This window comes from Aplidium turbinatum, chromosome 5 (assembly GCF_918807975.1).
Source record: "Aplidium turbinatum chromosome 5, kaAplTurb1.1, whole genome shotgun sequence".
Lineage (NCBI taxonomy): Eukaryota > Metazoa > Chordata > Ascidiacea > Aplousobranchia > Polyclinidae > Aplidium > Aplidium turbinatum.
The window spans coordinates 33,934,396-34,078,574 of NC_137476.1; the positions used below are offsets into that span (position 1 = coordinate 33,934,396).

A 144,179-nucleotide genomic window follows, 5' to 3' on the forward strand; every position below is an offset into this window, starting at 1 on the left:
TCTTTAACCCATCAAGCTGCAAAAATGCAAACATTATCTTTTTGTTGTTGAAAACACAAATTTTCTTGTAGAAAAACTAAATTGTTGAAAGTGATAAGTGAATCTCATATAAGGTGTGTGATTCGTTGTTGTTTGAGGACCGACTAAACATCCATGGAATGACTTAACATCCATGGAAAGAACCTCTTCAACCCATCAAGCTGCAAGGAGGATGCCAATGCTTTCAGGATACCAAAAAAACTGGACTGTCATTTATTGTATTTGTCAGAAAGACTAGTTGTTTTGACCTAAAAAATCGAGATAAATCTTCTCGAGGCAAATAAAGATAACATTGATTGGTGTCAGGAACAATCTCCATATGATCTTAGTCAATGATTTCATTCGTGTAGATTCATATTCAAACGTGAAAGGAACTACAAACTTAACTTAATAATACTTATCTTGATTGAAGCAACTGAATTAAGTAATATTATACCGAACATCAAACGGAGCAAACATGCAAAATGTAAAGATAAACAGTTTAAATTACGAGTACGCAGAATCAACTTTGTAAAAAACATCCTATTCGTAAAAGTGTGTACTCAGGTAAGTAACCAAAGTCGATCATATGACAAACATGTAAAAACATAACATTCACAATTCATAACACACAAGAATATGAGGTTGTAAAAGTGTTACACCCCAAATATACACAGGCCTTGTCAACGTGCGAACTTATACTGTAGTGGAGACAGGAAACTAATGTAATTTAGATTTCAAAAGATAGGCTAAACGTAATCTTTTTCTCAATAAAAACTAAATTTTCTTGTTGAAAAACTAAATTGCTGAAATTAATAAATGAATCTCATATAAGGTGTGTGATTCGGTTGTGCCGATTTATACTATACAGGCGTGAAAATGATTTTTCACAAACATCACACTTATATGGTTTCTCACCAGAATGAGTGAGCTTGTGCCGATTCAAAGTACTAGATCGTGAAAATGACTTTTCACAAACATCACATTTATATGGTTTTCTACCAGAATGAATTAGCTTATGAAATTTCAAACTACTAGATCGTGCAAATGACTTTTCACAAACATCACATTTATATGGTTTTTCACCAGAATGAATTAGCTTATGATATTCCAAATGACCAAACTTCGAAAATGGCTTGTTACAAATGTCACAAATATATGGTTTTTCAGCAGGATGAGTGAGCTTGTGCCGATTCAAAGTACTAGATTGTGAAAATGACTTTTCACAAACATCACATTTATATGGTTTTTCACCAGAATGAATTAGCTTATGAGATTTCAAACCACCATATTGCGAAAATGACTTTTCACAAACATCACATTTATATGGTCTTTCACCAGAATGAATTAGCTTATGACATTTCAAATTACAAGATTGCGAAAATGACTTTTCACAAACATCACATTTATATGGTTTTTCACCAGAATGAATTAGCTTATGAGATTTCAAACCACCATATTGCGAAAATGACTTTTCACAAACATCACATTTATATGGTCTTTCACCAGAATGAATTAGCTTATGACATTTCAAATTACAAGATTGCGAAAATGACTTTTCACAAACATCACATTTATATGTTTTTTCACCAGAATGAATTATCTGATGAGATTTCAAACCACTAGATCGTGCAAATGACTTTTCACAAACATCACATTTATGTGGTTTTTCACCAGAATGAATTAGCTTATGATATTTCAAATGACAAAACTTCGAAAATGGCTTGTTACAAACGTCACAAAGATATGGTTTTTCACCAGAATGAATTAGCTTATGACATTTCAAATTACAAGATTGCGAAAATGACTTTTCACAAACATCACATTTATATGTTTTTTCACCAGAATGAATTATGTGATGAGATTTCAAACCACTAGATCGTGCAAATGACTTTTCACAAACATCACATTGATGTGGTTTTTCACCAGAATGAATAAGCATATGGTATTTCAAATGACCAAACTTCGAAAATGGTTTGTTACAAACATCACAAATATATGGTTTTCCACCAGAATGAGTTAGCTTATGAGTTTTCAAATGATCAGATCGGGCAAATGACGTTTCACAAACGTCACATTTATATGGTTTTTCACCAGAATGAATTAGCTTATGAGATTTCAAACCACCATATTGCGAAAATGACTTTTCACAAACATCACATTTATATGGTCTTTCACCAGAATGAATTAGCTTATGACATTTCAAATTACAAGATTGCGAAAATGACTTTTCACAAACATCACATTTATATGGTTTTTTACCAGAATGAATTAGCTTATGAGATTTCAAACCACTAGATCGGGCAAATGACTTTTCACAAACATCACATTTATGTGGTTTTTCACCAGAATGAGTGAGTTTATGACGTTTCAATCCATCCGATCGTGCAAATGACTTTTTACAAACATCACATCCATATGGTTTTTCACCAGTGTGAAATCGATGATGTCTTTCCACTTCAGATTTGCATTTAAAACTCTTGTCACAAAGTTTACAACAAAGTCGTTCCATCAAATGAATTTTTTTGTGACTGATCAATGCTGAGTTGCTTCGGAAATGTTCATAACATATATTGCACTTTAAAGTTTCTTTCTCAGTTGGTTGGATGAAAGATAACCCTTTTTGATACAAATATACAGGACATTCCTTGGTGGCTGAAGCAGGTTTCAAATCATCTTGGTTTATAATTTCACATGATTCAGGAACTTCAAACTTCACTGGAACCTTTTCATCTTGATTCATACTGAAAGGTAAAATGGTGATTAATTGAATCTTGCGAACTGATTCTGCAAATGGAAGGCAACAGAAATAACGTGCTGTGAAAAAGTATAACTAAAAGTAGTATAATATGAGTAGGCCTGTAAGAAATTTTGACAAAACCAAATTTTCCGTGAGATTATTGACCAAGGTTAAATTGGCGCAGCAACAACTCGACGTGGAAGATATTTTACTGCAAGACCATGTGCTGCAGACTACATACTCTATACTTGATCTTCGTCTCTTTCGCCAAAAAAAAGTGTGTTGAAAAGGATTATCTTTTCTTGATAAATTTTTGTTGTGAACTGCACTATTGATTCTTTTAGGACAGTTTTAAAGTAATCTACTACAGTCCTCGGTGACGTAAGTTATCCTAATGCACCAATTCAATACATTGTTGTCTAATTCTATTTTTGTCACATCAAGGCTTCATGCCCAGAAAGTTAAATACTTGGATTAAGTGAACAGGAATTCAAGGAGGCCAATCTTCACGTCCACTATGTAACACACGCACAAGTTGTCATGCAAGAAATTTAATCTCTTACAGAGTACAGCCCAAAAGAATAATAAAAATTGGCTGACAATTGCCAATGATGGAGACTTTTTATTGATACTACAGTATTTTGCACCCAACTGGTGTAACTAAAATAATTTTGACGGTTTTATATATTAGTTTTATATCAACAGTGTGAAGTTGTTTGTGACGTTGCAAACTACTAAAACGAAAAAAAACAAACAGTTGTAACAAAAAATGTTTTTACAGCCTACATTATGTTTTTTCACTCGTGAGTGTTCATCGAAGACTTTCTAGTTTGCAATTCAAAATTAAAGAATCACTGCAAAATGGTTCATCTGATGAACTATCTAATAATAATTGACCAACAATGATGAACGTTTAAAATGTTTGCAGCATACCGTATATTGCCACACAAAATTTCATTCTCAGTTAATTGGATGGAAGATAAATCTTCTTGATGCAAACATGGATGAGATTCCTTGGTGTCTACAATAATTTCCAAATGATGTCGACTAATGATTCCATAAGGTTCGCATTCTTCAGAAACTTCAAGCTTCACAGAAACATTTTCGTGTGGATTCATATTCAAAAGTGAAGGAACAACAAACTGATTTTATGAGGATTTATTTAAAACGAAGTAGTTGAATAAAGCAATTATTTTATGAAAATCATTAAAGACATGAAAAAGGTAAAGATAAACTTTCCAAATTAGGAATACATAGCATCAACTTTGTCAAAAACATAACATTTATATGGGTTTTTTATCAGAGTAAACACTTCTAAACCTGATATGAAAACGATTGGTCAAATAAATCACATTGGTCAAATAGCTTTGTCAAAAACATAATATTCATATGCTTCATTGCAACAAAGTGTAACCTTTTTAAGCTTTTCAAAGAAATTGAAAGAAGATATGCTGTTCCACTTACAACACATTGGTATGATAGAATGACTATTATATTAGGCACAGCATAGAATGATTGACTATTGTTAACTATTTGACAACGACGTTTATACAGTTTATAGTTTATAAACAAGTTATATACTATATACAGTTTATAAACAACGTTTATAGAATGATTGATTTTATGGGGTTATAACCCTATCTTAATACAACACGGGGTTTTATGAGGATGCCCCATTCTATTAGTGAAATATTTCACATAAGAAAATATGCTAGAAATGTGAAAGTTCTTGACGTTTAGTTTTTATTCTTTGAGAATTTTCTTAATCTTAACTAGTCATTTTCTTACCATGCTGCCCTTCACAATATGCAGTTCGTCTCAGGTGGCTAGACATTTTCGTGCAATGCTAGTTATATATAACTAAATGTTAGTGCAATATAATGCCCAAAAATGGCTTATATTCATGAGCAAAAATAAATTTTGTTTAGTTTAGCATTACTTTATGTCATAATTCAAAAATTTCAATTTTGAAGCTATTTTTGGGAAATTAGATAAAAACCGACTTTCTGACGTTTTTTCATCTCAAACAATTTATTTCAATAAATTTGTTGAATAAAAATTTAATTTCTATACGCACAATACACATGGCTATTATCTTGTAAAATATTTTGGCTCGGTGATTTTTATAGCTCGGACAGTTATTAGCGATTAATTAGCACAGGATTAAGATAGTGCGTGACGTACTTTCCGCGTGCGAAAACAGCTCGTATTAAGATAGGGTTAGGGATTGACCAACAATGAATACAATTAAAAACGTTTGTAACAACCGCATATTGTCATTCAGAGTTTCATTCTCAGTTATATTGATTGGATAGGAGATGAATCTTCTCGAGGCAAATACAGATTGGTGTCAGAAACAATCTCCAAATGATCTTGGTCAATGATTTCATTCGTGTGGATTCATATTCAAACCTGAAGGGAACTACAAAGTTATTTTAATAATACTTATCTTAATTAAAGCAACTGAATTAAGTAAAATTTTCCTGAAAATCAAACAGAACAAACATGTAAAAAGTAAAGATAAAAAGTCTAAATTACGATTACATAGAATCAACTTTGTCAACAACATCATATTCATTGTTAAAAAAAAAACTCGTGAAAAGAGTTTACTCAGGTAAATAACCAATGTCGATCATATGAAAAACATGTAAAAACAAAACATTCACAGGTCACCACACCCAAAAATATGAGGTTGTAAAAAATTTTATAACCCTAATATGCACAGGACTTGTCAACGTGCAAACTTATAGTGTAGTGGTGAGTGGTGACTGAAAACCGATGTAATTTAGATTTCAAAACATAGCTAAACGTAATCTTTTTCTAACTGAAAAACTAAACTTTCTTGCAGAAAAACTAAATTACCGAAATTGATAAGTGAATCTCATACAAGGTGTCTTCTCAAACAAGGTGTGCAATTCGTTTGTGCCGATTTAAATTATGCATGCGTGAAAATGATTTGTCACAAATATCGCATCCATGAAGTTTTTCATCACAATGAGTTATCATATGAGATTTCAAATTACTAGATTGCAAAAACGACTTTTCACAAACCTCATATTTATATAGCATTTAACCAGAATGAACCAGAATGAGCACAAACGAATCACACATTTGTATGGTTTTTCACCTGTGTGAAGACGTTTGTGCTGATTAAAGAACTCAAGCTACATATCACTAAAAACGACTTGTCACAAATATCACATTTATGTGGTTTTTCACTAGAATGAGTTAGCTATGATATTTCAAATGCCCAAATCGGGCAAATGATTTTTCACAAACGATACATTTAAATGGTTTTTCACCAGCGTGAAATCGATGATGTTGTTCCAATTAAAACTCTTGCCACAAAGTTTGCAACAAAGCCGTTCAATCAAATGAATTTTTTTGTGACTAATCAATGCTGACTTGCTTCGGAAAGACTTTTCACACACATCACATTTATATGGTTTTTCACCAGAGAGTGAAGTAGTTTGTGCCGATTTAAGTCACATATCACTACAAACGACTTGTCACAAACATCACATTTATATTAAGTCACATATCACTACAAACGACTTGTCACAAACATCGCATTTATGTGGTTTTTCACCAGAGTGACTTAGCTTATGACAGTTCAAATCACCAGATCGCCAAAATAACTTTTAACAAACATCAAATTTATATGGTGACTCGCAGATGGGAAGTCTTGTGTGTTTAATTAAATTATTCATGTGTGAAAATGATTTGTAACAAACATCACAACTATGTGATCTTTCACCAGAATGAAGTCGTTTGTGTCCATTGAAATTGTTTTTACATAAGAATAACAGCAACTGAATGAAGTAATATTTTCCTGAAAATCAACAGAACATGTAAAAGGTAAAGATAAACAGTCTAAATAACGAGTACATACAGTCGACCAGTCGTGTCCATATTAATTGGCTCAAGCAGGAAAAAGCATACAATTTCAGTTATTCAACGTTTTTATTATCTATTTTACACAATACATTTCAAAATCGGTGCTAACAACTTGTGTGACCACCTTGGTTCTTCAACACCTCTTTCACACGCTTTGGCATCGATTTAAGAATCTTTTTGCTACTTTTTTTTTGAATTTCTGGGTCTCTATACCATACTTGAATAATGGCTTCTATGAGTTAAGTTTTTGTATTGCAATCGAGTTTTTGCAAACAAGATTTCAAAATTGACCAAAGGTTGTCTATTGGGTTGAGGTCAGGAGAGTTTCCAGGCCAATCTAGAACGTTTATCTTAAGTTGATACAAAACTCTCTTCATTTGCTTGGATGTAGGTCATGATTATGCAATATTTTAATTTTAAATTTTTTTTTTAGTATTTTCACTTTCGGCACAAATGGGTTAAGGTACTTTTATCAAAATGTCTTGCGGAACTGCGTTTTAAAACATATTCGTTAATTCGACGTCAAACAATTTTTCAATTTTGTGAAAGGTTACTGTTAAATTACATATGTCAATTCAGCCAATAGTAGTGGCATCGTATGAAATATATCGGAGCCGGAGCTATTTTTCAAACAACTGGCTCTAGCTCCACCTGAATTTCACGTAGAGCTAAGGCTCCAGCTCCGTTAAAAATGCACGGCCCCGGTGCTCCGGCACTAAAGCTCTGGTTATAACCCTAATATACACAGGCCTTGTTAACATGCAAACTTATAGTGTAGTGGTGACTGGAAACCGATGTAATTTAAATTTCGAAAGATAGGCTAAACGTAATCTTTTTCTTCTTGAAAATCTAAACTGCTGAAAATGATAAGTGAATCTCATATAAGGTGTGTGATTCGTTTGTGCCGATTTTAATTACGCATGTGTGAAAATAATTTGTCACAAATATCGCATCTATGTAGTTTTTCACCATGAGATTTCAAATTACTAGATTGCAAAAAAAACTTTTCACAAACCGCATATTTATATAGCATTTAACCAGAATGAATTAACTTGTGCCGTTTTAAACTACCAGATTGTAAAAAAGACTTTTTACAAACATCACATTTATATGGTTTTTCACCTGTGTGAAGACGTTTGTGCATATTGAAATTACCTATCCCCAAAAACGACTTGTCACAAATATCACATTGATGTGGTCTTTCACCACAATGAGTTAGCATATGATATTTCAAACTTTGACTTTGCGAAAACAACTTTGCACAAATATCACATTTATATGGTTTTTCACCTGTGTGAAACCGTTTGTGCCGATTTAATTTACTTATCACTAAAAACGATTTGCCACAAATATCACATTTATGTAGTCTTTCACCAGAATGAGTTAGCATATGATATTTCAAACTTTGACTTTGCGAAAACAACTTTGCACAAATATCACATTTATACGGTTTTTCACCTGTGTGAAGACGTTTGTGCATATTTAATTTACCTATCACAAAAAACGATTTGCCACAAATATCACATTTATGTAGTCTTTCACCAGAATGAGTTAGCATATGATATTTCAAACTTTGACTTTGCGTAAACAACTTTGCACAAACATCACATTTAAATGGTTTTTCATCAGAATGAGTTAGCTTATGACATTTCAAACCACCAGATCGTAGGAATGACTTTTTACAAACATCGCATTTATGTGGTTTTTCACCAGAATGAGTTAGCTTATGAGAATTCAAAGTACCAGAGTGTGAAAATGACTTTTCACAAACATCACATTTATGTGGTTTTTCACCTGTGTGAAGACGTTTGTGCTTATTTAAATCACCTATCACTAAAAACGACTTGTCACAAGTATCACATTTATGTGGTCTTTCACCAGAATGAGTAAGCATATGATATTTCAAACTTTGACTTTTCGAAAACAACTTTGCACAAATATCACATTTAAATAGTTTTTCATCAGAATGAGTGAGCTTATGACATTTCAAACCACCAGATCGTAGGAATGACTTTTCACAGACATCACATTTATATGTTTTTTCACCAGAATGAGTTAGCTTATGAGATTTCAAATTACCAGACTGTGAAAAAAACTTTTCACAAACATCACATTTATATGGCTTTTCACCAGTGTGAATTCGCTGATGTATTTCCAATCCAGATTTCCCTTTAAAACTCTTACCACAAAAGTTGCAACAAGATCGTTCCCTGAAGTGAATTTTTTGATGAGTTTTCAATGCTGATTTGCATTGGAAATGTTCATAACATACATTACAATTCAGAGTTTCCATTTCAGTTGGTTGGATGGAAGATAACATTTTTTTATACAAATATGGAGGACATTCATTGATGACTGAAGCTCTTATTAAATCATTTTGGTTTATAATTTCACATAATTCAGGAACTTCAAGCTTCACTGGAACCTTTTCATGTTGACTCATACTGAAAGGTAAAAAGACAATTAATTGTTTTTAGCAAACTAATCATGCAAATTGAAGGTAACAGAATTGATCTGCTGTAAAAAAGTATAAATAAAAGTAGTATAATATGAGTAGACCTACAAAATATTTAGATAAAACCAAATTTCCGTGAGAGTATTGACCAAGGTTAATTTAGCGCAACAACAACTCGACAAGGAATACATTTTACCCCAAGACTACGTGCTGCAAACTACATACTCTCTATTTTATCTTTGTCCTCTCTTTGTACGAAAGAAAATCTGTTGAAACGTATTCTCTTTTCTTGATAAATTTTCGTTGTGAACTGCACTATTGATTCTTTTAGGATAGTATTAAAGTATCATAACAATATATTTTACATATTTACAAATAGTTTAACATTCAAACTTTTAAGTTTAACTTAAGCTCTCATCAGGAATCTGAAAATATTGATAAAAATGCAATAAATTTCAACTTCTTGAGGGTAACCAACTACCGGTAACTGACTATAAGCAACAAGAAACACGCAGCGATTGAAAGCAATAGTGTGGAAAATATACAGACAGATGGAAAACAAATTACATTAGGTAAAGGCAACTGCATAACGACAAAAGAATTTGCATCACGGAGTACGTAATACATTAGTAAATGTTGAGAATAGACGCGCGCCCGCAAATCATTGTTTGTTTAAATTTGGGTTGTAGCGTTTGATCAACAGCGCTTCCTGAATATTTGTGTCAAATTGAGATTTGCCTTTGCATAAAATTTTAAATGAGTCAGTAGAGAATTTTTGATCGGTGCAAAAAGAACACTCCATGATATGGTTTTTGATAGCACTTTTCTTTAAGTCTCCAAAGTTCAGATGCTCCCGTACTCTCGTGTTCAAATGTCTGGTGGACATATCGATGTACGTCAATGCCGAATCACACGGACATGTAAGACTGTATACGACATTTGAGCAGAGATGAAAGCATCTGGGAACACAAACGTTTTAGATTCTTTTCCCACAAACGGAATGGAATAAAATAATCTAAAACGCTTGCTAGTAAAATCAAGCAGTTAATGAAAAGTAAATTTGATGTGGAGGTTTTTCCCAATACAATTAGGTCCTAATTACGAGCACACGAGCAAAGTGTTTGTTTTAAAGCTTCAACTCCAAAGTTCCTGACAGTAACATAATATATTATTAATTTATAATATATATTACACAAGGTCTTAGAATGTACTGTTAGAATTTTGGATGCCAACCTCTGGATACATTACATTCAGTTGTTATTGTGTTTTTTTTTCATTGGACGGAGTTACCACATGAGATTTCAAATAACACGAATGAGAATAACTTGTCACAAATATCATATTCCTATGATTTTTCAACAGTGTAAAATAGTTTGAAAACGATTTGTCATAAGCATTGCATCTGTGGGGTCTTTCAATGACTTTTCACAGGCATCACGTTGATAGGGTTTTTCACCAGTGTGTAGTCGTTTCTACAGATTTAAAACATCTAAGCATGAAAACGATTTGTCACAAGCTAACCCATGCATTTATGTGGTCTTTCACCAGAATGAGTGAGCTTATTAGACTTCAAATGACCAGGTACCGAGAACGACGTTTGACAATCAACTTATGGCTTTTCACTAGTGTGTATTTGCTGATGACTTTCCAATTTCCAATCTAGATTTGCATTTAAAACTCGTATCACAAGCTTGGAACAACTTCGTTCCCTAAAATGAATGTTTTGATGACAAATCAACTAAATAACTTCACAGTGTAGATTCTAACGATCTGTTTAAGCCTGATGCTGCGAGTTAGTTGTGGCAATATCGAATTACACCAGCTTTCGAAACACAGTTCCCCAGCCATGCGCACGACGACGAATGGTGTTGCATTCAGCAAGTGTTTTTTTCATGTGGCTCTTTGGTTTAGCTTGAGGCTGCCGGCTGTTGAGCCCCTGCGCTGCCAGGCGCCATTGCAGTAAAATTTTGCCGAATCAGTTGTTAGTAGATTAGGTGACGCAGTTCTTCTCCCTCGGCATAGTTGTTGATTTTTGGATTTTGCCTGCTGATGAATATGGCCTCTTTGAAACGTAATTGTACCGCGTCATTTTCTCTAGCAATAATTTTACATTCAAAGTCGGCGTGGCACTGTGGTTGATGATCAAAGACCGAACTTTTATCTGAGCTAAGGTGTTCTTTGATGCGGGAGTGGAGTGGGCGGATCGTGCTGCCTATATAGCTTTCTCTGCATTTTTTGCATGTGATCTTGCAGACACAGTTCTTGGTGGTACACATGTCGTCATTCCGTAGTTGGTAGTTTAGCAGCCGGCAAGATTCGGATATTTGTGGTTTTTTAAGTGCGTTTTGGAGCGTTCGTGAGCGTCGAAAGAGGCGGACTAGATAGTGAAAATGAATTGTCACAAACATTACATTTATGCAGTTTTTCACAAGTGTGAAACCGTTTGTGCCGATTCAACACACACATGTGTGATACGATTTGTCACAAACATCACGTTTATATGATTTTTCACCAGAATGAATTAGCTTATGAGATTTCAGATGACCAGATTGCATAAACAACTTTAAACAAACATCATATTCATATGGCTTTTATCATGAGATTTCAAACAATCAGTTCGCGCAAATGACTTCTCAAAAACATTACATTTAGATCATTTTTCACCAGTGCGAACCCGTTTGTGCCGATTCAAACTAAACATGACTGAAAACGACTTTTCACAAATATCACATTGATGCGGTTTTTCACCACAGTGAGGTAGCTTATGAAATTTCAAACCACCAGATTGTGCAAACGACTTTTCACAGACATTACATTTGTATGGTTTTTCACCAGTGTGAAGTCGTTTGTGCCGATTTAAATCATGCATGTGCGAAAACGATTTATCACAAATATCACATTTATATGATTTTTCACCAGAATGAGTTAGCTTATGAGATTTCAAATAAGCAGATCGTGCAAACGACTTTTCACAAACATCACATTTATATGATTTTTCATCAGTGTGAATCCGTTTGTGCCGATTCAAACTAGACATGAGTGAAAACGACTTTTCACAAATATCACATTGATGTGGTTTTTCACCAGAGTGAGTTAGCTTATGAGATTTCAAACCACCAGATTGTGCAAATGACTTTTCACAGACATTACATTTATATGGTTTTTCACCAGTGTGAAGTCGTTTGTGCCGATTTAAATCATGCATTTGCGAAAACGATTTATCACAAACATCACATTTATACGGTTTTTCACCTGTGTGAAGACGTTTGTGCTGCTTTAAATTGGCTATATGAAAATATAACTTGTCGCAAATATCAGATTGATGCGGTCTTTCACCAGAATGGATTAGTTTATGAGATTTCAAATGACCAGATCGGGTAAATGATTTTTTACAAACATCACATCGATATGGTTTTCTACCAGTATGAAATCGCTGATGTCTTTCCAATTCAGGTTTGCATTTAAAACTCTTATCACAAAGTTTGCAACATAGTCGTTCGTTTAAATGAATTTTTTTGTGACTGATTAATGCTGACTTGCTTTGGAAATGTTTATTGCACTTTAAAGTTTCTTTCTCAGTTGGTTAATATTTGCAAAATACAAATTCACATAAAATGTACGTGCCCAAAGGAAAACAACATTCCAGGGAAAGAGCTTGCTTTTATCAACGGCCAGAGAAATAAGATCAGATCAATTGGGTCACATCAGATTGTCTTGCCAGATATTCCTGAGCACAACAGGCAGGTCGAAAGACAGAAACGACAAGAAGATGAGAGAAGACTGATTGTGGAGGATTTTGAAACAATTAGGGAAGATGGTTCAATATCATCTAACGAAACCATGTCCTCCGATGATGAAAATATTGATGATGTTCAATATGTGACATCAAGCACAGAAATGCCAAGCAAATCTTATAATAACTTACAATACAATACATTAGAAATACGTAATGTGGCTATGACGAGCATTAGATATGGTCTTGGCCTACATGCAGCGGCTGCTATGACCACTGCTGCCTTTATGGATGGTGGATTGATCACACAAGAAGACAAGAGACTTGTAGTTGATCATAGTAAAGTCAAAATAGCCCAATTAAAAGTCATGAACGCTTTGGATACACAGTTTGATGAGTTTTGCAAGGATGGTAACATTAAATGCGTCTTCTTTGATGCCGCCAAGACATGACAAAGGATCTAATAAAAGCAGACAATTCAGACAGACAATTCCCGAGCATCATCAAAGAAGAGCACTATTCAATATGCAGTGAACCAGGAGGAAGATATCTTTATCATTTCACTCCTGTGAAAGGATCTTCCAACAAAAAACCTGCTGAAGTGATTGCAGATAATCTCGTGGATTTTTTCGTTTATTGACAAAAGTCTGCAGGCAATTGGAACGATTCCACGAACGCTAATACTGGCTGGGCGGGTGGCGTTATCCATTGGGTAGAAGTGAAGCTCAGACGCAAGCTGATATGGTTGATTTGTGCCCTCCACACCAACGAGTAACCCTTAAGGCATTTAATGAAAGCAAACGATGGAAAGACCTTGTCTAACAACAAGTGGGCAGGTGACATTGGGAAGATGTTAGACATTGCCACAACACTTGAAGTGGTTACTTTATTTGGTAAACTTCCCATTGGAGAACCCCTTATTGCTTTATCTCAAAATAAAATTTTAAAATGCTTGCGGAAACTTCGATCAACCTTAAGTCCTAACCCTTTTAAAATGTTTGCGGAATCTGCGATCAGCCACTTCGTCAAACACTTTATTTCTCTTATTATTCCTGCTCTTATTATTCGTCAAACTCTTATTATTCCTGCTAGTAGGCTAATTTAGGTTAGCACTATTACTGGAAACTGTGTACGAAATTAAGAATAAAAAATACTGAGTTCATAGAATAAAAAATACTGAATAAAACTATTTTTGCCAGCTGCAAGCCAACGATGGCCGTTGCTATTTTCAGGTGTGTTCTGTGAATCAACTGCGCATGCCTTGGAGTTGTATACTGAACCTGAAAGCAATGCTGGGTTCCTGGAAACATCAAGATTTGTGAAATTCATATCTAACATTTGGAAGGTAGTGAAAATGATATAACCCTAATATACACAAGCGTTTTGGGCCTTTTAAAAGCAAGAAAACTTTTGATAATATCAAAGGATCATTAAAATACAAATAAAAAGACAACCAGAACTATGAACACAGTTTGTGTTTAGCATAAAGCTGAATTACGTCAGCCAACTGATCCGTTAGCCGGCTGATGCAGTACACTGCATTGCGTAAGCCTCATTGATTCACTTAGCATTCACCACACAGGTCTGTAAATGGACATGACTTCTAGAAAACATACGAAGATTTATACGCTATTCGAGCATACTGTAAAGTCACCGAGAGATCATTAAAATTTTTTGTGTCAGTCAGCGCTCAGCACACCAAATATCAAACAAGAAGTTGCAACTACAACGTATGGTTTTTCACCAGAATGAGTTAGCTTGTGAAATTTCAAATTACCAGATCGCGAAAAATACTTTTCACAAACATCACATTTATATGTCTTTTCACCAGCGTGGACTCGTTTGTGTTGATTTAGATTAGATAAGCGTGAAAATGACTTTTTACAAACATCACATTCGTATGGTTTTTCACCAGAATGAGTTATCTTGTGAATATTTAAAGCAGATATACGTGAAAACGACTTTTCACAAACATCACATTCGTATGGTTTTTCACCAGAATGAGTTATCTCGTGAGATTTCAAATTACCAAATTGCGAAAAAAACTTTTCACAAACATCACATTTATATGGTTTTTCACCAGTATGAAACCGTTGTGTTTTTTTAAAGCAGATATATGTGAAAACTACTTTTCACAAACATCACATTTATATGGTTTTTCACCAGTGTGAACCCGTTTGTGGTTTTTTAAAGCAGATATATGTGAAAACGACTTTTCACAAACATCACATTTATATGGTTTTTCACCAGTGTGAACCGGTTTGTGGTTTTTTAAAGCACATATACGTGAAAACGACTTTTCACAAACATCACATTTATATGGTTTTTCACCAGTGTGAACAAGTTTGTGCTTTTTTAAAGAAGTTATATGCGAAAAAGACTTTTCACAAACATCACATTTATGTGGTTTTTCACCAGCGTGGACTTGTTTGTGTTGATTTAAATTAGATAAGCGTGAAAATGACTTTTTACAAACATCACATTCGTATAGTTTTTCACCTGAATGAGTTATCACGTGAGATTTCAAATGACCAGATTGCGAAAAAAGCTTTTCACAAACATCACATTTATATGGTTTTTCACCAGTGTGAACAAGTTTGTGTTTTTTTAAAGCAGATATATGTGAAAACGACTTTTCACAAACATCACATTTATATGGTTTTTCACCAGTGTGAACAAATTTGTGTCTTTTTAAAGCAGAAATATGTGAAAACGACTTTTCACAAACATCACATTTATATGGTTTTTCACCAGTGTGAACCCGTTTGTGTCTATTTAAAGCAGATTTATGTGAAAACGACTTTTCACAAACATCACATTCGTATGGTTTTTCACCAGAATGACTAAGTTTGTGAGATTTCAAACTACCAAATTGCGAAAAAAACTTTTTACAAATATCACATTGATATGGTTTTTCACCGGTGTGAATTCGCTGATGAATTTCCAATTTAGATTTGTATTTAAAACTCTTATCACAAAAAGTGCAACAAATTCGTTACCTGAAGTTAATATTTTGATGAGTAATCAATACTGAATTGCGTTGGAAACGGTTACAGCATATATTGCCGCTTAAAGTTTCCTTCTCGGTTGATATAAATATGGATGACGTCCATTGGTGGATAAAACAGTTTCCGAATGATCTTGATCATTGACTTCACAAGTTGGCATACTTCAGGAATTTCAAGCTTCATTTGAACTTTTTCATGATGATTTATACTAAAAAATAAAATGATCATAAAACTGGCGTTCAGAAATAATGTGCTGTGAAAAAGCATAATTATTTGGAAATAAGTATAAAATGAGGACAAGATGTTGTGACGCAGCAAACTTGAGCAATACTATTGGCACAAAGTGTGAGAGCTAGTACAAAATATTTCAAGACTCGTGTTTCCGAAATGGCACATAGTTTTTAAATTAGTTTATTTAATGATTGGCTTAATTACATAAGTTGTAATTTCAATTTGTCAACTTGTCAAATCATAATTTTATGTTTACTTGCCATGTCAAGATAGCCTTAGAGGTTTGTGAAAATGTCTGGCTAAAGGTTTGTGAAGTTGCTTGTGACGTTTCAAATTACTACAAAGCAAAAATCACATGCTGCAAATAACACATTTATGTCTTTTCATTTGTGAGTTTTCATTGTTCTCTACATTGCATTTGCATTGTAAATCTTACTACAAAAATTCCGGTAAAACAGTTTTGTCTGACAAGCTTTGTGATGATTTAATAATTGATACCACCAAGTCCACCAAAAGACCACCATACCGTATATTGCCATTCAGAACTTCACTCTCAGTTGATTGGATGGAAGATAATCCTTCTCGATGCAAACATGGATTACATTCCTTGGTGTCTGGACCAGTTTCCAAATGATCTTGATAAATGATTCCATAAGGGTCGCATACTTCAGGATTCAGGAACTTCAAGCTTCACAACGACACTTTCAAGTGGATTCATATTCCAAGCTGTATGAAACTCCAAACTGACTAAATAACACTTATTTTATAATGAAGCAACTGAATGAAGTAAAATTTTCCTGAAAATCAAACAGAACAAACATACAAGATAAAAGATACAAGTTAAAAACATCACATTCGTAAGAAGGGTTTACTCAGATAAATAACCAAACTCGATCATATGACAAACATGTAAAAACAAAACATTCACAATTCATAACACCCAAGAATATGAGGTTGTAAAGATGTTATAATATTACTATATCTCATTGAAAAATTGAATTGCTGAAATTGATAAGTGAATTTCATATAAGGTGTGTGATTCGTTTGTGCCGATTTAGGTTACGCATGCGTGAAAATCATTTGTCACAAACATCGCATCTAAGTAGTTTTTCATCACAATGAGTTACGTATGAGATTTCAAATGCCTAGATTGTGCAAATGACTTTTCACGAACATCACGTTCATATGGTTTTTCAAGGTCTGCTACTATTCGGTGAGTCCGATTCGGTGAGAGCCTTTTTCGGTGAGAGCCCTATTCGGTGATTTTTTTTGAAATTTTTTTTGAAAATTATTGGGTATAGCCTAATTATCATTGCCGCTTTTACATCGTTTTAACGTCGCTAAACGTTGAAATAAGACCCTAACCCGTAACCCTTAACCCCAAACCCTTAACCCCCAACCCCCAAACCCTTAACCCCCAAACCCTTAACCCCCAAACCTTTAACCCCCAAACCCTTAACCCCCAAACCCTTAACCCCAAACCCTTAACCCCCAAACCCTTAACCCCCAAGCCCTTAACCCCCAAACCCTTAACCCCCAAAGCCTTAACCCCCAAACCCTTAACCCCAAACCCTTAACCCCCAAACCCTTAACCCCTATAACGGCAATGATAATTAGGCTAAGGTACCCAATAATTGAAAAAAAAATCACCGAATAGGGCTCTCACCGAAAAAGGCTCTCACCGAATAGGGCACTCACCGAATCGGACTCACCGAATCGGCCCATTCCGGGTTTTTCACTTTGAAATCCGGTTCAGATTTCAGATGACCAGATTGAGAGAACAACGTTTCTCAAACATCACATTGATATGGTTTTTCACCAGTGTGAAACCGTTTGTGTCGATTCAAAATATTCTCGTGTGAAAACGATTTGTCACAAATATCCCATTTATATGATATTTCAACAGAATGAGAAGGCAAACAGAAATGATGCTCTGTGTTAAAGCATATGTGTTAAATGTGTATTGATTAAACAGAAAGAAACATGAACCAAGTAAAGATCAACGTTCAAAATTGCTGATATGTAGATTGTAGAATAAACTTTGTCAAAAACATCGTGTTTGTTGTTCAAAAACATTTTATTTATATGGTTAACCACTAGACCAGAGTAAACACTTCTGAGCCGATCATATCACAATCCTTTAAAAACGTAACAATTATAACATTCAATGCATTCAAGTATATCACATTCATTTGATGACAGAGCAAAACATGGGGAGCATGTCGCATCTGTTGATATTTACCGTATTAGTGAGTCGTTTTGATTATACAAACATCAAGTGTACATCTACAAAAAAGATTTGTCGTAAACATCATCTGATGAGCTAACTCATTCTGGAAAGAAACCATACGAATGAGTTTGCTTATGAGATTTTAAAATACAAGATTGCAAAATAGTTTTTACAAACATCACAATTATATGGTTTGTCACCTTTTATATGGTATTGGTTTCAACACACAATAAACATGACAGTACATTAATTTAATTAGTTATTACATATGCGGTAAATGTTATGGTTGAGCTTGATTTTGCTCTGACAATGTCTTAATTGCTAGTTTGGTGGTGGAAAGAGCAAGCCGCATGTCATATTGAATATCCAAGACACTGCGCTGCTTTGTCTTCAGAAGTCACATTATTGAAAACCCACAGATTTGGGTAAAATATACTGTGTTGCATCAGTAAATGGTTTATCACCGGTGCTAAGTTGATAATATCACAAACATGTAAAAACGAAACATCCATGATTGACAACAGGCTACTGCTTCATGTCACCCATAATCCAACTCCTTGAGAAGTTTTTAATGAGGCTGGAGGATTTGAAAAGTATTTGGAAGAGATTATTCATCTGACATTTCAAATGATTAGATGGTGAAAATGAATTGTCACAAACATCACATTTATGGAGTTTTTCACAAGTGTGAAACCGTTTGTGCCGATTCAATATACACATGTGTGATACGATTTGTCACAAACATCACGTTTATATGATTTTTCACCAGAATGAATTAGCTTATGAGATTTCAGATGACCAGATTGCATAAACAACTTTAAACAAACATCATATTTATATGGCTTTTATCATGAGATTTCAAACAATCAGTTTGCGCAAATGACTTTTCACAAACATTACATTTATATTATTTTTCACCAGCGTGAACCCGTTTGTGCCGATTCAAACTAAACATGACTGAAAACGACTTTTCACAAATATCACATTGATGCGGTTTTTCACCACAATGAGTTAGCTTATGAGACTTCAAATGACCAGATTGTGCAAATGACTTTTCACAGACATTACACTTATATGGTTTTTCACCAGTGTGAAGTCGTTTGTGCCGATTTAAAGTATGCATGTGCGAAAACGATTTATCACAAATATCACATTGATGTGGTTTTTCACCAGAGTGAGTTAGCTTATGAGATTTCAAACCACCAGATTGTGCAAATGACTTTTCACAAACATCACATTTATATGGTTTTTCATCAGTGTGAATCCGTTTGTGCCCATTCAAACTAGACATGAGTGAAAACGACTTTTTACAAAGATCACATTGATGTGGTTTTTCACCAGAGTGAGTTAGCTTATGAGATTTCAAACCACTAGATTGTGCAAATGACTTTTCACAGACATTACATTTATATGGTTTTTCACCAGTGTGAAGTCGTTTGTGCCGATTTAAATCATGCATTCGCGAAAACGATTTATCACAAACATCGCACTTACACGGTTTTTCACCAGAATGAGTTGGCTTGTGACGTTTCAAATTTCTAGATTGCGAAAAAGACTTTTCACAAACATCACATTTATATGGTTTTTCACCAGAATGAATTACCTTGTGCCGTTTCAAATTACCAGATTGTGAAAATGACTTTTCACATACATCACATTTATATGGTTTTTCATCAGTGTGAAGACGTTTGTGCTGCTTTAAATTGGTTATATGAAAATATAACTTGTCACAAATATCACATTGATGTGGTCTATCACCAGAATGTATTAGCTTATCAGATTTCAAATGACCAGATCGGGCAAATGATTTTTCACAAACATTACATTGATATGGTTTTCTACCAGTATGAAATCGCTGATGTCTTTCTAATTCAGATTGGCATTTAAAACTCTTGTCACAAAGTTCGCAACATAGTTGTTCGTTCAAATGAATTTTTTTGTGACTGATCAATGCTGCCTTGCTTTGGAAATGTTTATTGCACTTTAAAGCTTCTTTCTCAGTTGGTTGGATGGAAGATAACCCTTCTTGATACAAATATGGAGGACTTTCCTTGGTGGCTGAAGCAGTTTTTAGATCATCTTCGTCAATAATTTCACATGATTCAGGAACTTCAAGCTTCACAGGAACCTTTTCATCTTGATTTATACTGAAAGGTAAACGACAATTGACAATGAAATGACGACGCCAAAATGTAAGTTACATATACCGCAGTTTATAGTCACCCACTCAGTTGATAGGAGGGGAGATGACTGTTCTTGAAAGTTACATAGATGACATTTCTCGAAGCCTGGGGCAGTTTTTAAATCATCTTGGTCAAAATTTCATTTGATTTGCATACTTTAGGAACTTCAAGCTTCATTTAAATCTTTACATGTTGATTCATACTAAAAGGCAGCTCTACTAATAACATGTTGTCTTTTTATAAGAAAGGGCCCACTGATGACTTTTCACATTCCAGTAAATATGCATTTGTAACTTTTAATGCGCAAAACTTACAATAGAATGGTTCCTCTGGTGAACAATCTAATGATTGACCAACGATGATTCCAAATTAAAATGCTTATAACATACGGTACATACCACACAACGTCATTCCGAACTTCATTCTCAGTTGATTGGATTGGAGGTGATGATTCTTCCTGATGCAAACATTGATAACACTTCTTGTTGTCTGGACCAATTTCAAAACAATCTTGGCCAATGATTCCATAAGTTTCGCATACTTCAAAAACTTCAAGCTTCACAGGGACACTTTCGTTTGAATTCATATTCAAAATTGGAGGAAACAGCAAACTGACTTAATAACACTTATTTTATAATGAAGCAACTGAATGAAGTGATATTTTCTACAAAATCAAACAGAAAAAAAAATGTAAAAAGTAAAGATAAACAGTCTACACGAGAACATAGAATTAACTTTGTCAAAAACATCAGCTAAACGAAATTGATCAGTTCAACAGTTGATCAATAATTTCATAAGGTTCGCATACTTCAGGAACTTCAAGCTTCACAGGAACACTTTCGTGTGGATTCATATTCAAAAGTAAAGGGAACTACAAACTAACTTAAAATAACTGTAAATTATATCAATAATTTTAATTATTTTAATAAACTGTAAATTGACTCAATAACACTTATTTTATAATGAAGCAATTAAATCAAGTAATATTTTCCTGAAGATCAAACAGAAATAACATGTAAAAGGTATAGAAAACTGTCAAAATTACGAGCATAGGAGAAAAGTGTTTGTTTTAAAGCTTCAACTCCAAAGTCCCTGACAGTTACATAATATATTAACATAATTTATAATATATACACTACAGATAAGTCACAAGGTCTTAGAACGTACTGTTAGAATTTTGGATGCCAACCTCTGGACACACTATAATCATTTGTTTTTTCACTGGACGGAGTTACCATATGAGATTTCAAATAACACGAATGAGAATCACTTGTCACAAATACCATGTTACTATGATTTTCAACAGTGCGAAATAGTTTGAAAACGATTTGTCATAAGCATTGCATCTGTGTGGTCTTTCACCAGATGCGACTTTGCTCGTTATTAAACCTAGTCGGGGTTTTGACGGAAAACTAAGTTACTCTTTACTCAAGCCTACCACCCGCTTGAATATTGGCTACGTATATTTTTTACTGATGTTTAGTGTAGTTATTGTTTGACTCACTAAAAGTGAACTCAATCATGATCGGAAACTTGAATAATTTATTGATAAAGCTTTCGCCGACGCAAACCTGGACTAACAACAAATAAATGCCGAACACGCGCATTCATCATCATCATATTCCATCGTCGGTTTGTTCCCCACTAGTGGGGGTGGCCGATTGTTTCCGCGCAGCAATTGTTTTAATCCCTTTTCTCCATTTCACCCTGTCCCTTGCATCTTCCTCCTTAAGTCCGACTTTTTTAAATTCATCCTTCACTTGTTGTTTCCACGTTCTTCTTAGACGACCGCGTTTCCTCTTCCCATCCACCTTTAGATCTAGTGCCTTTCTAAGAAAACTTTCTTCCTCCCTCCTTATCACATGTCCATACCATCTTACTCCATTTGCCTTTGCCAGTTGGTCTATGGCAGCGGTTCCCAACCTGTGGGTCGCGACCCCAACTGGGGTCGCCTGACAATTTGCCTGGGGTCACCTGAGGCCTTCTGAAAAGTTTAGAATTTCATTATTTTATAAATTTAGAAATTTAACTCTTAACAATGGGCAGCTCACCACAGAGTGCATCGCGATTTTACTAGAGTCTAGTAAAAATCGCGATTTTACCATGGTTTGACTAGACAAACCAGAATACCCTGGGCAAAAATAATGCATTTTTTAAGCAAAAGTTGGACTTGAGGTCGCGATTTTTGTTGATATTTGTGCAATCTTAAATGAGTTAAATTTGTCTCTCCAAGGACCAAATGCAACATGCCTAGATTTGTCAGAAAAGATCCGAGCAGTCCAGTTGAAACTTCAATTTTGGCAAAAAAATTGACGAAAATAGAATTTACATGTTGCCGAACTTATCTGCTTTCTTTGAGGAAAATGATATTGAATGGGAAACAATGGATGGAACAATACTTTCTGTCAAAGAACACTTCAAAATTCTTGAAGAAATTTCAAGGTATTTTCCTAATTTACCTGACACACCATTTTCTCTTGCTAGAAGCCCATTCACCATCAGAGTTGAAGATGTTCCTGAGAATGCACAAGAGGAGTTTATTGAACTTATTACCAGCGATGCAGGAAAAACTGATTATTCTTCAATGTCAGTTACCAAATTTTGGATCAAAAGTTTGCAGTCATATCCCGTTCTGTCTTAGAACGCATTGCGCCTTATTCTTCATTTTCCAACAACATACCTTTGTGAAACAGGCTTTTCAAGCTTGTTGGTTATCAAATCTAAATACTGGAGCAGACTTGATGCAGAAGATGATCTGCGTTGGACTCTTGCAAAGACTGCTCCAAGGATTTTCAGATCTGGCTTAAAAGAAGCAAGCACAGCCTTCTCACTAAACAAATTGTTGTGTTGATTTGTTGTGTTGTTTATTTATTTATTTAGAAGTCAAATTTAATATAGAGCCTAGTAGCCTACTAGTTAGCTCCAAAAGTGCAGTGAAGGAGGATCAACCCAACTAATTTTATCCTTGGGGTCACCGCAACTTGGCAAATGTTATAAAAGGGTCACTGCTCCAAAAAGGTTGGGAACCGCTGGTCTATGGTCTCTCTCATCTCTAGCATATCCAACAATTCTTCAGTCCTTTTTTCCCTTCTCGATTTCACCCCACACATTGCTCTCACCATTGACCTTTCCGTTCTTCTCAGGATTGCCAGTTCACTCTCTCTCAATACCCATGTCTCGCTACCATATAACATTGCAGGCCGCACATAGCTCCGATATACTTTTCTTTTCATCCTTAGTGAAAATTTTCTGCCATGCAACATTTCCCCACATTCCCTGAACTTTGCCCAGCCCAATCTTGCCCTTGTTGTCACCGCTGCTTCACATCCACCACTTCCATTTATCCGATCACCCAGATAACAGAAGTCTGTCACTGTTTCGATGCCATGACAGAACTCATCATCATGGCCTTCCACTTCATTCCTTCCTTCACTGCATTTCCCACAAACAAAACACTTCGCCAATCTTGTTGCGGCTCTATTGACATTAGCACATCTTGCATGTACCCACTTTCCACATTCCTTGCATTGCATTGAATTTCTCATCACTCTCTCACCACATATTCCACAGGGATCTACTTTGTTCTCAACAACTGTTCCTTCTTTAATACTTTAATACTGCATTAAAATACAATATATTTTTCTGTTCAATATAACATTTTGTGTGAAAAGCATTGCCCTACCTGCCAAGCTGATACAATCTGCAGACTTTACTAGAAATAGCGCCTAAATGAACGGGCGCCACAGTGCTCCACACCTAAATATCCAGACGCCACAGTGTGCGCACCTATTTGACCGGTGCCTAACTGTCTGCGCCTAACTGTCTGCGCCTAAAAGACTTGCTCCCACAATCAACGTATGGCTTTTCACTAGTGTGTATTTGCTGATGACTTTCCAAGTTCCAATCTAGATTTGCATTTAAAACTCGTATCACAAACTTGGAACCACTTCGTTCCCTAAATAACATACATTGCAGTTTAGGGTTTTTGAGCAGTTGGTTGGATGAAGGATAACCCTTCTTGATACAAATATGGATGACATGCCTTGGTGGCTGGAACAGCTTTTAAATGATTTTGGTCAATGATTTCATAAGGTTCGCATACTTCAGAAACTTCACAGGGACACTTTCGTGTGGATTCATATACAAAAGTGAAGGGAACTACAAACTTATTTTAATAATACTTATTTGAAATAAAGCAACTGGATTGACATGTTGAAGCATCCTTGTCAAATACATCATATTCATATGGTTATTCACCAGAGTAAACAATGCTAGCACTAGTTGCAACGTTCATCTGATGAATGTGAAAGTAAAGCAGAAACATACAAAACATTTTACTGTTTCTCTGACGTATTGCGCACTATGATAATGCGCATTCTCAGAGGGAGCAACATGCAAAATAAAATTTACGAAGTTATACACTGCAGTGCGGTTGAAACCAAGAGAGAAAAAATAAAACATACATTATTTTCAGATAGTACCTGCGAGATGTGCGAGCGTTACTTTCTACGTTTGATGTTTTGAAATCTTAATTTATTTTGGAATTCAATTTTGTCTCCAACTTTCTGTATATATCAGCTACTAAGACATTAGGTTTAAATCCATTTTTGAGACCACACTGCATACACTCGCAAAAGTGATCTGTCATAAACATTAAAATGTCATGATTTTTCATAAGCATAAAACAACAATAACATGTACAAGTAGCGGAAGCGCCAAATTATGGACAAAGGAGGAACAGTAGTGCTTTTCTTCTGATAGCAAAAAGAGGAAGCACCTACCGTACCTGTTTTATAAATGTTGAAGTGTTAGCAAAAGCGAGCTACTTTCAAAATCGCAAATGCAAACATTTGCATACATCAAGCTAATATAGTATTATGCAATCACAGCATTGAGTTAACAAACGACATTTCAAATGATATGATGAAACAAAGATCACATTTCTACGGCGTTTTACGAGTGTGAAGTAATTTGTGTTGATTTAAAGTACACATCTGTAAAAAATGACCACAATATGTGGGTATCACATAATTATGTGGTCACATACTTCGCATTTATGTAGATTGCAAAAATGGGTTTTCGCAAACCTCATATTTATATAGCATTTTACCAGAATGAACTAGCTTGTGCCGTTTCATATTACCAGATTGTGAAAATGACCTTTCACAAACATCACATTTATATGGTTTTTCACTAGAATGAGTTAGCTTATGAGATTTCAAATTACCAGATTGCGAAAAAGACTTTTCACAAACATCATATTTATATGGTTTTTCACCAGAATGATTTAGCTTATGATATTTCAAATGACCAAATTGCGAAAAAGACTTTTCAAAAACATCACATTTATATGATTTTTCACCAGAATGAGTTAGCATATGAGATTTCAAACCATCAGATCGCGCAAATGACTTTTTACAAACATTGCATTTATATGGTTTTTCACCAGACTGAAGTAGTTTATGCCGATTTAAGTGACATATACCTATAAACGACTTGTCACAAATATCACATTTATATGGTTTTTCACCAGAATGAGTTAGCTTATGAGATTTCAAATTAAAAGAATGCGAAAATGAATTTTCACAAACATCACATTTATATGATTTTTCACCAGAATGAATTAGCATATGAGATTTCAAACCATCAGATCGTAGAAATGCATTTTGACAAACATCACATTTATACAGTATCATACAGTTTTTCACCAGTGGGAAGTAGTTGGTGGCGATTCAAAATATACAATACATGTGTGAAAACGATCTGTCACAAACATCACATTTATACGGTTTTTCACCAGTGTGAAGACGTTTGTGCTGATTTAAATTGGATATACGGAAATATGAGTTGTCACAAACATCACATTTATATGGTCTTTCACCAGAATGAGTTCGCTTGTGAGATTTTAAATTGCTAAATTGCGAAAAAGAGTTTTCACAAACATCACATTTGTATGGTTTTTCACCAGCGTGAAATCGCTGATGTCTTTCCAATGCCGATTTGCATTTAAAACTCTTGTTACAAAGTTTGCAACAAAGTCGTTCTCTCAAATGAATTTTTTTGTGACTGATCAATTCCGACTTGCTTCGGAAATGATCATAACATGTATTGCACTTTAAAGTTTCTTTCTCAGTTGATTGGAGGAAAAATAACCTTTCTTGATACAAATACAGAGGACATTCCTTGGTGGCTGAAGCTGGTTTTAAATCATCTTGGTCAATAACTTCATATGATTCCGGAACCTCAAGCTTCACTGGAACATTTTCATCTTGATTCATACTAAAAGGTAAAGCGATAATTAATCGTTTCTAGAAAACTGATCATGCAACTCGATAGCAACAGTAAGGATGGGATGTGAAAAAGTATAATAAAAAGTAGTATAATATGAGTAGGCCTAAAATACATTTTGACAAAACCAAATTTCCGTGAGACTGTTGACCAAGGTTAATTTGGTGCAACAACTCGACGTGGAATACATTTTACCGCAAGACTGCGTGCTGCAAACTACATACTCTCTATTTTATCTTTGTCCTCTCTTGGTCCAAAAAAATGTGTTGAAACGTATTCTCTTTTCTTGATAAATTTTAGTTGCGAACTGCACGATTCCTTTAGGACAGTTATAATGCAATCTACTACAGTCCTCTGTGATGTAAGTCATCCTACTGCACCAACTCAATACATTGTTGAATAATTCTATTTTTGACACATCAAGGCTTCATGCAGAGCAAGTTAAATACTTGGATTAAGTGAAAAGGAAGTCAAGGAAGCCATTCTTCATGTTTACTATGGAAAACAAGCACAAACTGTCATGCAAAGAATTCAATCTCTTACAGAGTACAGCTCAGAAGAACAATAAAAATTGGCTGAAAATCGCTGTCACAATCAAGGTGCAATGACTCGCGATGGTTTGCTTTGTATCTTCAACGAGCGTGTTGTTTTGGTAGTAGAATTCTGGTGCGATGTGTTATTATCGGTTATGACCTGAAGTAACCTTTGATTGAGAAATTTGTATTATGTAACGTATTTCTAGAATCATCTGTAAGCATGCAAATCTAGAAGGTTCTGTTGTTTTTCATGATTTCTGAGCGTCGTTTGTCATGACGTCATAAGGTTGTTTATCAGTAAATGTCCGATTGCGAAATCGTTATTATGTAAGAATCTTCTTGCGAACGTGACCTTCTAGAGACTTCTGTTGTTTACTTTTTAAATGCTACGTGACCGAACGATGGTTCTTTATGATGTAACCTTCTCGAAGTTACTGGACTGAACAGCCAACTATAAATAGTGGTGTAGTTTGTGTGATGTTTATTCTGAGATTCTGATGATGATTATTATGGTGTTTATTATGAGTTGATTATGAGAGTTGTGCTATGAGTTGTGGATGGGTAGTTGATGCAGAAATTAGAGTTATTTGAGAAGCCGTTCGTTAAAGTTCTTCAAGAAGTCAGATTATCATTTCACTAGTAGAATTATTCGACATTTAATTGACTTCTTTTCGGTTGACCCATTAAACTACGTCATTGAATCTTTCCAAGTCTTTTTCCTGGAAAGAGATAGAAAGAAATCGTGACAATCGCCAATGATGGAAACTTTTTATTGATGCTACAGTATTTTGCACCCAACTAGTGTAACTAAAATCTTGCCGTTATTATTATTATCAACAGTGTGAAGTTGTTTGTGACGTTTCAAATTACTAAAACGAAAAAAGCTGTTATCATCTTCACCAGACAAAGTTGCCAACATGTATCCCACAACACGAAGTAGTTCAGGGATTATGGCTAACGCGCAGGCTAGTACAGAAAAATGGTTCCTCTGATGAACAATCTAATGATTGACCAACGATGATTTCAGTTTAAAATGCTTATAACATACGTTACATACCACACAAAACTTTTCATAATTTTTTCTATGATGTAACAAGCAACTCCTATGTCAGACCAATAAATTCCCGCCTCACAGTTCATCACGCAATATTACTGCATGAAGTAGATAACAAAGTAGAAATTAAAGCATGAAGTAGATGACAGTACACTGCAATTGAAATCGGAAAATAATTCAAAATGCAAAATCTTGAGCAATTGAAAAAGGTTGCTTTTATTATTGGGAATTGGCATGGCGTGTAGCTTTCCTCGAATAGAATCATGTAAACGTGTAAATTTGCAGAACGTTAAAACTTCTACTTTTCTAAGTGCACTTTTTAAATAAAACTCAAAAAGCTTCGAAAATTGCATTTTTTTAATAAAATTTGAAAATAGATATTCATTTAGGGGGTGGAGGGTGGAGCTATTAATCATCGAGATAATTTTATTTCCAAATATTTTATAGCTGGCATAATTTATAGCGATAAGCAGTTTAAAAAAAAAATGAAAATATTTTTGAGGGAGGCAATGGAAAGATCGTATTTTATTGATTAATAAATCCCATTGTAAACCTAACAAATGTAAAAATGACTTATGACAAGTAACAAATAAAACGATCGCAACAACAACAAGGAAAAAATCCGTAGCCACGTGTTGCGTAATCTTCACGTAGCTTGCTTGATGTTACGCGAGTATCATGCTTGTGACAAAAACAACCATTTTCTTCGCAATACTGTATTGGTTCATCTCTTGCTTTATGTTGACTTGAAGCGAAAACCAATCATCAAAACAAGATTTAAACGTCCATTCAAATTAGTTACATTTATTTGCAGTAAGTAATGTAATCTAAACGGGGTGGCTGCCACCCCGCCACAGAGGTTACGGGGTGGCGTGGCCACCCCGTAACCCCGTAAGTCGGCGCCAGTGCATAGAATCAACGTTGCCAAAAACATCATATTCATTGTTAAAAACATCATATTTGTAAGAAAAGTTTACTCAGGTAAAAAAACCAAAGTCGATCATATGACAACCATGCAAAAACAAAACATTAACAATTTTGTCTGAACGTAATCTTTTTCTCGTTGAAACACTAAATTTTCTAGTAGAAAAACTAATATGCTGAAAATGCTAAGTGAATCTCATAATAAAGTGTGTGATTCGTTTGCACCGATTTAATTTATACATGCGTGAAACTGATTTGTCACAAACATCGCACCTATGTAGTTTTCCATCACACCAAATGGCAAGGGCAAATGGAGTAAGATGGTATGGACATGTGATAAGGAAGGAGGAAGGAAGTTTTCTTAGAAAGGCACTAGATCTAAAGGTGGATGGGAAGAGGAAACGCGGTCGTCCAAGAAGAACGTGGAAACAACAAGTGAAGGATGAATATAAAGAAGTCGGACTGAAGGAGGAAGATGCAAGGGCCAGGGTGAAATGGAGAAGAGGGATAAAAACAATTGCTGCGCGGAAACAATCGGCCACCCCCACTAGTGGGGAACAAACCGACGATGGATTATGATGATGAGATTTCAAAGTACTAGATTGAGAAAACAACTTTTTACAAACATCACACTAATAATTATATGGCTTTTCACTAAAATGAGTTAGCATATGACATTTCAAACTATCACATCGTGAAAATGACTTGTCACAAACATCACATTCATGTGGTTTTTCACCAGAATGGGTTAGCTTGTGATATATCAAACTACGAGTTTGCAAAAAACAACTTTGTACAAACATCACATTTATACGTTTTTTTCTCCAGAATGAGTTAGCTTATGAGATTTTAAACGATCAGATCGCAGGCTTCGATAATCACGGCGGACATGTCCGCCGTCACAGCATGTGATGTCCGCGGGAAGTACCATCTAGATCAGTCATATTTGTCCGCCGAGAAATAACACAGGAACTAGCGATATAAATTGTCATTGCATGGCACGAACAATTATTGCGAGAATATAATTTCCCGTGCATCTAGAAAATGTGAATACTGTATCCCTTAGCTTCCATTCAAGCAGGAAAACTTTCGATTGTTACGTTGCTTCCACGATTGATGAGATCGAATCAGCGTGATAAAGGTAAATCTTCGCTAAGAATCGATGGGAGTACCGGTACTTCTACACTAATCACGCGCAACTTAGTTCAAGTCTTACGTCACAATGTCTGGCTTCGATCTCCGAGTAATATTGATAAGGCAAGGTTGGTTACAAAATTAGATTAAAATGCGAGTAGGCTATTACAGCAAAATGCAACAAAATTTGGTAAGTTTTGGTATTACAGTAAGAAAGACAAGGCCCAGGGAAAATTCACTTTCGCTCACATGACATGCAAAAACAACCTAAAGAAAAAAGCCTAGTGAAACTTTGCACAGTAGAAAAAAGCAGCGTTAGTGTAAAAGTTTTCTGACTCGTGATTGTGATGCATTGAAGCCACACCATCTCGTTCGGTAGAAGTTAATCAGTTATGCGGCGTACTAAGCAGTTACATGGTGCTTTGATTCTGTTGTCCAAAATGGATGGACAACAAATCTGTACACATGATGTCAAACTTTTTATCAGACTATCCACTGCAACAAATTCAAAGAAAAAAAAATTGTGGTGAGAAAGAAACAATCAACTGCTCCTATATGGTTAAACAATATAACCAACACATGGGGGGTGTTGACCTGATGGACCAAGAATGGTCGTATATCAATTTGACCACAAGTCAAAATTCAAATATTGCTTGCGAGCTGTATTTGACTTGTTGGACATTGCTGTGAATAATGCCCATAATGTGCACACAAAATTTGCACAGCACAGAGATGGTATTTCTGCCACAGATTTGAAGACGTTCAAACGAATTGCAGCACGAAGCTTGATCGGTAGCTACAGCGGTCGTAAAAAGTCAGTCCCGCAAGACCTATTGTCACTCCACAAAAATAAAGTCGAATTAAAAATTCAGGACAATTGCTTGGTCACAAAATGACAAAGGATACATCAGGTGCAAGAAAAAGGTGTAAATTATGCACAACCAAAAGTTAAAAAACAAGACAAACAATAAATGTGAAAAGTGCAATTTTTCTTTTGCTATGTGAATGACAGGAACTGTTTCCAATTGTACCCTCCAGCTCTAAGTTTTGCAGCCTACAAAGTAATATGATGTAGATATTGAATGACAGATATGTATTGATATGTATACTTGTATTGTATTGATATGTACAGATATGATTGCGTTACATTTAAGTAGCATAATTTTATTATAGTTTCACACCAAAATTATATAGTTTTGAACAGTTTTTGTTGTGTAAAATTGGAAAGAAAATTGTTTAATAAATCTGAGAGCACAGAAGCAAGGTGTTTGTTTGGTGACATTATATAGACATTATAGGGTGACATCACATTGATATGGTGACTCGCAGGTGTGAAGTCTTGTGTGTTTAATTAAATTATCCATGCGTGAAAATGATTTGTCACAAACATCACATTTATGTAATCTTTCATTAGAATGAAGTCGTTTGTGTCGATTGAAATTAGATTTACGTAAAAATAGCTTTTTACAAACAATACACTCGAATGTTTTTTTGCCAAAATGAATTTGATTATGAGATTTTAAATGACCAAACTGCGAAAATGACTTGCCACAAACGTCACAAATATATGGTTTTTCACCAGAATGAGTTAGCTTATGAGATTGCAAACCACCATATTGCAAAAATGACTTTTCACAAACATCACATTTATGAGGTTTTTCACCAGAATGAATTAGCTTATGAGATTTCATATCAGCAGATCGCGCAAACGATTTTTCACAAACATCACATTTATATGGTTTTTCACCAGAATGAATTAGCTTATGGGATTTCAAAGTACCAGATAGTGCAAATGACTTTTTACAAACATCACATTTATATGGTTTTTCACCAGAATGAGTTAGCTTATGAGATTTTAAAGTGGCAATTTGGGAAAATGACTTTTCACAAATATCACATTTATATGGTTTTTCACCAGAATGAGTTAACTTATGAGATTTTAAAATGCCAATTCGCGAAAATGACTTTTCACAAACATCACATTTATATGGTTTTTCACCAGAATGAATTAGCTTGTGCCGTTTCAAATTACAAGATTGTGAAAATGACTTTTCACAAACATCACATTTATATGGTTTTTCACCAGTGTGAAGTAGTTTGTGGCAATTCAAAATATACATGCGTGAAAACAATTTGTCACAAACATCACATTTATATGTTTTTTCACCTGAGTGAAGACGTTTGTGCTGATTTAAATTGGCTATATGTAAATATGATATGTCACAAATATCAGATTGATGCGATCTTTCACCAGAATGGATTAGCTTATGAGATTTTAGTCTGGGAGCCTACGACAGAAGATTTCACCCCATAATGTACAAAAGGTTTGATCCCTTGAAGTTACTGGGGTCAACCATGTCACTCACAAAAAGTATGGAAGATTGACCGCGCCGGGTGGATCTGGTCCCTAGAGCCCCCTAAAAAGCCCAAAAAGGGGGTTAATTTCACCCCATAAGGTACATGGACCAAACTTGGTGAATACGAAGTTCTATGTCAGGACATCACAAAAATATCAAATCTAACAATATTTTCGGGTGGAAAGGTGATGTAAGACCCCCCCGAAAGTGACCCCCCGGGGGTTGATTTCACCCCATAAGGTACATGGACCAAAGTTGGTCAAAACGAAGTCTTATGTCAGAACATCACAAAAATATCAAATCTAACAATATTTTCGGGTGGAAAGGTGATGTAAGATGCCTTCAAAGTGACTTCCCTTAATGTGACCCCCTCGGAAAGTTTATTTCACCCCATAAAGTACATGGACCAAACTTGGTCAAAATGAAGTCTTATGTCAGGACATCACAAAAATATCAAATCTAACAATATTTTCGGGTGGAAAGGTGATGTAAGATGACTTCAAAGTGACTTCCGTTAATGTGACCCCCTCGGAAGGTGTATTTCACCCCATAAAGTACATGGACCAAACTTGGTCAAAACGAAGTCTTATGTCAGGACATCACAAAAATATCAAATCTAACAATAGTTTTGGGAGGAAAGATGATGTAAGACCCCCCAAAGTGACCCCCCAGAGGATTAATTGCACCCCATAAGGTAGGCTACATGGACTAAAGTAGGTTAAATCGAAGTCTTATTTCACGGCATAACAAAAATATCAAATCTAACAATATTTTCGGGTGGAAAGGTGATGTAAGATGTCATCAAAGTAACCCTAAGAGGGTTTATTTCACCACAGAGTACATGGACCAAACGTGGTCAAAACGAAGTCTTATAGGACACCACAAAATATCAAATCTAACAATACCCTCAGTTGGGAAGATGATAAAAGACCTACCCAAAAGTGAATCTCCTCCTATAGTTTAATTTACTTTATCCCTTACTCGAACCAACCTTGGTGTAACGGAAGTGCTATGCCAGGACAGTACCAATGGATTAAATCTAAAAATATTTTTATATAGGTTTTGGTGAAATACATTCACAAGCTGTCCCATGATGCATGAAATGGAACTATAGCCTACTTTACAAAAAGTTTTTGTATAAATCATGTTCAGTCAATCGAAAAAAGGCAACAGGACATGACAATACATGGCTTTGTAACACCAAAAACAGAAAGTACATGAGAAGCATCTAGGCTACAGTAGCCAGAAAATTGATCGAAGATCTTGATACGACCACTAAATGTTGAATTAATCGAACAACTGACTATTCAAATCAAAACGTTTCGAAGTGAATCATTTGGAATGTTAATTCAGGCAGTAATGAACATTTTCCAGCTGCTACAATAAATAACCCAATAAACCCAATATAGTAAATTTTTGTTTAATGCCATTTGCTTCATGTCTCTAATCAGTTATTGTAACTGTTTATTCATAAACAGAGATTGTTTGTGTAAATGTAAACGGTCGTTTCTTTATTCTTCATTGTCACTGCTGTCGCTTTCACTTTCTTCGTCTTATTTGGATAGTCAGTTGTTCAATTAAGTCAACATTTAGTGGTCGTATCAAAATCTTGGATCAATTTTCTGGCTACTGTAGCCACGGGCGCCGATCCCTATAGGACAGTGGGGACATGTCTCCACCATCTTTTTACATGTCCCCACCATCTTTTTACATGTCCCCATCATCTTTTTACATTATTTTTGTAACGTAAAAGGGAAAATATTACCCGAATGTTACAATTTTACCAGTCAAACGTTTAAAATATATTGAAAGGAGGGGACAACATTTTTGTTTTATGCGAGGAAGCCCCAACCGTAGTAGAAATGTTTTATTAGGCAGAGAAACCCTGGTGTAACTCGAAAATTGTATTTAATTTGGTTACGCCAGGGCCACACAGTGCATAGTTTTAGAATTACTTTGAAAGAGTCGCACAAGCATGTAGTGCAGTAAGTGTAGCTTGTGTTACTTTTGTATAAGAAAAAAGCTATTTTTTCAGTTATTATTACATTGAGGTTAAGAGCTGCTGAAATGTCTTTACCGGTTTGGCAAAAAATTGTATATAAGAAAATCAGCAGTTGGAAGGCTGGCAGGCAGCTTTTTTTCAATTGAAAAAACTCTTACCCTACCCAATTTTTAAAAGACTTGTCACGTTCCAAATCGTCTTCAGTATGGACATGGCCATGGTCAACCTCCTAAACTTCAAGATCGATCGGTCAGAGTATTTTGCAATCATTGACAGCTCGCAGCAAAATTTTACTGACTATTTCAAGTCGACCGATCTTGAGCACTACAAAATTCTACAAGAATCACTCTTTAGTGGAAAGCTACAATCACATTTGGTAGACGATTATCTTCAGTTCTTTGACACAGAGTCCCTTGCACAAGATTTTCGAATGATATTCAAGAAGATACCATCCGCTGTTCGGCAAATGTTTCCGCAAGTGGAACTTTTGCTCATATCACCAGCCCGCTCGTGTTCAGCTGAACGCTCATTTTCAACTTTGCGACGTATCAAAACTTTGTTACGATCTACCATGACACAGAAACGGCCAAATCATGCAATGGTCTGCTATGTGCACATTAAATTTTTGAATTCGATCAACCTTCATTACAAGCCAAGGATCAACCAAGGACTTCGTTTTTAATTCGCCGGAGACTCGTTGCCGAGTTGCAGTGTTTGGACTTTTGCTGTCCAATGCTGACACTGACAATTAAAATACATCGCATTAGACTTGTAGCCTATCTACTGTAGGCCTATTTGTTTGTTTGTTGAACAGACTCGAATCTTTCAGCTCGCTTCGCTCGTCTGCCCTTTCTTTCCTAGTAAATGTCCCCACCAATCTTAGAGAGCGATCGGCGCCCATGACTGTAGCCTATATGCTTCTTATGTACTTTCTGTTTTTGGTGTTACAAAGCCATGTATTGTCGTGTCCTGTTGCCTTTTTTCGATTGACTGAATATGATTTATACAAAAACTTTTTGTAAAGTAGGCTATAGTTCCATTTCATGCATCATGGGACAGCTTGTGAATGTATTTCACCAAAACCTATGTAAAAATATTTTTAAATTTAATCCATTGGTACTGTCCTGGCATAGCACTTCCGTTACACCAAGGTTGGTTCGAGTAAGGAATGAAGTAAATTAAACTATAGGAGGAGATTCACTTTTGGGTAGGTCTTTTATCATCTTCCCAACTGAGAGTATTGTTAGATTTGATATTTTGTGGTGTCCTAAGACCTATAAGACTTCGTTTTGACCACGTTTGGTCCATGTACTCTATGATGAAATAAACCCTCTGGGGGTTACTTTGATGACATCTTACATCACCTTTCCACCCGAAAATATTGTTAGATTTGATATTTTTGTTGCCGTGAAATAAGACTTCGATTTAACCTACTTTAGTCCATGTAGCCTACTTTATGGGGTGCAATTAACCCCTGGGGGGTCACTTTGGGGAGTCTTACATCATCTTTCCTCCAAAAACTATTGTTAGATTTGATATTTTTGTGATGTCCTGACATAAGACTTCGTTTTGACCAAGTTTGGTCCATGTACTTTATGGGGTGAAATACACCTTCCGAGGGGGTCACATTATGGGAAGTCACTTTGAAGTCATCTTACATCACCTTTCCACCCGAAAATATTGTTAGATTTGATATTTTTGTGATGTCCAGACATAAGACTTCATTTTGACCAAGTTTGGTCCATGTACTTTATGGGGTGAAATAAACTTTCCGAGGGGGTCACATTAAGGGAAGTCACTTTGAAGGCATCTTACATCACCTTTCCACCCGAAAATATTGTTAGATTTGATATTTTTGTGATGTCCTGACATAAGACTTCGTTTTGACCAAGTTTGGTCCATATACCTTATGGGGTGAAATTAACCCCCGGGGGGTCACTTTCGGGGGGGTCTTACATCACCTTTCCACCCGAAAATATTGTTAGATTTGATATTTTTGTGATGTCCTGACATAAAACTTCGTATTCACCAAGTTTGGTCCATGTACCTTATGGGGTGAAATTAACCCCCTTTTTGGGCTTTTTAGGGGGCTCTAGCGTCTAGATCCACCCGGTGCGGTCAATCTTCCATACTTTTTGTGAGTGACATGGTTGACCCCAGTAACTTCAAGGAGTCAAACCTTTTGTACCTTATGGGGTGAAATCTTCTGTCGTAGGCTCTCGGTCTATTTCAATTGACCAGCTCGGGCAAACGATTTTTCACAAACATTACATCGATATGGTTTTCTACCAGTATGAAATCGCTGATGTCTTTCCAATTCAGATTTGCATTTAAAACTCTTGTGACAAAGTTTGCAACATAGTCGTTCACTCAAATGAATTTTTTTGTGATTGATCAATGCTGACTTGCTTTGGAAATGTTTATAACATTTATTGCACTTTAAAGTTTCTTTCTCAGTTGGTTGGATGAAAGATAACCCTTCTTGATACAAATATGGAAGACATTCCTTGGTGACTGAAGCAGTTTTTGAATCATCTTGGTTTATAATTTCACATGATTCAGGAACTTCAAGCTTCACTGGAACCTTTTCATCTTGATTTATACTGAAAGGTAAACAACAATTTATCGTTTCTAGCAAACTGATCATGCAAATGGAAGGCAACAGAAATGATGTGCTGTGGAAAATTATAACAAAAAGTAGTATAATATGGGTAAGCTTAAAACACATTTTTATAAAATCAAATTTCCGTGAGACTATTGACCACGGTTAATTTGGCACAAGAACAACTCGACGTGGAATACATTATACCGCAAGACTACGTGCTGCAAACTACACACTCTCTATTTTATCTTTGTCCGAAAAAAAAGTGTTTGAACGTATTCTCTTTTCTTGATAAAGTTTCGTTTTGATCTGCACTATTGATTCTTTTAAGACAGTTTTAAAGCAATCTACTACAGTCCTCTGTGATGTAAGTCATCCTACTGCACCAACTCAATACATTGTTACCTAATTAAATTTTTGTCACATCAAGGCTTCATGCATAGCAAGTTAAATACTTGGATTAGTGAAAAGGAAGTCAAGGAATCTTCACGTTCACTATGGAAAACCAACACAAACTTTCATGCAAAGAGTTCAATCTCGTACAGAGCACAGTCCAGAAGAATAAAAACTGGCTAAAAATTGCGAATGATGGAGACTTTTCATTGATGCTATAGTATTTTGCACTCAACTAGTGTAACTAAAATAACTTGCGGGTTTAATCATTATCAACATTGTGAAGTTGTTTGTGACGTTGCAAATTATTGAAACGAAAAAAAAACAACAGTTGTAACAAAATACATTTCTACATCCTACATATTATGTTCTTTCACTCGTGAATGTTCACAGATGACTTACTAGTTTGCAACTTTACAACCACCGGTACTAATTAAAAAATCACTGCAAAATGGTTCGTCTGATGAACTATCTAATAATAATTGACCAACAATGATGACCGTTTAAAATATTTGCAGCATACCGTATATTGCCATAAAGAGTTTCGTTCACAGTTGATTGGATGAAAGATAATTCTTCTTTATACAAAAATGGATGACATTCCTTGGTGTCTACAACAGTTTCCAAATGATCTTGATCAATAATTCCATAAGGTTCGCATATTTCAGAAACCTCAAGCTTCACAGGAACACTTTCGTGTGGATTCATATTCAAAAGTGAAGAGAACTACAAACTGACGTAATAATACGATACTTATTTAAAATGAAGCAACTGAATGAAGTAATATTTTCCTGAAAATCAAACAGAACTGTCACGATTTCTTTCTATCTCTTACCAGGAAAAAGACTTGGAAAGGTTCAATGACGTAGTTTAATGGGTCAAACCGAAAAGCAGTCAATTAAATTCACGGATAGTTCTACTGGTGAAATGATATATAAAAACGCTTGAAGGACTCCAACGAATGGTTCACCACTTCCAACAATTAATCAAAGTAATAGTAAACAGCAATAGATTCCAATGCTTGCGACTATTGATCGAGTTTAACGTGATCCACTCACAGCTTCTCATACGATTCTAATTTCAATCAGAAATTATATTAGCATCAACTTTGCTTTACAGTACTCGTATTCAATACTTCCACTCTCGATCAACAATAATCTTTGCGTCTATTAACAACTGCTACTACTACAATAATGAACTCTCATCACCAACTCATCATAATACAACTCCCATAATAATAATCTCAGAATCTCAGAATAAACATTACACAAACTACACCACTATTTATAGTTGGCTGTTCAGTCCAATAACTTCGAGAAGGTTACATCATAAAGAACCATCGTTCGGTCACGTAGCATTTAAAAGGTAAACAACAGAAGCTTATAGAAGGTCACGTTCGCAAGAAGATTCTTACATAATAACGATTTCGTAATCAGAGGTCCATTCGTAAACAACCTTGTGACATCATGACAAACGATATTGGCAATTGTGAAAACAACAGAACGTTCCAGATACAGAATAATCTAGAATTACGTTGCAGAACAACGACTTCACAATTGGAGGTTACTACTGGTCATTGACCGATAATAACATACCGCTCAAGAATTCCATAATGAAAACAACACGCTTATTGAAGTAACAAAGCAAGCCATCGCGAGGCATTTGCACCTTGATTGTGACATACGCCCCCCCTTAGAATATTGTTGCAAACAATATAACAACACAATCAATACAAAACACACCATAAAACAATTAATTACTCAATAAAACAGTTCTCATAAGTCTATCGTTGCATGATCTACCAACGATAGCTTTTCTCAAAACAATAGTCACGTTTTCTGCGAAAGTCTCCAACGTCCTCAACATCTTCAGTGCATCGGCGAGCGAGATGACCCATCTTCCTACATCGGAAACATCTCCTCTCCGGACAGTCCTTGGCGAGATGACCTTCTTTATGACAGTTGTAGCAAGCCTTTTCATCAAAAGAGCAGCTCCTGGCTATGTGTCCAATCTCCCCACATCGGTAGCAGTGGTTGTCACGGCAACGTCTATTTTCCGAATGTCCGCCGTCAGCAACGCACTCCCTGGCGAAGTGTCCGCGTCTACCGCATCTATAGCAAACTCCAAATGGTCGTTGCCTGCCTCTTCTCCTCGGTTCTTCGCGCTCGTAATATCCGTCATCGTGAGATCGTTGCTGATTATCTGCAGAACAATCTCGAGCAAAGTGACCATTCTTGCCACAAGAATAACAAGTAACTTCAGAATCTCTCTCAAAAACATTTCCGATTATCAGATCAACTAAAGAGTTTTGTAAACATAACGCTTTCACAGTCCCACTACAATACGGAGTTTCGATAGATATCATCGCTAACGGTCCTTGGATTGAAGTGGTATCTATTTTTGTCACATGGCCAGTTTTTCCCGTTAATTGACTGTCTTTAACCAAATCTCTCCTCACTATTATACCAGTAGAACCAGAATCACGTAAAACTTTTACCTTTTTGTCTCCAACTTTTCCATCCACTACTGGCAGGTGATCTTCAGGTATTATTTTTCCGCAAACATCTTCATCCGGATTCTCCTCGTCAAGCGTTGGTTTAGGAATCATTAACGCACAACCGCATCGATAAACGTCCGTGTCTTCATCTTTTCTAGACTGATTGGATCGGGACAACGACTTGTCCTTGCATTCCTTCGCTTCGTGTCCTTGCCTATTGCAACGATTGCACCACTTCCTCGATTCCTGATGATTTCTGTTAGTCTTCTTCCGGCAGTTAACAGACTTGTGACCTAAGCCATTACAATTAAAACAACGTACTTCTCTTGGAACAGCACCTCCTTTAGAATTATTTGTTTGCTCCTCGTCATTATCGCATGACAACGTTTCTTCAGTCGACAACTTCTCATCATGAGCAACTAAGTACTGTTCTGCCACACTGGCTATTTCTTCTAGATTCTTTGGACTTCTCTCCATTAGATAAACAGACAGATCTTTTGAACATGAATCTGTGAATTGTTCCTTAACTATAAGGTTTGCCAATCCGTCCAATGATTGTTCGGCCCCCGAAAGTTCAAACCATTTTAACAAAAGGTTTCTCAAACGTTCAATAAATTGACCTGGGCTTTCGTGTTTTTCAGGCTTTGCCTCACGGAATCTTTGACGGTATCCATGCTCGGTAAAATTGTATCGCTTTAACAGAGCTAACTTCAATCTGTCGTAGTTCATGGCTTCTTCTTGCGAAAGTCTTGAATATACATCAAGAGCTTGTCCCGATAATAACATGCTTAGCTGGGTAGCCCACGTCGACTTCTCCAATTTGGCTATTGTAGCATATCTTTCAAATCTTAACAGATAACTATCCAACTCATCTTTTTCTTCAACAAATGATGGCAAATCTGGACGTCTAACTTGCGCCACAATAACATCTCGAGCATTATCATTACTAGAATTAGATCGCTCACCAATGTCCAGCTTTTGTCTTTCTAATTCAAGTTTTAACTTTTCCAATTCATATTGCGCTCTTCTTTCTTCAGCTTCTGCTTCGCGCTGCGCTCTTCTTTCTTCAGCTTCGCGCTGCGCCCGCTTCTCCTCTGCTTCAGCTTCAAGTTGTGCTCGCTTTTCCTCAGCTTCAAGTTGTGCAGCTTCAGCTTCACGCTGTGCTCGTTTTTCTTCAGCTTCAAGTTCTGCTTTCCTTATTTCACGAGCAGCTCTTCTATCTTCTCTTTCGTCAGCTTCTCGCTGAGCTTTTTGGTCCATTATCTTGTGATACTCTTCCATCACAAACTGAGACTTCTCATTACCAGTCAGCCCCATTCGTTCAGCCATGCTCCCTAAGTCTTCAATCATCTCATGTTTGACAGTATCCGCCATCTTGACATTAATTTATTATTCTTTCAATAAATCTTTCGGTATTCTTCGGTTTTTCTTTTTCGGTTAATCCGGACGAGCCCCCAGAATGTCACGATTTCTTTCTATCTCTTACCAGGAAAAAGACTTGGAAAGGTTCAATGACGTAGTTTAATGGGTCAAACCGAAAAGCAGTCAATTAAATTCACGGATAGTTCTACTGGTGAAATGATATATAAAAACGCTTGAAGGACTCCAACGAATGGTTCACCACTTCCAACAATTAATCAAAGTAATAGTAAACAGCAATAGATTCCAATGCTTGCGACTATTGATCGAGTTTAACGTGATCCACTCACAGCTTCTCATACGATTCTAATTTCAATCAGAAATTATATTAGCATCAACTTTGCTTTACAGTACTCGTATTCAATACTTCCACTCTCGATCAACAATAATCTTTGCGTCTATTAACAACTGCTACTACTACAATAATGAACTCTCATCACCAACTCATCATAATACAACTCCCATAATAATAATCTCAGAATCTCAGAATAAACATTACACAAACTACACCACTATTTATAGTTGGCTGTTCAGTCCAATAACTTCGAGAAGGTTACATCATAAAGAACCATCGTTCGGTCACGTAGCATTTAAAAGGTAAACAACAGAAGCTTATAGAAGGTCACGTTCGCAAGAAGATTCTTACATAATAACGATTTCGTAATCAGAGGTCCATTCGTAAACAACCTTGTGACATCATGACAAACGATATTGGCAATTGTGAAAACAACAGAACGTTCCAGATACAGAATAATCTAGAATTACGTTGCAGAACAACGACTTCACAATTGGAGGTTACTACTGGTCATTGACCGATAATAACATACCGCTCAAGAATTCCATAATGAAAACAACACGCTTATTGAAGTAACAAAGCAAGCCATCGCGAGGCATTTGCACCTTGATTGTGACAAGAACAAACATGTAAAAGGTAAAGATAAACAGTCTAAATTACGAGTACGTAAAATCAACTTTGTCAAAAACATACCGTAACATTTATATGAGTTATTCACCAGAGTAAACACTTCTGAGCCGATGTAAAAACGATTGGTCAAACAAAACACATTGGTAAATTAACTTTGTCGAAAACATCATACTCATATGCTTCATTGTAGCAAAGTGTAACTTTTTATGATTTTCAAAGAAATTGAGAGAAAATATGTTGTTCCACACACAACACATTGGTATGATAAAATAACCTTATTATATTAGGCATAGAATGATTGACCTTAGGGGTTTCAAGTTATTAAAAGCATGAAAACACTTTATTTAGTATACATTAGATACATATGATTTTGCACCAGAATGAGTTACCTCATGTATTAACTATTCGATAATAACGTTTATACTGATACTTTACATTAAGCTAGAAATGAAAACTTTTATTAAAACTACTCCTCAAGCGACCAGGCCATGCAGCATCCCGACAATCTTCCGGGAGAAGACGTTCAGACTTTTATTAAAGACGTTTGTGTTGATTTCCATTCGAACATGAGACAAGAATCCATGCGACATTGATACGGTTCTTTACCAAAATGAGTTGATTGCATAAGGTTTAGTTACATTTACATGAGCATACATCTTACATATGCTTTTTCACCAGAATGAGTTACCTAGCAAGTTCAACTTCAACGTTTTCGACATCATTTAAACTAAACGTAGAGAAACACTGATAAACCGTCATTGAAACTTCAAAGGGTATGTCGCACTTTTCAACGTCTGATTTCAACGCCTGATCACCGAGAGATCATTGCGATTTTTCGTGTAAGTCAGCGCTCAGCACACGAAATATCAAACAAGGAGTTGCAACTACAACGTATGGTTTTTCACCAGAATGAGTTAGCTTGTGAGATTTCAAATTACCAGATCGCGAAAAATACTTTTCACAAACATCACATTTATATGGCTTTTCACCAGTGTGAACAAATTTGTGTCTTTTTAAAGCAGATATATGTGAAAACGACTTTTCACAAACATCACATTTGCATGGTTTTTCACAAGTGTGAACCCGTTTGTGTCTATTTAAAGCAGATATACATGAAAACGACTTTTCACAAACATCACATTCGTATGGTTTTCCACCAGAATGACTAAGTTTGTGAGATTTCAAACTACCGGATTGCGAAAATTTTTTTTTACAAACATCACATTTATATGGTTTTTCACCAGTGTGCATTCGTTGATGAATTTCCAATATAGATTTGTATTTAAAACTCTTATCATAAACATTGCAACAAGATCGTTCCTTGAAATTAATATTTTGATGAGTAATCAATGCTGACTTGCGTTGGAAATGGTTACAGCATAGATTGCCTCAGTTTACTTCTCAATTGGTAGGATGGAAGAATCCTTCTTGATATAAATATGGATGACGTTCATTGGTGGCTGGACCAGTTTCCGAATGATCTTGATCATTGATTTCACAAGGTTTGCATACTTCAGGAACTTCAAGCTTCATTTGAAAACTAGCATACAGAAATGATGACCTGTGAAAAAGCATAAATTGGAAATAAGTATAAAATAGGGACAAAAGGTCGTGAAGAAAATTAGTTGGTACTGCTATTTTGCATTTATCAAATACTGGCATTTGCACAACAATCTAAATTCTTAATGTAATTTGTAAAGAATCGATTTATATAGATTGTAGTTTTAATTTATCAAATCATAATTTCATGTTTACTTGCCATGTCAAGTTAGCCTTAAAGGTTTGTGAAAATACCTGACTACAGGCTTGTGAAGTTGTTTGTGACGTTTTAAATTACTAAAACGCAAAAACCACATGCTACAAATAACACATTTTATGTCTTTTCACTTGTGAGTGTTCATTGATTGCTTTCTACACTAGATTTGCATTGGAAATCTTGCTACAAATATTCCGGTAAAACAGGTTTGTCTGATACGCTTTCTGATGATTATAATTGATACCACCATACCGTATATTGCCATTTAGAGCTTTATTCTCAGTTGACTGGATGGGAGATAACTCTTCTCGATACAAAAATGGATGACATTCCTTGGTGTCTACAACAGTTTCCAAGTGATGTTGATAAATAATTTCATAAGGTTCGCAGACTTCAAGAACTTCAAGCTTCACAGGAACACTTTCGTGTGGAATCATATTCAAAACTGAAGGAAACTACAAATTCATATTACTGATACTTATTAAAAATAAAACGATTGAACAATATAAGTATTTCTGAAAATCAAATAGAAGAAACATGTAAAAAGTGAAAACAAATATTCCAAATTACGAGTACGTAAAATTATCTTTGCCAGAAACATCATATTCATTGTCAAAAACACAATACTCCTTTGGTTATTTACTAGAGAGAATAAACACTTCTGACTCGATCATATCAAACACACATGAGAACGAAATCATCGTGATAACATCTAGGAATACGATGTAGTCAAAATGATATAATCTTAATATACTGTACACAGGCGTTTTGGGCCTTTACAAAGCAAGAAACATTTTGCCTATCAAAGGATAATAAAAATACAAATAAAAAGACAACCAGAACAATGAATACAGATTGTGTTTAGCATGAAGCTGAATTGCGCCAGCCGACTGATCCGCAGGCCTGGAAAAAATGGGGAATCCGGGAATGACATTCCCGGGAAATTTGCCGGTTCGCGGGAAATTTTTACCGTAAAAATCACGTTACTAACGTCTTCATACGAGCGTCCCAAATGCGTATTTACAAGAAACGTTATTTACGAAATAAAGTTTGGTATTGTGATGTCATAATTGTAAATTCCAGTATACCAATGGTAGGCCTACTGCTATTTTGCATTCATCAAAATATGCTGGCGCTTGCACAACGGGAAAAAATTCAGCAGTCAATGGATGCTTTTAGCGGATTAGCCTTCGCAGTGAAAGTGTTAATTTAATTTCTCAGCGGAAAGTTTTTCCCTTCTATCCACTTAGGATCGGCGTTTTCGCTTACGTTATGGTGCCATGCCAACGGCGTTTTTTTTTTTTTGCAAAATTTTTTGTTGGCGTTTTGGCTGTAATATGAATTCAACGTGTCCAGGCCTTGAATCAACGTGAAAAGTCTCATTGAATAGCCAGTTTGAACTGAATTTCTCAAACCTGCTTGTAAACACACCAGCTTTTTCCTTAGGAAGCAAAACCATAACAATGATTTATTGAAGCCAAACTATTTCTGATAGATAACAAAAGCTTTAGGGAATTCACCGAAGCGATATATACAAGTTGTATACGACCATAAACGCTGTTCCAATGTTAAGCAACAAAAATTTGCGTGTATAGACGCTTGCCCAGTGAAGCAAGCAAAACGCGCCTGCGTCTATTAACGCTTGCCGATGCTAAGCAGCTATTCGACTGCCCGTGTTGGCGTTATCATTACTATTTGCATAACTCAAGTTAGCCTTATATTCACGTCAGTTCAGCGTGTATTTTCAGTAATTCTTGGTGATAAAATAATGGCAGCTACACCAACGTTTAAATCAAAGCTTCCGATTAGGTGTGGCTATTGCAGAATGCAGAGTGTCTATGCGAAGGGACAGGCTTAGCGAACATACCCGTCAGCAACATCGAGGTTTTCCTATTAAAGAATATGGTCAAATAAGTTTAACGGAAATGTTTTCCTCATCCACTCGGAAAAGACCACATTCCCAAGACGAGAAGAACAATCAAGGACAACAACAAAAAAACAAACAAAACAGGTGTTATTGCTAGTAGTAAAGAAGTCGAAGACAGTAACGTAGAGTTATTGGAAGCGCAACATCCACGAATAAAAAAGATATTAAAGACATCAGCGACGAGCTGCTCATTCACTGGAATGGGCCACACATAAGCAAGTGTAACAGCATCGTGAAACAGGCTCTTGATCTACAATAAGGAAAACCATGGCATTTTATTACCAGTGACGTTCGCTCAAAAATGTACAAAGTGTCTGCTGTGGTAGATAGACTAAACAACGAGAAATCGTCACTATCTTTTATGTCCCAGTAGTGTATTGTATTATTTGTAGTAACTTCGCATGGACGAAACTTGCTTGCGGCTTCTTTGATTTAAAAAAACAGCTGTTTTAGCGTTGTAATTTTGTTGCCAAGTTAATGGCGTTTCGTTATTCTCCGTGTAGCGGACTGGTTATTTTGTAAGTTATAATACTAATTTTCGCTATGTCTTATGTTAGTCAGCGAAACTTGTTGTGCATTGATTTGTTCATCTGCTTGGCTGTTTTTTGTGCTATATGCCTATATCATTTTTCCTAATTGGTTATGCTATTCATGCACATTGCACATAGTATACAAACTATCAACTCGTTACCCGTTCGAGCATGAAGTGTTGTTATTGTCAACTTGTCAAGCACGTAACAAGCGGCTCGTGATGGCGTATTGTTTCATGACATTCACACGGTGGTCAGTGAGTCAGTGGATCTAATTTGTAAGCATGCGACATCTAATTTATTAAACCTATTGTTGTTCCAATTTATTCCGATCAAAGTGGGCACATCAGGCACAAACAGTGCGTCATGCCTGCTTACGAATAAAATACGATGCCAAGATTATTTATTGGAACTATGAAGCTACAGATGGCCGTCCGGCGTCCATGGTATATTTTTGCGTGAGGTTTTTCGCCAGAAAACGTGGAAATGTGTAATTATGACGTCATTATCGTGATTGTAAACCACGGGAAATTTTTTCACAAAAAAACAGATTCCCGGGAAGCCAAGCATTTTTTCCAGCCCTGCTGATCCGTTAGCAAGCCGATGCAGTACAGTACACTGCATTGCGTCAGCCTCATTGATTCACTTAGCATTCACCACACAGGTCTGTAAACGGACATCTCTTCTAGGAAACGTACGAAGATTTATACGCTATTCGAGCATACTGTGCAGTCACCGAGAGATCATTGCGATTTTTCGTGTCAGTCAGCGCTCAACACAAGAAATATCAAACAAGGAGTTGCAACTACAACGTATGGTTTTTCACCAGAATGAGTAAGCTTGTGAGATTTCAAATTACCAGATCGCGAAAAATACTTTTCACAAACATCACATTTATATGGCTTTTCACCAGTGTGGACTCGTTTGTGTTGATTTAAATTAGATAATTTTGAAAATGACTTTTTACAAACGTCACATTCGTATGGTTTTTCACCAGGATGAGTTAGCTTGTGAGATTTCAAATCATCAAATCGCGAAAATGACCTTTCACAAATATCACAATTAAATGTTTTTTCACCAGTGTGAAACCGTTTGTGTTTTTTTAATGCAGATATACGTGAAAACGACTTTTCACAAACACCACATTTATATGGTTTTTCACCAGTGTGAACCCATTTGTGGTTGTTTAAAGCAGATATACGTGAAAACGACTTTTCACAAACACCACATTTATATGTTTTTTCACCAGTGTGAACCTGTTTGTGTTTTTTTAATGCAGATATATGTGAAAACGTCTTTTCACAAACATCACATTTATATGGTTTTTCACCAGTGTGAACAACTTTGTGTCTTTTTAAAGCAGATTTATGCGAAAACGACATTTCACAAACATCACATTTATATGGTTTTTCACCAGTGTGAACCTGTTTGTGTTTTTTTAATGCAGATATATGTGAAAACGTCTTTTCACAAACATCACATTTATATGGTTTTTCACCAGTGTGAACAACTTTGTGTCTTTTTAAAGCAGATTTATGCGAAAACGACATTTCACAAACATCACATTTATATGGTTTTTCACCAGTGTGAACAAGTTTGTGGTTTTTTAAAGCAGATATACGTGAAAACGACTTTTCACAAACATCGCATTTATATGGTTTTGCACCAGTGTGAACAACTTTGTGTCTTTTTAAAGCAGATATATGCGAAAACGACTTCTCACAAACATCACATTTATATGGTTTTTCACCAGTGTGCATTCGTTGATGAATTTCCAATTTAGATTTGTATTTATAACTCTGATCACAAAAATTGCAACAAAATCGTTCCTTGAAATTTATGTTTTGATGAGTAATCAATGCTGCCTTGCGTTGGAAACGGTTACAGCATTCCTTGTCAGTTGGTTGGATGGAAGATCCTTTTTGATACAAAGATGGATGACATTCATTGGTGGATAAAGTAGTTTTCAAATGATCTTGATCATTGATTTCACAAGGTTCGCATATTTCGGGAACTTCAAGCTTCATTTCAACCTTTTCATGTTGACTTATACTGAAAATGATTTAATTGTTTTCTGAGAACTAACCATAAAACTGGCATACAGAAATGATGACCTGTGAAAAAGCGAATTTGGAAATAACTATAAAATGGGGACAAGACGTTGTGAGGAAAATTAGTTTATTTAATAATTGGTTTAATTACATAGTTTGTAATTTCAATTTATCAAATCATAAATCCATGTTTACTTGCCATGTCAAGTTAGCCTTAAAGGTTTGTGAAAATACCTGGCCACAGGTTTGTGAAGTTGTTTGTGACGTTTTAAATTACTAAAAAGCAAAAACTGCATGCAACAAATAACACATTTATGTCTTTTCACTTGTGAGCTTTCATTGATTGCTTTCTACATTAGATTTGCATTGTAAATCTTACTAAAAAAACACCACTGAAACAGTTTTGTCTGATAAGCGTGATGATGATATATTAATTGATACCACCATACCGCATATTGCCATTTAGAGCTTTATTCTCAGTTGATTGGATGGGAGATGGTCCTTCTAGATACACATATGGATTACATTCCTTGGTGTCAACAACAGTTTCCAAATGATCTTGGTTAATGATTCCATAAGGTTCGCATACTTCAGGAACTTCAAGCTTCACAGGGACACTTTCAAGTGAATTCATATTCAAAATTGGAAGAAACTACAAACTTATACTGCTGATACTTATTAAAAATAAAATTATTGAACAAATTAAGTTTTTCTGAAAATCAAACAGAAGAAACATGTAAAAAGTGAAACTAAATATTCCAAATTACGAGTACGTAAAATTAACTTTGCAAAAACATCATATTTATTGTCTAAAACATAATATTTGTATGGTTATTTACTAGAGAGAGTAAACACTGCTGACTCGATCAAATCAAAATCATATCAGAACGAAATCATCGTCATAACACCCAAGAATACGAGGTAGTCAAAATGATATAATCTTAATATACACAGGCGTTTTGGGCCTTTACAAAGTAAGAAACATTTTGCCTATTAAAGGATCATTGAAATACAAATAAAAAGACAACCAGAACTATGAACACAGATTGTGTTTAGCATGAAGCTGAATTGCACCAGCCGACTGATCCGTTAACCGGCTGATGCACTACAGTACACTGCATTGCGTCAGCCTCATTGATTCACTTAGCATTCACCACACAGATCTGTAAATGGACATCTCTTCTAGGAAACCTACGACGATTTATACGCTATTCGAGCATACTGTGCAGTCACCGAGAGATCACTACGACTTTTGGTGTCAGTCAGCGCTCAGTCCACGAAAAATCAAACAAGGAGTTGCAACTACAACGTATGGTTTTACACCAGAATGAGTTACCTTGTGAGATTTCAAACTACTAAATTGCGAAAAAAAATTTTTACAACTTTTTACAAGCTAACCCATACTTTTTACAAACATATCATTTATATGGTTTTTCACCAGTGTGAACCCGTGTGTGTCTGTTTAAAGCAGATATATGTGAAAACGACTTTTCACAAACATCACATTTATATGGTTTTTCACCAGTGTGAACAAGTTTGTGTCTGTTTAAAGCAGATGTATGCGAAAACGACCTTTCACAAACATCACATTTATATGGTTTTTCACCAGTGTGAACCAATTTGTGTTTTTTTAAAGCAGATATATGTGAAAACAACTTTTCACAAACATCACATGTATATGGTTTTTCACCAGTGTGAACACGTTTGTGGTTTTTTAAAGCAGATATATGTGAAAACGACTTTTTACAAACATCACATTTATATGGTTTTTCACCAGTGTGAACAAGTTTGTGTTTTTTTAAAGCAGATATATTCGAAAAAGACTTTTCACAAACATTACATGTATATATATGGTTTTTCACTAGAATGAATGAGCTTATGATATTTTAAAGTACCAGATCGCGCAAATGACTTGCCACAAACATCACATTTGTATGGTTTTTCACCAGAATGAGTGATCTTATGACATTTCAAATCACTAGATCGTGCAAATGACTTTATACAGACATCACATTTATATGGTTTTCTCCTGAATGAATTACCTTATGACATTTCAAATTACCAGATTGCGCAAATGACATTTCACAAACATCACATTTATGAAGTTTTTCACCAGAATGAATTAGCTTATGAATTTTTAAATTACAAGTTTGGGAAAAAGACTTTTCACAAATATTGCATTTATGAGGCTTTTCACCAGAATGAATTCGCTGATGACATTTCAAATCATAAGATCGTGAGAATGACTTTTCACAAACATCACATTTATATGGTTTTTCACCTGTGTGAAGACATTTGTGCTGATTTAAGCCACATATCACTAAAAACGATTTGTCACAATTATATCACATTTATATGGTTTTTCACCAGAATGAGCTAGCTTATGAGATTTCAAATGACCAGATCGGGTAAATGATTTTTCACAAACATTACATTTATATGGTTTTTCACCAGAATGAGTTAGCTTGTGAGATTTCAAATTACCAGATTGCGAAAAATACTTTTTACAAACATCACATTTATATGGTTTTTCACCAGAATGAGTTAGTTTATGAGATTTCAAAGTGTTAAATTGCGCAAATGACGTTTCACAAATATCACATTTATATGGTTTTTCACCAGAATGAGTTAGCATATGAGATTGCAAACTACCAGATTGCGAAAAAGACTTTTCACAAACCTTACATTTATATGGTTTTCACCAGAATGAGTTAGTTTATGAGATTTCAAATTATTAAATTGCGAAAATGACTTTTCACAAATATCACAATTAAATGGTTTTTCACCAGTGTGAACCCGTTTTTGCTTTTCTAAAGCAGATAAATGCAAAAGTGACCTTCTACAAACATCACATTTATGTGGTTTTTCATCAGAATGAGTTAATTCATGAGATTTCAAATTGCTAGATTGCGTAAATAATTTTTACAAACATCACATTTATATAATTTTTCACCAGAATGAGTTAATCTGTGTGATTCTAAACTATCAGATTGAGCAAACAACTTGTCACAAACATCATATTTGAATGACTTTTCACCAGTGTGAATTCGCTGATGTCTTTCCAAATAACATTTCCATTTAAAACTCTTACCACAAAAATAACAAGATCGTTCCCTGAAGTGAATTTTTTGATGACTATTCAATGCTGATTGGCATTGGAAATGTTTATAACACACAGTGTAATTCATAGTTTCCATTTCAGTTGGTTGGATGGAAGATAACCCTTCTTGACACAAATATGGAGGACATTCCTTGGTGGTTGAAGCAGTGTTTAAATCATCTTGGTTTATAATTTCGCATGATCAGGAACTTCAAGCTTCACTGGAACCTTTTCATGTTGATTTATACTGAAAGGTAAAATGATGATTGTTTCTTGTGAACTGATCGTGCAACTCGATAGCAACAGAAAGGATGAGATGTGAAAAAGCGTGGGTAAAATATTATAATATGAACACCAGACATCTTGACAAGGCCAACTTAGCATGTGCAAAATTCAAATGCAAATATGCAAGTTCAAATTTTATCTGAATTCTGCAGCAAAAACGAAATTGGTTTTTGTAACATGTAACTACATTATAACAAGTAAGCGTGAGGTCCTGCTCTAGGAGTTCTGCATAGTTTTTTAGCCTAACACAAGCTGTTGTTTCAAACCTTTGCAAAGAATTTGAAATTTAAACTTTTTTCACGAACACTTTTGTGTCAGCTCCAAACAAACAATAACAAATATAGAAGTAACACGAGGGAGCAACAAAACTAACGGCTCTCTTTGTATGTTATAATATCACAATAAGCGAGCTACTTTCAAAGTCATGTCAAACTTGTATGTACAGTTTATCAGCAGTGTCATGTTGTTTGTGACGTTTCAAATTACTCAAACGCGAAAAATACACGTTACAAAATTAAACAATAAATGCTATCATTACTACAAAAGTGCCCAAAGCCAAGCAAAAGGCCAAGCAGAACGAATTACATCAACCTTAGCAACTACTTATTAAAACCTTAACAGCATGTATCACCTTAATAGGATGAGTTCCTTCTGATGGTCCTATTAAGATGAAACAGGCTGTTAAGGTTTTAGTAAGTAGTAGCTAAAGTTAATGCTTCATAATTAAATGTTTTTTACCGGTGAGTACTGATGGCTTTCTGGATTAGATTTTTATTTGCCACTCCGAATACAAAAATGAGTTAGTTTATGACATTTCAGATTACCAGATTGAGAAAGCAATGTTTCAGAAACATCACATTTATAGGGTGATCAAACCAAGTGTAGACTAATATTTATTGAAATAACAGTACATCTACAGTAAAAAAGAAAAAAATTACACATACGAAGAAAAATACAAAGAAAAGAATACACAAGATGCACTCTTATTGCTCAATATATCCTCCCTTCGCCTTCACCAAACGCCTTAGTCTGTTGTATGTACACTTGGTTGCATGACGCACACAGCCACCAGTTTTTAAATCATCTTAGTCAATAATTCAATGCGATTTGCATACTTTAGGAACTTCAAGCTTCATTTGAATCTTTACATGTTGATTCATACTAAAAGGCAGCTCTATTACTAACTTACTGTCTATTCATAACAAAGAGCCCACAGATGACTTTTCACGTTCCAATAGATATACATTTGCAACTTTTAATGCGCAAAACTTACAGTAAAATGGTTCCTCTGGATAACAATCTAATGATCGACCAACGATGATTTTAAATTATAATGCTTATAACACACGGTACATACCACACAATGTAATGCAGAACTTCATTCTCAGTTGATTGGATTGGAGATGTTAATTCTTCTTGATGCAAACATGGATAACATTCCTTGGTGTCTCGACCAATTTCCAAATGATCTTGGCCAATGATTCCATAAGGTTGGCATACTTCAGAAACTTCAAGCTTCACAGGGACACTTTCGTGTGGATTCATATTCAAAATTGGAGGAAACTGCAAACTGACTTAATAGTTAATAACACTTGTTTTATAACGAAGCAACTGAATGAAGTAATGTTTTCTAGAAAATCAAACAGAACAAACATATGAAAAGTAAAGATCAACAGTCTAAATTACGAGTATATAAATATTGTCATTGTCAAAAACATCACATTCGTAAGAGTTTAAAAAAAGTTTATTCAGGTAAATAACCAAAGTCGATCATATGAAAAAAATGTAAAAATGAAACATTCCGATTTTGGCTAAACGTAATCTTTTTCTCGTTGAAACATCAAATTTTCTTGTAGAAAAACTAAATTGTTGAAATTGATAAGTCAATTTCATATAACGTGAGTGATTTGTTTGTGCCAAGTTAACTTATGCGTGAAAACGATTTGTCACAAAAATAGCATCTATGCAGTTTTTCATCACAATGAGTTACGATGTGAGATATCAAATTACAAGATTGCAAAAACGACTTTTCACAAACATCACATTTACATAGCATTTCAACAGAATGAATTAGCTTGTGCCGTTTCAAATTACTAGATTGTGAAAATGACTTTTCACAAATATCACATTTATATAGCATTTCACCAGAATGAATTAGCTTGTGGCGTTTTAAATTACTAGATTGAGAAAATGACTTTCCACAAACATCACATTTATTTGTTTTTTTCACCAGAATGAATTAGCTTGTGAGATTTCAAACCACCATATTGCAAAAGCGACTTTTCACAAACATCACATTTAAATGATTTTTTACCTGAACATCACATTCGTAAGAAGAGTTTACTCAGGTAAATAACCAAAGTCGACCATATGAAATACATGTAAAAACAAAACATTCACAATTCAAAACACCCAAGAATATGTGGTTGTAAAACTGTTATAACCTTAATATACACAGGCCTTGTCAACGTGCGAACTTATAGTGTAGTGGTGACTGGAAACCGATGTAATATAAATATCAAAGATAGGCTAAATGTCATCTTTTTCTCGTTGAAAAACTGAATTTTGTTGTAGAAAAACCAAATTGCTGAAATCGATAAGTGAATCTCATATAAGGTGTGTGATTCGTTTGTGCCGATTTGAATTAATCATGCGTGAAATAATTTATCGCAAAAATCGCATCTATGTAGTTTTTCATCACAATGATTTATCCTATGAAAATTTAAATTAGCCTACTAGATTGTAAAAACGACTTTTCACAAACCTCACATTTATATAACATTTTGATTGATAGATATGACAAACATGTAAAAACAAAGCATTCACAATTCATAACACCCAAGAATATGAGGTTGTAAAAATATTATAACCTTACTATACACAGGCCTGCGAACTTACAGTGCAGTAGTGAATGGAAACCGATCGAATTTAGATTTCAAAAGATAGGCTAAACGGAATCTTTTTCTCGTTGAAAAGCTAATTTTTCCTGTAATAAAAATAAATTACTGAAATTAATAAATAAATCTCATATAAGGTGTGTAATTCGTTTGGGCCGATTTACAGTATATTATGTACACGGTTTATGCCTTTTTAAAGCAGATATATGTGAAAATGACTTTTTACAAACATCACAGTTATATGGTTTCTCACCAGAATGAGTTAGCTTGTGAGATTTCAAATTATCAAATCGCGAAAATGACTTTTCACAAATATCACATTTATATGGTTTTTCACCAGTGTGAACCCGTTTGTGCCTTTCTAAAGCAGATAAATGCAAAAATGACTTTTTACAAACATCACATTTATACGGTTTTTCACCAGTGTGAACCGGTTTGTGCCTTTTTAAAGCAAATATATGCGAAAATGACTTTTCACAAACATCACAGTTATATGGTTTTTCACCCGTGTGAGCCTGTTTGTGTGTTTTTAAAGCAGATATGTGTGAAAATGACTTTTCACAAACATCACAGTTATATGGTTTCTCACCAGAATGAGTTAGCTTGTGAGATTTTAAATTATCAAATTGCGAAAATGAGTTTTCACAAATATCACAATTAAATGGTTTTTCACCAGTGTGAACCCGTTTGTGCCTTTCTAAAGCAGATAAATGCAAAAATGACTTTTTACAAACATCACATTTATACGGTTTTTCACCAGTGTGAACCTGTTTGTGCCTTTTTAAAGCAAATATATGCGAAAATAACTTTTCACAAACATCACAGTTATATGGTTTCTCACCAGAATGAATTAGCTTGTGAGTTTTCAAACTACCAAATTGCGAAAAAAAGTTTTCACAAATATTACATTTATATGGTTTTTCACCATTGTGAACCCGTTTGTGTCTTTTTAAAGCAGATACACGTAAAAATGACTTTTCACAAACATCGCATTTATATGGTTTTTCACCAGTGTGTACCTGTTTGTGTGTTTTTAAAGCAGATATGTGTGAAAATAACTTTTCACAAATATAACATTTGTATGGTTTTTCACCAGAATGAGTGAGTTTATGCCATTTTAAATTGCCAGATAGCGAAAATGATTTCTCACAAACATCACATTCATATGGTTTTGCACCAGAATGAGTGAGCTTATGAGATGTTAAACTGCCAGATTGCGAAAATGACTTTTCACAAAGATTGCATTTATATGGTTTTTCACCAGAGTGCATTCGTTGATGAACTTTTAATTTAGATTTGTATTTAAAACTCCGATCACAAAAATTGCAACAAAGTCGTTCCCTGAAGTTAATGTTTTGATGAGTAATGAATGCTGACTTGTGTTGGAAATGGTTATAGCATACATGGCCGCTAAAAGTTTCCTTTACATTTGATTGGATGGAAGATAATCCTTCTTGATACAAATATGGATGACGATGATTGGTGGATAAAGCAGTTTCTAAATGATGTTGATCGGTGATTTTATAAGGTTTGCATAGTTCACCACATTGTGAAGTAGTTTGTGACGTTGCAAATTATTGAAACGAAAAAAAAAACAACAGTTGTAACAAAATACATTTCTACAGTCTACATAATTATGTTCTTTCACTCGTGAGTGTTCACAGATGACTTTTCTAGTTTGCAATTTGCAACTACCGGTACTAATCAAAAAATCACTGCAAAATGGGTCGTCTGATGAACTACCGTATCTAATAATAAATGACCAACAATGATAACCGTTTAAAATGTTTGCAGCATACCGTATATTGCCATAAAGAGTTTCATTCTCAGTTGATTGGATGAAAGATAATTCTTCTTTATACAAACATGGATGACATTCCTTGGTGTCTACAACAGTTTCCAAATGATCTTGATCAATAATTCCATAAGGTTTGCATATTTCAGAAACCTCAAGCTTCACAGGAACACTTTCGTGTGGATTCATATTCAAAAGTGAAGAGAACTACAAACTGACTTAATAATACGATACTTATTTAAAATGAAGCAACTGAATGAAGTAATATTTTCCTGAAAATCAAACAGAACAAACATGTAAAAGGTAAAGACAAACAGTCTAAATTACGAGTACGTAAAATCAGCTTTGTCAAAAACACAACATTTATATGGGTTATTCACCAGAGTAAACACTTCTGAGCCGATGTAAAAACGATTGCTCAAACAAAACACATTGTTCAATTAACTTTGTCAAAAACATCATATTCATATGCTTCATTGTAACAAAGTGTAACTTTTTATGCTCTTTAAAGAAATTGAGAGAAAATATGTTGTTCTACTCACAACACATTGGTATGATAAAATAACCTTATTATATTAAGTAGCTAACTGCTCTAGGCTGCTGCTGAGCTGAGTAGGAGTCTGCCTCGCTTTCTAACCTACGCTTGTACTGACACGATCCCTGTTTCATATCTCGAAAGCTAAAACCTCAATTGCTAAGGTAACAGGGATCCGGAATGGCCCGTTTCGGTGAGTCCGATTCGGTGAGTCCAACTCGGTGAGTCCAATCCCTTAACGGGGGATTTTTCAATTTTTTTTTTTAATTATCGGGTACCGTAGCCTAATTATCATTGCCGTTTTAGGGTTAGGGGTTTGGAGTTAGGGTTTAGAGGTTAGGAACTCACCGAATCAGACTCACCGAATCGGACTCACCGAATAGTAGCAGACCCCAGGGATCAGTAGTCAGTAGATGTAACAGAAAATATATTTCGCACTTGCTAGTGCATCGTCAGTTACGGTCATGTTTTGACATTATTGCGTCACTGTAATGTTATTTAAAACATTACTTGTAGGCTTTACCTGCCCTTTATTAAAACTGACGATGCACTAGCAAGTGCGAAATATATTTTCTGTTACATCTACTGACTACTGATCCCTGTTACCTTAGCAATTGAGGTTTTAGCTTATTATATCAAGCATAGAATGATTGACCTTAGGGGTTTCAAGTTATTAAAAGCATGAAAACACTTTATTTGAAATACATTAGATATACATGATTTTGAACCAGAATGAGTTACCTTATGTATTAACTATTCGATAACAACGTTTATACTGATACTTTAAAATTTTAAATTAAGCTGAAAATGAAAAATGTTATTAAAGTGTGAATCCGTTTGTGTCGACTTCCATGCGAACATGTGACAAGAATCCATGCGACATTGATACGGTTCTTTACCAAAATGAGTTGATTGCATGAGCTTTAATTACATTTAAATGAGCATGCACATGCTTTTTCACCAGAATGAGTTACCTAACAAGTTAACAATTCAACTTCAACGCTTTCAACATCACTTAAAGAAAACGTAGAAACACACTGATAAATCGTCATTGAAACTTGAAAGGGTATGTCGCAGTTTTCAACGTCTGATGTGTAAAAGTAAACAACCCACAACGGTGAAACTTGGTAATATGAATCACTATTTAAACACTTCACCAAGAAACTAGGGATGGAAGAAATATAGTTAGGGTATAGCGATCTATATACACAGGCGTTGACAACGTGCAAACTGGAGGTTTGACCAAAGGCCGTTGTCAATTTAAGTTTGAATTTTCATCAGATATCTTGACAAGGACAATTATGTGATCTTTCAGCAGAGTGAAGTCGTTTGTGTCGATTAAAATTAGTTTTACGTAAAAACAACTTTTTACAAACACTACATTCGTATGATTCATATTGAAACATGAAAGGAAAATACAAACTCCTTTTAATAATACTTATCTTAATTGAAGCAACTGAATGAAGTCATATTTTCTTGAAAATCAAACAGAGCAAACATATAAAAGGTAAAGATAGTCTATATTACAAGTACATTAAATTACTTTGTCAAAAACATCATTTGCATTGTTAAAAACACTACATTCGTAAGAAGAGTTTACTCACAAAAATAACCAAAGTCGATTACATGACAAACATGTAAAAACAAAACATTCACAATTCAAAGCACTCAAGAATATGTGGTTGCAAAAATGTTGTAACCCTAATATACACAGGCCTTGTCAACGTGCGAACTTATAGTGTAGTAGTGACTGGAAACCGATGTAATTTAGATTTCGAAAGATAGGCTAAACGTAGTATTTTTCTCATTGAAAAACTAAATTTTCTTGTAGAATGGCTAAATTGCTGAAATTGATAAGTGAATCTCATATAAGGTGTGTGATCCGTTTGTGCTGATTTAAATTATGCTTGTGTGAAAATGATTTGTCACGAACATCGAATCTATGTAGTTTTTCATCGCCAGAATGAGTTAGCATATGAGATTTGAAAAGGCTAGATTGCAAAAACGACTTTTCACAAACCTCACATTTACATAGCATTTCACCAGAATGAATTCGTTTGTGCCGTTTCAAATTACTAGATTCAGAAAACGACTTTTCACAAACATCACATTTATATGGTTTTTCACCAGAATGAATTAGCTTGTGCCGTTTCAAATTACTAGATCGTGCAAATAAATTTTCACAAACGTCACATTTATATGGTTTTTCACCAGAATGAATTAGCTTATGAGAATTTAAAGTGCTAGATTGCGAAAATTGCTTTTCACAAACATCACATTTATATGGTTTTTCACCAGAATGAGTTAGCTCATGAGATTTCAAATTACCAGATCGCGAAAAATACTTTTCACAAACATCACATTTATATGGCTTTTCACCAGTGTGAATTCTCTGATGTCTTTCCAATTCATATTTCCTTTTAAAACTCTTACCACAAAAATAACAACATCGTTCCCTGAAGTGACTTTTTTGATGAGTATTCAATGCTGATTTGCATTGGAAATGCTCATAACATACATTGCAATTCAGAGTTTCCTTTTCATTTGATTGTATGGAAGATAACCCTTCTTGATACAAATATGGAAGATATTCCTTGGTGGTTGAAGCAGTCTTTAAATCACCTCGGTTCATAATTTTACATGATTCAGGAACTTCAAGCTTCACTAAAATGTTTTCATGTTGATTCATACTGAAAGGTAAATGATAATTAATATTGTTTCTTGCAAACTGACTGTGCAACTCGATAGAAACAAAGAGGGATGTGAAAAAGCGTGGGTAAAATATTATAATTTGAGCATCAGACATCTTGACAAGGCCAACTTAGCGTGAGCAAAATTCAAACACAAGTTTGAAAGTTCAAATTTCATTTCAATTCTTCAGCAAAAACAAAATTGTTTTTTGTAAGATGAAATTACATTATAACAAGCAAATGTGATGTCCTGGTATAAGAGTAACTGCATAGTTTTGTAGCCTAACACAACCTAATACAGAAGTAACAGGAGGGAGTAACAAAACTAACGGCTCTTTTTGAATGTTATAGTATCACAATAAGCGAGCTACTTTCAAAGTCATGGTTGGCAACCTCAGCAATCAGCATACATCACATTCCATGCCTTTTTCAAGAAATTCTGGATTGCACTTTTAAATAAATTCTTCGCTTTCTGGATTAGATTTTCATTTGCAACTCAGAATACAATAATGACTTAACTTATGACATTTCAAATTACCAGATTGAGAAAACAATTTTTCACAAAAATCACATTTATATGTTTTTTTACCAGTGTAAACTAGTTTGTGCCGATTTAAATCATCTATGTTTGAAAACGGTTTATCACAAACATCACATGTATGTTGTCTTTCACCAGAATGAGACAGCTTATGAGACTTCAAACCATCATATTTCAAAAATGACTTTTCACAAGCATCACATCTACATGCTTTTTTACCAGTGTGAATTAATAATTTCATACGATTTGCATACTTTAGGAACTTCATTTGAATCTTTACATGTTGATCCATACTAAAAGGCAGCTCTATTAATAAGATGTTATCTTTTTATAACAAAGGGCCTACTGATGACTTTTCACGTTCCCATAGATATGCATTTGCAACTTTTAATGCAAAACGTACAGTAAAATGGTTCCTCTGATAATAGTTGACTAACGATGATTTTAGTTTAAAATGCTTATAACATACAGTACATACCACACAACATCATTCAGAACTTCATTCTCAATTGATTGAATTGGAGATGATAATTCTTCCTGATGCAAACATGGATAACATTCCTTGGTGTCTGGACCAGTTTCCAAATGATCTTGGTTAATGATTCCATAAGGTTCGCATACTTCAGGAACTTCAAGCTTCACAGGGACACTTTCGTGTAGATTCATATTCAAAATTGGAGGAAACTGCAATGTGACTTAACAACACTTATTTTATAATGAAGTAACTGAAGAAAGAAATACTTTACTGAAAATCAAACAGAACAAACCTGTAAAAGGTGAAAATAAACCATCTAAGTTACGAGTAAATACAGTAGAATCAACTTTGTCAAAAGCATCATATTCATTGTTAAAAACATCACATTCGTAAGAAGAGTTTACTCAGGTAAATAACCAAAGTCGATCATATGACAAACATGTAAAAACAAAAAATCCACAATTTTGGCTAAACGTAATCGTTTTCTCGTTGAAAAACGAAATTTTCTTGCAGAAAAACTAAATTGCTGAAATTGATAAGTGAATCTCATATAAGGTGTGTGATTCGTTTGTGCCGATTCAAATTATGCATGCGTGAAAATGATTTGTCACAAACATTGCATCTATGTAGTTTTTCATCACGGGCGCCACAGACAGGGCATGCCATACTTGTGCGGCTGGATGCAAAGAAGCTTGAGCAATGGAAACGAAGCTGTTCAAACCAAGTTACGAGTGCGTAGAATTCACTTTGTCAAAAATATCATACACATTGTCAAAAACACAATATTCAGATAAATAAACAAAGTCGATCACATGACAAACATGTAAAAACAAAACATTCACAATTCATAACACCCAAAAATATGAAGTTGTAAAAACGTTATAACCCTACTATACACAACAGGGCTTGTCAAAGTGCGAACTTATAGTGTAATGGTGACTGGAAACCGATGTAATTTACTGTAGATTTCAAAGGATAGGCTCAACGTAATATTTTTCACGGTGAAAAACTAAATTGCAGAAAGTGATAAGCGAATCTAATATAAGGTGTGTGATTCGTTTGTGCGGATTTTAAATACGCTTGCGTGAAAATAATTTGTCACAAACATCGTATCTATGTAGATTTTCATTGCAATGAGTTACATATGAGATTTTAAATGACTAGACCGTGAAAATGACTTTGAACATCACATTAATCACAGACTGTGAACATCACATTCATATGATTGTTTACTGATATGAGTGAGCATATGAGATTTCAGATGGCCAGATTGAGAGAACAACTTTTCACAAATATCACACTTATATGGTTTTTCACGAGAATGAGTTAGCATATGAGATTTCAAATGATTAGATTGTGAAAATGACTTTTTACAAACATCACATCTATATGTTTTTTTACCAGTGTGAAGTAGTTTGTGCCGATTTAAGTTATATACCACTAAAAACGACTTGTTACAAATATCACATTTATGTGGTTTTTCACCAGAATGAGTTAGCTTATGACGATTCAAATTACCACATAGCAAAAAAGATTTTCCACAAATATCACATTTATATGGTTTTTCACCATTGTGAATTAGCTTATGAGATTTTAAATGACCAATTTGCGAAAATGACTTTTTACAAACATCACATTTATATGGTTTTTCACCGGAATGACTTAGCTTATGACAGTTTAAAGTACCAATTTGAGAAAATGACTTTTCACAAACATCACATCTATATGGTTTTTCACCAGTGTGAACCCGTTTGTGTCTTTTTAAAGCAGATATAAGTGAAAATAACTTTTCACAAATATCACATTTATATGGTTTTTCACCAGAATGAGTGAGTTTATGACATTTTAAATTGCCAGATAGCGAAAATGATTTGTCACAAACATCACATTCATATGGTTTTGCACCAGAATGAATTAGCTTATGAGATGTTAAATTGCCAGATTGCGAAAATGACTTTTCACAAAGATTGCATTTATAAGGTTTTTCACCAGTGTGCATTCGCTGATGAATTTTCAAATTAGATTTGCATTTAAAACTTCGATCACAAAAATTGCAACAAAATTGATCCCTAAAGTTAATGTTTTGATGTGTAATCAATGCTGATTTGTGTTGGAAATGGTTACAGCATATGTTGCCGCTTAAAGTTTCTTTTTCAGTTGGTTGGATGGAAGATAATCCTTCTTGATGCAAATATGGATGACATCCATTGTTGGATAAAGCAGTTTCTAAACGATTTTGATCGATGATTTCACAAGGTTCGCATACTTCGGGAACCTCAAGCTTCGTTCGAACCTTTTCATGTTGACTTATACTGAAAAATAAAGTTATTTAATTGTTTTTTGAGAACTAACCATAAAACTGGCATACAGAAATGATGTACTGTGAAAAAGCATATTTGGAAGTAAGTATAAATGAGGACAAGATGTCGTGACGCAGCAAACTTGAGCAATACTATTGAACAAGATTGATTGATTTGGTGAAACAACAAATCGATGGAGGACACATTTTTCAGCGAGATTACTTTGCGCATCTTATTCTTCTACTGCATTCTGTGAGTGAAACATTTTGTTTTGAAGACATGTTAGCATTGATAATAACAAGCCTAACTTGTAAAATTAGGGAGAAAATTCTGAACAGGCACACAAACAATGAACGTGAACACAAAATTTGAATTGTACTGATGTTGTTTGCGTTCTAGACCAGTGGTCATTGGTTTTCAAACTTTATGTACTGTTTGTTGTCCCAAACAGAAATCAATACATCACAAAGGGAAACAACATTTTTTTGCACAAAATTTGAGAGCTAGTTTAAAATATTTCAAGACTCGTGCTTCCGAAATTGCACATAGTTTTTAAATTAGTTTATTCAATGGTTAGTTTAATTACATAGTTTGTAATTTCAATTCATTGAATCATAATTTTATGTTTATTTGCCAGGTCGAGTTAACCTTAGAGGTTTGTGAAAATGTCTGGCCACAAAATGCCTGGCCACAGGTTTGTGAAGTTGTTTGTGACGTTTCAAATTATTAAAACGCTAAAACCACATGCTACAAAATATAACACATTTATAACTTTTCACTTGTGAATATTGGATTTGCATTGTAAATCTTACTACAAAAATTCTGACAAAACAGTTATGTCTGATAAGCTTTATGATGATTTAATAATTGACACCACCAAGTCCACCATACCGCATATTGCCATTCAGAACTTCACTCTCAGTTGATTGGATTGAAGATAATCCTTCTCGATGCAAATATGGATTACATTCCTTGGTGGCTGGACCAGTTTCCAAATGATCTTGATAAATGATTCCATAAGAGTCGCATACTTCAGGAACTTCAAGCTTCACAAGGACACTTTCAAGTGGATTCATATTCAAAATTGGAGGAAACTACAAACTTATATTAATGATACTTATTAAAAATAAAACGATTGAACAAAGTACGTTTTCCTGAAAATCAAACAGAAGAAACGTGTAAAAAGTGAAAATGAATATTCCAAATTACGAGTGTGTAGAATTCACTTTGTCAAAAATATCACATACATTGTCAAAAACATAATATTCAGATAAATAACCAAAGTCGATCATATGACAAACATGTAAAAACAAAACATTCACAATTCATAACACCCAAGAATATGAGGTTGTGAAAATGTTATAACCCTACTATACACAACAGGGCTTGTCAAAGTGCGAACTTATAGTGTAGTGGTGACTGGAAACCGATGTAATTTACTGTAGATTTCAAAGGATAGGCTCAACGTAATATTTTTCTCGTTAAAAAACTAAATTGCAGAAAGCGATAAGCGAATCTCATATAAGGTGTGTGATTCGTTTGTGAAGATTTTAATTACGCTTGCGTGAAAATAATTTGTCACAAACATCGTATATATGTAGTTTTTCATTGCAATGAGTTACATATGAGATTTTAAATGACTAGACTGTGAAAATGACCTTGAATATCACATTAATTACAGACTGTGAACATCACATTCATATGGTTTTTGACTGAAATGAGTGAGCTTATGGTATGTCAGATGACCACATTGAGAGAACAACTTTTCACAAATATCACACTTATATGGTTTTTCACCAGAATGAGTTAGCATGAGATTTCAAATGATTAGATTGTGAAAATGACTTCACTATCACTTCACCTCACTTTAAAGTTTCCTTCTCAGTAGGTTGGATGTAGGGATATTAGACTTAGGGGATCCGAAGCTTATCCGTTTTTTCATTTATTCCGTCCAACTGAAGGGCATGCCTAAATCGCGGTGTGCTCGTTTTTAGTTTGGTTTAAGCTGGTAGGTTATGAATATGGAAGACAAAGTTGTGACTAGTGTCAGTCTGTCAGATAGGCTAGACCGAGCAGATTTTTAATTTTCAAAATTCTGTTGATCGGATGAAGTGTCAATCTGCTATTGCCTGGAGTGGTCATTTTCTAGGCCTTAGGGTACCACATGGCCACCTAAAGATACGGCCTGATTTGTCACATTTTGCAGAAATTTTCAGGTTTTACTAACTTTGGGCGAACGTTTGAATAAAATTTTCTAAAAATTAGATTTTTACGCTTTCTTTATTCTTTTCCCCACATGACACAATAGGTTTTAACATCCTCACATGCTGAAAAACAAAGAAAAATTGATTTTGAAGATTTTAGTCAGACTGTTAATTTTCAATAACAGTCTGATTTTGCGTTTTTCAACTTACTTTTTCTCATTTGCTACTGCTTCCCCAAGGCAACAAAAAAGTTTTATGTCATTAGGAAACCACAAAAAGTAAAAACATCTCAAAAAATGTCAGTCAAGCACTAGCAGTAGCTGTAATCAAAATCTGCAAAATGTGACAAATCAGGCCGCATCTCCAGGTGGCCATGGGTACCAGTAGGGTATGTTGGAGGGAAATAGTTAATTTCATTATTAACTGACGGTCCAAGTTCTTTCATAATAAAAACATACTTGAGTGAGTTTAATACTAATCAGCTGGAAGCAGCAAATGACCAATGAGATTAGTAGGCTAACAATACACAATTACACATCATTTCTGCTCGTGCCAATGTATGATATAATGCTACCAAGTGTTTTTCATATCTCATTGTGCATATACCTGAAACTAAGTACTTGAATGTTATAGGTCATTCAAATTGTTTAGCAATATGAGGTTTACCTGTTGCGTTCCTAATTGTAATACTGGTTATCGTTTTAATCTCAAAGTACCGTAATAGACCAAAAGTGTCACTTTTTCGATTTCCTTGCAATCAAGATGCAATTCAAGCTTGGATTAAAGCCATTCCTAGAGAACAATATGCAGTCACTTCCTCCAGTAGAGTTTGTGCAAAACATTTTTATTATTCAGACTTTATAACAAGTACCATAGCTTACTACCGATGTCCGGGAAAGAAGAGTTGCAAAAAGAGAATTGTTGCAACTTAAAAAACTTCGCCTGAAGCCGTCAGCTGTACCAAGAATATTTCCTGGTTTACCTGGTTATCTGACAAAGCAACAGCCACCTAAAAGATCCACTTCTACATCTACAGCGTCTGCAAAACTGAAAAAGGAAAATGATTTAACAACTACCGGTAACCGAACAATTTACAATTCAAGACTCGTTTAATGATTTGAATACTCGACTCCTTCGATCTTGGTTTGAAAAAGTGATGAATGCACTAGATGAAATCTTCTTTATTGTTGCTGTCTCCGTTGACAATCATGTTTGCAACAGGTATTTATGTCTGCATGAATTGGTTGTGATGAGAGCTGGGTAATGATATTTTTGGATGCAACTTAATTCGTACCATGAACAATTCGTACCATCAGTTCGTACCTTGAAAAGATCGAGAGAAAAAACTAAAAAAAGCCGAAGTCGCTGATCGCAGTTTCCGCAAACATTTTAAAATTTTCCGCAAACAAACAAAAACTTTTAGGATCATTACCAGAAATTTTAAAATGTTTGCGGAAACTTCGATCAACCTTAACCCCTAACCCTTTTAAAATGTTTGCGGAATCTGCGATCAGCCACTTCGTCAAACACTTTATTTCTCTTATTATTCCTGCTCTTTTTATTCGTCAAACTCTTATTATTCCTGCTAGTAGGCTAATTTAGGTTAGCACTATTACTGGAAACTGTGTACGAAATTAAGAATAAAAAATACTGAGTTCATAGAATAAAAAATACTGAATAAAACTATTTTTGCCAGCCGCAAGCCAACGATGGCCGTTGCTATTTTCAGGTGTGTTCTGTGAATCAACTGCGCATGCCTTGGAGTTGTATACTGAACCTGAAAGCAATGCTGGGTTCCTGGAAACATCAAGATTTGTGAAATTCATATCTAACATTTGGAAGGTAGTGAAAATGATATAACCCTAATATACACAAGCGTTTTGGGCCTTTTAAAAGCAAGAAAACTTTTGATAATATCAAAGGATCATTAAAATACAAATAAAAAGACAACCAGAACTATGAACACAGTTTGTGTTTAGCATAAAGCTGAATTACGTCAGCCAACTGATCCGTTAGCCGGCTGATGCAGTACACTGCATTGCGTCAGCCTCATTGATTCACTTAGCATTCACCACACAGGTCTGTAAATGGACATGACTTCTAGAAAACATACGAAGATTTATACGCTATTCGAGCATACTGTAAAGTCACCGAGAGATCATTACAATTTTTTGTGTCAGTCAGCGCTCAGCACACCAAATATCAAACAAGGAGTTGCAACTACAACGTATGGTTTTTCACCAGAATGAGTTAGCTTGTGAAATTTCAAATTACCAGATCGCGAAAAATACTTTTCACAAACATCACATTTATATGTCTTTTCACCAGCGTGGACTCGTTTGTGTTGATTTAGATTAGATAAGCGTGAAAATGACTTTTTACAAACATCACATTCGTATGGTTTTTCACCAGAATGAGTTATCTTGTGAATATCTAAAGCAGATATACGTGAAAACGACTTTTTACAAACATCACATTCGTATGGTTTTTCACCAGAATGAGTTATCTCGTGAGATTTCAAATTACCAAATTGCGAAAAAAACTTTTCACAAACATCACATTTATATGGTTTTTCACCAGTATGAAACCGTTGTGTTTTTTTAAAGCAGATATATGAGAAAACTACTTTTCACAAACATCACATTTATATGGTTTTTCACCAGTGTGAATCCGTTTGTGGTTTTTTAAAGCAGATATATGTGAAAACGACTTTTCACAAACATCACATTTATATGGTTTTTCACCAGTGTGAACCGGTTTGTGGTTTTTTAAAGCAGATATACGTGAAAACGACTTTTCACAAACATCACATCTATATGGTTTTTCACCAGTGTGAACAAGTTTGTGCTTTTTTAAAGAAGATATATGCGAAAAAGACTTTTCACAAACATCACATTTATGTGGTTTTTCACCAGCGTGGACTTGTTTGTGTTGATTTAAATTAGATAAGCGTGAAAATGACTTTTTACAAACATCACATTCGTATAGTTTTTCACCTGAATGAGTTATCACGTGAGATTTCAAATGACCAGATTGCGAAAAAAGCTTTTCACAAACATCACATTTATATGGTTTTTCACCTGTGTGAACAAGTTTGTGTTTTTTTAAAGCAGATATATGTGAAAACGACTTTTCACAAACATCACATTTATATGGTTTTTCACCAGTGTGAACAAATTTGTGTCTTTTTAAAGCAGATATATGTGAAAACGACTTTTCACAAACATCACATTTATATGGTTTTTCACCAGTGTGAACCCGTTTGTGTCTATTTAAAGCAGATTTATGTGAAAACGACTTTTCACAAACATCACATTCGTATGGTTTTTCACCAGAATGACTAAGTTTGTGAGATTTCAAACTACCAAATTGCGAAAAAAACTTTTTACAAATATCACATTGATATGGTTTTTCACCGGTGTGAATTCGCTGATGAATTTCCAATTTAGATTTGTATTTAAAACTCTTATCACAAAAAGTGCAACAAATTCGTTACCTGAAGTTAATATTTTGATGAGTAATCAATGCTGAATTGCGTTGGAAACGGTTACAGCATATATTGCCGCTTAAAGTTTCCTTCTAGGTTGGTTGGATGGAAAATAATCCTTCTTGATATAAATATGGATGACGTCCATTGGTGGATAAAACAGTTTCCGAATGATCTTGATCATTGACTTCACAAGTTGGCATACTTCAGGAATTTCAAGCTTCATTTGAACTTTTTCATGATGATTTATACTGAAAAATAAAATGATCATAAAACTGGCCTTCAGAAATAATGTGCTGTGAAAAAGCATAATTATTTGGAAATAAGTATAAAATGAGGACAAGATGTTGTGACGCAGCAAACTTGAGCAATACCATTGGCACAAAGTGTGAGAGCTAGTACAAAATATTTCAAGACTCGTGTTTCCGAAATGGCACATAGTTTTTAAATTAGTTTATTTAATGATTGGCTTAATTACATAAGTTGTAATTTCAATTTGTCAACTTGTCAAATCATAATTTTATGTTTACTTGCCAGGTCGAGTTAACCTTAGAGGTTTGTGAAAATGTCTGGCTAAAGGTTTGTGAAGTTGTTTGTGACGTTTCAAATTACTACAAAGCAAAAATCACATGCTGCAAATAACACATTTATGTCTTTTCATTTGTGAGTTTTCATTGTTCTCTACATTGCATTTGCATTGTAAATCTTTCTACAAAAATTCCGGTAAAACAGTTTTGTCTGACAAGCTTTGTGATGATTTAATAATTGATACCACCAAGTCCACCAAAAGACCACCATACCGTATATTGCCATTCAGAACTTCACTCTCAGTTGATTGGATGGAAGATAATCCTTCTCGATGCAAACATGGATTACATTCCTTGGTGTCTGGACCAGTTTCCAAATGATCTTGATAAATGATTCCATAAGGGTCGCATACTTCAGGAACTTCAAGCTTCACAAGGACACTTTCAAGTGGATTCATATTCCAAGCTGTATGAAACTGCAAACTGACTAAATAACACTTATTTTATAATGAAGCAACTGAATGAAGTAATATTTTCCTGAAAATCAAACAGAACAAACATACAAGATAAAAGATACAAGTTTAAAACATCACATTCGTAAGAAGGGTTTACTCAGATAAATAACCAAACTCGATCATATGACAAACATGTAAAAACAAAATATTCACAATTCATAACACCCAAGAATATGACGTTGTAAAGATGTTAAAATATTACTATATCTCATTGAAAAATTGAATTGCTGAAATTGATAAGTGAATTTCATATAAGGTGTGTGATTCGTTTGTGCCGATTTAGGTTACGCATGCGTGAAAATCATTTGTCACAAACATCGCATCTAAGTAGTTTTTCATCACAATGAGTTACGTATGAGATTTCAAATGCCTAGATTGTGCAAATGACTTTTCACGAACATCACGTTCATATGGTTTTTCAGGATCTGCTACTATTCGGTGAGTCCGATTCGGTGAGTCCGATTCGGTGAGAGCCTTTTTCGGTGAGAGCCCTATTCGGTGATTTTTTTTGAAATTTTTTTTGAAAATTATTGGGTATAGCCTAATTATCATTGCCGCGTTTACATCGTTTTAACGTCGCTAAACGTTGAAATAAGACCCTAACCCGTAACCCTTAACCCCAAACCCTTAACCCCTAACCCCCAAACCCTTAACCCCCAAACCCTTAACCCCCAAACCCTTAACCCCCAAACCCTTAACCCCCAAACCCTTAACCCCCAAACCCTTAACCCCCAAACCTTTAACCCCCAACCCTTAACCCCCAAACCCTTAACCCCCAAACCCTTAACCCCCACACCCTTAACCCCCAAACCCTTAACCCCCAAACCCTTAACCCCCAAAGCCTTAACCTCCAAACCCTTAACCCCAAACCCTTAACCCCCAAACCCTTAACCCCTATAACGGCAATGATAATTAGGCTAAGGTACCCAATAATTTAAAAAAAATCACCGAATAGGGCTCTCACCGAAAAAGGCTCTCACCGAATAGGGAACTCACCGAATCGGACTCACCGAATCGGCCCATTCCGGGTTTTTCACTAGTATGAGATTTCAGATGACCAGATTGAGAGAACAACGTTTCTCAAACATCACATTGATATGGTTTTTCACCAGTGTGAAACCGTTTGTGTCGATTCAAAATATTCTCGCGTGAAAACGATTTGTCACAAATATCCCATTTATATGATATTTCAACAGAATGAGAAGGCAAACAGAAATGATGCTCTGTGTTAAAGCATATGTGTTAAATGTGTAATTGTGTATTGATTAAACAGAAAGAAACATGAACCAAGTAAAGATCAACGTTCAAAATTGCTGATATGTAGATTGTAGAATAAACTTTGTCAAAAACATCGTGTTTGTTGTTCAAAAACATTTTATTTATATGGTTAACCAATAACCACTAGACCAGAGTAAACACTTCTGAGCCGATCATATCACAAACCTTTAAAAACGTAACAATTATAACATTCAATGCATTCAAGTATATCACATTCATTTGATGACAGAGCAAAACATGGGGAGCATGTCGCATCTGTTGATATTTACCGTATTTTTTTTAGTGAGTCGTTTTGATTATACAAACATCAAGTGTACATCTACAAAAAAGATTTGTTGTAAACATCATCTGATGAGCTAACTCATTCTGGAAAGAAACCATACGAATGAGTTTGCTTATGAGATTTTAAAATACAAGATTGCAAAATAGTTTTTACAAACATCACAATTATATGGTTTGTCACCTTTTATATGGTATTGGTTTCAACACACAATAAACATGACAGTACATTAATTTAATTAGTTATTACATATGCGGTAAATGTTATGGTTGAGCTTGATTTTGCTCTGACAATGTCTTAATTGCTAGTTTGGTGATGGAAAGAGCAAGCCGCATGTCATATTGAATATCCAAGACACTGCGCTGCTTTATCTTCAGAAGTCACATTATTGAAAACCCACAGATTTGGGTAAAATATACTGTGTTGCATCAGTAAATGGTTCATCACCGGTGTGAACCCGTTTGTGTCTTTTTAAATCAGATATATGCGTAAATTACTTTTTACAAACATCACATTTATGTAACTTTTCACCAGAATGAGATAGCCTATAAGATATTAAGCTACTAGAGTGCGAAAATGATTTGTCACAAACATCACATTCATATAGTTTTTCATAAAAGTGAGTGAGCTTGTGAGATTTTAAATTTCCAGATTGCGTAAATGACTTTTTACAAACATCACATTTATATGTTTTTTCACCAGTGTGGAGTCGTTGGTGTTGATTTAAATAAGATGATTGCGAAAATGACTTGTTACAAGAATCACATTTATGTGGCTCTTCACCAGAAAGAGTTAGCTTATGAGATTTCAAGGTATTAGACTGCGAAAACAACTTATCACAAACATCACATTTATATGGTTTTTCACCAGTGTGAACCCGTTTGTGCCTTTTTAAATTAGATATATGTGTAAATGACTTTTTACAAACATCACAATTATATGGTTTTTCCCAGCGTGAAGTCGTTTGTGCCGATTCAAATGTGATTTTTTTGAAAACAGTTTGTCACAGACATAACATCTATGTAGTCTTTCACCAGAATGAGTTAGTTTATGATGTTTCAAATTACTGGAATGTGAAAATAACTTTTCACAAACATCACATCGATATGGTTTTTCACCAGTGTGAATTCGCTGATGAATTTCCAATTTAGATTTGCATTTAAAGCTCTTATCATAAATATTGCAACATAGTCGTTCTCAAAAGTTAATATTTTGATGAGTAATCAATGCTGACTTGTGTTGGAAATGGTTACAGCATAAATGCCGCTTAAAGTTTCCTTCTCAGTAGGTTGGATGGAAAATAATCCTTCTTGATACAAATAAGGATGACGTTCATTGGTTGATAAAGCAGTATCTAAATGATATTGATCGATGATTTCACAAGGTTTGCATACTTCGGGAACTTCAAGCTTCGTTCGAACCTTTTCATGTTGACTTATACTGAAAAATAAAATGATTTAATTGTTTTTTGCGAACTAACCATAAAACTGGCATACAGAAATGAGGTGCTGTGAAAAAGCATATTTGGAGAAAAACTATAAAATGGGGACAAGATGTCGTGACGCAGCAAACTTGAGCAATACTATTGACCAACGTTCAGCTGGTGAAACAACAAATCGATGGAGGACACATTTTTCAACGAGATTACTTTGCGCATCGTATTTTTCTACTACTATCTGTGAGTGAAACATTTTGTTTTGAAGAAATGTTAGCATTGATAATAACAAGCCAAACTTGTAAAATTTGGGAGAAAATTCAGAACAGGCATACAATTTGAATTGTAGGCTACTGCGTTGTTTACGTTCTAGACTAAAGGTTATTGGTTCTCAAACTTTATGTACTGTTTGTTGTCCCTAACAGAAATCAATATATTACACAGGGCAATAAAATTTATTTGGCACAAAGTGTGAAAGCTAGTTTAGAATATTTCAAGATTTGTGTTTCCGAAATTGCACACAGTTTTTTTAAATTAGTTTGTTTAATGATTGGTTTAATTTGTAATTCACAGTATCATAAATAGTTTGAAATTCAATTCATCAACTTGTCATTGTCACATCATAATTTTATGTTTACTTGCCAATGCCAGGTCGAGTTAGCCTTAAAGGTTTGTGAAAATACCTGGCCACAGGTTTGTGAAGTTGTTTGTGACGTTTCAAATTACTAAAAAGCAAAAACCACATGCTACAAATAACACATTTATGTCTTTTCACTTGTGAGTGTTCATCGATTGCTCTCTACATTAGACTTAAACTGTAAACCTTACTACAACAAATTCCGGTAAAACAGTTTTATCTGATACGCTTTATGATTTAATAATAATTGATACCATTCCGTATGTTGATATTCAGAGCTTTATTCTCAGTTGATTGGATGGAAGATAATCCTTCTCAATGCAAATATGGATAACATTCCTTGGTGTCGAAAACAGTTTCCAAGTGATGTTGAATAATAATTCCATAAGGTTCGCATACTTCAAGAACTTCAAGCTTCACAGAGAGTTTCGTGTGGATTCATTTTCAAAAGTGAAGGAAACTACAAACTTATATCACTGATACTTATTAAAAATAAAACGATTGAACAAAGTAAGTTTTCCTGAAAATCAAACAGAAGAAACATGTAAAAAGTGAAAATAAATATTCCAAATTACGAGTACGTAAAATTAACTTTGTCAAAAAGATCATTTTCATTATCAAAAACACAATATTCGTATGGTTATTTACTAGAGAGAGTAAACACTTCTGACTCGATCATATCAAAAACATATATGAACGAAATCAATGTCATCACACCCAGGAATGCGAGGTAGTGAAAATGATATAACCCTAATATACACAAGCGTTTTGGGCCTTTTAAAAGCAAGAAAACTTTTGATAATATCAAAGGATCATTAAAATACAAATAAAAAGACAACCAGAACTATGAACACAGTTTGTGTTTAGCATAAAGCTGAATTACGTCAGCCAACTGATCCGTTGGCTGGCTGATGCAATACACTGCATTGCGTCAGCCTCATTGATTCACTTAGCATTCGCCACACCATACAGGTCTGTAAATGGACATCTCTTCTAGGAAACATACGAAGATTTATACGCTATTCGAGCATACTGTAAAGTCACCGAGAGATCATTACGATTTTTTGTGTCAGTCAGCGATCAGCACACCAAATATCAAACAAGGAGTTGCAACTACAACGTATGGTTTTTCACCAGAATGAGTTAGCTTGTGAGATTTCAAATTACCAGATCGCGAAAAATACTTTTCACAAACATCATATTTATATGTCTTTTCACCAGCGTGGACTCGTTTGTGTTGATTTAGATTAGATAGGCGTGAAAATGACTTTTTACAAACATCACAGTCGTATGGTTTTTCACCAGAATGAGTTATCTTGTGAGATTTCAAATTATCAAATTGCGAAAAAAACTTTTTACAAACATCACATTTATATGGCTTTTCACCAGTGTGAAGCCGTTTGTGTTTTTTTAAAACAGATAAATATGAAAACGACTTTTCACAAGCATCACATTTGTATGGTTTTTCACCAGTGTGAACCCGTTTGTGTCTATTTAAAGCAGATATACGTGAAAACGACTTTTCACAAACATCACATTTATATGGTTTTTCACCAGAATGAGTTATCTCGTGAGATTTCAAATTACCAAATTGCGAAAAAAACTTTTCACAAACATCACATTTATATGGTTTTTCACCAGTATGAAACCGTTTGTGTTTTTTCAAAGCAGATATATGTGAAAACGACTTTTCACAAACATCACATTTATATGGTTTTTCACCAGTGTGAACCCGTTTGTGGCTTTTTAAAGCAGATATATGTGAAAATAACTTTTCACAAACATCACATTTATATGGTTTTTCACCAGTGTGAACAAATTTGTGTCTTTTTAAAGCAGATATATGTGAAAACGACTTTTCACAAACATCACATTTGTATGGTTTTTCACCAGTGTGAACCCGTTTGTGTATATTTAAAGCAGATATACGTGAAAATGACTTTTCACAAACATCACATTCGTATGGCTTTTCACCAGAATGACTAAGTTTGTGAGATTTCAAACTACCAAATTGCGAAAAAAACTTATTACAAACATCACATTTATATGGTTTTTTACCAGTGTGCATTCGTTGATGAATTTCCAATTTAGATTTGTATTTAAAACTCTGATCACAAAAATTGCAATAAAATCGTTCCTTGAAATTTATGTTATCATGAGTAATCAATTCTGACTTGCGTTGGAAACGGTTACAGCATTCCTTGTCAGTTGGTTGGATGGAAGATAATCCTTCTTGATACAAATATGGAAGACATTCATTGGTGGATAAAGCAGTTTTCAAATGATATTGATCGTTGATTTCATAAGGTTCGCATACTTCGGGAACTTCAAGCTTCATTTGAACCTTTTCATGTTGACTTATACTGAAAAATAAAATGATTGAATTGTTTTCTGAAAACTAACCATAAAACTGACATACAGAAATGATGTGCTGTGAAAAAGCGTAATTTGGAAATAAGTATAAAATGGGGACAAAAAGTCGTGAGGAAAATTAGTTTATTTAATGATTGGTTTAATTACATAAGTTGTAATTTCAACTTATCAAATCATAATTTCATGTTTACTTGCCATGTCAAGATAGCCTTAGAGGTTTGTGAAAATATCTGGCCACAGGTTTGTGAAGTTGTTTGTGACGTTTCAAATTACTAAAAAGCAAAAACCACATGCTACAAATAACACATTTATGTCTTTTCACTTGTGAGTGTTCATTGATTGCTCTCTCCATTAGACTTGAATTGTAAACTTTACTACAAAAATTCCAGTAAAACAGTTTTGTCTGATACGCTTTATCAATTAATAATAGTTGATATCATACCGTATGTTGATATTCAGAGCTTTATTCTCCGTTGATTGGATGGGAGATCCTTCTCGATGCAAATATGGATGACATTCCTTGGCGTCTGCAGCAGTTTCCGAATGATCCCTGTCAATGATTCCACAAGGTTCGCATACTTCAAGAACTTCAAGCTTCACAGGGACACTTTCGTGTGGATTCATATTCAAAAGTGAAGGGGAACTACAAACTTATATTACTGATACTTATTAAAAATAAAACGATTGAACAAAGTAAGTTTTTCTCAAAACCAAACAGAAGAAACATGTAAAAAGTGAAAATAAATATTTCAAATTACGAGTACATAAAATTGACTTTATCAAAAACATCATATTTATTGTCAAAAACACAATATTCGTATGGTTAAGTTATTTTGGCAGCCGATTGTAGCATCGAATAGACAGCGATAGACACGTGTTTCGCCCATGAGGCTGGGCTCATCAGTATCGCACCGTATTCTTGCCGTATTCTTTCCACAAAGATAAGAGCTAAACTGACTGGTAAAGCGGCGGTCGATTACTCAAGTGGCAAGAATACGGTGCGATACTGATGAGCCCAGCATCATGGGCGAAACACGTGTCTATCGCTGTCTATTTGATGCTACAATCGGCTGCCAAAATAACTTAAACGTTTAATTGGAGGTCTTAATAGCTAGCGTGGAAGCTACACCGTTCTGGTTAGCGAAGCGTTACTGCTGCTCGCTGTGCTAGTGAGTAATCAGCCTTGTGCTGATAGCCGGGAAGAACGCCTTTCTTCACATTCGTATGGTTATTTACTAGAGAGAGTAAACACTTCTGACTCGATCATATCAAAAACATATCAGAACGAAATCAACGTCATCACACCCAGGAATACGAGGTAGTGAAAATTATATAGCCCTAATATACACAAGCGTTTTGGGCTTTTACAAAGCAAGAAAATTTTTGCCTATCAAAGAATCATTAAAATACAAATAAAAAGACAACCAGAACCATGAACACAATTTGTGTGTAGCATGAAGCTGAATTGCGTCAGCCAACTGATCCGTTAGCCAGCTGATGCAATACAGTACACTGCATTGCGCCAGCCTCATTGATTAACTTAGCATTCACCACACAGGTCTGTGAATGGACATGACTTCTAGGAAACGTATGAAGATTTTTACGCTATTCCAGCATACTGTGAAGTCACAGAGAAATCACTACGATTTTTGGTGTCAGTCAGCGCTCAGTCTCACAGATTATCAAACAAGGAATTACAACTGGATCTCTGTCACCAAAACGAAACTTGCGCAAGAAAACCTAACATGACATCGAGAAATGATTTGTAAGTTGCATTTGATTTATCAAAACAAACTTGCAACACGAAAGACCAGTGTTGATTTGCAAAAAGATCTAGAAACAGGTGGAGTCGCTGTGGGTTCAAGCACTGTTCGAAGGAGGCTTGTGAAGGTCGGTTTTACAGCCCACAGACCACTCAAAAAACAACTTATGACACAGAGAATGAAGGCTAAACGATTGTTATGGGCAAAGAAGTATCGACACTGGCCAAAGAAAGACTGATCGGAAGTGATGTTTTCAGATGAAAGCTATTTTTTCGTTCAAGGAAATCAGAGTCAATAAGTACACCACTCCCTTAATGAGAAACTCCGTGCATGTCATACAGACCAAACCGTGAAACAACCTGAAAAAAAAATACTTTGAGGTTGTTTCTGTTTCCATGGTGCGGGATCACTTCGTTCGGTCGAAGGAATGATGAGATCTGCCCAATACATCGACGTGAATGTTATAATATATTGTTTTACGTTATTTCTACGTACTTTGTTTCTGTACTGGTCCTTGTTCTACTGATTACTTTGTTGGCGTGTTTTGTCCTTCTGGCGGTTCTCTATTTTGTGTTGCTTGTTGTTGTGAGCTACCTGCCTTCATTTTTAGTATGTTTTAAGTTGGGGTGGCCGCATTTTAAGTTGGTTAAAACTTTATCAATAAAGTCATCTTTAGTTTCATGACAATTTAACCAACTTAAAAATTTTCAACTAAAAATCGCAAAGGATGGAGAGGTTGTTAAAACCTCAGCGATTAGACATTGAGCCTGGCAATGTACAAGCGGCCAGAGAATTTAGACACTGGCGACAAGTCTTTGAGAACTATATTCAGGAGCACTTACAACAGGGACCTGCCGAAAACGAAGCCAACCGTTTAAGACTTAAATTAAAAGCATTGATCAGCATGATTTCGCCCCAAGTTTTTGAATACATTGATGAGTGCGAGACTTATGAAGGAGCCATGCAGCTTTTGGAACAAATTTATATCAAGAAACCAAACGAAATATATGCGCGACATGTGCTGGCATCTGCAAAGCAGAACTCAGATCAAACCTTACATAAGTTTCGGCACCATTTAGAAAATTTAGCAAAGAACTGCAATTTTAAAGCTGTGTCTGCAGCAGAACATAAGAATATTATGCTGAGAGACGCATTTATCAATGGAATATTTTCGCGGAATATCAGGCAGCGTCTTTTGGAGAATAAAACTTTGGATTTTGAGTCGGCTTTCAACCAAGCGTTATCGTTAACTGAAGCAGAAAAAGAAGCCAAAGATTTTGAAGTTTACAACAGCCACAAAGCTGAATTCTCTGAAAAGGACGTGTTAGCGTCAGCCTCTAAGAGTGACATAAACGTTAGTGACAACAACGAAAAATCCGACAATCTATCAGCCACTTATACTCAACATCAATGTTACTTCTGTGGGAGTAAGCGTTCTCATAACCGCAAGAACTGTGTAGCGCGTTCATCAGTTTGTTTTAAGTGCAACAAGAAAGGACATTGGGCAATAGTCTGTCGAAAGAACGGGAACAGCTCTGGCCATCAAGCAAATAACACGGCGGCAGCATCAATTGATATTCAATGTCCAGCGACCAGTACCGGTACGCCCTCTCAAGGTAATGTCTGTTCAGCAAAAACTGTGAACAATGACTTGAAACAGTCAACAATTTTTATAAACATTGCTGGTCATGAACTGTCCGCTCTAATTGACACCGGAAGTTCTAAGAGTTTTATCAACGAACGATCAGTTAAAGACTTAAACCTCAAAGTTTTTCCGGCAAGGCTCGAAGTGACGATGGCTCAAATGTCAGCCAAAAGTCGAGTTCTCGGTAAATGTGTAGTAAACCTAAACATTCTTGATCGCACGTATAACAACGTCGAACTTTATATTCTAAAGAACTTATGCTCTGATATAATTCTTGGTTTAGATTTTCAAAGCAAGCATAAACGTTTAGTTTTCGAATTGGTTGGTCCTGAAAATGACCTCATCATTTCAAATAATATGTCTGGGACATGTGCCGTAGCCGCCGCCCAAGTAGAGTGTCCATCATTATTTTCAAGTGTGAAAAATAATTGCAAACCCGTAGCGACTAAATCTCGGAGGTACAGTCACAATGACTTAAAATTTATGACTAAAAACAGGCGATTCCAGAGATGCATAAGGCGATTCAAGATGGTTCAGGGGTGTTTCAACAGGATCTTGCTCCTTGCCATACGTCGAAAATTGTGACCAATTTTTTTCAAGTCAAATAAGATAAAAGGGTTGGACTGAGATAGTGATTACATGATGTATGGATTTTATGGATAGTGTTTATATGATAGTATTTGACTGAGACTTCAATTTATCAGATCGCAAAAAGTTTTTTTCACAAACATCACACTAATATGGTCTTTCACCAGCGTGGAGTTGTTTGTGTTGATTTGAATTAGATAATCGTGAAAATGACTATTTATAAACATTACATTCATGTGGCTTTTTACCAGAGTGAGTTAGTTCATGAGGTTTTAAATTAATTAATTGCGTAAATAACTTTTCACAAACATCACATTTATACGGTTTTTCACCAGTGTGAACCCGTTTGTGCATTTTTAAAGCAGATTTACATCGAAAATGCCCCATCTATCCGAGAACTAGGCTACCTCAAGAGATTGTGCATGATTTATCAGATGATCAACTGTATCTGTATGAGGTTTATGCAGCTATTCGAAATGGATCTGTACCAGCCCGACTCGAGAGCATCAAGATCGGCCCCTTAAACCATGCTCGATGGTTGACTTTGGCCTCCAGTGTTTGCCGGTTGAACGTTAGTGAACATGGTCTTGTTGGTAATGTGAAGGCCAACCTTGAGGTACTCACATATTTCATTGTTACAAACATCTGATTCGAAGAAGGATTTTATTTCATTTGTACAGTGTGCACCAAAGTGGCAGTTATGATGGAACAACCATTGATGAATGAATTGACTGACTGCAGCCGAACTGCTTTCATAGATGTTTTTGCATAATACGTTTCTATATAATTCTAATTGAATGCTACAAAACTTCGAACAATTGAGAAAATGTTTCAAATGTGTGCTGCAATAAAGCATTTTATCAATTACTTTTAGCCTATACACACTAGTATACAGTATAATACACTGCAGTATACAATACACATTATTTCAATTGTATTCGACATCATGCATATTTGACGTTTTTTTCACATTTTCAAGCAAGTATTTTTGAGACATGATCCTAGTTGAATTGACCTTTAAAGGAGTACAATGACATCTAAACTGTATAAGAGCATGCATTCCATCAATATAGTGTGACAGAATAATTTTTTTCATGTTCTGGAGAAAAAATTGTATTTGGCATTTTTCTCAAAAAATCAGGATTTTTGGGAAATTTCAAATGGATTTTCGCAAGCTATTACAAGACCAAATGAGCTCAGATTTGGCATGGAGTATTTTTCGGGCCTATTTTCAAATAACCATTTGAGGTTTTCGATTTGGTAAAAAAGTCCCTTTCGCGACCCACCCTAATACATACTGTTATTGTAATGAAGATGATAATTTGATTTGCGATGGCAGTCGGACCTCATCAGGAAGGCAACAATAGAGTTAGACGATAATTCGCATCTTCCAACAAATGTTATAATGTTGCACAAGACTTGATGTTTACGTACGCTATACTAGTGTTTAGGCAAATTGTGTATAATTCTAAATGCGTTATTGAAGACAACCCGCAGGCGTTTAATGTCACGTTGATGATAGACGACATGCACACATTGGAGTACAATATGAACGGAATAGAACATTTTTAATATCACTGGAGCACTTGTAAAATTTTGATTTTAATTTGTTGGCAGAACAGTAGATTGCTCTCACTTGTCGATTTATATCCTTGTCGTCACACATTGCCGTGTCAAGAAAAACACCCAAATATTTGACACTATCTACAAATTTGATCGCACTTCCATTGAGACGTACAATTGGATTCAAATTTAACTTTAAGTGATTGGCTTGGAAGTACATAGAAAATGACTTTTGCAGTAAAAAATGACGTCGTTAGAAAGCGCATAATCTTCACACACACACAAGATATGCTGCAGACCATGAACACTTGGAAAGATACAACAAATATCAACAAACCTGAGATGATTGACAAGTGTATTACCTATATAACAGCCGGCCTTGGCTTTGCTGAATACAGTCGATATATCATCCATATACACGGCAAATAAGTAAGGATTGTGAAAATGACTTTTCACAAACATCACATTTATATGGTTTTTCACTGGAATGAATTAGCTTGTGCCGTTTCAAACTACTAAATTGTGGGAATGACTTTTCACAAACATCACATTTATATGGTTTTTAACTAGTATGAAACCGTTTGTGTGGATACGAAGATATACATGTGTGAAAACGATTTGTCACAAATATCACATTTACATGATTTCTCACCAGAATGAGTTAGCTTATGAGATTTCAAATCACCAGATTGCAAAAACAACTTTTCACAAACATTACATTTATATAGTTTTTCATAGGCGTCAAGTATTTTGTGCCGATTTAAGTTACATATCACTAAAAACGACTTGTCACAAATATCACATTTATGTGGTTTTTCATCAGAATGAGTTAGCTTATGAGTAGGGCGAATTTTTGTCACTTAAGTTACTTTTTTTTAGTTGTACGAATTAACAAAAGAAATGTAGAACCAAAATTTCATGGTTGTGGGGTCAATATTTAAAAAGTTAAAAAAAAAGTCACTTTTTATGTTTTTAGGTTACTTTTCATTTGTTAGGTCACTTTATTTTGCATACATTTTTGCCTGATTTCCCTATTTATTTATCTTTCATTTATCTACTGTAGAGATGAATTTTCTATGTAATGCCAAGACTTTTAATATATCTTCTACTATGGTACGGTATTTAGGTTTGCACGAGCCATGCTTGTTCGTATCGTGTGTATTCCCCAAAACTAGTAAAGCAATTTTTTCGATGAAACAAATTGTGTTAATAATTGTGGTTAGCCACTTGTTTCCCTGCAACAGCCAAAGTGTTTGATTGACAGAAACTTCCTGCCAGAGAATGTAAAACATTACATAAATCAAATGTAGTTATTACTATCTGAAGCCTTTACAAATTGTTTCACCTAACGGATCATCAGAAGGTCTGCAAAAACATGCAAAAAAGTAATGAATCGATAATTCCTGAAAAGATATTAAAAATTACACCTGTAATTTAATCTGCAAAAAAAATTCAGAATATCGAATCCAGAAGGATTCGGATCCTAAACTATCCGAATCCAAAACGGCAATAAAACCGGGTAATAAGATTCGGTTTTAAGGATATACATAAGTCTTGTGCAAGCTGTCAGCTTGAGACAGTGAACTGAAAAAAAGTGTGGTTTGCACTTTTTCTTTGCACTGACACCATCCGCAGTCCGCACTTTCAAAACCATTGTGCACGCGTTGTGCGCGCATGGCGCATGCAACTCTACGTCACTCGCTCGCATGAGCAATCAAAGAAACTAAGCGCGCAATTTTCTTCACGCTTTGTACACATGCACAATCATGCACTGCTTTTTTTCAATTCACGTGCGTATGCGACTCTGCGATAGTTTGACTGGTGCGCGTAACAACATTGAGCAGATGCCCCCTGCTAAAGGAGTTGGCTCTGAAACACCTCAGCATATCTGCCACATCAGCATCTTCCGAGCGATTCTTTTTGACTGCGGGTTGACGGAAACTAAGCTGCGCTCCCGTTCAGCGTTGCCAGATGGGGAGATAGAATGTCAAATTGAAAAATTCTGGTGAAATTTAGAGGTCTTTATTGTCAAGCTTTTTGACCTTGGAACCAGATAACTTTTTGGTGAAATCTGGTGAAATTTTCCCTACTCAATTTTTTTCAAGAAAGTTTTTTTAACCTTTTTGCAAATAATCCCTGCTCGTATAGAAAACGTTTCGCAAGAGGTTTGCATATGGATGATGGCAGTGTCTCATGTCTTAAAAACTATTTGTATTTAAGCGAAATTGCTTATTTAGGGTCAGGGGCGTAGCCAGACCGCAGAGCAAGGGGGGGGCGAAAATTTTTTTAGGGGGGGGGCAAAAATTTTTTTTGGACAAAATCATTATAATTGTTGCTGTTGCTCGAGAATGTTGAGATTTTGCCAGGGGGCAAAATTTTTCCAGGGGGGGGCAATGCCTCCCTGGCTTCCGCCTGGCTACGGGCCTGTTTAGGGTGTTTTAAACATCTGGTGAAATTTTAGTTACTTTTTGTTGCCAAGCGGCTTCCATCATCTGGCAACGCTGCTCCCATTTGGCTGGAAGTCATTTAGAATGCCTTAATGTGTTGCATTGCAACAAAAATTTACTTTGAATGTGTAGCTTTTGTGTCTGAAAGTTTTTACTTTTTGTGTTGCTGGAGCCTGGAAGTTAATAGGATTTGGTATTCTGGATTCGATTCTGGATTCGGTTTAGTATTCCAGAATAATTCTGGAATAGTGAATTATTCTGAATTGCCCATCCCTATAGTTACTTTCATGCAAATATAGGCATAGATGTAAAAAACTAGTTCCTGACAATAACATAATATATTATTAATTTATAATATATATTTCACAAGGTCTTAGAACGTACTGTTAGAATTTTGGACATGTGATTTGGTGAGGTGTGTGATTTGTTTGTGCTGATTTAAATTATAATGCGTGAAAATAATTTGTCACAAACATCGCAACTAGGTAGTTTTTCATCACAATGAGTTACCATATGAGATTTTAAAGGATTAGATTGCAAAAACGTCTTTTCACAAACCTTACATTTACAGCATATCGCACTTCCCCAGAATGAATTAGCTTCACATTGATGTAGTTTTTCACCAGAATGAGTTAGCTTATGAGATTTCAAATTACCAGATTGCGAAAAAGACTTTTCACAGACATCACATTTATATGGTTTTTCACCAGAATGAGTTAGATTATGAGATTTCAAATCATTAGATTGTGAAAATGACTTGTCACAGACATCACATTTAGATGGTTTTTCATCAGTGTAAACAGTTTGTGACGATTCAAAGTATACATGAGTGAAAACGATTTGCCACAAATATCACATTGATGTGGTTTTTCACCAGAATGAGTTAGCTTATGAGATTTCAAATTACCAGATTGCGAAAAAGACTTTTCACAGACATCACATTTATATGGTTTTTCACCAGAATGAGTTAGATTATGAGATTTCAAATCATTAGATTGTGAAAATGACTTGTCACAGACATCACATTTATATGATTTTTCACCAGTGTGAAACCGTTTGTGCCGATTCAAAGTATACATGCGTGAAAACGATTTGTCACAAATATCACAGTGATGTGGTTTTTCACCAGAATGGGTTAGCTTATGAGATTTCAAATTACCAGATTGCAAAAAAGACTTTTCACAAACCTTACATTTATATTGCACTTCACCAGAATGAATTAGCTTGTGCCGATTCAAATGACTAGATTGTGAAAATGACTTGCCACAGACATCACATTTATATGGGTTTTCATCAGTGTTAAACAGTTTGTGACGATTCAAAGTATACATGAGTGAAAACGATTTGCCACAAATATCACATTGATGTGGTTTTTCACTAGAATGAGTTAGCTTATGAGATTTCAAATTACCAGACTGCGAAACAGACTTTTCACAGACATCACATTGATGTGGTTTTTCACCAGAATGAGTTAGCTTATGAGATTTTAAACCACCAGATTGCGAAAAAGACTTTTCACAGACATCACATTTATATGGTTTTTCACCAGTGTGAGACCGTTTGTGTCGATTCAAAGTATGCATGTGCGAAAACCATTTATCACAAATATCACATTTGTATGCTTTTTCACCAGAATGAGTTAGCTTATGAGATTCCAAACCATCAGATCGTGCAAATGACTGTTCACTAACATCACACTTATATGGCTTTTCACCAGAATGAGTTAGCATATGAGATTTCAAATGACCGGAATGCAAAAACGACTTTTCAAAAACATCACATTTGTATAGCATCTTTAAATCATCTTCGTCAATAATTTCATATGATTCAGGAACTTCAAACTTCACTGGAACCTTTTCATCTTGATTCATACTACACAAACTTTCATGCAAAGAATTCAATCTCTTACAGAGTACAGCCCAGAAGAATAAAAACTGGCTAAAAATTGCCAATGATGGAGACTTTTTATTGATGCTACAGTATTTTGCACTCAACTGGTGTAACTAAACAAACTTTCCAGTTTTATCATTATCAACAGTGTGAAGTTGTTTGTGACGTTGCAAATTACTAAAACGATAAAAAAACAACAGTTGTAACAAAAAACATTTCTACAGCCAACGTATTATGTTCTTTCACTCGTGGGTGTTCACAGATGACTTTCTAGTTTGCAACTTTGCAACTACTCATTAAGAAATCACTGCAAAATGGTTCATCTGATGAACTATCTAATAGTAATTGACCAACGATGATGAACGTTTAAAATGTTTGCAGCATACCGTATATTGCCATACAGAGTTTCATTCTCAGTTGATTGGATGGAAGATAATTTTTCTTGATACAAACATGGATGACCTTCCTTGGTGTCTACAATAGTTTCTAAATGATCTTAATCAATAATTCCGTAAGGTTCGCATACTTCAGAAACTTCAAGCTTCACAGGAACACTTTCGTGTGGATTCATAATCAAAAGTGAAGAGAACTACAAACTAACTTAATAACACGATACTTATTTAAAATGAAGAAGCTGAATGAAGCAATCATTTCCTGAAAATCACAAAAAAAACATCAATAAGGTAAAGATAAACTTTCTAAATTACGAGTATGTAGAATCAACTTTGTCGAAAACATAACATTTATATGGGTGATTCACCAGAGCAAACACTTCTAAGCTGATGTAAAAACGATTGGTCAAATGAAACACATTGGTAAATTAACTTTGGCAAAAACATCATATTCATATGCTTCATTGTAACAAAGTGTAACTTTTTATGCTTTTCAAAGAAATTGAGGGAAAATATGTTGTTCCACTTACAACATATTGGTATGATGAAATAACCTTAATATATTAGGCATAGAATGATTGATCTTAGGGGTTTCAAGTTATTAAAAGCATGAAAACGCTTTGTAGTATACAGTAGATGCATATGATTTTCCATCAGAATGAGTCACGTCATGTATTAACTATTCGACAACAACGTTTACACTGATACTTCAAATTAAGCTGGAAATGAAAAATGTTATTAAAGTGTGAAGACCTTTGTGTCGAGTTCCATTCGAACATGTGACAAGAATCCTTGCGACATTCATACGGTTCTTTACCAAAATGAGTTGATTGCATGAGCTTTAATTACATTTAAATGAGAATGCATATGCTTTTTCACCAGAATGAGTTACCTAACAAGTTAACAATTCAACTTCAACGCTTTCGACATCACTTAAATTAAACGTAGAAAAACACTGATGAACCGCCATTGAAACTGGAAAGGGTATGTCGCACTTTCCAACGTCTGATGTGTAAAAGTAAACAACCCACAAGGATGGAACTTGGTGATATGAATCACTATTTAAACACTTTACGAAGAAACTAGGGATGGTGATCACTGAATGTAAAATCACTGCAAAACTTCTAATTTTTTGTATGAAAAATCACAAATTTTTCCCAATCACCAGTGTTGCCTTATGCTTTTCTGATTTTTAGCACAAGTGCCAAAATCTAGTCCGATATTTAAATGGTAACAATAGAACAAAAGTAACTTAAAATCACATAAAATTATACACAAAGATTTTTAATGAAAAGTTTATTCACGAAGTTTTATTTTCGAGTTTAGTATTAATCCAAATAAATTAACAACTAAACTAAATAGTGAGCAACCATATTACTAGTGTGTAAGCATATTCACTTGCAATCCATTTCGAAACTTTTACAGGCTTTTTGCTCTTTCGTGTAGTGCGATGCATAATATTTCTGTAGTTACTGTCATGCGAATATAGGCATACATATAAAAATCCACTATAGATCAAAGTTCCTGATAGTAACATAATATATTATTAATTTATAATACATATTTCACAAGGTCTTAGAACGTACTGTTAGAATTTTGGATGCCAACCTCTGGATACATTACTTTCACGAAAATATATTTGTTATAAACATCGCACCAATCTCATAAATTGACCCATTCTGGTGAAAATCAAACTGATTATAATTATACTTGTTTAGAATCAACCAACTAAATCAACTACCCTTTTTCTTAAAATTTAAAATTTATGATTGAGCTAATATGATATCAATGAAAATGAACAACCTAAATCAACTACTTTTTGTCCTAAAAACTAAACAGAAGAAATAAGTAGGCTAACCAGCACAAGAAAGTGGTGAGAGTCATGGTTCGACGTTCAAGAGGCTGCCGGTTCGACACTGTTCAAGAGCAGTGGCTGTGTATTTGGCAAGACACCTAATACGAAAAACCAATATAGTGGGGTTTCACGTTATGGTGTGGATGTGACTCGAAGTCAACAATAAAAAACAATTAAAACGTTTGTTACAACCGTATAACTTATATGGTGTGGATGTGACTCGAAGTCAACAATAAAAAACAATTAAAACGTTTGTTACAACCGTGTATTGTCATTCAGAGTTTCATTCTCAGTTGATTGGATAGGAGATGAATCTTCTCGAGGCGAATATAGACAACATTGATTAGTGTCAGGAACAACCTCTAAATGATCTTGGTCTATGATTTCGTGTGGATTCATATTCAAACTTGAAAGGAAGTACAAACTCCTTTTAATAATACTTTTAATTGAAGCAACTGAATTACTGTAATATATTTCTGAAAATCAAACAGAACTAACAAGTAAAAAGTAAAGATAAACAGTATAAATTATGAGTACGCAGAATCAACTTTGTTAAAAACATCACATTTGTAAGAGTTTACTCAGTAATTAACCAAAGTCGATCATATGGCAAACATGTAAAAACAAACATTCACAATTCAAAACACCCAAGAATATGAGGTTGTAAAACTGTTATAACCCTAATATGCACAGGCCTTGTCAATGTGCGAACTTATGGTGTAGTGGTGACTGGAAACCGATATCACTTAGATTTCAAAAGATGGCTAAACGTAAGCCTTTTCTCATTGAAAAACTAAATTTTCTTGTAGAAAAACTAAATTTCTGAAATTGATAAATGAATCTCATATAAGCTGTGTGATTTGTTTATGCTGATTTAAGTCACATATATCGCAACTACCGTAAGTAGTTTTTCATCACAATGAGTTACCATATGAGATTTTAAATGACTAGATTGCAAAAACGACTTTTCACAAACCTCACATTTATATAGCATTTCACCAGAATGAATTAGCTTGTGCCGATTCAAATGATTAGATTGTGAAAATGACTTGTCACAGACATCACATTTATATGGTTTTTCACCGGTGTGCAACCGTTTGTGCCTTTTTAAAGTATACATGAGTGAAAACGATTCGTCACAAATATCACATTGATGTGGTTTTTCACCAGAATGAGTTAGCTTATGAGATTTCAAATTACCAGATTGCGAAAAAGACTCTTCACAGACATCACATTTATATGGTTTTTCACCAGTGTGAAACCGTTTGTGCCGATTTAAAGTATGCATGTGCGAAAACCATTTATCACAAATATCACATTTATATGGTTTTTCACCTGAATGAGTAAGCTTATGAGATTTCAAACCACGAGATTGTGCAAACGACTTGTCACAAACATCACATTTATATGGTTTTTCACCAGAATGAGTTAGCTTATGAGATTTCAAACCACCAGATTGCGAAAATGACTTTTCACAAACATTACATTTATATGCTTTTTCAGCAGCGTGAATTAGTTTGTGTCGATTTAAGCCAGATATGACTAAAAACGACTTGTCACAAATATCACATTTATGTGGTCTTTCACCAGAATGGGTTAGCTTGTGATATATCAACCTACGAGTTTGCGAAAACAACTTTGCACAAACATCACATTTATATGGTTTTTCACCAGTGTGGAGACGTTTGTGCTGATTTAAACTGGACAAATGCGAATATGACCTGTGACAAATATCACATTTATATGTTTTTTTACCAGAATGAATTAGCTCATGAGATTTCAAATAGCCAGATCGGGAAAATGACTTTTCACAAATATCACACTTATATGGTTTTTCACCAGAATGAGTTAGCCTATGAGATTTCAAGCCAACAGATCGTGCAAATGACTTTTCACAAACATCACATTTATATGGTTTTTCTCCAGAATGAGTAAACTTATGAGATTTCAAACCAACAGATCGTGCAAATGACTTTACACAAACATTACATTTATATGGTTTTTCTCCAGAATGAGTTAGTTTATGAGATTTCAAATTGCAAGATTGCGAAAAATACGTTTCACAAATATCACATTTATATGGTTTTTCACCAGAATGAGTTAGCTTGTGAGATTTCAAATGACCAGATTGCGCAAATGATTTTTCACAAATATTACATCGATATGGTTTTTCACCAGTGTGAAATCGCTGATGTCTTTCCACTTCAGATTTGCATTTAAAGATTTTGTCACAAAGTTTACAACAAAGTCGTTCCCTCAAATGAATTTTTTTGTGACTGATCAATGCTGACTTGCTTTGGAAATGTTTATAACATATATTGCACTTTAAAGTTCCTTCCTCAGTTGGTTGGATGAAAGATAACCTTTCTTGATACAAATACGTAGGACATTCATCGGTGGCTGAAGCAGTTTTTAAATCATCTTGGTCAATAATTTCACATGATTCAGGAACTTCAAGCTTCACTGGAACCTTTTCATCTTGATTCATACTGAAAGGTAAAACGACAATTAATCGTTTCTAGCAAACTGATCATGCAACTTGATAGCAACAGAAGGGATGGGATGTGAAAAAGTATAGTATGAGTAGACCTACAAGACATTTTGACAAAAACAAATTTCCGCGAGACAATCGACCAAGGTTAATTTGGCGAAACAACAACTCAACGTGGAATACATTTTATCGCAAGACTACGTGCAGCAAACTACATATTATATACTCTTTATTTTATCTTTGTCCTTTCTTTGTCCGATAAAAAAATGTGTTGACACGTATTCTCTTTTCTTGATAAATTTTCGTTGTGAACTAGTGATTCCTTTAGGACAGCTTTAAATTAATCTACTACAGTCCTCTGTGACGTAAGTCATCCTACTGCACCTACAACTCAATACGTTGTTGCCTATTCCATTTTTATCTGTGAAAAGGAAGTCAAGGAAGCCACTCTTCACGTTCACTATGGAAAATCAGCACAAACTTTCATGCAAAGAATTCAATCTCTTACAGAGTACAGCCAAGAAGAATAATAAAAACGAGCTAAAAATAGCCAATGATGGAAACGTTTTATTGATGCTACAGTATTTTGCACCCAACTAGTGTAAATAAAATCTCAACAGTGTGAACTGTGAAGTTGTTTGTGGCGTTGCAAAATATCAGAACGGAAAAAGCTGTTTTATCATCTTCACCAGACAAAGTTGTACAACGTTGTACACCAGACAAAGTTGCCAACACGTAGCCCATGAGACGAAGTAGTTCAAGGATTGTAGCCAATGCGTAGTACAGAAAAATGGTTTCTCTGATCAACAATCTAATGATTGACCAACAATGATTGCAGTTTAAAATGCTTATAACACACGGTAAATACCACACAATGTCATTCAGAACTTCATTCTCAGTTGATTGAATTGGAGATGATAATTCTTCCTGATGCAAACATGGGTAATATTCCTTGGTGTCAGGACCAATTTCCAAATGATCTTGGTCAATAATTCCATAAGGTTTGCATATTTCAGAAACTTCAAACTTCACAATGACACTTTCGAGTGGATTCATATTCAAAATAGGACGAAACTGCAAACTGACTTAACAACACTTATTTTATTATGAAGCAACTGAATTATGTAAAATTTTCCTGAAAATCAAACAGGAGAACTTAGTCAAAAACATCCTATTCATTGTGGAAAAAAAACAATCAAGAAATGAAGTATCTTCTGACAAGTGTCAAACCCACAATAATGCTTGATATTAACTGACTCTTGTGTGATATTAACTGACTCGTGTGAAAATAAATTTCTTTGCATGAAAAAAAAACGTGACCATAGTCGTATAGTTATTTACCAGAGCAAACATTTCTAAGTTGATAATATCACAAACATGTAAAAACGAACAGATCCATGATTGACAATAGGCTACTGCTTGATGTCACCGATAATCCAACTCCTTGCGAAGTTTTTAATGAGGTTGCAGGGTTTGAAAAGTATTTGGAAGAGATTGTCATTCTCCAAACCATTCTGTACAGTAACCAAACCGCACATGTTTCAACGTACGTTGATGAAATGAAGGCATTCTTCGAGATGCACTTTATTATGGGATATCACCAGGTTTCATGCCTACGTCACTATTGGTCAAGAGAACCTGACCTTGCAGTTTCCTTTATTGGAAATGTTATGCCTCGCAAGAGGCTTGAACATATTCGTAATTTATTGCATTTCAATGACAACACTAAAAAGAGGTCACGTGATGACCCATTACATAACCGACTAATCGTGTATTTAAAGTTCGTCCAGTACTGGACAAATTCAACCATGAGTTTATGTCAGCAATGCTATCTACACAGAACCAATCGAAAGATGAATATATGATTAAAGTCAAATGGGGCTGGAAGACAACAATGAATAACAAATAAAACGTTTGTAACAACCGTATATTGTCATTCAGAGCTTCATTTTCAGTTGATTGGATAGCAGATCAATTTCTTTGTCGCGAATATAGAAGAAAATCTTTTACATCTTGAAAAACAAAATTATCTTGTAGAATGACTAAATTGCTGAAATTGATAATTGAATGTCATATAAGGTGTGTGATTCGTTTGTGCCGATTTACATTATTCATGCGTGAAAACGATTTGTCACAAAGATCGCATCTGCATAGTTTTTCATCACATTGAGTTACCATATAAGATTACAAATGACCAGAATACAAAAACGACTTTTCACAAACCTCACATTTATACTGCATAGCATTCCATAGCAGTATACATTATAGCATTTCACCAGAATGAATTAGCTTGTGCCGTTTCAAATTACAAGATTGTGAAAATGACTTTTCACAAACATCACATTTATACGTTTTTTCTCCAAAATGAGTGAGCTTGTGTTGTTTCAAATTACTAGATTGCGAAAAAGACTTTTCACAAACATCACATTTATATGGTTTTTCAGTTTTCACCAGCGTGAAATGGCTGATGTCTTTCCACTTCAGATTTGCATTTAAAACTCTTGTCACAAAGTTTGCAACAAAATCGTTTCCTCAAATGACTTTTTTTGTGACTGATCAATGCTGATTTGCTTGGGAAATGTTTATAACATATAATGCACTTTAAAGTTTCTTTCTCAGTTGGTTGGATGAAAGATAACCTTTCTTGATACAAATATGGAGTACATCCCTTGGTGGCTGCAGCAGTTTTTAAATCATCTTGATTTATAATTTCGCATGATTCAGGAACTTCAAGTTTCACTGGAACATTTTCATGTTGATTCATACTTAATTAAAGGTAAATTTATGATTAATTGTTTCTTGCAAACTGATCGTGCAATTCGATAGCAACAGAAAGGATAAGATGTGAAAAAGCGTGGGTAAAATTTTATAATATGAGCATCAGACATCTTGACAAGGTCAACTTAGCGTGTGCAACAGTCAAATGCAAATTTGCAAGTTCAAATTTCATTGGAATTCTGCAGCAAAAATAAAAGTTTTTTGTAAGATGAAACTACATTATAACAAGTAAATGTGATGTCCTGCTATGAGAGTTACTGTATAGTTTTGTAGCCTAAACACAAGTAGTTTTTTCAAACCTTTGGAAATAATCTGAAATTTAAACAGATTCTCCACCAACACTATTGTGTCAGCTGAAAACAAACAGTAACAAATGCAGAAGTAACAGGAGGGAGCAATAAAACTAACGGCACTCTTTGGATGTTATAGTATCACAATAAGCAAGCTACTTTAAAAGTCATGGTTGGTAACCCCTGCATACACCACATTCAAGCCCTTTTTCACGAAAATGACTTGACATATGAGAACTAACACAATGGGCTTGTCACAAATATCAAATTTGTACAGTTTTTCAGCAGAGTGACGTTGTTTGTGACGTTTCAAATTACTCAAACGCGAAAAACTACACGTTCCAACATATTATGCCTGACAAGAGGTTTGAACATATTCGTAATTTATTACATTTTAATGACAACACTAAACAGAGGTCACGTAAAGACCCATTACATAACTGTGTATTTAAGTTCGTCCAGTACTGGAGCAATTCAACCACGAGTTTATGTCAGCAATGCTATCTACACAGAACCAATCGAAAGATGAATGTATGATTAAAGTCAAATGGAGATAGGGGATAACCAATACAGTGGGGTTTCAAGTTATGGTGTCAATGGGATTGGAAGACAAAAATGAATAACAATTAAAACGTTTGTAACAACCGTATGTTGTCATTCAGAGTTTCATTTTCAGTTGATTGGATAGCAGATAAATTTTCTGGAGGTGAATATAGATAAAATGGATTGATGTCAGAAACAATCTCCAAACGATCTTGGTCAATGATTTCATTCGTATGGATTTATATTTAAACGTGAAGGGAACTACAAACTCCTTTTAATAATACTTATCTTAATTGAAGCAACTGAATTAAGTAATACTTTCTTGAAAATTAAACAGAACATACATGTATTGTAAAAAGTAAAGATAAACAATCTATATTACTAGTAAGTAGAATCAACTTTGTTAAAAACATCATATTCATTGTTAAAACCATAGACAGATAAAACCAAGCAACCACACGGCATTTAACATCATACAATTAGAGTGAACATAACACTATAAACTACGAACGTTTTCGGCCATACTCAAGTTAGCCCTTCTCAAGTAACGAAAATAACTGATTTTGAGTATGGCTGAAAACGTTCGTAATTTATAGTTTTATGTTCACTCTAATTGTATGATGTTAAATGCCATATGGTTGCTTGGTTTTATCTGTCTATGGTTAAAAAAGTCACCCTCTCTACCAAAATTGTATCAATGTTAAAAATAACGCATTCGTAAGAAGGGTGTACTCAGGTAAATTATCAAAGTCGATCATATGACAAGCATGTATATATTAAACAAAACATTCACAATTCATAACACCCAAGAATATGAGGCTGTAAAAATATTATAACCCTACCATACAGGCTTTTTCAACGTGCGAACTTATAATGTAGTGGTGACTGAAACCCGATGCAAATTAGATTTCAAAAGATAGGCTAAACGTAGTCTTTTTCTCGTTGAAAAACTAAATTTTTTTTGAAGAAAAACTAAATTACTGAAATCGATAAGTGAATATCATATAAGGTATGTGATTCGTTTGTGTCAATTTAAATTATTCATGCGTGAAAATGATTTGTCACAAACAACGCATCTATATAGTTTTTCATCACATTAAGTTACCATATAAAATTACAAATGACCAGAATGCAAAAATGACTTTTCACAAACATCACATTTATACTGCATAGCAGTCTATAGCATTATACATTATATAGCATTCCACCAGAATGAATTAGCTTGTGCCGTTTCAAATTACTGTAGGGGTAGGGGGTAGAATGTCAAATTATTGAAACCAGCTTGCCTATTGCTTATTAAGACCAAGGTAACCTAAATAAACAAAAAAAAACGAAAAAATATTTTTTGCTCAAAATAGGCCATCTGCACCCCTAAAAACCCCGATTTCACTTAAATGAGCGTAACTTTCTCATTTTAAGGGTTATTTTGGTCAATAAAGACTCTTTCCAAACAAATGAGTCCAAAAAATTAAAAAAACACTTCATTTTCAATTTTTTGATGCAAAATTTTCTGAATTGTTGCTAATTTGTTTGGCTATACTGCTCCAAAATTAGTGAATGACCCCAGAAATCCAAGCAATTGATAAGAAGACATCATTCCATGCACATTTGTTGTGATTCGCCATGACTAAAGCTCTTAAAGTTAAAGAATTAGCTCAAATTTTTATTTCCGAAAATATTTGTACATTAGCTAATAATTTTATTTTATTTCCTAGGTTTATGAATAGTGCTCAATAGTGTATGACAATGTCTAGCTATCAATTTGTGCTAAATGATAAATTGCCTTGGATCAGTGATGTTGCTATATCCATATTTTCCCATGCATCAAATCTTGGATCCAAGAAGATGAAGTAGGTAATCACTGCTTACTTCAAAAGTCTGGTGGTAATTTGGCAAAAGTCCTTCTCATCTGAGAATGTTATCAGCAGAAGCCACATTGAAAAAAACTTGTTGCTCTTGTTAAAGACTTCTACAACAAAGTGTACATGAAAGTTCATCGGAAATCTGGAAAGAAGAAAGGAACAGCACTTAAAAATGTTTCCATGCGGGTTGCCATAGCTGAATGGAGAAGAGAAAGCGATAAATTGTTTGATATTGGAAGAAGGATGGAAACGGTTACAGGAAGGGAGAAGATATTTTGTCTTGATCAACAAACTAATCGTGAATGTCGCCTTAGTGAAGAAGTGGATGATATATTTGAAATGAATGAGGAAATCAACAGGTTGGAGGCTGTTGAAAACAAAGAACAAGAGATGGTAGAGGAGTTGTGTGCAATGGGCGGTCCTGAAGAAGATTCACAAATGTTTGATGGCGCTGAATCCTCTGTAGTTGGTTACGAAACCATGAGTCTTAACAGATCTGGTCTGGCACGCCATACTTTACCATCAGTAGAAATTGGTGTTCAAACAGACTTGAGCTGCCCAGATAGGCCAAAGCTTAGAGTTGTTAAAAAACAAGCAACTCAAGAAATAAAATTAACTTGTGCAACGGTCTTTGCTGTCTGTAGTTTATCTACAGAAAATTCAAGAAAGTTTGTAAAAATTGCTGCTAAGAATCTGTATGGTCAAGGTCATGACTTTTACCTTACACCATCAGCACAGCTAGAAGGTGAATGTGGAATAATAGATAATACTCTCAGAAATCATGTACCAGTAAAAGCAGCTGACTATGAGAACTACACTTACGTCTTACCATCATCCAGAACAATATCTGATTTTAAACAACTTCAAGCTTCAGAAGTTGAGAGGGCTGCAGCCATGGCCCTTTACCATAAACAGCCTGGATCAAAGGCTACATGGCACTATGATACAACAAGCAGGAGCTCAATTGATGAAGACAGGCCAAGTCTTATCATAAGAATCACTAACTGTGACAAACCTGTTGAATTTAGACTCCGACCAATATATTTCACATTTGAAAATAGGGAACAAATCATTGACCTTTTTGTCAAGTCCCTAACTCGCTTATCTGTAATAGTAAATATTGTAGAAGGAAAGGATATCACCCCAAGTTGCATTTGGAAAACAATCATCATCCCTTCCACCTTCTTTGTAAGAGTCACACTGTCGAAGCTCTGGATCGATCAAACCTTAAAGTAGTGTCAATGATTGAAAAGAAGGTTAATCAAGGAGCTATCTTTAAAAGTATCAATCCAGTACTTAAGTCATTCTTTCCGTGGTAAAACTGCTATCGTTGAGGCTGGAATTGAAGCGATTCTTAACCTTGTTACTCATGACAAGTCTGCAAAGTCATCCTCAAAAGCAGATATATTTGATCACATATGTGAACGAGAGAATGTAGTGAAACGCATGTTTTTATACCAGCAAAGAAGATTTGCAAAAGTTAGTAAAGCTGATGCGTCCATTATCAATGCAAAAGACATTCTGTTGATGCTTTTGGATGAAGTAGACAATATAAATCAAATAGTTGAGGCCTGTAAGGTCCTGTATATGGCAAGCGACCTTTTCATGACTGAACTAGAGGTCTTGGCTTTATTCAACTACCATGTTACCTTCCCATTTCTCAACTGCATTGAGTGTAGCTCCCAGAGTGATCTTCTCCAAATCCTTCCAAGCCTATACAATCACCTTTTAGAGAAGCGTTCCGACACATTGAGCAAATATGTGGTGCAAATCCATGGTGTTCCGCCTCCAATGATGATAACTGATCTGGCAAAAGAAATTTGTGGAATGATGTGTTTATCTGCAGCTGAAGTAATTAAACTGCAATGTGGAAGAGAGTATGGCTTTGCTGATGAAGGTGAAAAGTTGAGAGCAACAGATCTTTCTCAACTTGAATGAGCTTGAAGGCCTTCCTAATGAAAATTTTGTCACTGAGAGAGATTTTTCTCACTTTGATAGAGAAGCAAGAGTTTCACATTGCAGAAACCGCAAATTCAAAGCGAAGAATATCAGAAATAAAATGATTCTCTACAAATCAGAAACCCAAGGAACTGTGGATAAGGTTTCTCGCAAAAATTTGTGGAGCCCTTGCAATGCAGTGGAGCCCTTTGCAGTGAAGTGGCTTGGACAGATACTCAAAAAGTGAGATTTAAGGAGAGAATTGAGATGAAGCTGGCAATAAATAAAAAAATCTCAAAATAATACAAACAAACTTTTGAACCACTGCAAATCATGGGGCGGGCCATGTACTTCTGTTGATGAGCTCCATGATGTCCTGCAAAAAGCCAGAAATACAAAAGGATATCATCAAATACAAACTTGCCTATTATGTCCATACCCACAAATTTGATAAAGCAGCAAAATCAGATTTGTTTCGGCTCAACAAAACTACTCATGAAAAAAAGTTGGAAGATTTCACCATTTTGTTGGCAAGAGATGATACCAACACATCAAGCAGTACTATTTGTGATTTGCCATCAAATGGTGATGTTTTAGATGCTATGAAAGACACTAAAATAATATCCTCGTCAAAGAATAGACAGACATATGATCTTCAAGTTAATGAACTTTGTGTTAGCGCATGGCAGAACAATATTGATCAATTTGTTTGGTACATTGGCCATGTCAAAAAGATTGAGAATGACAACTATTCGATTGATTATTTGCATCGCTCAGAAAATTCTGATCTGAAGTGGAAATATCCAGAACATGAGGATGTTGAACTCACAGAAGACTGTCAAATAGTTCCTTGCTCTACAAAGGGTAGTTGGAACATTTCTCCTGATGCAAGAAACAAGTCATTTACATTAAAAAATGTGAAGGAAATTCGCAGTGCATTCCAAAAGCACATTCAATAACAATGAAACCGCCAGTCTATGATATATATATATATGTCAATTCATTAACAATTACATCATTCATTCAATGGAAGTGCAAATGTGAAAACAAATTTCTAAAAAAAAATTTTGACTTTTTTCAAATTTTTTTTTGTAAATCCAAGAAAGACTTTTTTTTTTCAGCGAAAAATGCAAAATGAGGTATTTTTTTAGTTTTTTACTCTAAAACATTAAATTGTGCTAATCTAGAGTTTTTGAATGGCTTCTCTGGCTAATTCTATAGCTCTATATAGTTCTAAAATTGAAAAAAATAAGAGCGATTTCATAAAATTGTCAGTTTTCGGGGTTTTGGGAAGTACAGACGCTGAATTTTGGCCGAAATAATTTAAAATAACTTTTTCCTGAATATTTGACATATTTTGGTCTCAATAAGCGATAGGCAAATGGGTTTTGAGAAGGTACCCATAAACAGGGCCTCCACCCCCTACCCCAATTACTAGATTGTGAAAATGACTTTTCACAAACATCACACTTCTTTTGTAATGAAGCAACTGAATAAAGAAATATTTTCGTCAAAATCAAACAGAACAAACATGTAAAAAGTAGAGATAAACAGTCTAAATCACGAGTACGTAAAATCAACTTTGTCAAAAACATCATATTCATTGTTAAAAATATCACATTCGTAAGAAGAGTTTACTCAGGTAAATTACCAATGTCGATCATATAACAAACAAACAAAACATTTACAATTCATAACACCCAAGAATATGACGTTGTAAAAATGTTATAATCTTCATATACACAGACCTTGTCAACGTGCGAACTTATTGCGTAGTGATGATTGGAAACCGATGTAATTTAGATTTCAAAAGATGGTTAGATTAGAAATCGACTTTTCACTAACCTTACATTTATATAGCATCAAACCAGAATTAATTAGCTTGTGCCATTGCAAATCACTAGATCGTAAAAATGACTTTTTACAAACATCACACTTATAAGGTTTGTCACTAGTATGAGTGAGCTTATAAGATTTCAAAACACCAGATTGAGAAAATAACTTTTCACAAACATCACACATATATGGATTTTCACCAGAATGAGAGCATATGACATTTTAAACGATTAGATTGTGAAAATGAATTGTCACAAACAACACATTTATGCAGTTTTTCACAAATGTGAAACCGTTTGTGCCGATTCAACATACACATGTGTGAAAACGATTAGTCACAAATATTACGTTGATATGATTTTTCACTAGAATGAATTAGCTTATGAGATTTCAGATGACCAGATTGCATAAACAACTTTAAACAAACATCATATTTATATGGCTTTTACCATGAGATTTCAAACAATCAGTTCGCGCAAAAGATTTTTCACAAACATTACATATATATCATTTTTCCACAGCGTGAATCCGTTTGTGCCGATTCAAATTAAACATGACTAAAAACGACTTTTCACAAACATCACATTTATATGGTTTTTCCACAGCGTGAATCCGTTTGTGCCGATTCAAATTAAACATGACTGAAAACGACTTTGCACAAATATCACAGTGATATGGTTTTTCACCAGAGTGACTTAGCTTATGAGATTTCAGGTCAGCAGATCGTGCAAACGACGTTTCACAAACATCACATTTATATGGTTTTTCACCACAATGAATTAGCTTATGAGATTTCAAACCACCAGAGCGCGCAAAAGACTTTTCACAGACATTGCATTTATATGGTTTTTCAAAAGCGTCAATTAGTTTGTGTCGATTTAAGCCAGATATAACTAAAAACGACTTGTCACAAATATCACATTTATGTGGTCTTTCACCAGAATGGGTTAGCTTGTGATATATCAACCTACGAGTTTGCGAAAACAACTTTGCACAAACATCACATTTATATGGTGTTTCTCCAGTGTGGAGACGTTTGTGCTGATTTAAACTGGACAAATGCGAATATGACCTGTGACAAATATCACATTTATATGTTTTTTTACCAGAATGAATTAGCTCATGAGATTTCAAATAGCCAGATCGGGAAAATGACTTTTCACAAATATCACACTTATATGGTTTTTCACCAAAATGAGTTAGCCTATGAGATTTCAGGCCAACAGATCGTGCAAATGACTTTTCACAAACATCACATTTATATGGTTTTTCTCCAGAATGAGTAAACTTATGAGATTTCAAACCAACAGATCGTGCAAATGACTTTTCACAAACATTACATTTATATGGTTTTTCTCCAGAATGAGTTACTTTATGAGATTTCAAATTGCTAGATTGCGAAAATGACTTTTCACAAATATCACATTTATATGGTTTTTCACCAGAATGAGTTAGCTTGTGAGATTTCAAATGACCAGATTGCGCAAATGATTTGTCACAAATATTACATCGATATGGTTTTTCACCAGTGTGAAATCGCTGATGTCTTTCCACTTCAGATTTGCATTTAAAGATTTTGTCACAAAGTTTGCAACAAAATTGTTCCCTCAAATGAATTTTTTTGTGAATGATCAATGCTGACTTGCTTCGGAAATGTTTATAACATATATTGCACTTTAAAGTTTCTTTCTCAGTTGGTTGGATGAAAGATAACCTTTCTTGATACAAATACAGAGGACATTCATCGATGGCTGAAGCAGTTTTTAAATCATCTTGGTCAATAATTTCACATGATTCAGGAACTTCACGCTTCACTGGAACCTTTTCATGTTGATTCATACTGAAAGGTAAAACGACAATTAATCGTTTCTAGCCAACTGATCATGCAACTTGATAGCAACAGAAGGGATGGGATGTGAAAAAGTATAGTATGAGTAGACCTACAAGACATTTTGACAAAAACAAATTTCCGCGAGACAATCGACCAAGGTTGATTTGGCGAAACAACAACTCAACGTGGAATACATTTTATCGCAAGACTACGTGCAGCAAACTACATACTCTTTATTTTATCTTTGTCCTTTCTTTGTCCGATGAAAAAATGTGTTGACACGTATTCTCTTTTCTTGATAAATTTTCGTTGTGAACTAGTGATTCCTTTAGGACAGTTTTAAAGTAATCTACTACAGTCCTCTGTGACGTAAGTCATCCTACTGCACCTACAACTCAATACGTTGTTGCCTATTCCATTTTTATCTGTGAAAAGGAAGTCAAGGAAGCCACTCTTCACGTTCACTATGGAAAATCAGCACAAACTTTCATGCAAAGAATTCAATCTCTTACAGAGTACAGCCAAGAAGAATAATAAAAACGAGCTAAAAATAGCCAATGATGGAGACTTTTTATTGATGCTACAGTATTTTGCACCCAACTAGTGTAAATAAAATCTCAACAGTGTGAAGTTGTTTGTGGCGTTGCAAATTATCAGAACGGAAAAAGCTGTTTTATCATCTTCACCAGACAAAGTTGTACACCAGACAAAGTTGCCAACACGTAGCCCATGACACGAAGTAGTTCAAGGTTTGTAGCCAATGCGTAGTACAGAATAATGGTTTCTCTGATCAACAATCTAATGATTGACCAACAATGATTGCAGTTTAAAATGCTTATAACACACGGTACATACCACACAATGTCATTCAGAACTTCATTCTCATTTGATTGAATTGGAGATGATAATTCTTCCTGATGCAAACATGGGTAATATTCCTTGGTGTCAGGACCAATTTCCAAATGATCTTGGTCAATAATTCCATAAGGTTCGCATACTTCAGAAACTTCAAGCTTCACAATGACACTTTCGAGTGGATTCATATTCAAAATAGGAGGAAACTGCAAACTGACTTAACAACACTTATTTTATTATGAAGCAACTGAATGAAGTAAAATTTTCCAGAAAATCAAACAGGAGAACTTAGTCAAAAACATCCTATTCATTGTGGAAAAAAAACAATCAAGAAATGAAATATCTTCTGACAAGTGTCAAACCCACAACAATGCTTGATATTAACTGACTCTTGTGCGATATTAACTGACTCGTGTGAAAATAAATTTCTTTGCATGAAAAAAAAACGTGATCATAGTCGTATAGTTATTTACCAGAGCAAACATTTCTAAGTTGATAATATCACAAACATGTAAAAACGAACAGATCCATGATTGACAATAGGCTACTGCTTGATGTCACCGATAATCCAACTCCTTACGAAGTTTTTAATGAGGTTGCAGGGTTTGAAAAGTATTTGGAAGAGATTGTCATTCTCCAAACCATTCTGTACAGTAACCAAACTGCACATGTTTCAACGTACGTTGATGAAATGAAGGCATTCTTCGAGATGCACTTTATTATGGGATATCACCAGGTTTCATGCCTACGTCACTATTGGTCAAGAGAACCTGACCTTGCAGTTTCCTTTATTGGAAATGTTATGCCTCGCAAGAGGCTTGCACATATTCGTAATTTATTGCATTTTAATGACAACACTAAAAAGAGGTCACGTGATGACCCATTACATAACCGACTAATCGTGTATTTAAAGTTCGTCCAGTATTGGACCCATTCAACCATGAGTTTATGTCAGCAATGCTATTTACACAGAACCAATCGAAAGATGAATATATGATTAAAGTCAAATGGGGCTGGAAGACAACAATGAATAACAAATAAAACGTTTGTAACAACCGTATATTGTCATTCAGAGCTTCATTTTCAATTGATTGGATAGCAGATAAATTTTTTTGTCGCGAATATAGAACAAAATCTTTTACATCTTGAAAACCTAAATTTTCTTGTAGAATGACTAAATTGCTGAAATTGAATGTCATATAAGGTGTGTGATTCGCTTGTGCCGATTTACATTATTCATGCGTGAAAACGATTTGTCACAAACATCGCATCTGCATAGTTTTTCATCACATTGAGTTGCCATATAAGATTACAAATGACCAGAATACAAAAACGACTTTTCACAAACCTCACATTTATACTGCATAGCATTCCATAGCATTATACATTATAGCATTTCACCAGAATCAATTAGCTTGTGCCGTTTCAAATTACAAGATTGTGCAAATGACTTTTCACAAACATCACATTTATATGGTTTTTCTCCAAAATGAGTGAGCTTGTGTTGTTTCAAATTACTAGATTGCGAAAATGACTTTTCACAAACACCACATTTACATGGTTTTTCACCAGAATGAGTTAGCTTATGAGATTTCAAATTGCTAGATTGCGAAAAAGACTTTTCACAAACATCACATTTATATGGTTTTTCAGTTTTCACCAGCGTGAAATGGCTGATGTCTTTCCACTTCAGATTTGCATTTAAAACTCTTGTCACAAAGTTTGCAACAAAATCGTTCCCTCAAATGAATTTTTTTGTGACTGATCAATGCTGATTTGCTTCGGAAATGTTTATAACGTATAATGCACTTTAAAGTTTCTTTCTCAGTTGGTTGGATGAAAGATAACCTTTCTTGATACAAATATGGAGTACATCCCTTGTTGGCTGCAGCAGTTTTTAAATCATCTTGATTTATAATTTCGCATGATTCAGGAACTTCAAGTTTCACTGGAACATTTTCATGATGATTCATACTTAATTAAAGGTAAATTTATGATTAATTGTTTCTTGCGAACTGATCGTGCAATTCGATAGTAACGGAAAGGATAAGATGTGAAAAAGCGTGGGTAAAATTTTATAATATGAGCATCAGACATCTTGACAAGGTCAACTTAGCGTGTGCAACAGTCAAATGCAAATTTGCAAGTTCAAATTTCATTGGAATTCTGCAGCAAAAATAAAAGTTTTTTGTAAGATGAAACTACATTATAACAAGTAAATGTGATGTCCTGCTATAAGAGTTACTGTATAGTTTTGTAGCCTAAACACAAGTAGTTTTTTCAAACCTTTGGAAATAATCTGAAATTTAAACAGATTCTCCACCAACACTATTGTGTCAGCTGAAAACAAACAGTAACAAATGCAGAAGTAACAGGAGGGAGCAATAAAACTAACGGCACTCTTTGCATGTTATAGCATCACACTAAGCAAGCTACTTCAAAGGTCATGGTTGGCAACCCCTGCATACACCACATTCAAGCCCTTTTTCACGAAAATGACTTGACATATGAGAACTAACACAATGGGCTTGTCACAAATATCAAATTTGTACAGTTTTTCAGCAGAGTGACGTTGTTTGTGACGTTTCAAATTACTCAAACGCGAAAAACTACACGTTCCAACATATTATGCCTGACAAGAGGTTTGAACATATTCGTAATTTATTACATTTTAATGACAACACTAAAAAGAGGTCACGTAAAGACCCATTACATAACTGTGTATTTAAGTTCGTCCAGTACTGGAGCAATTCAACCACGAGTTTATGTCAGCAATGCTATCTACACAGAACCAATCGAAAGATGAATGTATGATTAAAGTCAAATGGAGATAGGGGATAACCAATACAGTGGGGTTTCAAGTTATGGTGTCAATGGGAATGGGAAGACAAAAATGAATAACAATTACAACGTTTGTAACAACCGTATATTGTCATTCAGAGTTTCATTTTCAGTTGATTGGATAGCAGATAAATTTTCTGGAGTTGAATATAGATAAAATGGATTGATGTCAGAAACAATCTCCAATTAATCTTGGTCAATGATTTCATTCGTGTGGATTCATACTTAAACGTGAAGGGAACTATAAAGTCCTTTTAATAATATTATCTTAATTGAAGCAACTGAATTAAGTAATGCTTTCTTGAAAATTAAACAGAACATACATGTATTGTAAGAAGTAAAGATAAACCCTAAACAATCTATATAACTAGTAAGTAGAATCAACTTTGTTAAAAACATCATATTCATTGTTAAAACCATAGACAGATAAAACCAAGCAACCACACGGCATTTAACATCATACAATTAGAGTGAACATAACAATATAAACTACGAACGTTTTCGGCCATACTCAAGTTAGCCCTTCTCAAGTAACGAAAATAACTGATTTTGAGTATGGCTGAAAACGTTCGTAATTTATAATTTTATGTTCACTCTAATTGTATGATGTTAAATGCCATATGGTTGCTTGCTTTTATATGTCTATGGTTAAAAAAGTCACCTCTCTAACAAAATTGTATCAATGTTAAAAATAACACATTCGTAAGAAGGGTGTACTCAGGTAAATTATCAAAGTCGATCATATGACAAGCATGTATTAAACAAAACATTCACAATTCATAACACCCAAGAATATGAGGTTGTAAAAATAGTATAACCCTACCATACAGGCTTTTTCAACCTGCGAACTTATGATGTAGTGGTGACTGGAAACCGATGCAAATTAGATTTCTAAAGATAGGCTAAACGTAGTCTTTTTCTCGTTGAAAAACTAAATTTTTTTTGAAGAAAAACTAAATTGCTGAAATTGATAAGCGAATATCATATAAGGTATGTGATTCGTTTGTATCAATTTAAATTATTCATGCGTGAAAATGATTTGTCACAAACAACGCATCTATATAGTTTTTCATCACATTTAGTTTTTCATCACACCACATAAAATTACAAATGACCAGAATGCAAAAACGACTTTTCACAAACACCATATTTATACTGCATAGCAGTCTATAGCATTATACATTATATAGCATTCCACCAGAATGAATTAGCTTGTGCCGTTTCAAATTACTCTAGGGGTAGAGGGTAGAATGTCAAATTCTTGAAACCAGCTTGCCTATTGCTTATTAGGACCAAAATAACCTAAATAAACAAAAAAAATAGAAAAAAATTTTTTGCTCAAAATAGGCCATCTGCACCCCTAAAAACCCGTCGAAAACCCCGATTTCACTTAAATGAGCGTAACTTTCTCATTTTTAAGGGTTATTTTGGTCAACAAAGATTCTATTTTAGTTAGAATTTCCTCTAGAAACTGATTAAATGACTTAAACTAAGCATTTCCAAACAAATGAGTCCAAAAAATTAAAAAAACACTTTATTTTCAATTTTTTGATGCAAAATTTTCTAAATTGTTGCTAATTTCTTTGGCTATACTGCTCCAAAATTAGTGAACCCAGAAATCCAAGCAATTGATAAGAAGACTTCATTCCATGCACATTTGTTGTGATTCCCCATGACTAAAGCTTTTAAAATTAAAGAATTAGCTCAAATTTTTATTTCCGAAAATATTTGTACATTAGCTAACAATTTTATTTTATTTCCTAGGTTTATGAATAGTGCTCAATAGTGTATGACAATGTCTAGCTATCAATTTGTGCTTAATGATAAATTGCCTTGGATCAGTGATGTTGCTATATCCATATTTTCCCATGCATCAAATCTTGGATCCAAGAAGATGAAGAAGGTAATCACTGCTTACTCCAAAAGTCTGGTGGAAATTTGGCAAAAGTCCTTCTCATCTGAGAATGTTATCAGCAGAAGCCACATTGAAAAAAACTTGTTGCTCTTGTTAAAGACTTCTACAACAAAGTGTACATGAAAGTTCATCGGAAATCTGCAAAGAAGAAAGGAACAGCACCTAAAAATGTTTCCATGCGGGTTGCCATAGCTGAATGGAGAAGAAAAAGCGATAAATTGTTTGATATTGGAAGAAGGATGGAAACGGTTACAGGAAGGGAGAAGATATTTTGTCTTGATCAACAAACTAATCGTGAATGTCGCCTTAGTGAAGAAGTGGATGATATATTTGAAATGAATGAGGAAATCAACAGGTTGGAGGCTGTTGAAAACAAAGAACAAGAGATGGTAGAGGAGTTGTGTGCAATGGGCGGTCCTGAAGAAGATTCACAAATGTTTGATGGCGCTGAATCCTGTGTAGTTGGTTACGAAACTGTGAGTCTGAACAGATCTGGTCTGGCACGCCATACTTTACCATCAGTAGAAATTGGTGTTCAAACAGACTTGAGCTGCCCAGATAGGCCAAAGCTTAGAGTTGTTAAAAAACAAGCAACTCAAGAAATAAAATTAACTTGTGCAACGGTCTTTGCTGTCTGTAGTTTATCTACAGAAAATTCAAGAAAGTTTGTAAAAATTGCTGCTAAGAATCTGTATGGTCAAGGTCATGACTTTTACCTTACACCATCAGCACAGCTAGAAGGTGAATGTGGAATAATAGATAATACTCTCAGAAATCATGTACCAGTAAAAGCAGCTGACTATGAGAACTACACTTACGTCTTACCATCATCCAGAACAATATCTGATTTTAAACAACTTCAAGCTTCAGAAGTTGAGAGGGCTGCAGCCATGGCCCTTTACCATAAACAGCCTGGATCAAAGGCTACATGGCACTATGATACAACAAGCAGGAGCTCAATTGATGAAGACAGGCCAAGTCTTATCATAAGAATCACTAACTGTGACAAACCTGTTGAATTTAGACTCCGACCAATATATTTCACATTTGAAAATAGGGAACAAATCATTGACCTTTTTGTCGAGTCCCTAACTCGCTTATCTGTAATAGTAAATATTGTAGAAGGAAAGGATATCACCCCAAGTTGCATTTGGAAAACAATCATCATCCCTTCCACCTTCTTTGTAAGAGTCACACTGTCGAAGCTCTGGATCGATCAAACCTTAAAGTAGTGTCAATGATTGAAAAGAAGGTTAATCAAGGAGCTATCTTTAAAAGTATCAATCCAGTACTTAAGTCATTCTTTCCGTGGTAAAACTGCTATCGTTGAGGCTGGAATTGAAGCGATTCTTAACCTTGTTACTCATGACAAGTCTGCAAAGTCATCCTCAAAAGCAGATATATTTGATCACATATGTGAACGAGAGAATGTAGTGAAACGCATGTTTTTATACCAGCAAAGAAGATTTGCAAAAGTTAGTAAAGCTGCTGCGTCCATTATCAATGCAAAAGACATTCTGTTGATGCTTTTAGATGAAGTAGACAATATAAATCAAATAGTTGAGGCCTGTAAGGTCCTGTATATGGCAAGCGACCTTTTCATGACTGAACTAGAGGTCTTGGCTTTATTCAACTACCATGTTACCTTCCCATTTCTCAACTGCATTGAGTGTAGCTCCCAGAGTGATCTTCTCCAAATCCTTCCAAGCCTATACAATCACCTTTTAGAGAAGCGTTCCGACACATTGAGCAAATATGTGGTGCAAATCCATGGTGTTCCGCCTCCAATGATGATAACTGATCTGGCAAAAGAAATTTGTGGAATGATGTGTTTATCTGCAGCTGAAGTAATTAAACTGCAATGTGGAAGAGAGTATGGCTTTGCTGATGAAGGTGAAAAGTTGAGAGCAACAGATCTTTCTCAACTTGAATGAGCTTGAAGGCCTTCCTAATGAAAATTTTGTCACTGAGAGAGATTTTTCTCACTTTGATAGAGAAGCAAGAGTTTCACATTGCAGAAACCGCAAATTCAAAGCGAAGAATATCAGAAATAAAATGATTCTCTACAAATCAGAAACCCAAGGAACTGTGGATAAGGTTTCTCGCAAAAATTTGTGGAGCCCTTGCAGTGCAGTGGAGCCCTTTGCAGTGAAGTGGCTTGGACAGATACTCAAAAAGTGAGATTTAAGGAGAGAATTGAGATGAAGCTGGCAATAAATAAAAAAATCTCAAAATAATACAAACAAACTTTTGAACCACTGCAAATCATGGGGCGGGCCATGTACTTCTGTTGATGAGCTCCATGATGTCCTGCAAAAAGCCAGAAATACAAAAGGATATCATCAAATACAAACTTGCCTATTATGTCCATACCCACAAATTTGATAAAGCAGCAAAATCAGATTTGTTTCGGCTCAACAAAACTACTCATGAAAAAAAGTTGGAAGATTTCACCATTTTGTTGGCAAGAGATGATACCAACACATCAAGCAGTACTATTTGTGATTTTCCATCAAATGGTGATGTTTTAGATGCTATGAAAAACACTAAAATAATATCCTCGTCAAAGAATAGACAGACATATGATCTTCAAGTTAATGAACTTTGTGTTAGCGCATGGCAGAACAATATTGATCAATTTGTTTGGTACATTGGCCATGTCAAAAAGATTGAGAATGACAACTATTCGATTGATTATTTGCATCGCTCAGAAAATTCTGATCTGAAGTGGAAATATCCAGAACATGAGGATGTTGAACTCACAGAAGACTGTCAAATAGTTCCTTGCTCTACAAAGGGTAGTTGGAACATTTCTCCTGATGCAAGAAACAAGTCATTTACATTAAAAAATGTGAAGGAAATTCGCAGTGCATTCCAAAAGCACATTCAATAACAATGAAACCGCCAGTCTATGATATATATATATATGTCAATTCATTAACAATTACATCATTCATTCAATGGAAGTGCAAATGTGAAAACAAATTTCTAAAAAAAAATTTTGACTTTTTTCAAATTTTTTTTTGTAAATCCAAGAAAGACTTTTTTTTTTCAGCGAAAAATGCAAAATGAGGTATTTTTTTAGTTTTTTACTCTAAAACATTAAATTGTGCTAATCTAGAGTTTTTGAATGGCTTCTCTGGCTAATTCTATAGTTCTATATAGTTCTAAAATTGAAAAAAATAAGAGCGATTTCATAAAATTGTCAGTTTTCGGGGTTTTGGGAAGTACAGACGCTGAATTTTGGCCGAAATAATTTAAAATAACTTTTTCCTGAATATTTGACATATTTTGGTCTCAATAAGCGATAGGCAAATGGGTTTTGAGAAGGTACCCATAAACAGGGCCTCCACCCCCTACCCCAATTACTAGATTGTGAAAATGACTTTTCACAAACATCACACTTCTTTTGTAATGAAGCAACTGAATAAAGAAATATTTTCGTCAAAATCAAACAGAACAAACATGTAAAAAGTAGAGATAAACAGTCTAAATCACGAGTACGTAAAATCAACTTTGTCAAAAACATCATATTCATTGTTAAAAATATCACATTCGTAAGAAGAGTTTACTCAGGTAAATTACCAATGTCGATCATATAACAAACAAACAAAACATTTACAATTCATAACACCCAAGAATATGACGTTGTAAAAATGTTATAATCTTCATATACACAGACCTTGTCAACGTGCGAACTTATTGCGTAGTGATGATTGGAAACCGATGTAATTTAGATTTCAAAAGATGGTTAGATTAGAAATCGACTTTTCACAAACCTTACATTTATATAGCATCAAACCAGAATTAATTAGCTTGTGCCATTGCAAATCACTAGATCGTAAAAATGACTTTTTACAAACATCACACTTATAAGGTTTGTCACTAGTATGAGTGAGCTTATAAGATTTCAAAACACCAGATTGAGAAAATAACTTTTCACAAACATCACACATATATGGATTTTCACCAGAATGAGAGCATATGACATTTTAAACGATTAGATTGTGAAAATGAATTGTCACAAACAACACATTTATGCAGTTTTTCACAAGTGTGAAACCGTTTGTGCCGATTCAACATACACATGTGTGAAAACGATTAGTCACAAATATTACGTTGATATGATTTTTCACTAGAATGAATTAGCTTATGAGATTTCAGATGACCAGATTGCATAAACAACTTTAAACAAACATCATATTTATATGGCTTTTACCATGAGATTTCAAACAATCAGTTCGCGCAAAAGATTTTTCACAAACATTACATATATATCATTTTTCCACAGCGTGAATCCGTTTGTGCCGATTCAAATTAAACATGACTAAAAACGACTTTTCACAAACATCACATTTATATGGTTTTTCCACAGCGTGAATCCGTTTGTGCCGATTCAAATTAAACATGACTGAAAACGACTTTGCACAAATATCACAGTGATATGGTTTTTCACCAGAGTGACTTAGCTTATGAGATTTCAGGTCAGCAGATCGTGCAAACGACGTTTCACAAACATCACATTTATATGGTTTTTCACCACAATGAATTAGCTTATGAGATTTCAAACCACCAGAGCGCGCAAAAGACTTTTCACAGACATTGCATTTAAATGGTTTTTCAAAAGCGTGAATTAGTTTGTGTCGATTTAAGCCAGATATGACTAAAAACGACTTGTCACAAATATCACATTTATGTGGTCTTTCACCAGAATGGGTTAGCTTGTGATATATCAACCTACGAGTTTGCGAAAACAACTTTGCACAAACATCACATTTATATGGTTTTTCTCCAGTGTGGAGACGTTTGTGCTGATTTAAACTGGACAAATGCGAATATGACCTGTGACAAATATCACATTTATATGTTTTTTTACCAGAATGAATTAGCTCATGAGATTTCAAATAGCCAGATCGGGAAAATGACTTTTCACAAATATCACACTTATATGGTTTTTCACCAAAATGAGTTAGCCTATGAGATTTCAGGCCAACAGATCGTGCAAATGACTTTTCACAAACATCACATTTATATGGTTTTTCTCCAGAATGAGTAAACTTATGAGATTTCAAACCAACAGATCGTGCAAATGACTTTTCACAAACATTACATTTATATGGTTTTTCTCCAGAATGAGTTACTTTATGAGATTTCAAATTGCTAGATTGCGAAAATGACTTTTCACAAATATCACATTTATATGGTTTTTCACCAGAATGAGTTAGCTTGTGAGATTTCAAATGACCAGATTGCGCAAATGATTTGTCACAAATATTACATCGATATGGTTTTTCACCAGTGTGAAATCGCTGATGTCTTTCCACTTCAGATTTGCATTTAAAGATTTTGTCACAAAGTTTGCAACAAAATTGTTCCCTCAAATGAATTTTTTTGTGAATGATCAATGCTGACTTGCTTCGGAAATGTTTATAACATATATTGCACTTTAAAGTTTCTTTCTCAGTTGGTTGGATGAAAGATAACCTTTCTTGATACAAATACAGAGGACATTCATCGATGGCTGAAGCAGTTTTTAAATCATCTTGGTCAATAATTTCACATGATTCAGGAACTTCACGCTTCACTGGAACCTTTTCATGTTGATTCATACTGAAAGGTAAAACGACAATTAATCGTTTCTAGCCAACTGATCATGCAACTTGATAGCAACAGAAGGGATGGGATGTGAAAAAGTATAGTATGAGTAGACCTACAAGACATTTTGACAAAAACAAATTTCCGCGAGACAATCGACCAAGGTTGATTTGGCGAAACAACAACTCAACGTGGAATACATTTTATCGCAAGACTACGTGCAGCAAACTACATACTCTTTATTTTATCTTTGTCCTTTCTTTGTCCGATGAAAAAATGTGTTGACACGTATTCTCTTTTCTTGATAAATTTTCGTTGTGAACTAGTGATTCCTTTAGGACAGTTTTAAAGTAATCTACTACAGTCCTCTGTGACGTAAGTCATCCTACTGCACCTACAACTCAATACGTTGTTGCCTATTCCATTTTTATCTGTGAAAAGGAAGTCAAGGAAGCCACTCTTCACGTTCACTATGGAAAATCAGCACAAACTTTCATGCAAAGAATTCAATCTCTTACAGAGTACAGCCAAGAAGAATAATAAAAACGAGCTAAAAATAGCCAATGATGGAGACTTTTTATTGATGCTACAGTATTTTGCACCCAACTAGTGTAAATAAAATCTCAACAGTGTGAAGTTGTTTGTGGCGTTGCAAATTATCAGAACGGAAAAAGCTGTTTTATCATCTTCACCAGACAAAGTTGTACACCAGACAAAGTTGCCAACACGTAGCCCATGACACGAAGTAGTTCAAGGTTTGTAGCCAATGCGTAGTACAGAATAATGGTTTCTCTGATCAACAATCTAATGATTGACCAACAATGATTGCAGTTTAAAATGCTTATAACACACGGTACATACCACACAATGTCATTCAGAACTTCATTCTCATTTGATTGAATTGGAGATGATAATTCTTCCTGATGCAAACATGGGTAATATTCCTTGGTGTCAGGACCAATTTCCAAATGATCTTGGTCAATAATTCCATAAGGTTCGCATACTTCAGAAACTTCAAGCTTCACAATGACACTTTCGAGTGGATTCATATTCAAAATAGGAGGAAACTGCAAACTGACTTAACAACACTTATTTTATTATGAAGCAACTGAATGAAGTAAAATTTTCCAGAAAATCAAACAGGAGAACTTAGTCAAAAACATCCTATTCATTGTGGAAAAAAAACAATCAAGAAATGAAGTATCTTCTGACAAGTGTCAAACCCACAACAATGCTTGATATTAACTGACTCTTGTGCGATATTAACTGACTCGTGTGAAAATAAATTTCTTTGCATGAAAAAAAAACGTGATCATAGTCGTATAGTTATTTACCAGAGCAAACATTTCTAAGTTGATAATATCACAAACATGTAAAAACGAACAGATCCATGATTGACAATAGGCTACTGCTTGATGTCACCGATAATCCAACTCCTTACGAAGTTTTTAATGAGGTTGCAGGGTTTGAAAAGTATTTGGAAGAGATTGTCATTCTCCAAACCATTCTGTACAGTAACCAAACTGCACATGTTTCAACGTACGTTGATGAAATGAAGGCATTCTTCGAGATGCACTTTATTATGGGATATCACCAGGTTTCATGCCTACGTCACTATTGGTCAAGAGAACCTGACCTTGCAGTTTCCTTTATTGGAAATGTTATGCCTCGCAAGAGGCTTGCACATATTCGTAATTTATTGCATTTTAATGACAACACTAAAAAGAGGTCACGTGATGACCCATTACATAACCGACTAATCGTGTATTTAAAGTTCGTCCAGTATTGGACCCATTCAACCATGAGTTTATGTCAGCAATGCTATTTACACAGAACCAATCGAAAGATGAATATATGATTAAAGTCAAATGGGGCTGGAAGACAACAATGAATAACAAATAAAACGTTTGTAACAACCGTATATTGTCATTCAGAGCTTCATTTTCAATTGATTGGATAGCAGATAAATTTTTTTGTCGCGAATATAGAACAAAATCTTTTACATCTTGAAAACCTAAATTTTCTTGTAGAATGACTAAATTGCTGAAATTGAATGTCATATAAGGTGTGTGATTCGCTTGTGCCGATTTACATTATTCATGCGTGAAAACGATTTGTCACAAACATCGCATCTGCATAGTTTTTCATCACATTGAGTTGCCATATAAGATTACAAATGACCAGAATACAAAAACGACTTTTCACAAACCTCACATTTATACTGCATAGCATTCCATAGCATTATACATTATAGCATTTCACCAGAATCAATTAGCTTGTGCCGTTTCAAATTACAAGATTGTGCAAATGACTTTTCACAAACATCACATTTATATGGTTTTTCTCCAAAATGAGTGAGCTTGTGTTGTTTCAAATTACTAGATTGCGAAAATGACTTTTCACAAACACCACATTTACATGGTTTTTCACCAGAATGAGTTAGCTTATAAGATTTCAAATTGCTAGATTGCGAAAAAGACTTTTCACAAACATCACATTTATATGGTTTTTCAGTTTTCACCAGCGTGAAATGGCTGATGTCTTTCCAATTCAGATTTGCATTTAAAACTCTTGTCACAAAGTTTGCAACAAAATCGTTCCCTCAAATGAATTTTTTTGTGACTGATCAATGCTGATTTGCTTGGGAAATGTTTATAACGTATAATGCACTTTAAAGTTTCTTTCTCAGTTGGTTGGATGAAAGATAACCTTTCTTGATACAAATATGGAGTACATCCCTTGTTGGCTGCAGCAGTTTTTAAATCATCTTGATTTATAATTTCGCATGATTCAGGAACTTCAAGTTTCACTGGAACATTTTCATGATGATTCATTCTTAATTAAAGGTAAATTTATGATTAATTGTTTCTTGCGAACTGATCGTGCAATTCGATAGTAACGGAAAGGATAAGATGTGAAAAAGCGTGGGTAAAATTTTATAATATGAGCATCAGACATCTTGACAAGGTCAACTTAGCGTGTGCAACAGTCAAATGCAAATTTGCAAGTTCAAATTTCATTGGAATTCTGCAGCAAAAATAAAAGTTTTTTGTAAGATGAAACTACATTATAACCAGTAAATGTGATGTCCTGCTATAAGAGTTACTGTATAGTTTTGTAGCCTAAACACAAGTAGTTTTTTCAAACCTTTGGAAATAATCTGAAATTTAAACAGATTCTCCACCAACACTATTGTGTCAGCTGAAAACAAACAGTAACAAATGCAGAAGTAACAGGAGGGAGCAATAAAACTAACGGCACTCTTTGCATGTTATAGCATCACACTAAGCAAGCTACTTCAAAGGTCATGGTTGGCAACCCCTGCATACACCACATTCAAGCCCTTTTTCACGAAAATGACTTGACATATGAGAACTAACACAATGGGCTTGTCACAAATATCAAATTTGTACAGTTTTTCAGCAGAGTGACGTTGTTTGTGACGTTTCAAATTACTCAAACGCGAAAAACTACACGTTCCAACATATTATGCCTGACAAGAGGTTTGAACATATTCGTAATTTATTACATTTTAATGACAACACTAAAAAGAGGTCACGTAAAGACCCATTACATAACTGTGTATTTAAGTTCGTCCAGTACTGGAGCAATTCAACCACGAGTTTATGTCAGCAATGCTATCTACACAGAACCAATCGAAAGATGAATGTATGATTAAAGTCAAATGGAGATAGGGGATAACCAATACAGTGGGGTTTCAAGTTATGGTGTCAATGGGAATGGGAAGACAAAAATGAATAACAATTACAACGTTTGTAACAACCGTATATTGTCATTCAGAGTTTCATTTTCAGTTGATTGGATAGCAGATAAATTTTCTGAAGTTGAATATAGATAAAATGGATTGATGTCAGAAACAATCTCCAAATGATCTTGGTCAATGATTTCATTCGTGTGGATTCATACTTAAACGTGAAGGGAACTATAAAGTCCTTTTAATAATATTATCTTAATTGAAGCAACTGAATTAAGTAATGCTTTCTTGAAAATTAAACAGAACATACATGTATTGTAAGAAGTAAAGATAAACCCTAAACAATCTATATAACTAGTAAGTAGAATCAACTTTGTTAAAAACATCATATTCATTGTTAAAACCATAGACAGATAAAACCAAGCAACCACACGGCATTTAACATCATACAATTAGAGTGAACATAACAATATAAACTACGAACGTTTTCGGCCATACTCAAGTTAGCCCTTCTCAAGTAACGAAAATAACTGATTTTGAGTATGGCTGAAAACGTTCGTAATTTATAATTTTATGTTCACTCTAATTGTATGATGTTAAATGCCATATGGTTGCTTGCTTTTATATGTCTATGGTTAAAAAAGTCACCTCTCTAACAAAATTGTATCAATGTTAAAAATAACACATTCGTAAGAAGGGTGTACTCAGGTAAATTATCAAAGTCGATCATATGACAAGCATGTATTAAACAAAACATTCACAATTCATAACACCCAAGAATATGAGGTTGTAAAAATAGTATAACCCTACCATACAGGCTTTTTCAACCTGCGAACTTATGATGTAGTGGTGACTGGAAACCGATGCAAATTAGATTTCTAAAGATAGGCTAAACGTAGTCTTTTTCTCGTTGAAAAACTAAATTTTTTTTGAAGAAAAACTAAATTGCTGAAATTGATAAGCGAATATCATATAAGGTATGTGATTCGTTTGTATCAATTTAAATTATTCATGCGTGAAAATGATTTGTCACAAACAACGCATCTATATAGTTTTTCATCACATTTAGTTTTTCATCACACCACATAAAATTACAAATGACCAGAATGCAAAAACGACTTTTCACAAACACCATATTTATACTGCATAGCAGTCTATAGCATTATACATTATATAGCATTCCACCAGAATAAATTAGCTTGTGCCGTTTCAAATTACTCTAGGGGTAGAGGGTAGAATGTCAAATTCTTGAAACCAGCTTGCCTATTGCTTATTAGGACCAAAATAACCTAAATAAACAAAAAAAAATAGAAAAAAATTTTTTGCTCAAAATAGGCCATCTGCACCCCTAAAAACCCGTCGAAAACCCCGATTTCACTTAAATGAGCGTAACTTTCTCATTTTTAAGGGTTATTTTGGTCAACAAAGATTCTATTTTAGTTAGAATTTCCTCTAGAAACTGATTAAATGACTTAAACTAAGCATTTCCAAACAAATGAGTCCAAAAAATTAAAAAAACACTTTATTTTCAATTTTTTGATGCAAAATTTTCTAAATTGTTGCTAATTTCTTTGGCTATACTGCTCCAAAATTAGTGAACCCAGAAATCCAAGCAATTGATAAGAAGACTTCATTCCATGCACATTTGTTGTGATTCCCCATGACTAAAGCTTTTAAAATTAAAAAATTAGCTCAAATTTTTATTTCCGAAAATATTTGTACATTAGCTAACAATTTTATTTTATTTCCTAGATTTATGAATAGTGCTCAATAGTGTATGACAATGTCTAGCTATCAATTTGTGCTTAATGATAAATTGCCTTGGATCAGTGATGTTGCTATATCCATATTTTCCCATGCATCAAATCTTGGATCCAAGAAGATGAAGAAGGTAATCACTGCTTACTCCAAAAGTCTGGTGGAAATTTGGCAAAAGTCCTTCTCATCTGAGAATGTTATCAGCAGAAGCCACATTGAAAAAAACTTGTTGCTCTTGTTAAAGACTTCTACAACAAAGTGTACATGAAAGTTCATCGGAAATCTGCAAAGAAGAAAGGAACAGCACCTAAAAATGTTTCCATGCGGGTTGCCATAGCTGAATGGAGAAGAAAAAGCGATAAATTGTTTGATATTGGAAGAAGGATGGAAACGGTTACAGGAAGGGAGAAGATATTTTGTCTTGATCAACAAACTAATCGTGAATGTCGCCTTAGTGAAGAAGTGGATGATATATTTGAAATGAATGAGGAAATCAACAGGTTGGAGGCTGTTGAAAACAAAGAACAAGAGATGGTAGAGGAGTTGTGTGCAATGGGCGGTCCTGAAGAAGATTCACAAATGTTTGATGGCGCTGAATCCTGTGTAGTTGGTTACGAAACTGTGAGTCTGAACAGATCTGGTCTGGCACGCCATACTTTACCATCAGTAGAAATTGGTGTTCAAACAGACTTGAGCTGCCCAGATAGGCCAAAGCTTAGAGTTGTTAAAAAACAAGCAACTCAAGAAATAAAATTAACTTGTGCAACGGTCTTTGCTGTCTGTAGTTTATCTACAGAAAATTCAAGAAAGTTTGTAAAAATTGCTGCTAAGAATCTGTATGGTCAAGGTCATGACTTTTACCTTACACCATCAGCACAGCTAGAAGGTGAATGTGGAATAATAGATGATACTCTCAGAAATCATGAACCAGTAAAAGCAGCTGACTATGAGAACTACACTTACGTCTTACCATCATCTAGAACAATATCTGATTTTAAACAACTTCAAGCTTCAGAAGTTAAGAGGGCTGCAGCCATGGCCCTTTACCATAAACAGCCTGGATCAAAGGCTACATGGCACTATGATACAACAAGCAGGAGCTCAATTGATGAAGACAGGCCAAGTCTTATCATAAGAATCACTAACTGTGACAAACCTGTTGAATTTAGACTCCGAACAATATATTTCGCATTTGAAAATAGGGAACAAATCATTGACCTTTTTGTCGAGTCCCTAACTCGCTTATCTGTAATAGTAAGTATTGTAGAGGGAAAGGATATCACCCCAAGTTGCATTTGGAAAACAATCATTATCCCTTCCACCTTCTTTGTAAGAGTCACACTGTAGAAGCTCTGGATCGATCAAACCTCAAAGTAGTGTCAATAATTGAAAAGAATCAAGGAGCTATCTTTGAAAGTATCAATCCAGCACTTAAGTCATTCTTCCGTGGTTAAACTGCTATCGTTGCGGCTGGAATTGAAGCGATTCTTAACCTTGTTACTCATGACAAGTCTGCAAAGTCATCCTCAAAAGCAGATATAATTGATCACATATGTGAACGAGAGAATGTAGTGAAACACATGTTTTTATACCAGCAAAGAAGATTTGCAAAAGTTAGTAAAGCTGCTGCGTCCATTATCAATGCAAAAGACATTCTGTTGATGCTTTTGGATGAAGTAGACAATGTAAATCACTTGGTTTGGTTGAGGCCTGTAAGGTCTATATGGCAAGCGACCTTTTCATGACTGAACTAGAGGTCTTGGCTTTATTCAACTACCATGTTACCTTCCCATTTCTAAACTGCATTGAGTGTAGCTCCCAGAGTGATCTTCTCCAAATCCTTCCAAGCCTATACAATCACCTTTTAGGGAAGCGTACCGACACATTGAGCAAATATGTGGTGCAAATCCATGGTGTTCCGCCTCCAATGATGATAACTGATCTGGCAAAAGACATTTGTGGAATGATGTGTTTATCTGCAGCTGAAGCAATTAAACTGCAATGAGGAAGAGAATATGGCTTTGCTGATGAAGGTGAAAAGTTGAGAGCAACAGATCTTTCTCAACTTGAAAGCCATGAGCTTGAAGGCCTTCCTAATGAAAATCTTGTCACTGAGAGAGATTTTTCTCACTTTGATAGAGAAGCAAGAGTTGCACATTGCAGAAACCGCAAATTCAAAGCGAAGAATATCAGAAATAACATGATTCTCTACAAATCAGAAACCCAAGGAACTGTGGATAAGGTCTCTCGCAAAATTTGTGGAGCCCTTGCAGTGCGTGAAGTGGCTTGGACAGATACTCAAAAAGTGAGATTTAAGGAGAGAATTGAGATGAAGCTGGCAATAAATAAAAAAATCTCAAAATAATACAAACAAACTTTTGAACCACTGCAAATCATGGGGCGGGCCATGTACTTCTGTTGATGAGCTCCATGATGTCCTGCAAAAAGCCAGAAATACAAAAGGATATCATCAAATACAAACTTGCCTATTATGTCCATACCCACAAATTTGATAAAGCAGCAAAATCAGATTTGTTTCGGCTCAACAAAACTACTCATGAAAAAAAGTTGGAAGATTTCACCATTTTGTTGGCAAGAGATGATACCAACACATCAAGCAGTACTATTTGTGATTTGCCATCAAATGGTGATGTTTTAGATGCTATGAAAGACACTAAAATAATATCCTCGTCAAAGAATAGACAGACATATGATCTTCAAGTTAATGAACTTTGTGCTAGCGCATGGCAGAACAATATTGATCAATTTGTTTGGTACATTGGCCATGTCAAAAAGATTGAGAATGACAACTATTCGATTGATTATTATTTGCATCGCTCAGAAAATTCTGATCTGAAGTGGAAATATCCAGAACATGAGGATGTTGAACTCACAGAAGACTGTCAAATAGTTCCTTGCTCTACAAAGGGTAGTTGGGACACTTCTCCTGATGCAAGAAACAAGTCACTCACATTAAAAAATGTGAAGGAAATTCGCAGTGCATTCCAAAAGCACATTCAATAACAATGAAACCGCCAGTCTATGATATATATATATATATATGTCAATTCATTAACAATTACATTATTCATTCAATGGAAGTGCAAATGTGAAAACAAATTTATAAAATAAAATTTTGACTTTTTTCAATTTTTTTTTCAAATCTATGAAAAACTGTTTTTTTTTTTTCAGTGAAAAATGAAAAATAGGGTATTTTTTTAGTTTTCTGGTCTAAAACATTAAATTGTGCTAATCTTGAGTTTTTGAATGGCTTCTCTAACTAATTCTATAGTTCTATATAGTTCTAATATTGAAGAAAATAAGCGCGATTTCATAAAATTGTCAGTTTTCGGGGTTTTGGAAGGTGCAGACGCTGAATTTTGGCAGCAATAATTTAAAATAATTTTTTCCTGATTATTTGACATATTTTGGTCCCAATAAGCGATAGGCAAATGAGTTTTGATAAGGTACCCAAACTACTAAAAAAAAGGGCCTCTACCCCCTTACCCCAATTACTAGATTGTGAAAATGACTTTTCACAAACATTACACTTAGGCCTATATCATTTTTCCACAATGTGAACCCGTTTGTGTCGATTCAAATTAAACATGACTGAAAACGACTTTTCACAAATATCACAGTGATATGGTTTTTCACCAGAGTGAATTAGCTTATGAGATTTTAAGTCAGCAGATCGTGCAAACGACTTTTCACAAACATCACATTTATATGGTTTTTCACTAGAATGAATTAGCATATGAGATTTCAAACCACCAGAGTGCGCAAAAGACTTTTCACAGACATTACATTTATATGGTTTTTCACCAGTGTGAAGTCGTTTGTGCCGATTTAAATCATGCAAGTGCGAAAAGGACTTTTCACAAATATTACATTGATGTGGTTTTTCACCAGAGTGAGTTAGCTTATGAGATTTCAAGTCAGCAGATCGTGCAAACGACTTTTCACAAACATCACATTTATATGGTTTTTCACCAGAATGAATTAGCTTATGAGATTTCAAATTTCCAGATTGCGAAAAAAACTTTTCACAAACATCACATTTATATGGTTTTTCACCAGAATGAGTGAGCTTGTGTCGTTTCAAATTACCAGATTGTGAAAATGACTTTTCACAAACATCACATTTATATAGCATTTCACCAGAATGAATTAGCTTATGCTGTTTCAAATTACTAGATTTTGAAAATGACTTTTCACAAACATCACATTTATACGGTTTTTCACCAGTGTGAAGACGTTTGTGCTGATTTAAATTGGTTATATGAAAATATAACTTGTCGCAAATATCAGATTGATGCAGTCTTTCACCAGAATGGATTAGCTTATCAGATTTGAAATAACCAGATCGGGGAAATGATTTTTCACAAACATTGCATCGATATTGTTTTTTACCAGTATGAAATCGCTGATGTCTTTCTAATTCAGATTGGCGTTTAAAATTCTTGTCACAAAGTTTGCAACAAAGTCCTTCACTCAAATACATTTTTTTGTGACTGATCAATGCTGCCTTGCTTTGGAAATGTTCATTGCACTTTAAAGTTTCTTTCTCAGTTGGTTGGATGGAAGACAACCTTTCTTGATACAGATATGGAGGACACTCCTTGGTGGCTGAAGCAGTTTTTAAATCGTTTTCGTCAATAATTTCACATGATTCAGGAACTTCAAGCTTCACTGGAACCTTTTCATCTTGATTTATACTGAAAGGTAAACGACAATTGACAATGAAATGACGACGACAAAATGTTTATTACATATACTGCAGTTTATAGTCACCCTCTCAGTTGATAGGAGGGGAGATAACTCTTCTTCATAGTTACATGGATGACATTTCTCGAAGCCTGAGGCAGTTTTTAAATCATCTTGGTCAATAATTTCGTACGATTTGCATACTTTAGGAACTTCAAGCTTCATTTAAATCTTTACATGTTGATTCATACTATAAGGCAGCTCTACTAATAACATGTCTTTTTATAAGAAAGGGCCCACTGATGACTTTTCACGTTCCAGTAGATATGCATTTGTAACTTTTAATGCAAAACTTACAGTAGAATGGTTCCTCTGGTGAACAATCTAATGATTGACCAATGATGATTTCAGATTACAATGCTTATAACACACGGTACATACCACACAACGCCATTCAGAACTTCATTCTCAGTTGCTTGAATTGGAGATGTTAATTCTTCATGATGCAAACATTGATAACATTTCTTGTAGTCTGGACCAATTTCAAAACGATCTTGACCAATAATTCCATAAGGTTCGCATACTTCAGAAACATCAAGCTTCACAGGGACACTTTCGTGTGGATTCATATTCAAATTTGGAGGAAACTGCAAACTGACTTAATAACACTTATTTTATAATGAACCAACTGAATGAAGTGATATTTTCTAGAAAATCAAACAGAACAAACATGTAAAAATTAAAGATAAACAGTCTACACAAGAAAATAGAATCAACTTGTCAAAAACATTATATTCCTTGTTAAAAATATCACATTCCTAAGAAGAGTTTACTCAGTTAAATTGCCAAAGTCGGTTATATGACAAACATGTAAAAACAAAACATTTACAATTCATAATCACCTAAGAATATGAAATTGTAAAAATGTTATAACCCTACCATACATACACACTACACAAGTATTGGAAACCGATGTAATTTAGATTTCAAAATGTGGCAAAACGAAATCTTTTTCTCGTTGAAAAACTAAATTTTCTTGTAGAAAAATTAAATGGTGATATTCGTAAGTGAATCTCATATAAGGTGTGTGATTCGTTTGTGCCGATTTAAATTAGGTAGTTATGCATGAAAATGATTTGTCACAAACATCGCATCTATGTAGTTTTTCATCACAATGAGTTACCACATGAGATTTCAAATAACTAGATAGCAAAAACGACTTTTCACAAACATCACATTAATATAGCATTTCAACAGAATGAATTAGCTTGTGCCGTTTCAAATTACCAGATTGCAAAAACGACTTTTCACAAACATCACATTTATATAGCATTTCACCAGAATGAATTAGCTTGTGCCGTGTCAAACTACTAGATTTTGAAAATGACTTTTCACAAACATCACATTTATAGGGTTTTTCATTAGTATGAATGAGCTTATGAGATTTCAAATTACCAGATTGAGAAAAAAACTTTTCACACACATCACACTTATATGGCTTTTCACCAGAATGAGTGAGCTTATGAGATTTTAAACCATTAGAATGTGCAAACAACTTTTCACAAACATCACATTTATATGCTTTTTCACCAGAATGAATTAGCTTATGAGATTTCAAATCAGCAGATCGTGCAAATGACTTTTCACAAACATCACATTTATATGATTTTTCACCGGAATGAGTGAGCTGATGACATTTCAAATAACCAGATCGTGCAAATGGCTGTTTACAAACATCACATTTATGGGTCTGCTACTATTCGGCGAGTCCGATTCGGCGAGTCCGATTCGACTAGTCCGATTCGGCGAGTTCCCTATTCGGCGAGAGCCTTTTTCGGCGAGTGCCCTATTCGGCGAGTTTTTGAAATTTGTGAAAGAAAATTATCGGATACCGTAGCCTAATTACAATTGCCGTTTTTACATCGTTTTAACGTCGCTAAACGTTGAAATCGTGCAGAAAGGAATAAAAATAAAATGTTTAAACTATTAAATTACAATTCGTCATGTCAGTTCAGTTGTTTTTATTTCTGACCATCATATGAAAAACAATACACGTCAACATAGCAAAGGTGTAGAAAAAGGTAGAAGCGACAAAACACGAACGTTGAAACGTGCTTGTGACCGAAGTAAGTTATTGAGTTGAAAGAAACATACACGCCGACTTCCGGGGGGCGGCGCCCCCCGTAAATTTATGGTTGAAGGGCAACAAAAATGGTGATGACAAGTGGTGTTTCAAAGATAAAACACTTCGTGAAAGAGATTTAGATAATTTAAACGGACTTAAAGAATGCTGAAAGCAAGAAAAGCCTACGTTGCTCTTGCCCGCAAAACAGCAGCTGATCGCATGGCTTTCTCATACGGTATGGAAGTTTCAAAGTAGATGGTAGAGTAACTTGCACTGCTGGAATAGTCACGTAACTATTCACTGCAATATTAAGTAAACCAGCTAAATTAGACGCGCTATTTTCAACGAGGTCTTCCCGCTGTGAGACAATTATGATTCAACAGAACGCATTGTTTTCTTCGCAATGTGTGAGAATTAAATCGAAAACCGATAAAAGAAAAGGTGTTTAATGGTCTTGGTCGCAGATATTGCCTGCATTAACGACGTCTCTTACCGCTATTATCACCTAGCTAACCTGACATCATTGTTTTATGCAACCGCTAAGGTTTGACATCGACTTCAACGATCATGGAATGTTACGTTATAAAAGAACGATTATATCCTACACGCAAAAATAAAAAAATGATTTCCTCTTTCTGTTTTGTCTCGTGAGCTTTGCATATTGCTCAACAAGTGCATAAAGTTTAGAATTGACAAGAAATAATTGAATTTGAAAATTAAGTTTGAATCACTGCAAATAAACGTATTCAAAAGTTTTACTTAGGCCGACGCGATTTCACACTCCGTAATCTACGTCGACAATGATTTTTAGTGCGTTCATTTTGAAAATTGCCGAGCTGGAGACAACAGCTTGTCCCGTGTTAGTTGAACTTGTCTTTTTGAGGTGAAAATCACTTGCGAACATCTCGACCTTTACTCGAGTATAGCCTACTGCAGGGGTCACCAACCTTTTTTGCATGCGGGCCACTTTGGCACTAAGGAGAGCTGTGGCGGGCCGCACTAATAAAATGTTAGGTAGGTTGACTCTTATGCTAGAAAAGAACGCATTTCGTACCCAGTATGCAGCGTTACATGTTGTTCATATTTATGTTAGAATACCGTAGCAACAAAATTAATCGAACAACGCTACTGCCAGGCTAAGCTCCTTTTACAACACTTTTGACTTTTTTAACAATGCCTAATAAATAGAGGCCACTTGTTTTGTGCACTTATAGCGAGGAGAGCGGTTTCATCAGAATATTTATCGCCAAGCAAGAGTGGTGTTGTTACTTCGCTTTGCAAAAGATATCTTGCAATTAACAGTTTCAGTAAACAAGGAAATGTTTGACACATCGCAATACAGGCAACAATAGTGACCTGCAAACATATCAGCGAAAAATAGGCTCCAATAACAGCGAAAAAGAAACCAGGTACCATCTTCTCTCGTGTTGTCGCTATATGTCAGGGCATCCGTTGGTTAACCACTGCCTGGTGTCATCGATGGAAACTAGGCCTTCCATACCATGAGGAGGTCTGTATAGCCTGCAATCCTTGATAATGTGTGCTGCCGTCTGCATTTCACCACACTCACAACCAGCACTCTCTGCTGACGAAAGCAAGTACCTCCACGTGGCCGCCCCCGCAAGTACCGACTTTGGGAAACTTAACTTGCTACAACTGTGGCTATAAAATTATGCGGAAGAACAATCATCAGAATGGCACCCCCAGACCAAGCACAGCGCCCTTGTCAGGGCGAACAGCACCAGCTGTTGTAGGTCAAGGAGTGACCACTCTGCAACTAAATGTTGAAGGCACCACCAACGCTAAACTAGACATCATCACACCAGGTAGAATGAAACAAACGTTTGTGGAAATCACCAAAAAATCGTAATTTATGAACAGTCTTCCCTCTAAAAAAGCAATGAGTTGGTTTTTCGTCCTTTTTGTGAGAATCTATAAAACTGCCTTTTATTATAGACAACTGTCACTTGCGGTGCTCATCAGCGTGGCAAGAATTTGTTGATCAACAACATTTTGCAGTATTTGCTTCGGCAGTACATATACTATAATTGGAACGATACAGATTAGCATGGCTCCTGCGCAAGGATGACACGCAAAATCGTGAAGCGTTCCATATTTCTTTAAAAAAAAACATTTTGTAGTACTAAGCTAAATATTTTCATAATACAATCAGAAAAAGTCTCTAAATTTATATGTAATATATTGCCAATTTATTATAAATTGAGTTGGCACACCGACCCACTTTGCCAACAAAAACTTGCATAAAGAGAACACTGCTCGTGAAACACAATAACGGTGAAACTAGCACTAGTGTTTACATGACATTTGCAAACTTAAATTAAGCAACCCTATGCTCACAGACAATTTCAAAATTCGAAAACAGACGTTTTAATCAACCACTGGGACAGTGTGGCTGGACATCGCATTGGAATAACTTTAAGCAACCCCCACCTTGAACTATAATCTGATTTGGTCGGTTGGTGGAATCGTATGCAATGCGAAAATATGCTTCCAGGAAAGTATTTTTTGCCTTCGTGCTCTTTAACTCCCTCAAGAAAAGTATTTTTGGTTATACTTGTACGCTGATACCTTGCGCGGGCCGCAGCGATACAGCGTGGCGGGCCGCATGCGGCCCGCGGGCCGCCATTTGGTGACCCCTGGCCTACTGTATTCAATAAAAGACTATAAAGACTTTCGATAAAAAACAGAAGAGAAAACACTTCGCCGTTGTCAACGCTTTGAAAGTAATTAGCGAAACGAGGTTAATAAAACTGATAGCGGGTTTTCACTCTGCTTGAGATCATGATTTTTTGCGTTTTATTTGGATAACTTCACTGTCTTGATCGTTGTTATTCACTCGCACGAAAAGGAAATGAATCGGCTTGTTTTCCAACAGTTCCAATTATGAGCTAACAATATCAAAATTTTTACGACTAGGCGTACTGCATGCGTAAAACTAATCCTTTCAAGCAGCGCTTCTAATAAATTCGGTTTGCGACCTATTTGTTAATATAAACACGACACTTAGCTTAATCAAAGACTATTTTAATTGAGTAAAATAGCGTTATGGTTATGAAGGTTTTTTGAAAAGTCGGCGCCTATGGAAAGAAATTTGGCACGGTCGCAACACCTTCAGAAAAATTTAAGATATGAAGGGAAAATAAAATAAAGAAAATGTTACAAAAAAAAATAAAATAAATTTTGTTTATGTCTATAAGTTAGTACTTTTGAATAGTTAAAATGATTAGTTTGGATCAACAAATGTGTGGCCTACAGCTTGGATTGAAAGGAAATTATCGGGTACCGTAGCCTAGTTATCCCGACCAGCAAAAATTTGTTCTAAGAACACAGTTCATTTTTACATTGTAGTAACAGAATGAAAAGGCTAACCAAATGTGTGGCCTATCGTGTTAACGTCGCTAAACGTTGAAATCTTGTAGAAAAGGGAACATTTGCTGACTAGGATACTTTGAAACTGAGAAACATTCACAGAAGCCTTTCGATTTGTTCCAAGAACCCAGTTAGCCTAACAGTTCATTTTTACATTGTAGTAACAGAATAAAAAGGCTAACCAAATGTGTGGCCTACTGTAGGCTGCCTACAGCTTGGATTGAAAGGAAATTATCGGGTGCCGTAGCCCAGTTATCCCGACCAGCAAAAATTGCCGTTTTTACATCGTTTTAACGTCGCTAAATGTTGAAATCGTGAAGAAAAGAGAACTTTGCTGACTAGGATACGTTGAAGCTGAGAAACATTCACAGAAGCCTTTCGAATTGTTCCAAGAACCCATTTAGCATAACATTTCATTTGTACATTGATTCAACGTCTGAATACATTATCTTAAAAATGCAACGTATCATAGGGCTTCTGTGAATGTTTCTCAGTTTCAACGTATCCTAGTCAGCAAAAGCACCCTTTTCTACACGATTTCAACGTTTAGCAACGTTAAAACGATAGGCCACACATTTGGTTAGCCTTTTTATTCTGTTACTACAATGTAAAAATGAACTGTTAGGCTAACTGGGTTCTTGGAACAAATTTTTGCTGGTCGGGATAGCTAGGCTACGGTACCCGATAATTTCCTTTCAATCTAAGCTGTAGGTCACACATTTGTTGATCCAAACTAATCATTTTAACTATTCAAAAGTACTAACTTATAGACATAAACATGATTTTTTTTGTAACATTGTCTTTGTTTTATTTTCCCTTCATATGTTAAATTTTTCTGAAAGTGTTGCGACCGTGCCAAATTTCTTTCAACTCAATAACTTACTTCGGTCACAAGCACGTTTTAACTTCGCGTTTTGTCGCTTCTACCTTTTTCTCGACCTTTGCTATGTTGACGTGTATTGTTTTTGATATGATGGTCAGAAATAAAAATAACTGAACTGACATGACGAATTTTAATTTAATAGTTCAAACATTTTATTTTTATTCCTTTCTGCACGATTTCAACGTTTAGCGACGTTAAAACGATGTAAAAACGGCAATTGTAATTAGGCTACTGTACCCGATAATTTCATTTTAAAAATTTCAAAAACTCGCCGAATAGGGCACTCGCCGAAAAAGGCTCTCGCCGAATAGGGAACTCGCCGAATCGGACTAGTCGAATCGGACTCGCCGAATCGGACTCGCCGAAACGGGCCATTCCGCACATTTATATGGTTTTTCACCAGAATGAGTTAGGTTGTGCCGTTTCAAATTACTAGATTGCGAAAATGACTTGTCACAAATATCACATATATATGGTTTTGCACCAGAATGAGTTAGGTTATGAGATTTCAAATCAGCAGATCGTGCAAATGACTTTTCACAAACATCACATTTATATGGTTTTTCACCAGAATGAGTTAGCCTGTGCCGTTTCAAATTACTAGATTGCGAAAAATACTTTTCACAAACATCACATTTATATGGTTTTTCATCAGAATGAGTTAGCTTATGAGATTTCAAATGACCAGATCGTGCAAATAACTTTTCAAAAACATCACATTTATATGGTTTTTCACCCGAATGAGTCAGCTTATGACATGTCAGATGACCAGATTGCGAAAACGACTTTTCACAAACATCACATTTATATGGTTTTTCACCAGTGTGAATTCGCTGATGTATTTCCAATTCAGATTTCCATTTAAAACTCTTACCACAAAAATTGCAACAAGATCGTTGCCTGAAGTGAATTTTTTCATTAGTATTCAATGCTGATTTGCATTGCAAATGTTCATAACATACATTGCAATTCAGAGTTTCCTTTTCATTTGATTGTATGAAAGATAACTTTTCTTGATACAAACATGGAGGACATTCCTTGGTGGTTGAAACAGTTTTTATATAATCTTGGTTCATAATTTCGCATGATTCAGGAACTTCAAGCTTCACAAGAACTTTTTCATGTTGATTTATACTGAAAGGTAAAATGATGATTAATTGTTACTTGCGAACTGATCGTGCAACTCGATAGCAACAGAAAGAAAGAGATGTGAAAAAGTGTGGGTAAAATATTATAATATGAGCATTAAATATCTTAACAAGGCCAACTTAGGGTGAGCAAAATTCAAATTTTATTTCAATTCTGAAGCAAAAAAAAATTGCGTTTTGTAAGATAAAACTACATTATTACCAGTAAATGTGATGTCCTGCTATAATGTAAGTTACTGCATAGTTTTTTAACCCAAACACAAACTGTTGTTTCAAACCTTTGGAAATAATCTTAAATTTAAACATTTTTTTCACCAAAACTTGTGTGTCAGCTGAAATTAAACAGCAACAAATACAAAAGTAACTCGAGGGAGCAACAAAATTAAGGGTTCTCTTTGTATGTTATATTATATTATCACAATGAGCGAGCTACTTTCAAAGTCATGGTTGGCAACCTCTGCATACATCACATTCCAGCCACTTTTCACGAAATTCTAGAATGGATTGCTGGATTAGATTTTTATTTGCCAATTCAAATACAATAATGAGTTAGCTTATGACATTTCAAATTACCAGATTGAGAACTTTCACAAAATTGAATGAGGCTGTTCACGAGGCATTTAGTTAAATAACATGAACACGTTGCACCAGCAATGTTATTTAAATTAAAACGCATCATGTTATTCAAATTTTCACAAATATCACATCGATATGGTTTTTCACCAGTGAAAATTAGTTTGCGCCGATATACAGTAAATTATCTATGCATGAAAACGGTTGATCACAAACGTCACATGTATGTTGTCTTTCACCAGAATGAGATGGCTTATAAGATTTCGAACCACGACATTGCAAAAATGACTTTTCACAAGCATCATATTTACGTGCTTTTTCACCAGTGTGAATGTACTGATGTCTTTCCATTTCAGATTTGCATTCAAAAAGTACATACCACAAAACGTCATTCAGAACTTCATTTTCAGTTGATTGGATTGGAGATGATAACTCTTCCTGATGCAAACATTGATAACATTCCTTGGTGTCTGGACCAATTTCCAAATGATCTTGGCCAATGAGTCCATAAGGTTCACATACTTCAGAAACTTCAAGCTTCACAGAGACACTTTCGTGTGGATTCATATTCAAAATTGGAGGAAACTGCAAACTGACTTAATAGTTAATAACACTTGTTTTATAATGAAGCAACTGAATGAAGCAGTCTTCGAAATTAGCCTCGGCAATCGGCAATTGCCGAGGCAGATGCATGAATGGCACATTAGCCTCGGCAATAAAAATGCCGAGGCCACACGAGCGCTTGTAAGGACCACAAGATTACAAAAATAGCCCGAATTTTCTCAGACCACACCAGACTAGGAGGTTGATTCAATCTTACTATTGCTTAATGTTTTTATTTGGGTTACTTTCTACTTCGCCGGCGCTTATAGAAATATCACCCTATTTGCATTGATTCAACGCCAGTAGACGTCAAATTGTTGTAAGCATTTACTCCTTATCGCGCTTCGCCTTCCGTTAATTCGTCCAGCTGTATCAGAAACGATCGCGCCGCTTTCACAACGGACCACACAACATCAACAGACGTCGAATACATGTAAGTAATAGCTATAGGTTAACACGTTTTTTAGGTTGAGCTTTGTTAATTGCAGTTTGTGATAGACGTCTGGTTGCGTAACAACAACAGGTGCAATTTTATGCGCTGACAATGCTCATGTGAACTATAAAAAAAGTTTGCAACCTTATAAATACTGGCTTAATTGTTACGCAAAAGTTATTCTTTCATCAAATGCTTGTTCTTTACCGGTGTCATTGCCAATATAAATCATGGTAAAGGAAGAGAAGATATAGCTAAAAAGTGGAATTTACCTACTATGGGTTATGAAACAGAGGGGACAGAAGGAAAAGTTAGTGTAGTATTTTGCAAAATTTGTAAAGAATTTTATGACGAAAACAAATCGGAATTAGAAAAGCTACGGGGCCCAGTTAAAAAAGTAGTACAAAATTGGATAAATAGTAGCCTACTTCGGCAGTAAAGAAAAGTAATGCTTCCGATCATATGACATCGCTCGTTCATGAACGGGCAGTTTTGCGTCTTCAAGCGTCTTAAGAAATGACGTCGTCGTCATTTCTTATTGGGCATTGTTGTTACGCAATACAACCGGTCGTGAAAATTAAATCGATTTGTGCTGACTCGAACGTTGAATTAACCCAAAATTAACATACTTCCCCCGTGAGTTATTTAACATGAATTATCGTAACAGCGTGGGTATCGCGTTGCTCGCTTTATCGCTACTTTTGGTATTATTACATCACAACAAATCAAACAATGCGGTCTTGATAGACTACTCTATTATATTTTTCGCTTCTCGTTTTACATGTTGTGGTAGCCTACAATTTTTTCGTAATAAACGTTCACAGCAATTGCCGAGGCAATTTCAACTTTTGCCGTTTGGCCTCGGCAACGTTTTTGCCGAAGTAAAAATATGCTAATTTCGAAGACTGATGAAGTAATATTTTCCTGAAAATCAAACAGAACAAAGATAAAAAAAAAACATTAAAAAATTATGAGAATGCAAAATCAACTTTGTCAAAAACATTATATTTATTGTTAAAAACATCACATTCGAAAGAAGAGTTTACTCAGATAATTAACCAAAGTCGATCATATGGCAAACATGTGAAATCAAAACATTCACAATTCATAACACCCGAAAATATGAGGTTGTAAAAATGTTATAACCCTGATGTGCACAGGGCTTGTCAAGGTGCGAACTTATAGAGTAGTGGTGACTGGAAAGCGATATAATTTAGATTTCAAAATATAGGCAAAACGTAATCTTTTTCTCATTAAAAAACTAAATTTTCTTTTAGAAAAACTAAATTGCTGAAATTGATAAGTGAATCTCGTATACAGCTAAGGTGTGTGGTTCATTTGTGCTGATTTAAATCCTTGCGTAAAAATGATTTGTCATTGGATCTACGTAGCTTTTTATCAGAATGAGTTATCATATGAGATTCCATAATACTAGATTGCAAAAACGACTTTTCACAAACCTCACATTTATATAGCATTTCACCAGAATGAATTAGCTTGTGCCGTTTCAAATTACTAGATTGTGAAAGACACAGGGTTTTATGAGGACGCCCCACTCTAGTAGTGAAATATTTGTCAGAAGGAAATCTGCTAGAAATGTGAAATTTCTTGACTTTTAGTTTTTATTCTTTGCGAATTTTGTAAACCTACATTTGTCATTTTTCTACCTTCCTGCCCTTCACAACAAGCATTTCGTCTCAGGTGGCGAGACATTTTCGTGCAATACTAGATATATATAATTTAATGTTAGTGCAATATAAATGTTAGTGCAATTACTTTGAAATGTAAAAACGCCGATAAATGCCTGAGAAAAAGTAATTTTTTAGTTTAGCATTGCACTGTGTTATAATTCAAAAATTTCAATTTTGAAGCTATTTTTGGGAAATTGAAACAAAAACCGACTTTCTGACGTTTTTTTTCATCTCAAACAATTTATTTCAATAAATTTGTTGGGTGAAAATTTAATTTCTATACGCACATTACACATGGCTACTATCTTGTAAAATATTTTGACTCTGTCATTTTCATAGCATTTCTGTTATTAGCGATTAATTAGCCCGGGCCTAAGATAGCCCGAGACGTGCTTTTCGCGTACAAAAACAGCTCGTATTAAAATGGGGTTAAAGTGCCAATTTGCGAAAATGTTGATTTGTACATGTGTATTTTGGTATGTTCCAGCTATTTTAGGCCACTATGGAGATAAAACTAGCAGTAAAGTTCCATGGCTTCTTGCTGAGCATGCAACCAAGGACAGCTTGGTTCTCCACGGCAGCCATTTGCCAACAAATCTGGATGTATTGAAATATATTTTTGCTTAAAAATACATTTGCGAAAAGTAATGAATCACAGATACATTCACATCGTCGTTCAAAGAAAACTGGAGATACCCTTACATCGCCACACAACTAGACATCCAGAGTTTGTTTCGTTGTTGAAATGTGGAAAAGTTTCATCAGTTGCATTGCAACTTGTGACAAAAGTCATAGAAATTGGTAAAGTGATTTTGTGTAATTGGTAAGGTGATCGAATTGTATGTCCGATGAATTTGCAGTATTATTATGATTATACTCCTATGTCAATATCTCGTAATATATAAGGTAAATATATCCCTCGAAGGAATTATAAAGAGTTGCTGCAACTGCTTCTCTCTGTTTTAAAAGGTTTGAAGAAGGAATTTATTTGATTGCTCTCCTACAAACACCTGGTGCAACCAACAAAGCCCGTTGGATGAATAAGTTGTTATATTGCTTAAAAAATCGTGTTCCTTGAAGAAGAGGTTAAGAAACAAAAGATCTGCAGCAAGGCCACCATTGCAAAGTTAAACGTCTTGACAAATTTATCTTGTCGTGCTATGGCTGGTATTGGTTGTTAGCATTGTGTCAAGTCAATGCAACAGCAAACGACTTGCACTTTTTTGAAGTCTTACACCAATACAAAGAAGAAGACAAGCTGGTAGCAGAGATAGCGCTAAAGTATTTCATGCTGCACACATGGTAGTTGTCTAGGCAACTTGCTCCCTTTGCCCATTTCAGCACCAAGACACCGCCAGCTGAGAAAGCAGCAATGGCAAAAGCAATGCTATCAAAGACCAGTTCCAGACAGCCATCAAAAAGATTTGGGGAAGGATTTGGAAAATTAAGACTGATTCGTGTTGCCAGCCACCAAGTTGGCTGATCTAATCAATGAAGATTCCTGGTTCCTTTGTGCGACACTAAAGCTTGGCCATTGTAAAAGTTTCATGGATGAAGATGTTCTTCAGTGGGACAGCTGTCCTTCATATGCAGCTTGCTGCAGAGTAGTAAGGCAGCTGAGAGTAGTGAATGATGCAGCTGAACGGGACGTCATGCTGGTCACAAAATGACAAAGGACAGGGTTCCCACACATTTTTATAAACAAATTCCTTACTTTTTCAATACTAAACTTAAAAAATTCCCAACCTGATTTTGATCTAAATTGTGCATTAACAGTGCTTAATCAATGAAAATTTCTGTGCTGTATTATTTCCAAACACAATCATGCACAGGCTTAAAATTGTATATCCGGACTCTATTGCATTCGAATCAGTATGAAAAATAATAATAATGTACAGTAGAAGATTCCTGTTTGAGAAAAAAAACTCTTTTTTTTCAAAGGACCTGAACTGAAATCAGTTTGGATAAACTGTCACATTTATACTAAAATTGCAATTCAAAGCCTCATTCCATCGGACATGGCAACCTGCCACAAGCCAAACCAAAACAATTAAAAATCACACTACTGATAAAATGAAGTAAGTGAAAAGAACACTGAACACCGTCTTTGTGATTTTGAACACTGAATCACAAAGACATTGTACAGTAAGTAAATAAGATTTATGAATGATATTGTCTTTGTTGTTGTGTCACAATCAGTGGCGTACGCAGGATTTTCTCAAGGGGGGGGGGGGCATTGAGAGTAGCGTAGCCAGGAATTTTGAAAAGGGGGTTTTTGACGACCAGCGGGCGAAGCCCGACGGCGTTTTTGCTTAAAACGACACCCAGCGGCGGGGGGTCTGGGAGGCCTCCCCCAGAAAATTTTGAAAAATTACTTTGAATTTGGTGCATTCTGAGACCATTTTCAACAAAAATGTGGGTATGAATATCCTGTAAAATGGTGCTGTCAGGTGGCATAGCAAAAGGATAAGATCATGTTTTCTTCGGTATTTTTCAGAAATAAAGCTAAGTCTCTATGTTTTCTTGTTGTTAATTCCTGGCTGAGATGTTTGAATGTTTGGTATTGGCAAAACTCGCTCTTTTAATGCAGTTTTGTTTATTAGGCTAGTTTTTTTAGACTGAAAGCATCATTCCCAAGCATAAAGAGACTGAAAGCATCATTTTCAATATCGTGACGTCACACGCGTGTCAAAGTGGGGTTGTAACCCCCAAGGCCTGACCCCTCCTCCTTGGCTATGCCACTGGCCATTGATATCCCAGACGTCTTCATGATATCCCAGTATGGTTTTAGTTTAGACTTTATCCATTTCTTTCTCAATGATTACTATAATAGGCTTACAGAACACTATGCTACATTGGCATACCTGGGGTGGGGTAGGTGGATTGGGCCATGCATTTCGTATTGGCTTAGTCTATAAAACAACATTGTTACAGTAATTGTTTTGACAGAGCAATGCAAAACATATTAAATGCCTTAAACTACGTCGTTAACTACTAAAACATTTTTAAGGGGGGGGGGGGCCCAATGGCCGGCTGCGTACGCCACTGGTCACAATAGTAGGTTTTAGTAATGAAAGGCCACCGTGATTGAGGACTGAGGTATTGTGGTTTTGGTCGCACATATTGCCTGCATTAACGATTAAGGCGATGTGAAATTTGAATGGACAAAATCGAATTATCACACAGGGTGACTACTGTTGTGTAGAGTATTTTTGTGAAGTTTTATGCAATAAAATCCAGTATCCGTAAACATGTAAGCGTTTTAGGTTAGTATTTTCTAATTCTTGCAAGGTGATTCCACAAAAAATACTATCACAACGCATCAATCCACGTGATCCAGATAGCGTGCTCTGAATGGCTAGTTAGGGAAAACGCGTTGTGTGCCGCACACACGCGCGCACGAGCAATTGCTGTCTGCTGCTGAGAGATTTATAGCTTGAGATGCTGAATTGCTGATTATTATTGAAGATAAGGCTGCAAAATTCAGATAAGAAGTTGTGTTCAGCCGAAATATTTGCTATGATTTTATGCTTGGTTGTTAAATAATGATCATTCAGGCTTCGGTTCAAAGTTAGGTTAGGCTAGGTTTTCCAAATTGTGTAAAGTAGGCCTAAGAGGCATTGTCTGTAATTATCAGGTGTTCTGGAATAAGAACTGCTTATTCAGGTGAAGTTGCTGTTTGTGGTTCTGCATTTTTGATATGTAGCTTTGAGAATGACACAAATAAAGTTCATAGTATTACGGAAGGCTCAGACAACTAAGTTTTCAGCACTTAAATTCTTAGTTCTGTGTACTGTAAGTGGGCTATGTTTTTTTTTACAAAAAATACATTAATCTCTTCACATATATATTATCGTTAGTTCATAAAGCTGACCTTGTTGTGGGTAACATTGTTAACTGTTAAATCATGCCTAAAAGTTCTAAAAAGAGAGTAAGAAGCATGGAAAACTTTTCTGTCATTGGACCCTCCAAGGAGCTTCCCACTGCTGATTTACCAACACTACGATATGTTCTTGCATTCTGTACTTTGTTAAAGGTGATACTCAAGTACTTTATTACTGCAATTTTTTCTCTGACAGGTTTTAATTAAGCTTGGTAGTGACATAAAACATAGACCAACTCGCATATCTTCGTAGGGATGAAGAGTAGTTGTTAAAAATACTAACATATAGCTTGCATGCATGAACAGTACACGTAGGCTACAATAACCAACTAGCAGACACTTTTCAAAACCTGAATGTGTTGAAATAATTAATTGCACGTTTACAGAGACAGAGCACTCATAAGGAATTAATTTTTCAGGAAGCTGGAAAAAAAGCTAACTATTCTCTTTTCAAATGAAGATCGCATTCCTAAAACAATTGAGGTTTCTCTTCTCCCAACGTTATCGTGGAGTAGAAGCACCGTTATACCAAATTGGGCCTCTTGACAAAAGGACAACGAAAATGCTTCAAAAGAGAGTTAGCAAAAAGGTAAGTTCTTACATACGGTATCTTTTCAAACTTTTTTGTCTAGTAATTTTCTATGAAATGTAAGGCTTTTATAAGTATATTCTTTGATAACAGGGTCATGCATAGACATGTCCCATGTTGTGTACTGGGGTTGGTCAGTTGTTGTCATTGACATGGCTCTTCTAACAACATTTGTTGAATGGAGCCATATGAGAAGGAGAATGGGTTACTGCCAATTCTACAACCCCACTTCACCATTGCAGATATAGTGCAACCAACTCTAGATAGTAGGTGGTTTAAGGATTTTTCGTTTTCCTAAAGCATTTCCTCGTGGGAAAGTGATTCAGATGTTCTGATTTATATGTCTGTAAAGGCAGGCTTGTGCTTTCACTAAAGCTAGTCGTGCAATGGCGAGAAGATTTTTCTTGACTATCACTGATTTTTACTGCCATTTGTCTGAAAAAGTATTTTTGTTATGTTTGGCATATATTTTGTTTTTCGTTGTGACAGTCAGAAATAAAAACAAACTGAACTGATTTACATGGATTATTTTGTGTTCTTTACATTTATCATCCACACAAAAAACTTGTTTTTCAAGAGCCTCAAGCAACAGCGAGGAGATGATTTCGCTGCAGCAAAGAAGTCACAAGTGATAGAGGAAGAGAACTGGAAAAAAACAGCAGTTTTCTGCAGCAATTGATGAAGAAATTGACTCTCCTTTCAAACCAGCTGCACCCGGTAGCCTACATCTGAATGTGGCAATGCCCCGGCATCCAGTGATGATCATGCTGTGCGATCTTTTTCTGTAAACATGTTAGAAAATGTTTGCAAAGGCACTTAACTCTTGTGATGTTTCTGTCCGCACTTTTACCCAACCAAAATTAAATTTGGATGCCAACTCACTGTGCTCTTTGATTGGGACCATGCCACGCTTACTGAGACTATCCTTACTTCACACTTGACCAAAGATGAACTAAAGGGTTTGATAAACACAAAGTTTGAATGCCCTCATTTTCCTGCCCATAATCAGGCTATAGAGCGCCTCATTCGGGAAGTCACTAACGACTGTGGAAGTGTTGCTGGCCATCAACGACGGGATGGTTTCATTCGGGCGAGAATTGCTTCGCATAGGGTCTTGCCGAAAGCAGACACGAAATCTGACTTTCTTTCATTGGCTGCAGTATAATGTTTTGATATTCACCATTGTTTCTTGTTCATTGTCTTTATTCTTCATTCGTTTGTGCACGTTTTACAAGCACATATAAAGTTGGTTAGTTGATGTGTAAGCTACCATTGGAGAGTTGCAGTTACTATATCTGTCAAAAAACAAATGTAAATCGGCGAAAACAATTGAATATTAATGCAGTGCGTTGTGTGAGTATGTAATACATATTACTACAACACAACCAAAGTGTCATCTTATGCACAGTGCATTCCTACTCTTGCCATAGAAGTGAAAAAGGCTTTAATATCATCAGTTTTTGCTGACCAAGCAAAAATAGAGTTGCCAGGTGATTGTTTAATATCTTACCGTACACCGCCAGCCTTTACCTAAAGGGGCAACTAGCAGTCGCATCATATGTAATTGCTGTTGTGGTTGTTAAAGTTGGAAATTTTTACAATTTAAAAAAGATAAACAAAGTTTTTTCGTCAAAAAATTTGTACCTGGCAACTCTGTGCTGGCAACAAATGCCAAGGATAAAATCGACTACATGTTTAAGGTTACTGAATATTTTTGCGTGAAATTTTACAGAAATACTCTACAAAGCAATAGTCACCCTGTGTGATAATTCGATTTTTGATTTTTTTAAATTTTTTGATTTTCACATTGCCTTATTAACAATGTCTCTTGCCGCTATTATCACCTAGCTAACCTGACATCAGTTTTATGCGGCCACTAATCGACTTCAACAATCATAGAATGTTACGTAATAAGAACGAAACTTTTACAAAGGCCGACGCTGTTTCACACTCAGTAATCTAGGTCGGCAATAATTTTGCCGCAGCAAAAATGCGTTAATTTTAAAAGCTGCCGAGCTGGAAACAGCTTGTCCCGTGTATAAGTCGAACCTGGCTTTTTGAGGTGAAAACTACCTGCGAAAAACTAAAACTCGAACTACACTCGAGTATATATGGTAATTAAGTAAAATTTTGAATGTTAGGCTACAGAACAAAATCGCACAAGGCTAAATTTTCATGTCAAGTTAAATATTTCTGCTTCTGGAGTGCCCCATAATTAAATGTCACGCCATGGTTACGCTACGCCACTGTCTGTACACAGTGTACAGTATAACTCCTGTTGCGAGTAGGCTAACCACAGTTCACCTAAACTGCTTAGTGGATGAACAACGAAGAATGATCAGTATTTAAAGCGCAGATGAACAAGAAAAAAAACAGTTCCCGAACTTCATTGAAAAGCTGCATGTTGCGCCACAACATTGTTCTTTGTAATACCGCTTTGAAGGAGGATTACGAGTATGAACAAAAGAATAACTTTTAAACTTCATTTTGAATTAAAAAGACATGACGTAATGTCTTCCATCCTTAGTTAGGCCTATCATATATTTTTTCATTACGTAATGTCTTGTAGGAATAAATTGAAAATCAGTATGATCACTCAAAATGAAAGCAATGGGACTACGAATCCTCACTAAATCAATCAATCAATGGTCTTGTTGCACCTAAGATGACAACCTTATATTTTACTGATCTCCGGAGTTGACGTAAACCTTAAAAGTCATGTCGACTTATTCTTGATGCCCCCCTTATTGAAAATTGTTCTTTGTAATAGGCTACCGCTTTGAAGGAGGATTACGACTATGAACAAAAGAATAAATTTTAAACTACAATTTATATTGAAAATACATGACGTAATGTCTTCCAACCGTATCACATATTTCTTCATTACGTAATGTCTTATAAGAATGAATTGAAAACGAGTCTATTCACTAAAAATGAAAGCAACGGGACCACGAATCCTCACAGAACCAATCAGTAAAAGGTCTTGTTGTGCCTACTGATCTCTGGAGCTGACGTAAACCTTTAAAAATATGGACTTATTCGTGATATGGGATTTGACTACATATATTACATATCGATTAATGGATATTTTGTTCCACTGAACTTCAAAGTCAAAACGTATTTGTTTACCACAACCAAACCACTTGTGACGATCGAATTTGTTAATTTATTATTCGATAAAATGTTTAGATGATGTCACATCATTACGCCGATTTGAGATATAACTTTATTCATGACGTCGTATGGATGAAAAACTTTTACAAGTTTTATACTCTGCTGAGATTAAAAAAGCATCATAAATGACAAACATTGGAGAAATTGAGTCTCTTTCACAACTTAAGAATTATCGAACAATGCAAAACTGCTGAAACAAAACGTTTTGTTTGAGTGAAAGAATCACTGCAAGCAACCAATGCCAAAATGCGCGCGCAAGAAGTCATGGGTGTGTGAGATATCAAAAATTTAACAGGTTGTTATTTTTCTACATCAATGTGACGTTAGTAACTACTTTAAAAAATCTATATCTTTGCTTCTGTAGAAAATCCGCAGCAAGCGCCTTTTACAAATGTTTAGTATCGGCCAGATTTTGCCGATACTGATACTCAAACAATGGCCGATATCACCGATATATCGGATTTTTTATCTACAATTTAGTTATCAAGGTTTTCCATACTTTTTCAATACCACGAGGGAGGTTTCACAAAAGTCCCGACCTTTTTCCGGTCTGGAAAACGGGTTTTCAAATTCCCTACTTTTTCCCTACTTTCCCGACTGCGTGGGAACCCTGAAAGCATATGTCAGGTGCAAGAAAAATGTGTAAATTGTGCACAACTAAAAAGTTGAAAAGCAGGACAAACAATAAATGTGAAAAGTGCAACATTTTCTTTTGCTATGTGAATGGCAGGGACTGTTTCCGATTGTACCACTAAGCTCCAATTTTGCAGCCTATAAAGTAATATGAAGTAGATAGTGAATGACAGATATGTAGATTACGTTACATTTAAGTAGCGTAATTTTATTACAGTTTCATAGCAACATTATATAGTTTTAGACAGTTTTTGTTGTGTAAAACTGGGAAGAAAATTGTCAAAGAATCTGAGAGCACAGAAGCAAGGTGTTTGTTTTAAAGCTTCGAAAATGCTCGGCAACTATTTTGCAAAACTCCATTTCAAATGAAAATGTTTTCATTATTATATTGACCTAACACGGTGGTTGCGTACTGTTTCCAGTGAAAGCTCAAAACAAAAATAACACTTACAAAAGCAGAATTTTAAACCTTCTTTTTATAATAGATATGTCGTTAGTCAAGAAGCCACACTTGTGTGGTACAGCTTCACAATACACTTCAATTTATCAATTTAGTGCGTTAGTCTACTCTCTACTTCTTTGAATAGTATTTGTCGCACAACGCATTCATTTGGATCATTGGTAAATTCAAAAACATTTTTCTAATGAAACATTCATTTACGAAGTTTTAATTTTCGAGTTTTGTATTAACCTAAATAATTTAACAACTAAAAAACAAAATAGTGTGCAGCCGACTTGTCACAAATATCGCATTTATATGTTTTTTGACCAGAATGAATTAGCTTATGCGATTTCAAACCACCAGATTGCGAAAATGACTTTTCACAACATTACAGTTATATGCTTTTTCAGCAGTGTGAAATAGTTTGTGTCGATTTAAGCCAGATATCACTAAAAACGACTTGTCACAAATATCACATTTATGTGGTCTTTCACCAGAATGGGTTAACTTGTGATATATCAAACTGTGAGTTTGCGAAAACAACTTTGTGCAAACATCACATTTATATGGTTTTTCACCAGTGTGAAAACGTTTGTGCTGATTTAAACTGACCAAATGTAAATATGACATGTCACAAATATCACATTTATATGTTTTTTTACCGGAATGAATCAGCTCATGAGATTTCAAACCAACAGATCATACAAATGACTTTTTACAAACATCACATTTATATGGTTTTTCTCCAGAATGAGTTAGTTTATGAGATTTCAAATTGCAAGATTGCGAAAAACACTTTTCACAAATTAACATTACATTTGTATGGCCTTTCACCAGAATGAGTTAGCTTGTGAGATTTCAAATGACCAGATCGGGCAAATGATTTTTCACAAATATTACTACATCGATATGGTTTTTCACCAGTGTGAAATCGCTGGTGTCTTTCCAGGTAAGATTTGCATTTAAAGATTTTGTCACAAAGTTTGCAACAAAATCGTTCTCTCAAATGAATTTTTTTGTGACTGATCAATGCTGACTTGCTTCGGAAATATTTATAACATATATTGCACTTTAAAGTTTCTTTCTCAGTTGGTTGGATGAAAGATAACCTTTCTTGATACAAATATGTAGGACATTTATTGGTGGCTGAAGCAGTTTTTAAATCATCTTGATTTATAATTTCACATGATTCAGGAATTTCAAGCTTCACTGAAACCTTTTCATCTTGATTCACACTGAAAGGTAAAACTACAATTAATGGCTTCTAGCCAAC

At 35.0% G+C, this 144,179-nt stretch overlaps 13 protein-coding genes, 1 non-coding gene and 2 pseudogenes across 15 annotated transcripts in view; 2 read left to right on the forward strand and 14 right to left on the reverse strand.

Moving 5' to 3' along the window:
* LOC145771179 (uncharacterized) overlaps nucleotides 1-5,830 on the reverse strand; it is a 10,823-nt gene extending 4,993 nt beyond the window's left edge. The window contains exons 1-5 of the mRNA XM_082582914.1: nucleotides 5,663-5,830; nucleotides 3,692-3,900; nucleotides 2,657-2,762; nucleotides 1,256-2,413; nucleotides 883-1,141 (exon numbers count right to left, since the gene is read on the reverse strand). Of these exons, the coding sequence (XP_082439040.1) occupies nucleotides 883-1,141; nucleotides 1,256-2,413; nucleotides 2,657-2,762; nucleotides 3,692-3,900; nucleotides 5,663-5,827 (1,897 nt within the window). The 5' untranslated portion in view covers nucleotides 5,828-5,830. The remainder of the gene's footprint in view (nucleotides 1-882; nucleotides 1,142-1,255; nucleotides 2,414-2,656; nucleotides 2,763-3,691; nucleotides 3,901-5,662) is intronic.
* A 5,933-nt stretch (nucleotides 5,831-11,763) lies between these two features.
* On the reverse strand, nucleotides 11,764-12,952 carry LOC145771180 (uncharacterized). The gene is made up of 3 exons (XM_082582915.1): nucleotides 12,829-12,952; nucleotides 12,265-12,395; nucleotides 11,764-12,027 (listed from the first exon to the last, which is right to left on the reverse strand). Exons 1-3 carry the CDS (start codon nucleotides 12,950-12,952, stop codon nucleotides 11,764-11,766), a joined length of 519 nt encoding a protein of 172 aa, XP_082439041.1.
* Nucleotides 12,953-14,522: 1,570 nt separating this feature from the next.
* Nucleotides 14,523-15,829, reverse strand: LOC145771181 (uncharacterized; annotated as a pseudogene).
* A 2,753-nt stretch (nucleotides 15,830-18,582) lies between these two features.
* LOC145771182 (uncharacterized) lies at nucleotides 18,583-38,493 on the reverse strand. Its single transcript, XM_082582917.1, has 8 exons — nucleotides 38,309-38,493; nucleotides 37,229-37,393; nucleotides 26,649-26,774; nucleotides 23,176-23,325; nucleotides 22,955-23,011; nucleotides 22,419-22,479; nucleotides 20,894-21,051; nucleotides 18,583-20,459 (listed from the first exon to the last, which is right to left on the reverse strand). The coding sequence occupies exons 1-8, from the start codon at nucleotides 38,491-38,493 to the stop codon at nucleotides 19,220-19,222; spliced, it is 2,142 nt and encodes a 713-aa protein (XP_082439043.1). The 3' UTR covers nucleotides 18,583-19,219.
* A 3,283-nt stretch (nucleotides 38,494-41,776) lies between these two features.
* LOC145771183 (uncharacterized) lies at nucleotides 41,777-48,883 on the reverse strand. The gene is made up of 3 exons (XM_082582918.1): nucleotides 48,012-48,883; nucleotides 47,649-47,966; nucleotides 41,777-43,982 (listed from the first exon to the last, which is right to left on the reverse strand). Exons 1-3 carry the CDS (start codon nucleotides 48,864-48,866, stop codon nucleotides 43,449-43,451), a joined length of 1,707 nt encoding a protein of 568 aa, XP_082439044.1. The 5' UTR covers nucleotides 48,867-48,883; the 3' UTR covers nucleotides 41,777-43,448.
* Nucleotides 43,891-46,758, reverse strand: LOC145770388 (uncharacterized). The gene is made up of 2 exons (XM_082582023.1): nucleotides 44,635-46,758; nucleotides 43,891-44,187 (listed from the first exon to the last, which is right to left on the reverse strand). The coding sequence occupies exons 1-2, from the start codon at nucleotides 44,817-44,819 to the stop codon at nucleotides 44,028-44,030; spliced, it is 345 nt and encodes a 114-aa protein (XP_082438149.1). The 5' UTR covers nucleotides 44,820-46,758; the 3' UTR covers nucleotides 43,891-44,027.
* Nucleotides 48,884-50,662: 1,779 nt separating the features above from the next.
* On the reverse strand, nucleotides 50,663-59,587 carry LOC145771184 (uncharacterized). Its single transcript, XM_082582919.1, has 5 exons — nucleotides 56,972-59,587; nucleotides 54,202-55,261; nucleotides 53,653-53,849; nucleotides 51,229-51,588; nucleotides 50,663-51,190 (listed from the first exon to the last, which is right to left on the reverse strand). Exons 2-5 carry the CDS (start codon nucleotides 54,413-54,415, stop codon nucleotides 50,888-50,890), a joined length of 1,074 nt encoding a protein of 357 aa, XP_082439045.1. The 5' UTR covers nucleotides 54,416-55,261; nucleotides 56,972-59,587; the 3' UTR covers nucleotides 50,663-50,887.
* Nucleotides 55,223-61,406, reverse strand: LOC145771185 (uncharacterized). The gene is made up of 5 exons (XM_082582920.1): nucleotides 61,209-61,406; nucleotides 60,021-60,192; nucleotides 56,972-57,126; nucleotides 55,655-56,513; nucleotides 55,223-55,261 (listed from the first exon to the last, which is right to left on the reverse strand). The coding sequence occupies exons 1-5, from the start codon at nucleotides 61,394-61,396 to the stop codon at nucleotides 55,223-55,225; spliced, it is 1,413 nt and encodes a 470-aa protein (XP_082439046.1). The 5' UTR covers nucleotides 61,397-61,406.
* Nucleotides 61,407-61,497: 91 nt separating this feature from the next.
* LOC145771186 (uncharacterized) lies at nucleotides 61,498-69,192 on the reverse strand (the record flags this gene model as incomplete). The annotated part of the gene is made up of 4 exons (XM_082582921.1): nucleotides 61,498-63,517; nucleotides 64,397-64,599; nucleotides 68,012-68,319; nucleotides 68,352-69,192. Coding segments are annotated over 4 exons (2,469 nt in total), but the record flags the coding sequence as incomplete, so codon positions are not given.
* Nucleotides 69,193-74,395: 5,203 nt separating this feature from the next.
* LOC145770387 (uncharacterized) lies at nucleotides 74,396-76,784 on the reverse strand. Its single transcript, XM_082582022.1, has 2 exons — nucleotides 76,684-76,784; nucleotides 74,396-76,231 (listed from the first exon to the last, which is right to left on the reverse strand). The coding sequence occupies exon 2, from the start codon at nucleotides 76,204-76,206 to the stop codon at nucleotides 74,938-74,940; it is 1,269 nt and encodes a 422-aa protein (XP_082438148.1). The 5' UTR covers nucleotides 76,207-76,231; nucleotides 76,684-76,784; the 3' UTR covers nucleotides 74,396-74,937.
* Nucleotides 76,785-78,731: 1,947 nt separating this feature from the next.
* On the forward strand, nucleotides 78,732-80,234 carry LOC145771187 (uncharacterized). The gene has a single exon (XM_082582922.1). It carries the CDS (start codon nucleotides 78,732-78,734, stop codon nucleotides 80,232-80,234), a length of 1,503 nt encoding a protein of 500 aa, XP_082439048.1.
* A 4,744-nt stretch (nucleotides 80,235-84,978) lies between these two features.
* On the reverse strand, nucleotides 84,979-91,931 carry LOC145771189 (uncharacterized). Its single transcript, XM_082582923.1, has 5 exons — nucleotides 91,744-91,931; nucleotides 90,274-90,873; nucleotides 89,283-90,105; nucleotides 86,739-86,791; nucleotides 84,979-86,185 (listed from the first exon to the last, which is right to left on the reverse strand). Exons 1-5 carry the CDS (start codon nucleotides 91,929-91,931, stop codon nucleotides 84,979-84,981), a joined length of 2,871 nt encoding a protein of 956 aa, XP_082439049.1.
* Nucleotides 91,932-99,750: 7,819 nt separating this feature from the next.
* Nucleotides 99,751-102,996, reverse strand: LOC145771190 (uncharacterized). Its single transcript, XM_082582924.1, has 3 exons — nucleotides 102,809-102,996; nucleotides 101,837-101,962; nucleotides 99,751-99,775 (listed from the first exon to the last, which is right to left on the reverse strand). The coding sequence occupies exons 1-3, from the start codon at nucleotides 102,994-102,996 to the stop codon at nucleotides 99,751-99,753; spliced, it is 339 nt and encodes a 112-aa protein (XP_082439050.1).
* Nucleotides 102,997-110,962: 7,966 nt separating this feature from the next.
* LOC145771191 (uncharacterized) lies at nucleotides 110,963-114,208 on the reverse strand. Its single transcript, XM_082582925.1, has 3 exons — nucleotides 114,021-114,208; nucleotides 113,049-113,174; nucleotides 110,963-110,987 (listed from the first exon to the last, which is right to left on the reverse strand). The coding sequence occupies exons 1-3, from the start codon at nucleotides 114,206-114,208 to the stop codon at nucleotides 110,963-110,965; spliced, it is 339 nt and encodes a 112-aa protein (XP_082439051.1).
* Nucleotides 114,209-127,482: 13,274 nt separating this feature from the next.
* Nucleotides 127,483-127,584, forward strand: LOC145771443 (U6 spliceosomal RNA). The gene has a single exon (XR_014289231.1). It is a non-coding gene; the product is annotated as a U6 spliceosomal RNA (small nuclear RNA).
* Nucleotides 127,585-130,763: 3,179 nt separating this feature from the next.
* LOC145770386 (uncharacterized) overlaps nucleotides 130,764-144,179 on the reverse strand; it is a 24,953-nt pseudogene continuing 11,537 nt past the window's right edge. The window contains exons 3-4 of the transcript XR_014289145.1: nucleotides 131,838-132,050; nucleotides 130,764-130,871 (exon numbers count right to left, since the gene is read on the reverse strand). The product of XR_014289145.1 is annotated as an uncharacterized LOC145770386 (transcript). The remainder of the gene's footprint in view (nucleotides 130,872-131,837; nucleotides 132,051-144,179) is intronic.

Coding starts and splice junctions, on each gene's coding strand:
- LOC145771180 (XM_082582915.1), bottom strand. CDS start 12,952: ATGGTTTCGTTAGATGATATTGAACCATCTTCCCTAATTGTTTCAAAA. Junction 12,396..12,828: donor GTTGTGCTCAGGAATATCTG/GCAAGACAATCT, acceptor ATTTTCATATAG/CCAATTTAAAGCAGCACAAA. Junction 12,028..12,264: donor ACACTGGTGAAAAACCATAT/AAATGTAATGTC, acceptor CTAACTCATTCT/GGTGAAAAATCATATAAATG.
- LOC145771182 (XM_082582917.1), bottom strand. CDS start 38,493: ATGAATCCACACGAAAGTGTTCCTGTGAAGCTTGAGGTTTCTGAAATA. Junction 26,775..37,228: donor ACTGAGAAAGAAACTTTAAA/GTGCAATAAATG, acceptor TTTACCTTTTAG/TATGAATCAAGATGAAAATG. Junction 21,052..22,418: donor GTTGGGGTCGCGACCCACAG/GTTGGGAACCGC, acceptor GTCCCTGTGAAG/CTTGAAGTTTTTGAAGTATG.
- LOC145770388 (XM_082582023.1), bottom strand. CDS start 44,819: ATGATTCCACACGAAAGTGTTCCTGTGAAGCTTGAAGTTCTTGAAGTC. Junction 44,188..44,634: donor GCTCTAAATGGCAATATACG/GTATGGTGGTAT, acceptor GCTTTTTCACAG/GTCATCATTTCTGTATGCTA.
- LOC145771183 (XM_082582918.1), bottom strand. CDS start 48,866: ATGAAGCTTGAAGTTCCCGAAATATGCGAACCTTGTGAAATCAATGAT. Junction 47,967..48,011: donor CTTTAAACAACCACAAATGG/GTTCACACTGGT, acceptor GTTTGTGAAAAG/TCGTTTTCACGTATATCTGC. Junction 43,983..47,648: donor CTGGTGAAAAACCATACGTT/GTAGTTGCAACT, acceptor TTCCAACGCAAG/TCAGCATTGATTACTCATCA.
- LOC145771184 (XM_082582919.1), bottom strand. CDS start 54,415: ATGCTATATAAATGTGATATTTGTGAAAAGTCATTTTCACAATCTAGT. Junction 51,589..53,652: donor TCCAATCAACTGAGAATGAA/GTTCTGCATTAC, acceptor TCATTCTGGTGA/AAACCATATAAATGTAAGGT. Junction 51,191..51,228: donor CATATAAATGTGATATAATT/GTGACAAATCGT, acceptor GGCTTAAATCAG/CACAAATGTCTTCACACAGG.
- LOC145771185 (XM_082582920.1), bottom strand. CDS start 61,396: ATGAATCTACACGAAAGTGTCCCTGTGAAGCTTGAAGTTCCTGAAGTA. Junction 56,514..56,971: donor ACTCTTTATGGCAATATACG/GTATGCTGCAAA, acceptor CATTAACTTCAG/GGAACGACTTTGTTGCAATT. Junction 55,262..55,654: donor AAAAACCATATAACTGTGAT/GTTTGTGAAAAG, acceptor TTTTTATTACAG/GAAAAATTAGCTTTTCAACG.
- LOC145770387 (XM_082582022.1), bottom strand. CDS start 76,206: ATGAAGCTTGAAGTTCCCGAAGTATGCGAACCTTATGAAATCAACGAT.
- LOC145771187 (XM_082582922.1), top strand. CDS start 78,732: ATGGAGAGGTTGTTAAAACCTCAGCGATTAGACATTGAGCCTGGCAAT.
- LOC145771189 (XM_082582923.1), bottom strand. CDS start 91,931: ATGAATCCACTCGAAAGTGTCATTGTGAAGTTTGAAGTTTCTGAAATA. Junction 90,874..91,743: donor GTTCTGAATGACATTGTGTG/GTATTTACCGTG, acceptor TTTACCTTTCAG/TATGAATCAAGATGAAAAGG. Junction 90,106..90,273: donor AAATGTGATGTTTGTGAAAA/GTCATTTGCACG, acceptor TATTTGTCACAG/GTCATATTCGCATTTGTCCA.
- LOC145771190 (XM_082582924.1), bottom strand. CDS start 102,996: ATGAATCCACTCGAAAGTGTCATTGTGAAGCTTGAAGTTTCTGAAGTA. Junction 101,963..102,808: donor GTTCTGAATGACATTGTGTG/GTATGTACCGTG, acceptor TTTACCTTTCAG/TATGAATCAACATGAAAAGG. Junction 99,776..101,836: donor CTGTATTTGTATCAAGAAAG/GTTATCTTTCAT, acceptor TTCTTTATTCAG/TTGCTTCATTACAAAAGAAG.
- LOC145771191 (XM_082582925.1), bottom strand. CDS start 114,208: ATGAATCCACTCGAAAGTGTCATTGTGAAGCTTGAAGTTTCTGAAGTA. Junction 113,175..114,020: donor GTTCTGAATGACATTGTGTG/GTATGTACCGTG, acceptor TTTACCTTTCAG/TATGAATCAACATGAAAAGG. Junction 110,988..113,048: donor CTGTATTTGTATCAAGAAAG/GTTATCTTTCAT, acceptor TTCTTTATTCAG/TTGCTTCATTACAAAAGAAG.